The 115221-nt window shown below is 33.3% G+C and overlaps 10 protein-coding genes, 1 long non-coding RNA gene and 4 pseudogenes across 15 annotated transcripts; 8 read left to right on the forward strand and 7 right to left on the reverse strand.

Annotated features, from left to right (window-relative positions):
• Window positions 1-2982: 2982 nt before the first annotated feature.
• LOC146909808 (F-box/kelch-repeat protein At3g23880-like) lies at window positions 2983-4351 on the forward strand (annotated as a pseudogene).
• A 3248-nt stretch (window positions 4352-7599) lies between these two features.
• LOC146909809 (F-box/kelch-repeat protein At3g23880-like) lies at window positions 7600-10472 on the forward strand. Its single transcript, XM_085726175.1, has 2 exons — window positions 7600-8143; window positions 9965-10472. The coding sequence occupies exons 1-2, from the start codon at window positions 7686-7688 to the stop codon at window positions 10356-10358; spliced, it is 852 nt and encodes a 283-aa protein (XP_085582301.1). The 5' UTR covers window positions 7600-7685; the 3' UTR covers window positions 10359-10472.
• A 1308-nt stretch (window positions 10473-11780) lies between these two features.
• EER5 (proteasome family protein) lies at window positions 11781-17814 on the reverse strand. The gene is made up of 12 exons (XM_085726173.1): window positions 17425-17814; window positions 17240-17333; window positions 15892-15981; window positions 15101-15166; window positions 14832-14924; window positions 14669-14725; window positions 14300-14361; window positions 13755-13842; window positions 12841-12917; window positions 12679-12753; window positions 12475-12580; window positions 11781-12356 (listed from the first exon to the last, which is right to left on the reverse strand). The coding sequence occupies exons 1-12, from the start codon at window positions 17727-17729 to the stop codon at window positions 12225-12227; spliced, it is 1245 nt and encodes a 414-aa protein (XP_085582299.1). The 5' UTR covers window positions 17730-17814; the 3' UTR covers window positions 11781-12224.
• A 4717-nt stretch (window positions 17815-22531) lies between these two features.
• Window positions 22532-25515, forward strand: LOC146909811 (putative disease resistance protein RGA3; annotated as a pseudogene). The gene is made up of 2 exons (XR_015018864.1): window positions 22532-25255; window positions 25377-25515. The product of XR_015018864.1 is annotated as a putative disease resistance protein RGA3 (transcript).
• Window positions 25516-26034: 519 nt separating this feature from the next.
• On the forward strand, window positions 26035-28983 carry LOC146909812 (uncharacterized). The gene is made up of 2 exons (XR_015018867.1): window positions 26035-27211; window positions 28799-28983. It is a non-coding gene; the product is annotated as an uncharacterized LOC146909812 (long non-coding RNA).
• Window positions 28984-31667: 2684 nt separating this feature from the next.
• On the forward strand, window positions 31668-34947 carry LOC146909813 (putative disease resistance protein RGA1; annotated as a pseudogene). The gene is made up of 2 exons (XR_015018863.1): window positions 31668-34595; window positions 34677-34947. The product of XR_015018863.1 is annotated as a putative disease resistance protein RGA1 (transcript).
• A 4622-nt stretch (window positions 34948-39569) lies between these two features.
• Window positions 39570-42546, forward strand: LOC146909814 (uncharacterized; annotated as a pseudogene). The gene is made up of 8 exons (XR_015018865.1): window positions 39570-39949; window positions 40025-40166; window positions 40330-40402; window positions 40564-40696; window positions 40821-40924; window positions 41666-41722; window positions 41907-42040; window positions 42245-42546. The product of XR_015018865.1 is annotated as an uncharacterized LOC146909814 (transcript).
• Window positions 42547-51868: 9322 nt separating this feature from the next.
• On the forward strand, window positions 51869-55648 carry LOC146909815 (Leucine-rich repeat protein kinase family protein). Its single transcript, XM_085726168.1, has 3 exons — window positions 51869-52097; window positions 52282-54824; window positions 54918-55648. Exons 2-3 carry the CDS (start codon window positions 52484-52486, stop codon window positions 55235-55237), a joined length of 2661 nt encoding a protein of 886 aa, XP_085582294.1. The 5' UTR covers window positions 51869-52097; window positions 52282-52483; the 3' UTR covers window positions 55238-55648.
• Window positions 55649-56916: 1268 nt separating this feature from the next.
• On the reverse strand, window positions 56917-62142 carry LOC146909816 (sugar transport protein 7-like). 2 transcript variants are annotated; one of them, XM_085726171.1, is made up of 6 exons: window positions 61959-62142; window positions 61563-61870; window positions 60693-60812; window positions 59110-59429; window positions 58066-58692; window positions 56917-57786 (listed from the first exon to the last, which is right to left on the reverse strand). In XM_085726171.1, the coding sequence occupies exons 4-6, from the start codon at window positions 59413-59415 to the stop codon at window positions 57364-57366; spliced, it is 1356 nt and encodes a 451-aa protein (XP_085582297.1). In that variant the 5' UTR covers window positions 59416-59429; window positions 60693-60812; window positions 61563-61870; window positions 61959-62142; the 3' UTR covers window positions 56917-57363. The 2 variants fall into 2 exon arrangements, with proteins under 2 accessions (XP_085582297.1, XP_085582296.1); XM_085726170.1 differs by lacking the exons at window positions 61563-61870; window positions 61959-62142 and having other exon boundaries at window positions 60693-60899.
• A 1412-nt stretch (window positions 62143-63554) lies between these two features.
• LOC146909817 (uncharacterized) lies at window positions 63555-65352 on the reverse strand. Its single transcript, XM_085729378.1, has 2 exons — window positions 65005-65352; window positions 63555-64069 (listed from the first exon to the last, which is right to left on the reverse strand). The coding sequence occupies exons 1-2, from the start codon at window positions 65350-65352 to the stop codon at window positions 63773-63775; spliced, it is 645 nt and encodes a 214-aa protein (XP_085585504.1). The 3' UTR covers window positions 63555-63772.
• A 4182-nt stretch (window positions 65353-69534) lies between these two features.
• LOC146909818 (uncharacterized) lies at window positions 69535-71267 on the reverse strand. Its single transcript, XM_085730700.1, has 3 exons — window positions 71197-71267; window positions 70007-70114; window positions 69535-69918 (listed from the first exon to the last, which is right to left on the reverse strand). The coding sequence occupies exons 2-3, from the start codon at window positions 70098-70100 to the stop codon at window positions 69770-69772; spliced, it is 243 nt and encodes an 80-aa protein (XP_085586826.1). The 5' UTR covers window positions 70101-70114; window positions 71197-71267; the 3' UTR covers window positions 69535-69769.
• A 1347-nt stretch (window positions 71268-72614) lies between these two features.
• Window positions 72615-82316, reverse strand: LOC146909819 (protein SEMI-ROLLED LEAF 2). The gene is made up of 19 exons (XM_085730701.1): window positions 80074-82316; window positions 79403-79477; window positions 79161-79276; window positions 78864-78978; window positions 78598-78726; window positions 78379-78426; window positions 77720-77895; window positions 77430-77626; window positions 77031-77323; window positions 76789-76938; window positions 76311-76685; window positions 76010-76159; window positions 75348-75420; window positions 74479-74606; window positions 74043-74240; window positions 73850-73948; window positions 73608-73727; window positions 73270-73500; window positions 72615-73109 (listed from the first exon to the last, which is right to left on the reverse strand). Exons 1-19 carry the CDS (start codon window positions 80218-80220, stop codon window positions 72948-72950), a joined length of 2982 nt encoding a protein of 993 aa, XP_085586827.1. The 5' UTR covers window positions 80221-82316; the 3' UTR covers window positions 72615-72947.
• A 967-nt stretch (window positions 82317-83283) lies between these two features.
• On the reverse strand, window positions 83284-98807 carry LOC146909820 (U3 small nucleolar RNA-associated protein 14-like). The gene is made up of 9 exons (XM_085730702.1): window positions 98486-98807; window positions 98139-98292; window positions 97547-98028; window positions 85283-85453; window positions 84918-85202; window positions 84597-84716; window positions 84141-84515; window positions 83801-83932; window positions 83284-83499 (listed from the first exon to the last, which is right to left on the reverse strand). The coding sequence occupies exons 1-9, from the start codon at window positions 98714-98716 to the stop codon at window positions 83455-83457; spliced, it is 1995 nt and encodes a 664-aa protein (XP_085586828.1). The 5' UTR covers window positions 98717-98807; the 3' UTR covers window positions 83284-83454.
• LOC146909821 (uncharacterized) lies at window positions 86604-90660 on the forward strand. The gene is made up of 2 exons (XM_085730703.1): window positions 86604-87560; window positions 89686-90660. The coding sequence occupies exons 1-2, from the start codon at window positions 87433-87435 to the stop codon at window positions 90485-90487; spliced, it is 930 nt and encodes a 309-aa protein (XP_085586829.1). The 5' UTR covers window positions 86604-87432; the 3' UTR covers window positions 90488-90660.
• Window positions 98808-106224: 7417 nt separating the features above from the next.
• LOC146909822 (zinc finger AN1 and C2H2 domain-containing stress-associated protein 13-like) lies at window positions 106225-108654 on the reverse strand. Its single transcript, XM_085725844.1, has 2 exons — window positions 108297-108654; window positions 106225-107084 (listed from the first exon to the last, which is right to left on the reverse strand). The coding sequence occupies exons 1-2, from the start codon at window positions 108393-108395 to the stop codon at window positions 106377-106379; spliced, it is 807 nt and encodes a 268-aa protein (XP_085581970.1). The 5' UTR covers window positions 108396-108654; the 3' UTR covers window positions 106225-106376.
• Between the last annotated feature and the right edge of the window lie 6567 nt (window positions 108655-115221).

Below are 115221 nucleotides of genomic sequence, written 5' to 3' on the forward strand. Positions count from 1 at the left end.
GAGCAATAACGAATGTTTCTGAAATAATTAAGACTATGAAAAACTATGAATTTGTCACCTGTTACATTGATTGAAATTATTTTTTTTATAGAAGTCTGCAGCGTGTTTGTTGATATGAGCATGAAGAAGGATGAGAGAGACAGGATGTGGAATCTAGTATCGATGAACCATGATAATACGATAAAACCTATTTGATCATATGGTTGTAGCTAACTAGACCCCCATGGTCAAAATGACATATACTAGATCATGCTAGATGGAGCCTTCTTTGAAAACATTTGATGCAACTCACTGCTATATAAAATTGTTTTGTCTTACATTTGAAACATATTTTGACTCTCGTCTTGGAATATATATACTCGAGTTGAATTTTGCAAAATCTCATAATTGATCCAATCAAACTCTTTTGGTTTAGGTTGAAATGTTGAATACCCAACCTCAGCTGTGTGGAGAAATTTTGCATTTTCTAGTTGATGTTATTATCTCGTGTTATGGCTTTTTCCTCTATAATTTTCTCTGAATTTTCCTTAACGGGTTAATCGACAAAAGAAAACATGGAAAACATACTTTTAGAAAATATCAAAAGCATTGCAACCCACAACACGAAGCCAATATAAGGTTTGGTTCTGGTGTATCAGATGTGTACATAGGGCAAGACTTACCTTTGGAATGTGATCATCAATTAATCTTGAACAAAAAACTAAACTCATGTTGTTGTTGTAGTCTATCTTGTTGTTGATGTTAATATTGTTGTTGTTTGATGCAGCCTTCACTATACAATATGCATAAAGATGAAAATAAATAAGTTTTGAATGCTATGAAACTTTTGTATTGATTCTTCTTCTTGTTGTAATTGATAATACATGTGTTGTGTGAAGGAGAGAGTGAGTGTAAGTAAGAGAAATGACTGAATACTTCATATTGGGAGGTGAAGAGAAAATCGAAAACAATAACAAGACTAAGAAGAAGGAATGTAATTGACGCCTTTGCCAATTCAAGAGGTGTGTTTTCTTAAACAGTTGAATTAAAATAAAACCGACTAAGTCTCAAACCATCAAGTGTGGGGACCAAACTAAAATCCACTGAAAAATCAAAGAAAACCGAAAATTGGACAAACCAACCAAGTCTCGAACCAAAAAGCGGCGGACAAAGTCCAACAAAGTTATCCACCATTGTCCGAAACCTAGATTGATTCCATGTATGGCTAAAGAATCCATGCCAAATTTACTTCTCGGTAGATATGATATGAGTACAAATGTTCCCTAAAACGTTATCCTTTATGACGAGACCAAATTTACTTCTTAGAAGAGGTACAGTTCCGCAAGCTATTCCGAATCCTCTAAGGAACCGGCATATTAACATTATTGGATGCTCAAACAACCACCTTGGTATCACATTCAATCCATAATTTTCCCCAACCTATATCATGTGTTTTTCTATAGTAAACATAACCATATGAAACTCAGCAGAAAGAGCATTTTGATGTCCAATATTCAGAGAAAGCTCCCAAGAATTCATCTTCTATGATCCCTAAATTCCTCCAATGGCTGCAATGCCTGGTGAGCCGACGGAAGAGTCATCTGTATTCACTTTAACCCAACTAGTAGCGGGAGGCTGTCAAAGAACTTCGATGATCTTATATGAATTTCTGGTTTTTCCAGCAACACAACAAAATCTGCCATATGAGAGGACATATGTCCTTGAAATGTATGCTACTAAGTGTCACCACAACAATGATGCTATTTATCAATCTTGCAGCGTTTGAAACCTTGTTTTGGAACCTTATATTATTCCAACAATGTTCAATACGTTTTTTGTTTATGAAAAACTAAATCAGGTCCTGCATTTTTTTTTGTAAGAGACTAGGAAAATCTTTGATCTCGTATGTACAATTCATATGGTAAAAGACTAAGTTAATAATTATTTTTTTGGAAATTAAATTTATGGTGAGGAGATAGTGCTTCAGTCTAAAATATAGAAGACCTTTAGATTCAAATAGCATTTCCAATATAATTTACATTTACCTCATTCCAAGGTTACTAGTGGGGGCTTGAATCCGAAACCTCTGGATCCAAGCATTGTTGTTTTAAATATTTTAAAGGCACTGTTCTAATTTTAAAACAATCATCTTTTACCTAAATTGCAAACACCAATAGCAAAAAACAATCATCTTGGTAAACAACATAAAAATGAACCCAGGTATAATAATATCCAAATTCACACTGTCAAATCTCATGAGAAATCTTAGATGGAAAAAAAGAAAAATCTTATGAGCTGATATATGCTTTAAGGGAAGGTAGTAGAATAATATGGATATAGCAGAATAAATACCATTTAGCCAAAAGGAAGACTCTATTCATCATTTATTGGATAAAGTCAACATTTCATCCTATTGGTAGCTAAAGGCAAAATACATTAATTTAGCTTTTGGTTATCACGGTTGGTGGCTTAGCCGCTTCTTTTGTGCATTGGCTAACAACTCTCTTTTCTTTTTCTTTTTTCTCTTTATGGTTTGCTTGATTACTATTGGTAATACTTCGATGTTTCTCTCTAGTACATCTCGTGTTAGAAGGAATGCTTATTATAGTTAATATTTCATTTTGACTTATTAAAAAATAAGTTTTCATATGTAAAAAGGTATAATATATGATATTTTTATACAGAATATATGATTTTTTTTTTGAAAGAATACAGAATATATGATTATTTATTAAGTTTCTTTTAAGGAATGATTTATTTATGTATTATGATAAAAATAAAAATATAATTGAAGTTGTCATGGAATTTGTTTTTTGAAGTTGCACGCGTGTCATGCACTAAATAATCTTAAAATCAATTAGGGTTCAATTGCTATTGATTTCAAAGAATAAAGACAAAACCAAAACCCTAATATTAACAAGAGAGAAAGAAAAGCCTTTGGCTGCAGAAGAGTAAGAGGAAGACTTCAAAAACCAAAACCCTGTCAAATCAGAAACTCAAAACATGAGAGGCAAGTGTCCACGCAGAAAGAAAATATTATCTCACAAGACTGATTGCAGTATGAGATTCCCGATCAAAGGTGATGAGACGGTGTTCCTCCCCGATGAACTTGTCACTGAAGTTCTTTCATTTTCCGATGTGAAGTTCCTTATGCAAATGAGGTGTGTATGCAAGTCTTGGAAATCTATCATTTCTGATCCTAAATTTGTGAAACTCCACCTTAAGCGATCTGCAAGAAACCCTCACCTGACACTGTATTTTAATAAATCGATTATTTATCGAGGTTTCAGTGTTGTACCATTCCCCGTTAGTCGTTTAAGAGAGAACACGGTGATCTCCCTTCCCAATGATCCTCATTATGGATTAATGGATAACGACTGTAAATATGTTGTTGGTTCTTGCAATGGATTGCTCTGTTTGCTTGGTTATTCTCCCCTTCATGGAAAGATGTGGTTCCGTTTGTGGAATCCTGCTATCCGTAAAATGTCCCAAAAGCTGGGCTATTTCTGGGACGGTGTTCTGGGTTTATATTTCAGTTTTAAGTTTGCGTTTGGTTATGATAACTCATCGCAGACTTATAAGGTTGTGATGTTACTTTTGGATGAAGCTGAAAACAGAACTCGTGTGAGTTTTAAATTTGCGTGATAATGTCTGGAAACCTATTCAAAATTTTCCTGCAGTTTTTCTTCATTTTTGTGATACTGAACCTAATGTGAATGATGGTGGTGTTTATTTGAATGGAAGTCTTAATTGGTTGGCCCATCCAAGTGAATTTGGTTACATTAATTTTTATGCTTGGAAGAAAATGAATGTTAAGAAATTTGTGATTGTTTCACTTGATCTGGAAACAGAGACATACACAAAGTTGATGCCTCCTTGTGGTTTTGATGAAATGTCACCTATTGAGCCATCGGTATGTATATTGTTGGATTGTCTTTGCTTTTATAATGATTACAAGAAAACTGATTTTGTTCTATGGAAGATGGAAGAATTTGGAGTTGAAGAGTCTTGGATTCAACTTATTAAAATTAGCTATCAAAATCTTCGGAGTATACATCGTGGCTTTGTTGACTTAGAACTTTCTAAATACATTGCACCTTTCTGATCATGGTGATACACTAATATTGGCTAAAATGCTCCATGATCCAGATCTACCGATGTCGGTTGAAAAGGAAGAGCGGCAAGCAATTCTATATAACTTGAGAGATAATAGAGCGGTGCAAACTAGAATTACCGATAAAATAAAATGGTTCTCTGTGAAGGCTTATGTTCAAAGCTTGGTTTCTCCGACATTTTGAAAATCTCCAACCCCAACTTCAGGCACATCAACCCTAATTACTGGTTCATTGTGAGGGTGGTTAGAAGAAAGTAGCGTATTGGAGTTACAACTGCTTCAATTACAGTACTTATTTATACCATTCATTTATGCCCCTCTAGAATAGATGTCTTTTGTTTAGGTTTCTTTGAAAACATTTGAAGCAACTCACTGCTTAATAATTTATGGCCAATCAAATTCTTTTAGGTTAGTTTGAAATGTTAAATACCCAACCTCAGAGCTGTCTAGTGAACTTTTGCATTCTTCTAGTTGATGTTGTTATCTCATGGCTTTCTTCCCTCCATTTTTCCCTGAATTTTCATTGACCAATTAATCAACAGGAGAAAACATGGAAAGCATAGCATTTTCTTGAAGTGACCTTTCTTTTAGGTTGTACTTGATTTGCCTTCAAATTAAACATGCATGTGAATGGAACAGGAACAAGACTTGGCTTTAGAATGTGATTGCTTAGTGCATGCTCTTATAAATTGTTTCTTAAATCAAACGTCTGCAAATAATTTGAGTTGTTTCATTTTTATTTTTGAGTATCAAATAATTTATGAATTGAATATTCTTATTGGTGCTAAGCCAAAAAGGAAGTACTTATGAGCAGGAATATTTTTTTCCTAGTGGGGACATGATTTTTCACCTATGAAAGGCTTTGTTTATCTCATCATATAAAAGACAACAAGAAAAGAAAGCCATATTTAACTCTGTCCTTATATATGATGACCTATAACTAGTTTTTATTAATTTGACATAGATTGGTACTTAAATATCTGATTCCAGTGAAGCATTCAATAGGCATACATATTACACAATCATATAGACTTTTGAGAACTACAATCTACTTGAGTATCTAAAAGTTTATTGTCTTACTTATTTGATTGTAAACCTTTTAGAGCTTTGTAGGTACCAACTCTGTTATTTTACCTTCTAAGCAGTAACATAGTTTACTTTTCCCAAGTGCCAGTTTGCAGGAAGGGTATTCCAATTAAGTGTCTGATGGGAATGGGATTGGGATGCACTCTTTGTCACTTTTGTTTAACATCTTACAGTAAACATTAACCACTCCTTATTAATAGCATAGTGTTTATTTATAATCGCAAGTATGTTTTTCAATAATAATGATGTTATTATTTTATCACTTACACATTGCTAAAATTTTGTATAAATATTAATTATATATAATCTCGCCCCGCAAGTCAAAATTTCTGAATCCGTCAGTGCTTATGCCATAACAATCCCCCTATTATAAACACCTCCAACTTGTATAGGTGTCATCACCACATTTCATTTAAGCTAATCATAACATTAAAAAAATATTATTTCTCCCAAATGAAATTACCACTGAAGTTCTTTCCTTTGTTGATGTATGCAAGTCTTGGAAATCTCTAATTTCTGATCCTAAATTTATGAAACTTCACCTTAAGTGATCCTCTATAAACCCTCACTTGACACTATATTTGAATCAATTAAGTACTATGGGGATTACATTGTTGTACCATTCCTCGTTGGTCTTAATAGAGAACCGCATATCTCCCTTCCCGATGATCCTTATTATCGATTAAAGAATAACGATTGTGAATATGTTGTTGGTTCATGCAATGGATTGCTTTGTAATTTGCCTTGTAATTCTACCCTTAGTGAAAAGACGTGGTTCTGTTTGTGGAACCCTGCCATGCATAAAATGTCCCCGAAGTTGGTCTATTTTTGGGACCCTTTTTTGGGTTTATATTTAAATTTTAAGTTTGGGTTCAGTTATGATAATTCATTGGAGACTTATAAGGTTGTGATGTTACTTTTGGATTTAAACGAAACTTATCTTAAAACGGAGAGAGTACTATGCCAATGTTTATGTTAAAAGCTTGGTTCCTTTAAAATTTTGAAAATCTACAACCCTAATTAATGTTACGTAGTGGGAGGGCTATATTAAAATTGTTGTATTTTGGTGAAATATTTTTTCATTCAATTGTAGCCCTCACTTAATTATTTTGAAATCATTTTATTATTCCTTGTCAATAAAACCGGAAAGACGGACACAATGGTGTTCATCTTGATGGTAGTTCTATAAAGGGGATACACAATTTTGGATTTAAATTAACAATTAAAAAAATTAGTTAAATTCAATTAAAATAGGAACAATCCACAACAACAAGAGAAATAACCCAAAACAATATTATTGGACACCATAAAAAAAATATTATTTCGTTTAAAAAAAATATGTTTTGGTGTAATATTTTTCTTTCAATTTTATCCTTCACTTAATCGATTTTTACCTTTTTATCATCATTTGGAATAAAAGCAAAAAGACGGGCATGTTAGTAACGTGTCGGTCATGACGCTAGTTTAAAATAGAAAAGCTTTCACTTGTAAAAAGATGTAATATATGATTTATATATTTTTGACACTATATGATTTATGGATTTATTACGATAAAAATAAAAGATAATTGAAGTACCCCTCAAAAAAAGATAATTGAAGTTGTCATGGAAATATCCTTATTTATTAATTTTGTTACGTCTGCTGCAACTTAACCTAATTTTTTCCCGCTCATTTACTTTATTAAGTTTGCAATTATTTAACCTAACAAATTACATCTAAAAAAATGCATTGCACACCAATTTCATTCCTATCCGCTTGCCTTTTTTTTTAAGAAAATATTTTCTACCATATTAATGATCTTATGGTTTAAAGATTATTTATTGGTCTCTATTATAGTCGGGAAAACCCGTGCGATGCACGGGTCAAAAGTCTAATTTAAATAATCTTAAAATCTATTAGGGTTTAATTTCTACTGATTTCATAGTAAATAATAAAAAATAAAACCAAAACGCTAATATAACAAGAGAGAAAGAAAATATCAGTGGCTGTAGAAGAGTAAGAGGAAGCAGACCCGAAAAAACCAAAACCCTAACAAATCAGAAACTCAAAAATGAGAGGCAAGTGGCCACACAGAAAGGTGAAGAAGAGAATATTATCTCACAAAACTGATCGCAGTACGAGATTACCCATCAAAGGTGATGACACGGTATTCCTCCCCGATGAACTTATCACTGAAGTTCTTTCATTTTCTGATGTTAAATTCCTTATGCAAATGAGCTGTGTATGCAAATATTGGAAATCTATAATTTCCGATCCTATCTTTGTGAAACTCCACCTTAAGCGATCCGCAAGAAACCCTCACTTGACACTGTATTTTGAAAGATCCATTCTTTCTAGGGATTTTGGTGCTGTACCGTTCCCCGTTAGTCGTTTAATAATAGAGAACCCGTCGACCTCCCTTCCCAGTGATCCTCGTTATAGTTTAAAGGATAACGACTGTGGATATGTTGTTGGTTCTTGCTATGGGTTGCTTTGTTTGCTTGGTTTTCATTCATGTGGTGGAAAGATGTGGTTCCGTTTGTGGAACCCTGCCATGCATAAAATGTCCCCGAAGTTAGGCTATTTTCGGGGAGGTCTTATAAGTATAAAATTCCAGTTTAAGTTTGCATTTGGTTATGATAATTCATCAGAGACTTATAAGGTTGTGATGTTAACTTTGGATGACGTTAAAAATATAACTAGTGCGCGAGTTTTAAATTTGTGTGATGATGTTTGGAAACCTATTCAAAATTTTCCTGCGGTTCTTCTTCCTTTTTGTCATACACATCCTGGCGTGAATGATGGTGTTTATCTGAATGGTACTTTTAATTGGTTGGCACTTCGGAGTCAATTCCGTCCTCATCTTTATGATTGGAAGAACACTGATGTTAAGGACTTTGTGATTGTTTCATTTGATCTGGGAACAGAGACATACACACAGATGATGCCTCCGTGTGGTTTTGATGAAATGTCACCTGTTGAGCCATCAATATGTATATTGATGGAAGTTATAATTTGCAAAGCAATCCTTACTTTGGTTAGCCCGACTCTCTCTCTAGATTTTTTGCTCTGTCATCTCTCTAAGCTTTAACCGCGCATACTTCCCAAATTCCAAACCTCTTCTTTATCTGATGTAGAGATTGTGAGTGGTGGTGCGAAGAGGCTTAACCTCCGCACCACCGGTGTCACCCCTACCTTTCCGGCGGTTGCTCGGTCCTGTTCCTGTCAGATCCGGTCCCGCGTTGCTGGCGTTTGATGTGGTCTGTGTTTGATTGGCAGTGGTGTCTCCGTCTCACCGGAGGGTCAGGGGTGTTACAGGGAGGCGGCGCTGCCGCAAGGCTCTACAGTTGATGGGGAGCGCCGCCGGCTTCGTGTCCGGTTGTTTCGTTTTGGCATCTAGCATCGCAACCATTCCTTCTTGAATCTACCGAATCTTGTTGCGTCTCTCACGAATTCGGCTTCAGTGGTGTTGTTCAACCACTACTCTCTTGGATGGCCTCCGTTTTCGGTTTTCCGACGTGTTGGGTTCAGATCGGAGGTTTCTGATTTGGTGTGTCCGTTGGGTTTGGAGTTGTTTTGAGAGGCGGTGATGGTGGGGTTTTAATAACCGCGGTGATTCGTGGCTGTTTTTGCCGTGGCGTGGTGGTGAGGTGGTGGTGGTGGTGTGTGGTGGTGGTGCGTTGGTGGTGGTGCCTTTTTCCTTGTCACCGGCGTTCACTTTTATAGGATCAGCGTTGTATTTCCACTTCAAACCGACGTCGCTGCCCGTGTTTTGTTGTTGGTTTTCATCTTGCTTTGATCTGTGTTTGAGTGGCCGTCTGTTTCTTGTTGAGGCGGTTTGGCGGGTTAGTTTGGTGGTGGTGGTGATTAGTTTTTGTGGTGGTGGTGGTGGCGGCTTTGATGTGTGGTTGTGGGGTGTTTTGATTTGTGTGGGTGTTCGTGCGGGACTGTTTTGGTGTGGTTTTGATGGATGGTCGCGGAGCTGGTGTTGAATTGTTTTGCGGACTAGAGCTTTTTTAGGGGCTGTTTAGGAGTTGGGTGTTTTTGTGGTAGTGGTTGTGGGTGATTCCTTGTGGAGTCTGCCTTTGTTATTCGGGTCCTTATCAGTTGTCGCTTACTCAGATTTGTGTTTTTGGTTCTTTGAAGATGGGGTCCTTCGAGCTGAGCAGCTTCCTTTTTTATTATTGACGTTTTGCACAACCGCAGATCAGGCCGGATGTCTTACTTTTTGTGTGCTGGATGCCTGTGGGCCGGTTATTATGCTTCGAGATCGGGAGCTGGAGTCCTTCTGCAATGTTGTCTTGACTGGCTTGGTGTTTCTCTGGTGTACCGGAGGTGAGGTGGCCTTCTGAATTGTTCTTGAAGTCTGGTGGACCGATCATTTTTGATTCGAGATCGGGAGTCAGTTCTTTGGTTCAGTTTTGGTTTTGGGCTTTTTAGGTGTTCTTTCGGTGGACCGGAGGGTGTGCGGTGGTGGATGCTGTTTGATTTTAAAAAGGTGATGTGGCTTAGTTTGTTGATGGACTGGTTTTCTGTTACAAGGGTGTTCTTTTGGAGGTGAGTAGTGACAATTGGTGTTATGGATGCTGTTTTTCGGTGGTCAGTTGTATAGGAGTCTATTTTAGGTGGGGTTTCATTTTGGTAGGGGTTGTTCTTTTGGGTGTTGATCGCAAGGGTTTATTTGTTTGGTGTTTGATTCTCAGGTGTTCCGTCTATATACGGCGCCTTTTGTTTGTACTTCACCGATCTCTGTTCGTCTTGTGCAGAGATTGGGTTTTTTAATAAACTTGTGCTGATTCAAAAAAAAAAAAAAATATGTATATTGATGGACTGTCTTTGCTTTTCTAATGACTATAAGAGAACTGATTTAATAATATGGAAGATGGAAGAATTTGGAGTTGAAGAGTCTTGGACTCAACTCATTAAAGTAACTAGCTATGAAAATCTTCACAGTATACGCCGTGGCTCTGTTGACTTGGAACTTTCTAAATGGTTACCATTGCACCTTTCCGATGATGGTGATACATTGATATTGGCTGAAAAGCTCCAGGATCCATACAGAGGGGATAGGAAGAAAGAGTGGCAAGCAGTTCTATATAATTTAAGAGATAATAGAGCAGTGCGAACTAGAATTCTTGAAAGAATACAATGGTTCTCTGCCAAGGTTTATGTTGAAAGTTTGGTTCCTCTAACGTTTTGAAAATCTACAACCCTAATTATTGTTACATCATGGGATTGTCGGAGGAAAGGAGCTTATTAGAGCTATGATTGCTTAGTTAATTACCGTGGTCTTCCTGTTCTCTTTTCTTTTAGGTTTGTGGAAAACATTTGAAGCAACTTGCTACTTAATAACTGTTTTGTTTTACAACGCTGCTTCTATTTGTTTGGAAGCAGGTTTTTCATGATCATTTGAGTATATTAGGAATATTGTAGTAGTTGCTCAAGATCCAGTAATCTATGGTTGAATGTTTTTCTTCTTCTTCTTCTTCTTTGTTAGTCGTTATTTGTTTTAATTGTCTAAATGTGTCTCAATATCATAAAATGATTTGGTGTGAAACTTATTTTGATTATTTTCTAGGAATATACGTGAGTTGAATTTAGCTAAGCCTCATAATTAATCCAATCACATTCTTTTAAATACGTTGAATTGTTGAATACCCAACCTCAGAGTTGTGTATAGACCATTTGCATTCTTAGTTGACGTCTTTAACAAATTCAACCGGTGTATTTGATTAGACGGTGAAATTAAATGTCGTTTTGAAGTGGTTAAAAATTATAAATTCAATTTTAAAAAGTTTTTAAAGTTTCTGTTTTAAATGGTAAACAACGCATACTTTTAAAAAATTTAATAATTGTGAGCATAACATTAAGAAAAATGGTAGAATGAAAAAAAGTTTCAAAACAATTTATCGTGGGAGGAGAAGAGAAAATATCATCACGAGAGAAAATTGAAAACACCGAGAAGACTAAGAAGAAGGAATGTTGTTGACGGCATTGACAAATTCAAGCGATATGTTTGATTAGACGGTGAAATTAAATGTCAGTTTGAAATGGTTAATTTATTATGTTGCAGTCATTGTTGTAAAGGGAATTCCTACTTGAGAATTTCTTGCTAGTTTGGTCACACTCATGTTTATATTTTGAGAAATGATATTTGTACAACTAAATTGTAACAATTTGAGACAATATTATCAATTATACTCACATTATATTTTTATTTTCTCTCTTTTGTTTTGATTTTTATGCCAATACTTCATTTTCTTATAACTTTTTACTTTCTTTTTTGATTTTTATGCCAATATTTCATTTTCTTTGTAAATTTATAATTGTCCCATAAATTATCATCCAAATGTTCAAATATCACAACTCTTATATTTTTATTTCTCTCTGTATTGCCAATCAAAATTCTGACAACTACAAACAAGCACTGTAATTGGTCAAACTACATTCTCCTTCATTTCTTAGCACCGAAGGGTTCTGCACACTCTCATTGTAGTGTGGGTCCGCCCTGATGAAGAACCCTAATTTTTTTGAGTTATGGGGCGATTTTTTATAAACCGTCAAAATTTTTAAAGCAAACGTCCAGTCAGCAACAATAGGCCCCTTTTGCAATCATGAGAAATTTCATAATATTAAGCTGATTAAACATTATGATGGCTCAAAAATAATAACTTAAACAAATTACAGGTTCTCACTAGTGAACCACATGTTAGGTTCTCAGTAGTAACTATGTCAACAATAATAATATCGGACCTAAAAATACAGGTTAATGCAACTAGATCAGTGATTTCCACTTCCACTGCTAGCCCTTATAAAACATACAACCATACAAGTGGAAACTAAACCACAATCTAAATTGCAAGAATAAGTGTCATCTTAACTAGACAGTAGCTTGCTTTGAAACTGAAACAGTACTAAGATATTTTAACAACAAGAACACATTCGGGGGTTCTTGAACATCCAATACAACAAACCTATGGCCGAAGAACCCTTTCACAAAATTACCCTGCTATTGCCAGGCTTTCTTGCACCTCGAAATTTAGAATCATGGGTGATATTCCAGTCCTCATGAATTGACAGGTTTTCCATTTAACTTGGGGAAAGGGTCTTGCTTGCTCAATACAGCCACTTTGCTTTTGTGGGCAAAGTAACCTTTCACAAGATTCTTGTGTATCAGTATGGCCATTATACACTCTACCTGCAAATGCATCAAATATTAATTCAGCAAAAACAGAAACAGCTTCCTTTATTTGTTTTTTGAAAGATATAAACAAATTGAAAGTAGGAAAGAATGAGGAGGAAACTAAAGAAATTACCTCATCCACATCCATGTCAATTTCAAGCCATTTCAATGCTTTAACAATAACCTCCAACTTCACCTGGTGAGCTCTGCTTGGGTCTCTCTGCTTTTGAATGATGTAACTGTCATGTTACAATCAAGCAATAACAAATTAGTGATTTTAGTGAACAGCTAATACACATCGAAAAGGAGGGAGGGCAAGGTGATACTAGATACTTACATCTTCTTTACTAATCTCTGGTATACTTGAAGTTCTACCTTCTCTAGGACAAGATATACACCTGATCTCAAGAACCTACAAAAAATATGAATTCAATTATGCTCTCTAGAGCAACTTTTGGAACAACAATCCTCATAATGAAACAACGATGGGAAAATTTACCAGTCCTCGTGATATTGGAGTGCAGACCGAAGAAGTTGAGGATCGCCCCTTTTTAGAGCTTGTACAATATTACCGTACTGTCCAAAAGAAAAAATAATTACTTATAGAGACATTTCTGAGGCACACATGGTTGTAATTTGTAAATACTGTAAACATCAACAACCAAATGTAATCAGGTTGTTATGTGTATATTTGAGAAAACAATTAGCAGTATAAACAGAAACGGCTATTCCCTCCAACTCCAAGTGCTTGATTTTTGAAAAATTCCCTTTGAATAGCCAAACTTCTTAGCAAATTAAAAAAAAGGGAGGACCGGTGCACAAAAGCTCCCGCATACACAGGGTTCGGGAATGGGTCCAACCATTTGGTGTATTGTACGCAGCCTAATGACAACAACTTTACTGTTGCGCCAAGGCACCACAATAAAAAAGGTTTTGTTAAACTTTAAAAGGTAACTAGTTAATTGAGCATTTTTTCTTGTGAAGAAAACTAGTTAATTGAGCGTTAATTGGTAACATAAACATGATGGACATTATCAGTAATGAGAGGATCACATTTTGTAGAGAAAATATTATATCACAAAGAGTGGTCATTGTAAAATTTTAAACAAAAGGGGCGAAGGGTGTATCCCATCAGACACTTATGGGAAAACCGCCTACAAATTGGCACTTGGAAAAATAAAAGTCCCTTTTTATTTATACATTTATTTCTTCTGGCTTATCTGAATTAGCTCACTAGTAAGCCTAGTCATAAAAGTAAACTAAGTTACTGCTCAGACGGAAACATAACTGAGTTGGCACCTACAAGCTCTAAAAGGTTTACAATTAAAAAAAAAAATAAGACAATAAACTTTTATAGTACCCCCCCATAGAGAGAGTGGAAAATAACAAACCATCCATAAGCACCCAACATACCTCAAGTAGATTGTACTTCTCCAAGAGCCTGTGATTGGGCAATATGCCTATTGAAAGCTTCACTGGAATCAGATACTTAAGAATCATCCTATGGCAAACAAAAACTGGTTACAGATCGTCATACAGAAGGACAGAGTTAAATATGGCTTTCTTTTCTGTCTTTTACTGATGAGACAAACAATTAGTAGAACCCTTCATAGATGAACAATGAGATGAACAATTCATGTTCCCACTCCTCTTTACTAGGGTAGGAAGATTTGGATTTTGCAGTTTATGGGGTTGGTGCCCACTAGTCAAAAACATTCCTACTAATAAATACTTCCATTTTTGCTTAGCCACCAAAGAGAATATTCACTAAGCAATATCTGCAGAAGTTTGACTTAAGAAACAATTTCTAAGAGCATGCACTAAGCAATCACATTCTAAAGCTATGTTTTGCCCCATCCACAAATGCACGTTTAATTTGCAGGCAAATTTAATGCAACCTAAAAGAAAGCTCACTTCATGAAAATGCAATGCACACAGTTGATACACCAGAATTAAACCTTATATTGGCTTCATGCTGTTGGTTGCAATGCTTCAAGGCATAGGATAATTTATAGTCAGCCTGTCAAGTCACAAATGTAAACTCTATAAATGGTTTATAACGACTACAGCAGCATCAATAATAATCATAATAATAAAGCAAAATTTCAATTCATTTGAGATTGCAATTGTATATGAATACAGTTTTCGTTTGAAAGTAGCATCAACTGCAAATAATTTAAACCAGAAGGTAACATCATAGAAAACCCCTCTCGAAAAAGAAAAAATACATAGAAAACTACGAAGCCAGCAGGAAGCATACAGAAAGTGTCAGAACTCAGAACACAATCAGGTCATAAATTATTTTAAAATAAATTTAGATTACTTACAGAAGGAAAATTTTCATTGAAAACTTCGAGACGACCAGTATAGTACATGTAAGTGACCTGAAACATATCATAAAGATAAATAATATGGAAAATAAAACATGCACATGCAGACACAAATACATGCATGTGTACATATGTCATGTATGCATATTCAAATTCTAACCTTGTCTCTATTAGGAAATTCCTCAAAATCAAATATGGTTGTCGCAGTTTCAATACTTCTTATTATACTGCGGCAAAGGTTAACTGTACCAAGCTGCAAAACATTTGTTGATGGAATAAAAGTCAAAATTCTATCTTCAGCAAAAATTAAGATGTATATTTGATCAACCTGAGATGCTACAAGTTCAGATTAGTGCCAGCATATGTCAACAAATGAGATCATAACAAGAGTGCTATAAACCCCCGATAGGAAAGCAAACGGAACAATACCTTAAAGTAAATCTTGAATAACTGACAAGTTACATACAATGCTCCAACACGCTTAGCACCTTTTACCTGGAATACAATCAAGCTATAAAATAGTTAGAAGAGTACCTCTGAAAGTGAAATTTCACACATCCACTTAATGAATCATGGAAGTATATGTTTCACAAAACAACACAAAGCTATGGAGATTGTTTTTCATAGTATGATGTGATTACAATATCTGCCTTAACAAAAGTATGCACAAGACTATGCAGACGCAGAAGTCAATTTTTCTCCACAAGTAGTACATGCATGAATAGGCTAAAATTGGCCAAATCATTGACTGAAAATTTGGGTTAAAGTCCAGCTCAACTTTAAAAACAAGCTCAACAGGTGGATTTTTCAAGTTTCATAAATTGTTAGAACTACTTTTGCCATATCTCAGGTTCATCTGGGATCTCAACAAGTCAAATATTTCGAATATATTTATTTCGTACTTCGCCGTGCTATGTGACTCTGTGCGTGTCTGTGGGGGGAGAGGTGCATTAGAAACCAATGGCATCAGGCTTATTCACTTTGCAATGCTAAGCAATATGGTTAATGACCCTAAACCAATCAACAGTGGTACGAAACTAAATTGGTAAATTTTGAAAAAGAGACCTAATTGGGAATCAACTTTGTTTAAAGGCAAATATTAGTTGTTAGTATATTATGTTAGTAGCAAGGATTTGAATTTTAGAATTCCTTCTCAAACTCCTTCGAGCGAAACCACTTGGATTTCAAATTAAAATAGGTATATGAAAATGTTTACATACCGCAAGGATGCCAAAAACTTTCATGAGTAAAGAACCAGCACCTTTCAACTTCTCAGGAGATTTTCCATTTGCAGCCAATTGTCTGTCAGCCTAAAACCGAAAATGAAAAAAGAAAACGAAATTCACACTCAAATAAAAGAAGGTAATATAAAATTCAACCAAACTGAGAAGCAAAATATAAACATATATACAAATGTTAAATGTTCAGTTCTACGGTGCTTGTAATGAATATCGAGGCCTAACTCATCCTTACAAGACAGGCTTGTACGGTGAGGAGTGCCTCCTCTTTATAAACTCCTCTCAAGAATCCTATCTATCCGATGTGGGACTAAATCCCAACCGAGTGTTGGCCGCTAACAGTGCTAAATATTGATTTTGAATGAATTGATTTTAATTAAAAGTAAGTTGAGCCTATGATTAGTTTCACGTTTAGAGCAGTCTAATTGATTCTAGAGGTGTGAAATTGATTTTGTGATGTTTGGTTTCTCTCTAGTAGAATTGATTTTGCCTCTAGAATTTATTCTACTTGAAGTTGGGATTTGTAGCTTTGAGTCTAAAGGTGATTTTTACACTTTAATTTATTGTTCTACATAAATGTATTCAAACGTAAACCACTTAACATTCAACTTACTTTTAAGCAAAATCAATTCATTAAAAATCAATTTTTGTCGTCGAAAAACCAAACATGCACTATGTATAACACGATTTACATTTGGGTACATATCCGCAAAAGTAAGTTGAACCTTAAGTGTGTGTTTGGTATTACTTTTGAAAGAGGCAAAATTGATTCTCTAATTAGGGTACTTATCCACAAAATCGAGTTGAACATTAAGTGTATGTTTGGTTCCACTTTTGAAGAGGCAAATTTGATTTTGATATATTTAGTCGTTTGTTTTTGCCTCCAGTTCAGTTTACATTCAACTCACTTTAAGTCAGAATCAATTTTACCAAATTCAATTCATTCAAAGTGGATATTTATTGCCACAAAACCAAACACACACTATGTTTGGTTCTGCGGTGAAAAAAATAATAATATTTTGATTGAATTGATTCTGACTAGAAGTAAGTTGAAAGTAAAGTGATTTATGTTTGGATACATTCATTTAAGAGCTACAAATTTGTGCGTAAAAATCAATTATAGAATAAAAAACTACAAATCCTAGCTTCAAGTAGAATCCATTCTAGAGACAAAAGCAAAGCAACTAAACTTGTCAGAATCAATTTAAAACCCTCTAGAAGTGGAACGAAACATACAATACACGTTTGGAGTGAAAAGCTAGAAATCCTAGTTTCAAATTAGAATCAATTCATAACACAAAATAATCTGAACCAAACAGGCACAACATACCTTTTCAGCAAGAACCCTAATTTCGTAAGCAACGACGTATACAGCTTCAAGAGCCCACGCGGATTCCCAATTACGAAATTCCTGAACAAACGCACTGAAAATTTCCACAACATTAAAATCCATGACTTCAATTTCAATAAAATTCAATTCAAGTAAAATCAAATGAACGAAAGAATGAATCATACTTGGTGGTTTTTTCGAAAGCGTTATAGGCTTCAACGAAATTGGATTGTTTATAGTGTTGAAGTGATCGGAAAAGAGGAGAGATGATATCTGAGAAGTGAGAGTAGTTATCGTTTTGATTGATGAGTCGATTGAAGTCGTTGACGAGGATGAGAGCGTCGGCGAGAGAGAGAAGGAAGTGGGAGTTGGAAGAGAGAGAGAAGAGAGATTTGAGAGAGATGCCGTTTTGGTATGAAACGGCGTCGGAGAAACGGTTGAGGTATTCGGTGATTCTTCTATGAGCTTCACCCATGCTCAAATACGCCATTGTTGATCTTCGAAGAAAGATGACTCAAACTTCAAAAATGAAAGTGGTAATAGCGCGACACTGTTCCTCTTGCTCGTTTCGTTTTAGTTTTATTTAGCCACTTCTACATATTAAATAATCATATTTCTCGTTTTTTTTTCTTTTAAAATAATAATCATATTTCTCGTATTTTTTTTTTCTTTTAGAAATGAATTTTTCTTTTAGAATACTAGTATGAATGAATTAAAAATATGTATTAATGTTTTTGAGCTATTTTTTTCCTTCAAAACCCAATTTAGTTGCAACGTTTAATCTCTGAAAAAAAAACTAAATCGAAACAAGTTAGTTTAGTCACCTTTACATTTTGTTTGGATGATGAAGAGAATATATATGAAAAAATAGAAAGTAAAAAAAGAAAGATTATTTAGTATTTTGGTATGAGAGATATTGAAAGAAAATTATATTAAAAAAATATATATGTTTTTGTAAAATGACATAAATATATTATATATTACGGAGTACAACAAAAATAAAGTGACATGAATATCCTTAAAAAAATAAATTAAATTAAAATATAATCTGATCTCTAAAATACTTATAACAAAATCAATTATTTTTGAATCTGTAACGAATGGGGCTTAAATCCACAAAAGATGTGTGCTTAGAGGAAGCTTCTACACATTTTTAGGTAAGAAACTTATACATTTTGAATTTTATATAAGATTATAAGTTTATAATATTTTTCTATTGTAATAATATTATAGATAATTTTTTCACTAAAGAAGATATCTGAATGGTGAGCTGTTTGTAGCATAGCCTGCATGGTTAAAAACCAAACCTCATGAAAAAGGAACCAAACTACATCTATCTTCTATCTATCTATCTACTTCTACTTCTATCTATCTATCTATCTACTTCTATCTATCTATCTATCTATCTACTTCTACTTACAATATATAAAAACAAGATACTATCAAAATTACTTAACTACTCATACCTAATTTTCTTCCAAACTTTTTCATTTACAACTTTAGGGTTATTTTTGTCAAATCCACTATCAAAACCCACTTTACTAAAACTCACTTTATCACCTTTCTTTATTTAATAATAAACTTTTCTATCTCATCTTTCTTTATTTATAATAATAATATTTTCTCTCTCATCTTTATTTATTTAATAATAAACTTTTCTCTCACCTTTATTTTTTAATAATAAACTTTTCTCTCTCAATTTCACTCTCCTCTCTTATCTTTTTCTTACCAACTTTCTTCATTTTTCATTTTCTCTCATTTTCTCTACTAATTTTCAATTCGGTTTTACTAACAAGTTTTTTTTTTTAGAGGAAACTAACAAGTGTTGTTGTTATAGCATAATATGATTTTGTATTTTATGATAACACTATTATAAAATAGCGACTTTTAGGGTGCACAAATTGTTAAATTTGTGTACCCATACACAAACATACTTTTAAACTTAGATTTACTATTTAAAAATTGAATTGCTTGGATACAGTGATAGTCTACATTTACAAAAGTTGTTTATAATGTCAGTCTTAATGAAAATGAATTTTTGGAATTGTGGTGTATTTGTTTATTAATAAAACATATATTAAAAGTTAAGCTTTTCTTATAAAAAAGTATACATTGATTAAAAGTTAAGCTTTTCTTATAAAAAAGTATACATTGAAATGTTAATAAAGGAGAGTTATTTTTTCCGTCACTAATAAGACCACATTTTTCATTTGCAGCGTGAATTTACTTCTTTTATTTGTTATTGTTACAGACTCTACCAAATAATTTTAAATATACTTGCGTAATTTTTTTCTATATTTTTGTTCCTGTGCACACTTTTTTACATGTTCATTGCACTTTTTTTTTTGAAATAATGTTCTACACATTGTTAATTATATTCGAGATATTGTCAGATATTAAACATGAACACCTCTTTTATATGAGATTTAAAAATTGGTTTGCAACGTTATGAGAGTCTAACTTCTTCGGATAAAATGGAATCGATAAAATTTAAAATTACTTAATAATTTATATTTTAGGTTTGACAAGTGATTTTTTTTTTCAAATAAAGTAGGTTTATGGGTGCACATGATGTCAGGTATTGAGACAAATGTAAAAGAATTTCATAAAAATAAGAAGAAAAAAAATGACTCTCAAAAAGTAAAATATAAATTCAAAAAATGAATTTTTTGTAGAAATAAATATATAAATCTGTTAATACAAAAAACAAAAGAAGTGACACGAGACCCATTTTAGTAACTACAGCGAGTGCTCAGTTTTAATTAGTGTTTTTTTAATATCTCTAATTCAACACCGCGATTGCCTAAATTTTATTAATATATTTATAAAATATATGTGGGTGTATGCACTATATATTAATAAAAAATATACATGAGTATATGTTTGTTTTGTGGGAATATATTAATATATTTTTATTTCTGAAATTTAATGGGAACTATATATTGATAGTATATGTTTGTTTTGTGGGAATATATTAATATATTTTTATTTCTGAAATTTAATGGGAACTATATATTGATAAAATACAAATGAGTACATGAAATATATATTAACAATAATATATCTCACTATATGTTTTTTTACGGGAATATGTTAGTATATATTTATTTATGAAATGTATTTTCATTTATTAGCTTTTTTAATATCGTCAATACTAAAACAAGAACAATATTATAATATACTATGATTAGTCATACTTCAATTTTTTCCGTTGTTTTTTTTTTTATGAAAATGTATCACTAAAAAAATCATTGGAGTGTACAATTGTAACACGGGACCCATTTTAGTAACTACAACGAGTGATCGGTTTTAATTAGTATCTTTTTAATATCTCTATTTAAACACCGCGACTGCATAAGTTTTATTAATATATTCAAAAAATACATGTGAGTGTATGAACTATATATTAATAAAAATATATATGTGAGTATATGTTTGTTTTACAGGAATATATTAGTATATTCTTATTTCTGAAATCTAATGGGAACTATATATATATATATATGAGTGTATGGACTATATATTAATAAAAATATATCTCACTATATGTTTTTATACGGGAATATGTTAGTATATGTTTATTTGTAAAATGTATTTTCATTTTTTTTAATATCGTCAATACTAAAACAAACAAAAAAATTATAATATACTATTTTTTTGACAAGGAAATTATAATATAATATGACTAATCATACTTCAATTTTTTCCGTTGTTTTTTTTTTTAAAATGTATCAATAAAAAACCAGTTGGAGTGTACAATTGTAACACGGGACCCATTTTAGTAACTATAACGAGTGATTAGTTTTAATTAGTATTTTTTAATCTTTCAAAAAAAAAATTAGTATTTTTTAATATCTCTATTTAAACACAGCGACTGCCTAAGTTTTATTAATATATTAATAAAGTATATGTAGGTGTATGGAATATATATTAATAAAAAAATATATGAGTATATGTTTGTTTTACGGGAATATATTAGTATATTCTTATTTCTAAAATCTAATGAGAACTATATATATTGATAAAATATATATGAGTGTATGTACTATATATTAACAAAAATATATCTCACTGTATTTTTTTTACGGGAATATGTTAGCATATGTTTATTTATGAAATATATTTTACGATAACAATATTATATAATACATTAATTATGATTTTTCACGGGATGCTTATTAGTATTTTTCACACTAAAACATATTAGTAAATAAAAACTATGATTATTTTTGTTTATTAACTTTTTTAATATCGTCAATACTAAAATTTAATATATATTTGTTCATATTAAAATTTAATTATTTTATAATTTTTCATTACTATCGATCAATATATACATTATTATGCTTTAAATACTTTACATATTTTCACCATGGACAAAAAAAAAATACTATGCCAAGCGCAGCCGAGACGCGACACGCGGCGGAGCCGCGGCCATATAGCGCGGCGAAGCCGCGCTACCCGTGCTGTAGCACGGGTATCTCGACTAGTTTATTTTGGTTGATGAGTATAACACACAAGGCTAAAATTCATATCTTATCTTATAACTTAAAGTTTAAGTAGGCTTTACAAACTTACATGATGTTTGAAGGATTGTATCATGACTCTTTTACAAAAAGAAATATGAGTTTGATTAATAGAATTTCTCATTTGAAAGATCGTCTAATTTGATGTGTGTTAAGAGTCTTAGTCATTGGAATTGATTATGACTCTTCTGTTGGATTATTAAAAAAAAAAAAAAAAGCTTTTTTAAATTACACTTGAAAAATTACAGGTAATTTATCCAACAACCAATGAAAGTTAACTACATAAGTATATTTATAAGTGGAGTAAAAATTGGTATGTAGGACCACTTACAAATTTACTCGTAGCTAATTTCCATTGGTTGCTGAGGAAATTATAGATTTCATAAAATAATAGTAGAGTTCACAAAAACTGTGAAGGTAGATTAGCCTAAAAGAAATGATAATAGAGTTCATCAAATAGCAAAAGTCTTAAAATATGGCGGTCACTTGTCACAGAATCCAAGAGATTAGGTCAGGTTGCAGCTGTTGGACATATTTTTTTCCGTGTCAAACAATGGACAGGACGAGGGGTCGTTGCAAAATTCGATCAAACAGCAGCAAACGGTCCTTCCCTTAATTTATTAGTTATTTGTTCTGGTTTCTTTATTTATTTTTAGTGCAAACCTGTCTTTATTCTGGTACTTGGTGACATCTCACGTAAAAGAAGAAACAATAAGAAAAAGACGACCAATGACTTCAGAATGCAAGTTGGAAATATATATGGACTTCGAGATGAAGCGTGTAAAATATAACAAAAACCATTGCTTGTAACGAAACCAATATTCTTGGGATCTTGGGGTAATAATAATTTACTAATAATAATCGTGTGGTGTTTATACTTATGGATGCATTATTCCTCTTTGGCTTGGCGGAATCACTAGTAGAAAAGCTTGCTACTCGGGCATGTCAAGAAGCTTGTCAGGTGCTGGGTGTGTATGCGGATCTTCAACAGTTCACACAGACTCTCTCATACATCAAATCTGTGCTGTTCGGTGCTGATGAAAAGCTGAAGAATTACACACATGATAATTATGAGCTTCAGAGTTGGCTGCGGCTGATAAGATTTGTCCTCTCTGATGCCGAAAATGTGCTTGAAGAAGTTGACTTTCAAAACTTACAAAAGAAAATGATCAAAGATCATGGTAGCAGAATCATAACCAAGGTATATCACTTTTTCTCATGTTCTAATCCACTTGCTTTCCGTTTTAGAATTGCTCGGAAAATTAAAGAAATCAATAAGCGATTAGACAAGATTGCAGCTGATAGGAGTAAGTTTGGGTTTCAGATAATTGATATTCACAATGACACACATGTTGTGATGAATAGGAGAGAAATGACATACTCCCGTGTGATTAATTCAGAAGTAATAGGAAGAGAAAATGATAAAAAAAAGATCATAAAGCTTTTGGTTCAGCATGATAATGATAAAAATCTCTCCGTTATTCCCATAGTGGGGCTTGGTGGCCTTGGAAAGACCACACTTGCAAAGCTTGTGTTTAATGATGTGAAGATAGATGAGTGTTTCACAATCAAAATGTGGGTGTGTGTTTCAAATAGCTTTGACATTAAGGAAGTTATTATTAAGATATCAATGCTGCTCCAAAAGGAGACGCTCCTGCTTACCAACAAAGTTATAGAGATTTAGACATCGAGCAACTGCAGAATCATCTTATAAACAAACTTAATGGTCAAAAGTTTCTACTTGTCTTAGACAGCGTGTGGAATAAAGATCGTGTTAAATGGATTCAGCTGAGGGATTTAATACAAGTAGGTGCTCTAGGAAGTAAGATCTTAGTTACTACACGTAGTCACTCGATTGCTTCCATGATGGGAACTGTTTCCTCGCACATTTTAGAAGGTCTTTCTCTGGAAGATTCACTGTCTATATTTGTCAAATGGGCCTTCAAAGAAGGAGAAGAGAGAAGGTATCCACATTTGGTAAATATTGGAAGGGAAATTGTGAAAAAATGTGGCGGGATTCCCTTGGCAGTGAGAACAGTAGGTAGTTTACTTTTTTCAAAATATGAGACAGCTGGGAATTGGGAAAACGTGAGAGACAACGAAATTTGGAATTTACAAGGCACAAATGAGATTTTATCTGCACTTAAGTTAAGCTATGCTCAAATGTCATCCAATATGAAAATATGCTTCACTGTGTTGTCTGTTTACCCTAGGGGGCATGCATTTGATAGTTTTCATGTAACATCACTATGGAGAGCACTTGGTCTACTTCCAGCACCAAACAGAAACCAAAATGAAACATTGAAATATAGTGCCAACCAATATTTGTTTGAACTGCTGTCAATATCTTTTCTTCAAGATTTTGTCGACTACGGCATTGGTTTTGCATTCAAAATACATGATTTGGTGTATGATCTTGCTAGGTCTGTTGCAGTAGGATCCCAACGTGTGGGATACCATAATTTTTTTCAGGAACGAGAATGCCCAACATATGTCTTTCCCTGAGAACGAAGTGCTTGACAAATATTTCATCAAAGAACTTCAATCTGTGAAGAGCATACTATTTCCTACAGCTGGAGTTGGTTCAAGCAGTAATTCCTTCTTGAATGAATGCATATTAAGGTGTAAACACTTGCGATTTTTGGATTTAAGCGATTCTACACATGAGACCTTGCCTTGGTCCATTGGCCGCCTGAAACATTTAAGATATCTCAGTCTAGAGAATAATAAAAAGATTAAGAGACTTCCAGGTTCTATTTGCAACCTCCTGAGATTAGAAATGCTGATACTTAGTGGATGTACAAAACTTGAGAGATTGCCTAAAGGTTTAAAAAAATTGATCAGTCTCCAAGATTTGGAGATAACAACAAAGCAGTCTTTTTTACCTGAAAATGATATTGCGAACTTGAGTTCTCTTCAGACTCTCAGAATCGAGTTTTGCAACAATCTAGAGGCATTGTTTGGAGGGATAAAACTCCCTTCTCTCAAAGTTTTGTGTGTTGCTAATTGTAAGAATCTAAAGTCTTTACCACTTGACATTGAACATTTTCCTGCATTAGAGACTTTGTTAGTTGACAATTGTGACATATTGGAATTTTCGGAGGGTTGCGAGGACCAAAACTCCAACATGAGTTTGAAGGTTCTAACTATTGTTTCTCTACCTCAGTTGGTAACATTGCCTCATTGGCTTCAAGGGTCTGTGAATACATTACAATACTTGTCAATTTCAAGCTGCAATAATCTCGTGGCACTTCCACAGTGGTTGTCAAGTATGAACTATCATAAAACAATATGTATCACAGGTTGTCCTAATATATTGTCTCTCCCCAATGACATTCATCATCTCCCCACCCTCGAACGATTCGAAATCGATGGTTATCCTGAATTGCTTAGAAAATCTCAGTTGGAAGTTGGAGAGTCTTCGCGCGCGCACAATGCCATTGATGAACCAGATGAAATAGAAGAATTGGAATAATTGCATTAGGCAAGGGTAAGAAAAGCTTTATCATGACAGATAAACATTGAAGTTTTTCATTTCAGCTTTCATAATATTGTTATTGAAAACTTCTTAATCTGGTTTTATGGTTTTCTTTTTGCCGAATGTTTTTTAGTGTACAATTGGAGCAAGGAATGGTAACTTCCCTATTTAAGAGAAGAAAACAATTAAATAAAGTGTGCGGTACAAGACTCAATGAGCATCAGCAAAAGCACCTCTTATACTACTTTTTGTGATGGCTTTTTTTCTCAAGTTTGTGCATTTCTCTTTGTAATTGTATGATTAGAAACTTTTCAGCTAAGTATGTGATTTAGCTTCCACATTCAAACTATCAATTAATTAATATTCGCTCTTATTGATTTGGATTTTTCTTCTTTTTCTATGAGGACAGTGTACCAAAATAATGCATGCCATTAGCTCGTTATCCAGTTTTTATTGAATTTAGCGTGTATTGTTTGTAAAGTCAATAGTAATATGCAAAAGAAACGTATCATCAGCAGCCTCTGTAACATTTACAAATCAACTTATCCGTGATTAATAAGGTCATTGCTTGAGATTGCAAAATCTTGTATAGTGATCATAAATCAAGGGTAGAATTATGTAATATCCCGCTGAATTTATAATAAATTGTCGTATCAATTACATGTCAAAACATAAGTAATTGTTAAAGGGGTTAATTATTTATTAAGAAATGAGACATTAGTCTATAAATATCTCGCTCATTTTTGGAACTCAAGATTTTTTTTTAAGAAAGAATTTGGACCATTTCTCTCATTTTTTCTCCAAGTTTCTAAACACTTCCAAAGCATTCTTCTCTTCTCCTTCCCTATCAAAATTTTCGGTCATCATCTCCATAACCTTTCCACCCTAAATTCTTCAACTTCTTCAAAGAAATATCAAGCTTAAGCATCAAGTAAGCAAGTGGTGTTGTAATCAAGAAGTAAGTTTGAAATTCTTTCCCCCTCTATGTTTGGTCTTAACCGCCCTTTCCCTCCATGACTTTTCCAAATCTTCAATCTCACTTTAATCTCATGGGAATTCATTTGTAAGAATGGTTTTGAGGCACACATGAAGGGTTAATCACAAGGTAAATGGCATAATCATTTTTTTCATGGAAATTTATTCAATTCAAGTTGGTGTATGTTGTATGTGTTTTTGAAGATAGATATGTGTAGTAATGGTTTTAGGAACATGGTATGAAGAATGATAATAAGCTAGGAGCATTGGTGTGAGAATTTAGGACTTAAAGTGTGTAAGTTGTTTCTATAAATTATTACAAGTGATTATTGAGCATAGCATGATGGAATTTTGTAGAAATGGGTTAGGAGATATGTATTCATGTTTGCTTTGATTCTGGAAAATTGGAATAGAAATTGAATTGTTTAGAGGGCATAAGCTGTCAGTTAAGCTGTTTTGAGCAAAATGCCTTAAATGACTAAGTTGTGGTTTAAGCTGCTGTACAAGTGATTCATAGGGCTGATTATTCACGTTGGAACTGTTGTGTCAAAGGCTGGATCGAAATTTTATGATAAAAGTCATAAGTTGCGAGTTAAACCATTTGGATAATAGCTTAAATTGCAATTCAAGTTGTGTCAGGTATTACCTTGCGATGAACAGTTTAGGCGAGATATGTTGAATTGGTATATGAGCAATGGAAAAAGAATAAGGTGTTCTAATCATGGTAAAGGTGCTTAAATGGTAATTAAGCTGTTTTGGAAGTGCTTAAATAGCCAAACGGTGAACTTCGGGTGCAGGGACTGGAATGGAAATTTTTGTATATGCTGGTTGATGAAGTAAGAGTATGTCACAAATGAGTTGAGCTGTTTCAGAAAGAGTAACACCTATGAGCCAAGACATAAGCTATTTTGGAAAATGGATTATGGAGTTTTGGAGCTAGCAAAAGCTGAAAATTTTGGATAAGCTGCTTGCAATTTCGGGACTAATGTCAAGGTGAGTTCCTTTAGTTTAGAACCCACCTTTGGGGATCAATTATGATTATGTTAGATTATTGAGATAATATGAATAATTAGACCATTTTTATGATTATTGGCCGACTGTGCAAGCATGACTATCATGCCATATGATTGGTACATTTGAAACATAATAAACATGAGATAGTAGAATGATTATTTCTGAATTAGGTTTGGGGTATTTTGATGATGAGTATGAACATTTGAATTAGAGATTGAAATTGATGAATTAAGATGTTGGACAAATTAATAATGAATTTAAAGAACTCACACATGAGTCTTTATAGCTGAGGAAATAGTGCAGTCATATGCATATTATATGTTTGATGTTTTGATTGTTAGAGAATTAAAGTTATTAATTTATCGGTATGTTAATGGTTGATATTAGTATGTGCTAGAAAGTAAATTAAATTTGTTGTACCGAAACTAACTGTGATTGATGTGGTTTACTGAATTCTTGAAGTGGTCTGATGAATAAATGCTAGGTAAGTTAAACCTAGAAAGTTATTATGTCCTAATTGCATATGAAATGATTTGAAAGAAAATTTGAAATGCACCCTATGAGTAATATGCTCACATTGAATTATAGAAAATCACAGAAAAATGGAATGAGGAGAAAAATTGAAATGAGTAACATGCTCATAGAAAAAGAAAGAAAGAAAGAAAGAAAAAATGAGTATATTAAGAAAAAAACTCCGTTTGCTGCAACGAAGAGATAATGCAGCCTATGAACAAATTGTTCATAGTATTTTAAAATTTATATTCCGTTCGCCACAACGAAGAGATAATGTGGTATATTCCCGTTCGCCACAACGAAGAGATAATGTGGTATATTTCCCGTTCGCCACAACGAAGAGATAATGTGGTATATTTTCGTTCGCCACAACGAAGAGATAATGTGGTATATCCCGTTCGCCACAACGAAGAGATAATGTGGTTTATGTACAAATAATGGAAAGAGATAAATGATGAAATAATTTATATTGAGTTGTATAAATGAGAAAATAATTTATATACTTTATTGATAGTAAATTCACATCATGAGATGCGAGGATAAAGTATACGAGAAGTGTATCTGTAGGAAAAATTATGTTTGGAATGAATTAGCTACGAAGCAATATTTTATGGGAATTTTACAAATCGTTGGAAATGAGGAATTTTAGTTATGGACCTCCGGCTTAGTTAGCCGAAACTAGATGTTATCGGAAAAATTAGTTATGCAAATCGTTGGAAATGAGGAATCGTTGGAAATGAGGAATTAAGTATGTTAAGGTATAAGTTATACCAGAATACGATAGATCGGATATATGTTTATGATTATTATTATGTTTATGATTAAAATTATAAGTATGATTATATTTATTATATGATCAAAATAGTATTTCAAACAGCGATTTTAGTTATCCCTTGATCGCTCAGTTATGCATAATGAAATTGTATAAACCCAAAATGGGTTGAGGTTAGAAACAGATGGCGATCCTAGATTCCCCGAGGTTGCCTACAACCTAGGATAGATGGAACTCACTGAGACATCTTGTCTCATCCAAATTCCTTTTATTTATTTCAGATATACGAGTTATTATACGACAGGATGGTACTTGATGAAGGAGCGGAAATAGCTGGACCATATAAAGTACACGTCAGTGGTACTATTTCTGAGTTAACAGGTGAGAAGTTCTATGAATTGTTCAGAGAATTTTTATTTATTGTAATTTTAATGTACCCGATGCCGAGTTTAACACTCATGCTAGATATCCTAGGTAATTTTCTAGTAGGGGTGTTTCAAATTATAATAACTTTCCATGAGGTTTGTGTGGGTACAAATAAGTAATAACACCTCATTTTTTCAAGCATAAGTAACCTCCACTGCCGTTACAATCTGTCAAAATACAGTCAAAGAGAATCAGAAAAGAATTCTTTTATTTCTACTGGTATAGTAATTCCCCTTTTTACTATAATTATTTGATAATGAAGTGTTGCTTTCGATTTTTCATGATAACGAAAAGTTGTCAGTCTGAACTGCTGGAAATTGGATTACACCCATAATGTTTCTCAAACGAAAAGAATCTTAGAGTTGATTCTAGACGGTCTTTTAAAAATAATTAAGATAAAGTAGAAAAGTCGAGTTTAGAGAAGCGATCCGGAAGATTCCTTATAAAAATATATAGTATATATTAAGAGCTAATCAACCTAAATTCTTAGACGGTTACTTGATGCTTAAACTAGTATGCATTTTGAAACAAGTTAAAATCATGGGCAAATTTAAAGCATCTTTTAGGTACACAATATAGAAATGTTAGACCGGAGATAGTGTAGGTTATGGTGAAATAAAACTCCAACTCAGAACGTGATGGAGCGTTATCCCCAGTGTGTAGACACTAGATCATTCTCCTCACAACGAAAAATCTCTAACAAGCCTTTTGCATTTCAGAATTTCGAAGGCTTCCACTTAACTATCTTAAATACGGTTTCAAGCCAGTTTTTCTTCATTTACTAGATTTGTTCTTTCAACGTGAGAGAATCCAGACTAAATTTTGAGTTACTATGCTCCCAGAAGTGATGACTTTCATCAATCTTAATATCGACTCTACAAACAATATACACAAATGAAATTCAATTAAAAAGGCACTGGGAGGAGGATAAGGAACCCAAGACGTGAATCAGTTTGGGATTGTTCTATTGCCATCACAAAGATCAGTGGGAAAGTTACCAAAATATCTATCATTCATTTTTGTCTCTCTCAAATGTGGACATCCGTAGTAGTTCGACTAGATTAAGTTACGGCATGAACATTTGGTAGTTATCTAGCGGATGTAGCAAATGAAATTTTTTAGAATGAATCGTGTAGTTATTTACCAGATGTGTTAGGTGATATTTTTTTTTAAATGAACATCCGGTAGTTAGTTATCTACTAGAGCCTCTGGAGGTACACAATAATTTTTTTTTAAATGGACATCCGGTAGTTTTTTTTTTTATTTTAGGAAAGGACATCCGGTAGTTAAGTACTTGATGCTCCAATTTTTACATATTGTTCATGTTTTGAAGCTTATCTGAGACTATCGTAGAGCAGACAAGGTGAATAGAGTTGTTGTGGCATCATTTTGTGAAATTGTTCTAATTGGTTGCAAGCCTCTTTACAAGAATGGGTTAAGTTGAATATGGATGGCTACTGCAGAGATAATGGGATATTTGGTTGTGGTGGTGTTATCCGTAGAAGTAATGGTGAATGGTTGGATGGCTTTGCTAAATGTGTTGGTATGTGTAATGTTTATATGATAGAGCTTTAGGGAGTGTTTGAAGGTTTGAAGTATGCGATAAGGGTAAAATTCAGAGCAGTTAAATTGAATGTCGATTATATAGTGGTTTCTAATATCTTTTCTAATAATGAGAACAGAAGTCTGATTGGTAGATCATTGGTTGTGAAGATTTGTTGATTGCTTGAGTTGAAGTGCGAGGTAGTGGTGCATCACTCTTATCGTGAAGTCAATAAGTGTGTTGATGCCTAAGCAAATTTTGGATGATCCTTAAATGTCGATATTGTTTATTACGATATTTGTCTGACTCAATTCTCTTGTTTGGTTGATGCTGGTGTTGAGAGATTTACTATCCCACATTTAGTCCCTTTATAGTTCATCTTCTTTTCCGAGTTTGGGTCCTCTATGTAATAAAAAAAAAGGTTAATTTTTACCGGAGGTCCTTTAAGTTATTTGATTATAGCAAACTGGTTTTAATTTTTTTCCCGTATCATTTACATTCCTTAAGTTATTTAATTGTAACAAGTTAGTTCATTAAATGTTTTTCGTAACACTTAGTCCTTTAAGTTAGTTAATTGTAACTAAGGTCATTAAGTTAGTTAATTGTAACTTTTAGGTTCCGAATAACTTACATATTTAAGATTCGAAATCCATAAATTGTTACAGTTAAATAACTTAAAGACCTCATTGATACAAAAATACCTTAAAGAACCAACTTGTTACAATTAATTAACTTAAAGGACTTAACCGGTACGAAAAAAAACTTAAAAAGACTAATTTATTACAATGAAATAACTTAAAAGAACATGTAGTGTAATTTAGCCTAAAAACAATACCAGACTTAATATCAAATTAGTGTTTCACATTTCTATATTAGGACAAATTAATTCTTCAATTCAACTCAGCGATGGACTAATTAGTCTCCTATATTAAAATATGAGGGACTAATGTAACCAAAAAAAAAAAAATGAGGGACTAATTTAATATTATTTATTTTTAAGAGGCTGAATTGGCCTATAGAAACAATCCTTTGGGACATTGTCTTAATATTATTTATTTCTAAGAGACTGAATTGGCCTATAGAAACAATCCTTTGGGACATTGTCTTGAAATAAAAGAAGAGGGAATTTGTATCGTGTTACGACCATACTCAATAGTCAATACATATCATGATCCTTGGCAAAATATCTAATCTTTTCATTCGAAGGAAAAAAAAAATCTAATCTTTGAATATTATTTGTATCCTTTTTTTTTAAACAGAATATTATTTGTGTCATATTCATCTTTGACATTTTTGTTTTTCTTTGAGAAGATATTCATCTATGAAGTTATTTTACTATTATTATTTAAAAAAACAAAGACGACCGATGACTTTAGAATGAAGACTGCAGTTGGAGCATTCCACTTGTTGCCTACCCAACTATTTTGTTTTCCTGATAACCATGGTGGCTGCTTTGGTTGGATCATTCCTCTTCACCATGGCTGAGTCAATCATAGCACAACTTGCGTCTCGGGAATTCGTAGAAGCTGCTCATGTGCTAGGTATTCACAACGATCTTCAACACTTCACACAAACTCTCTCATACATCAAATCTGTGTTGTTGGATGCTGAGAAAAAGCTGAGTCATCATGACCATCAAAATCATGAGCTAAGTAATTGGTTGTGGCTGGTCAGAGATGTCTTGTTTGATGCCGAAAATGTGCTGGATGAAGTTCAGTGTAAAAACTTACGGAAGAAAGTGATCAAAGGGCACGGAGGCGGCAACAGTAGCAGTATGATAATAACCAAGGTAGATAACTTCTTCTCAAGTTATAATTCACTTGCTTTCCATTCTAGGATTGCTCGAGAAATTAAACAAATCAACATTAGATTAGATAAGATTGCTGCTGATAGGCACAAATTTGGTTTACAAATAATTGATGCTGACAACCGTGTTGTGCATGGAAGAGAAATTACACACTCCAGTGTGATTGATTCAGAAGTAATAGGAAGGGAGCATGATAAGGAAAAGATCATAAAACTTTTGATTCAGTATGATAATGACAAAGATCTCTCTGTTATCCCCATTGTAGGGCATGGGGGTGTGGGAAAAACCACACTTGCAAAGCTTGTGTTTAATGATGAAAGGATAAACATGCATTTTACATTAAAAATGTGGGTGAGTGTTTCAGAAAGCTTTGATATTAAGCAAGTTATTATTAAAATCATCAACTCTGCTAATGATTCTACTGATGTTCCTGCTTACCAACAAAATTTCAGAGATTTAGATATCCAGCAGCTACAAAATCTTCTTAAAAATAAACTTAAAGGTCAAATGTTTCTACTCGTCTTAGACGACGTGTGGAATGAAGATCGTGTTAAATGGGTTGAGTTTAGGGATTTAATACAAGTAGGTGCAGTGGGAAGTCAACTCTTAGTGACTACACGTAGTCATTCGATTGCTTCCATGATGGGGACCGTTCCATCTCATATATTAGTAGGCCTTTCTTTGGAGGATTCTTTGTCTGTTTTAGTCAAATGGGCATTTAAAGAAGGGGAAGAGAGAAAGTATCCACATTTGGTAAATATTGGGAGAGATATTGTGGGGCACTGTGGTGGGATTCCTTTGGCAGTGAGAACATTAGGGAGTTCATTGTTTTCAAAATATGAGACAGATGAGTGGGAACATGTAATAGACGATCAAATTTGGAACCTTCGCATTCGGAATTTAGAAGACACAAACAACATTTTACCTGCACTTAAGTTATGCTATTACCAAATGCCATGCTATCTCAAGGAATGCTTTGCTTTGTTCTCCCTTTACCCAAAGGGTCATGTATTTGATAGTTTTGATATAACATCCCTCTGGAAAGCACATGGTCTCCTTCCACCACCAGTCAGGAATCAAACATTTCGTCAGGAATCAAACATTGAAATATGGTGCTAACCAATTTGTATTTGAATTGTTGTCAATATCTTTTCTTCAAGACTTTAACGACTATGGCATTGATTTCACTTTTAAAATACATGATTTGGTCCATTCTTGTGCTAAGGCAATTGCACGGATAGAATACAAACTTGGAACAGGCTCCATTGAACCCTGGCATGGGATCTTTGTCCGGCATCTGTCTTTCCCTGAAAACCAAGGACTTGACAAATTTCCCATTAGAAGATTTGGAAAAGTGAGAAGCATACTGTTTCCGACTGCTGGAGTTGGAGCCAACAGCGAAGATTTTTTGGATGCATGTGCCTCAGGGTGCAAATGCCTGCGTTTTTTGGATTTAAGCGATTCTACGTATAAGACATTGCCTCGGTCCATCGGCAAGCTGAAACATTTAAAATATCTCAGTCTTGAAAACAATAGAAACATTAAGAGACTTCCTGATTGTATTTGCAACCTCCTTATGTTAGAAATGTTGATACTTAGTGGATGTACTGAACTTGAAACACTGCCTAAAGCTTTAAGCAAATTGATCAGTCTCCAACACTTGGAGATAACAACAAAGCAATTTGTTTTACCTGAGAATGAGATTGCACACTTGAGTTCTCTTCAGACTCTCAAAATCGAGTTTTGTAACAATATCGAGTCATTGTTTGGAGAGATAAAACTCCCTTCTCTCAAACTTGTGTGTTACTAATTGCAGGAATCTAAAGTCTTTGCCCCTTGATATTGAACACTGTCCTCCATTAGAGACTTTGCTAGTTGACAACTGCGACATATTGGAATTGTCAGAGGGGTACAATGACCAAAATTCCAACATGAGGTTGAAGGTTCTAACTGTTGTTTCTCTGCCACAGTTGGTGACATTGCCTCTTTGGCTTCAAGGGTCCGTGGATACATTACAATACTTGTCAATTTCAAGCTGCAATAATCTTGTGGCACTTCCTCAGTGGCTGTTAGCTATGAATTGTCTGAAAACAATATGTATTAGAGGTTGTCCGAATATAACGTCTCTCCCCGATGACATTCATCGATTAAACACCCTTGAAAGATTAGAAATTGAAGGTTATCCTGAATTACTTAGAAAATCTCAGCAGGAAGTCGGAGAGTCTTCCCACACACACAATAACATTGACGAGCCAGACGAAGTGGAGGAAGAACTGGAGTAATAGTTCAAAGAAGGTGTAAGGTAAGATTTATAATAACAGATAAATGTTGACAGTTCTTGAGGACATTTTTTATTTTATTTACTATTCTTAATGTTTTATAGGTACGACTGGACCAAGGAAGGAAACCAGGAGACAATTAAATTAAAGGCGTGCAGAACAAGACTCAAGGATTAGCATCATAAGCACTTCTTAGGCCCTTGTACCATATTTAATGGCTGTTTCTCAACCTTGAATCTTCTCTTTGTAGTGTTTTGATTATAAACTTTCCAGCTAAATATGTAATTTAGTTTCCACTTTTAAAACTGTTCAGTTGCTTTCTATTAGTTACAAAATACAAGCAATAAATTAACATTTGCTTGCTGCTCTTGGTAATTTGGTGGATTTTCTTTTTCTTTGAGGTAATGAGCATCCATGCAATTCTTATATATCGTTTTCAGATTTCCAGTGATCTTTGTGATGGTAACAGGACAGTGCCAAACCGATGCATGTCTTATGTTGCTGGTCCTCCTCTCAGTCCCCTTTTATTTGAATTTCATTAGTGCCTATTGTTTGTAGAGTTAATAGTAAGATTTATAAAAGTCATCACTTCTGGGAACTTAGTCACTCCAAATTGAGTTTGGATCTTCTCAAATTCTAGCCGGATAGAGAAAGAACAAATCTAGTAAATGAAGACGAGTTTGAAGTATATTGTTTTAGTTATGAAGAATAAATCTATCTTACCTATCTATCATTTTATATATTCTTGGGGTACAAGTTAGCATGACCCATAAAAAATTTATCTCATGGAACACGTGTCACCTCTTGGTGATTTGGTTTTCTGCTCAACACTTTTTTTTAGTAAACCACAACTATTGAATTGAATGAAAAAGGCTTCTTAGGCATTTTCTCATTTGGTGTCGCCTGGGGTTCGACGATAAGGCATTGATTCAGCAAGCGGATTGAGCAATTAGATTATCTCCGGTTTAACATTTCTATATTGTTTAACAATTTTAAAATTACATTTTGTCTAAACAAATAAAAAGCCAATTTTAAAATTACATGCTTTTGTGAAAATATTTCCTTTCTAAAAAATTACTTGGATGTTAATTTCATCATGAATTTTTTATAACCGATATTGGTAGTCACTAACTTTTCAATATTTTTCTGTTTATTCATAAATGTTAAGATGATCCATTTTTTTACTCATATTAAGATGATCCGTTGGAGTACGAAATGGTCCAAGTCATTAGGATTGGTCTAATGGTGAGGAGCTCAATGTAATATCCACTAGATCTAAGATTCAAACCTCATTATCTCTATTGTCACAAATTTTAACGGGTTTCCACTTACACCAAAGAAAATGAGATGAATGAGTAGGGTTAGTGTTGAGAAGTGTTGGAAATCAAGTGTGAGTGATTATGTCCCACATCAACTAGAAATGGAGCAAACGTTGGATATATAAGAGAGGAGATCCATAAACTCATTGCCTTAAGGTTTTAGGTAGTGTGGTGTCTCTCTCTTTATAAAATAAAATAATCTTGGATGGATATATTAATCTTGGATGGATATATTATAATATATAATAATAAAATTAAAATTATAATAAAATTAAAATTAAAATTAAAATAAAAGAGGAGGCCAAAGAGGAGGCTAAATTAAAATAAAAGAGGAGGCCAAAGAGGAGGCCATAATACCTGTCCCTTTGTCAGAACCTTCAACCTCATGTTGGAGTTTTGGTACTCATGTCCTACATGAGTACCAAAACTCCAACATGAGGTTGAAGGTTCTGACAAAGGGACAGGTATTATGGCCTCCTCTTTTATTTTAATTAGCCTCCTCTTTGGCCTCCTCTTTTATTTTAATTTTAATTTTAATTTTATTATTATTATCTGTCCCTTTGTCAGAACCTTCAACCTCATGTTGGAGTTTTGGTACTCATGTCCCTATGAAAATTCCAATAATATTAAGTGCCAAAAAATTAGATTCCTGCAATTGGGAACACACACAATACTTTGAGAGCAAATAGTTGTATCCAATCCAAACAATGCCTCTAGATTGTTGCAAAACTCGATTATGAGAGTCTGGAGAGAACTCAAGTATGCAATATCATTTTTAGGTAAAACACACTGCTTTGTTGTTATCTCCAAATGTTGGAGACTGATCAAATTTTTTAAACCTTTAGGCAGTGTCTCAAGTTCTATAAACACTAAGGATCAACATTTCTAACACCAGGAGGGCGCAAATAGAACCAGGAAGTTTATTAATCTTTTTATCATTCTCAAGACTGAGATATCTTAAATGTTTCAGCTTGCCGATGGACCTATAGGCAAAGGTCTCGTACGTAGAATCGCTTAAATCCAAAAATTTCAAGTGTTTATACCTTGCCGTGCATGCATTCAAGAACACTTTACTGTTTGATACAACTCCAGCTGTTGGAAATAGTATGCTCTTCACATATGTTCAAATATTTGGATGGGAAATAAGCCATTAGTTTTTAGGGAAAGACAGATAGATGCAAGATCACGCTCCAAATCATGTATTTTGAATGCAAAACCAATGCCATAGTTGACAAAATCTTGAAGAAAAGATATTGACAACAGTTGAAACAAATAATGGTTAGCACTATATTTCAATGTTTGATTTTTGTTTCTGTTTGGTGCCGGAAGGCGACCAAGTGCCCTCCACAGTCTCCATATGACATTGTTTAAGCATTCAAAAGTAGCTACTTGCCACCACTTGAAATATTGCCTTGCCCCCACATTAATAGAAATTTATAGAAACTAACACTACTATATTATATTTGGTAAAGCATCGCGGCCATAATGACCTTGCCATACGAAAACTAAAGTATTTTAAACTTTCAATATAAGCCGGTTTTTTTACTAATATAACTGGAGTGGTGCTTCAGATGAAAAATGAAGTGGTTCCTAGGTGCATCAAATGAAATAAAAAATAAGTAAATTCGTTTTCTACATACAATACAACAGCAAAAAATAATCAAGTCTGTAAAAAATACTATAATTTGTGCTCTAAGGGCACAAGAGAAGGATCTAAAAGTGGAATAAAAAAATAAATGTGGTATTGAAAAGATAAGTTTTTAAGATTATGAATGCACAATTTCCAAGATCAAATTTTTATATATCCTAAGACATTGCTGGAAAAGTTGAGTTTAGATGCACGTTCACTCTTTGAAACAAAGACTAGTTCCAGAAATGCTATGCGCAAGGAAATTGCTAATCTACTCATGAATGGGCAACTAAATCAAGCACATATTCTGGTATACTGTTCCATCTTTTTTTTCTTTCTATTTTAAGCATTTTAAACTAACCAACGACTTAGGATATAGAAATACAATGGATTTTTTGGAACGTTGTTCTTGATATGGTAATGGTTATTATTTATGCAGGCGGAATACCTTAATGATCAGGAACACTTGCGTCTGGTTCTAAACTTATTGAACACTTCTCCCATCACCTTGCTATTCATATTTTTTACATTGAACAGCAAAGGTATATTTTAAACATAAATATGGTTCCACTTGCTAGTAGTCTTTATGGTGTAAAAACTCATTGTCTTGAAAGTGAATTTCATTTAAATAAATGTATTTGCATCCCTACTGTAACGTTCAATTGATTTTTTATACTTGTTTTGGTAACAGTAATTTTTTTTTTTTTTTGAAGTGAATGGCTGGATGATAATCATAACTCCACAGTAGTTGTAACTGAAGTTCAAAAAGCAAACCATTACTCTAGAATTTTCGCGAGCGGATCCTCAATCTAATAAACCAACCATTAGATACATTTAATGGATGATATGAAAAGGCAATAAAATGTTGAAAAAACAATCTGCAAATATCTTCGAATTCAATTTGTGCACATAAATATTGCTTGCATTTAAGTTCATTGCAGAACATTTTGTTTGAGTTCATTGCAGAAACTTTTGTACTCTTTTTTTGAGATTATTACATTTGATTGGGATAGTTTTATCTTATTTTTAATTTCAGTTTTCATGAAAATCTGATATACATGCTATGATAGAGTAAAAGAGGAAGAATTTAGTTGTAACAGAAGACTGTTTCATTCACAGAGGGTCGTGTAATTAGGCGCTGATTGCTCATTTTGAGTATCATGTAATCTATGAAGCCCCGATACCTAACATGATACCGATACGATACGATACTGATACGGCGATACGGGAAAATTTTCAAAATTCCCGATACGATACGGCCTCGATACGTTATTAAAAAAATTAAATTTAAAATTAATAGTATAAGTGCACAATGTATAAACATAACTAAAAATGATAATAAATAAACATTCACATTAATGAAAATGATCAAAACAAGTGACAATTACATATTTTTTCCGCACAAATTAGATAGAAAATAGCTAAACATCATTAGTACCATCCAAAGAGAACATCATAAGTACTATAAAAAAAGAACATCTTTGTCTAATGTTGACTAATTAACAGTTAACACTAATTTATATCGAAAACAAACAGCAGAAGAAACATAACATTAGAGAGAAGAGAAACCGAGTACAATTCAATCAGTGGTAATGGTTAGAAGAGAGAATAGCTATTGTTATGTGGTGACGAGAAACCCTATTTTTTTAGGTTAGGAGAGACAATATGATTTTGATAGCGCTGTGAGACTTGTAGTTTTATTTCTTATTATTTTTTTTCTTTTTTTTTTTAAAGGAAATATGTAAGACAGAAGTATAGGTGTCGGAGTATAAGTAAGCTGTGTCGGAGTACAAATTAGTCGTATCCAACACGTATCGGTCATTTTTTTTTTCCTTCAAAAAATAAATATTAACTGCCCGATACTTCTCCGATACGCGTATCGGGACGTATCCGACACGTATCGGTCATTGTTTTTCAAAAAAATAAATATTAATTGCCCGATACTTTTTCGATACGCGTATCGGGACGTATCGGGGCGTATCGGTATCGGATACGTGTCGGATACGATACTTTAATATTTTTGGAGTATCGGGGCTTCAGAGCATGTAATTAATGCAAGCAATATCTATGTGCATTGAATTTGGAGATATTTGCAGATTGTTTTTTCAACATTTTATTGTCTTTCCATATCATCCATTGGATATATCTAATGGTTGGTTTATTAGATGGAGAGGCTGCTGCAGGGATGTCAGCTGGAGAGGATCTGGATCCAGAATTTTCTATCTATATGTTGTTCAGGAATATTCCCCCACAAGTGAAGGAAGAAATAGCTAGCTTATGTTATGCCGGATCGTGGTATAAGGAACTTCCAGCTTTGAACAAGGTTCTGTCGCTTTGAACAAGGAACTTCCAGTTATCTCTAAAATATGGGGAAGAGTATATAGTTAAAGTCAACAAGTTCAAGGCAGATTATGGTGTTCATGAGAAGGTTCTTTGAATATTTTTAACTTCCTTTATGTTTTGGTTTTGTGAATAAATACATCTTATACAATTTCAATTGCAGTTAGTAAAGTGGTTGTCAGTTCCGAAGCTACCACTCGAGAAACGAAACAAACTTATGAAGGAAATTGCCAATAGTGTCGGGTTGGATTATGATCAAGTTTCTGTTATAGGCACTGCCTCTGAAGACTCAATGTCAAGTGCAAGTATTAGTAATTTATGTTCAAGTGCCTTTGCAAATGTCTTTATAATAAATTTTAATCATCACCAAATGTTCTTTAGGATAATAGATACTTTTTTTTTCCGCAATGTTTTTAAATCTCGTCATTACCGTTCCTTTGACATGATCATTTCCTATGATGTAGATAGAAACCGACACGATGTTGAGGTTTTTTAACAAGATCCCATGTTCTAACAACAAGCAATTCAATTTATTCACTTGGTAATTTTTATACACATTTGACCTTTTAAATGTAATTTTTTTCTTTCTAATTTTCAATGTATATGTGCTTTCTCATCGTCTATTGTTTTTCTCCAAACGATACAATGGAATTTGTTACTTCATATTTGGAAAAAAAAATCTCTATAAATATTACATTTCAGCAAGACTCTGCTGGAAAAGGCAATTGAAGATGCCCAGTCACTACTTAATTTTACGGAGAATGATATCGATGATATATCAAAGCATATTTTTAAAGTACTCGTGATGCGGGACACACGTTTTGCTTATGATCTGGTATACTCATCCACTCTTGCATCTTTTTCTATTCAACAATTTTAAACCAATGGCTTAGGATATAGAATGGAAGTCTTTGGAGATTTCTTATTTCGGAACGTTGTTGACATGGTTGTTTATGCAGGCAGAGCATTTTATTAATAAAAAAAAATTGTGTGTGATTCTTTGGTATATTATTTACTTTTGCCAACAAGTTGCTCATCATCTTCCTTACATTGAATCACGAAGGTATATTTTAAACGTAAATAGGGTTGTATAGCTTATCATTTCATTGAATTTGTTTGATAACATGTGACAGTATATATCGTAATTGAATTTATATTAGGAAGGGGATAACCAAGTACATTTGTGTTATTAGAAACACTTGGTGCAGTTTACAAACCAAAGATTAAACACTTGGATTCAAACTAGGTAGGTTGTGTCATGTCCACACCATCAGCACATTTTTTCACTCATAACATCTATTCGCAGCCAATAGGCTTCCTGTGAGGAGGTAGGGGCACTCGAAAAGTTTGAATGTACTTCCTCTGCAGAACTAGGGCATGTTTGGCATTTTAGTACTCTGCACGAATAGTAGTTATGTGGCTGTCGCCTAGGGTTAAGAATTGCTCTCTTAGATCCATCCAGTTTGCACAGGGACAATATTGAGAGGTTTATGTAGAGACTTCTCGTGAATAGATAAGGAGACAATGACAAGGAATACGAGGAAAAGAGTTAAAAGAAGAAACTTTATCCTTCTAGTTAGGACCAGAGTAATGTTGTGTGGAAAAAATGGAGTAGTTTACTGGTGCTAGGTGTGCACGCGATGCTCCAAGAAATATTCAACCTAGCGGGGATCAGTGGTTTAGGTAGTTGTGGGTAGAAAAATTCATTTTGGGGAAAGTGAATTTTTATTTAAATATCTTTACCTTGATAAGTCACGATTATGTTCAATTATCTTTACACTTTTTTGGTCTCAATGTTTTTCAGGAAAGTTCTCTCAGAAGTGAAAGAATCTATAGCTAGTTTATGTTATATTGGATCAAGGTATAGTCAAGTTCCAGAATTGAAGCTGCTTGTATCGCAATTTTCTTTAAAATACGGAGATTATATATCTAAATTCAACATGTTAATGGAAGATGGCGTCAAAGAGGAGGTTCTTTGAATATTTAAGCTTCCTTTATGTTTTGTTTTTTTGTGAATAAAACATATTATATGGTTTCAATTGCAGATAATATCGTTGTTCGTTCAGAAGTCACTAATTGAGGAACGTAATAAACTCATAACAAAAATTGAAAAATCAGTTCAGGTTCAATTGGGATCAAGTTTCTTTTGAAGAACCAACATCGTTTTCCGACGATGATTGTAAGTTTTAATCGTTAGCTTTCCATTTTTAAAACTTGAGTTATCGTAAACAATCCTTACTATTTACTCCATTAAAGTATATTTATATTTCTGGGAATTTTTTGGTCAATTATATTCCTATGTATATGCATGTTTGGTTTATATCTTTTACTCTCTTTTTTTCATTTGTAGCTTACGCAATTCGACTCTATATTGCCTTTGCAGGACAACGAGATGCAGTTTGATGTTTGAACTTATATATGGAGTTTTGTTTCACATGTTGCTTCTTCTAGTTGATTATGTTTTTGCTCCTTAATACTTACTTTTAGAAGTTTTCCATTTTCAAAGAATTGGATTATTAAAATTAGGTGTTCATTAGAGGTAAACATTTTGGTGGCTTGAAAATTACCTCATGCTCCAATGTACTATTTTGCATCTGCTATTGGTGAGGCAGACCATGAGAGCAATTATATGTGGTGAACTGGATAGGTTACCAACCTTCTATTATATACTATATTGCTTTGCCATCTGATTTTGGAGTTCTTCAATTTGGAGATGCTTCCTTCGGTCCTATTTATTAGAAATAATTTACTTTTTTAGATTCATTAAATAATTGATGTATCTGACCTATAATATAGTCTTGATATATCAATTATTCAATGAATCTAAACAGTCTAGTGTTGTTTATATATAGAATCGGAGGGAGTAAAATTTACGCTTATTGGGAAGGTATTCTCTTTCAGATTTATCGGTAATCTAAAAAACAATTGTTTTCTCCACAATGTCCCTATTGAAAAAGACAGATACTAATTGTCAAAAAAAGAAAAAGACAGATACTACTCACACCACAAAAAACTCAAGTTACACCCCAGAATGACTAACATACCCTTTAATATTAACCTCTTATATACATGCGTTAACTAAATTTACACTAACACTTTATACATGTAAACTGAATTTACAATAACCTAATTGTACTTACGTAAATTGAGTTTACACTAACCTCTTATATACATACGTAAACTGAGTTTACATTAACTACGTAAACTGAGTTTACACTAACCTCTTATATACATACGTAAACTAAATTTACACTAATCTCTCATATACATACGTAAACTCATTTTACGCAAACCTTGTATGTACATACGTAAACTGAATTTACATTAACTACGTAAACTGAGTTTACACTAACCTCATATATACATACGTAAACTGAATTTACATTAACTACGTAAACTGAGTTTACACTAACCTCTTATATACATACGTAAATCAAATTACGGTTAACAGAGGCATATCTCATACCAAAACAAACAATAAACAAATATAAACTCTTAGAAAATTAAATTCATGAAATTCATTAACCTTTATGAATAGAGTACACATCAATGAAAAAGATGTTGATTCACTCTTTGATCTTGGTTGCACATCTATGATGATTTGTGGATGAAAGGGGGTGAGGGTTCAGAATGATAATGAAAGAAGGGTTTTTAGAAATTTACATGAAGAGGGCAATTTTGGTATTATTGTAAAATTTTAAATAATTTGGGTGTAACTAGAATTAGATGGGGTGAGACTAGAAAGAGTCATTGAAAAATAGAATCTAAATTTATTGAAGGGTATAATTTTTTTTTTTTAACATTTTGAAGGGTATCTCAAGAATGATATCGTTGAATAGAATACATTTAATTGAATTTTGTTTATATTTTGGACTACCAAACTTGTGATTTATGTTGTTTATATTGAAATCCCAAGTGAATATTTATATGTAGACGGTTAAAAAAATTTGAGGATTTCTTTTTAAGCCCTCTCAATATCTCTTTGTACTAAAAAAATGTCCCCCCGACGTTATTTTTCGAATGTTTTAAGATTAAGAAAAAATGTCCTCCGAAAGTTATCTATTGAATTATTTGGGGGCCTATGAGACATTGCTACTCCAAATCACGTTTTCGCTAAAAATGGGGTGTTCTTGGAGGTTTGTAGAGTGTTTGGTGAAAAAAAAATGTTGAACTTCTGTCAAGTTCTGGGCAAAATTATATATACGGAGGTTTTAGATTATATAATCTGAAACAGGCGTTCGGATTATATAATCCGAGCCAAGGGTGTTTCCAAAAGAAAAAAACATAGGGCGCGCGAGAAGAGCATAGGTTGGAAAAGAAATAGTCTATTAAGTTTACTTGTATACTTTCTCTTGTGATTGCCATATTATATGGACTAAGGATGTATCTAAGTTTGCATGTTACATATATGAATTGATAAAAAGTTCATGCGTAAAAGTGCATATTATATATTCGGATTTTGAAATCCATTGTGTTAAAAAATTTGAAAATGTGAATTTCATTAGAAGGGTTCAAACCATGTATAGAGAGAGAGAGCATTCAAATTCTAAAATCCATATGTGTAAAATTTATATTTTTGTCGTCGAGATTTTAAAATCTGAAAGGATGATTGCAAAAATAAATAAATTTGGAGTGGGTGAGAACTATGGGGTGTGGGAAAAGAATTTCACTCCACCCTCCTGACCCATTTGTAATATGCTGAATTTTGATCTTTTGGGCCTTAGCTTTTTTCAAATTTTTATAGCCCTATGTGTTTCTCGTACACTCTATTTTTTCTCAAAATACTCTTTGTTCGGAATATAGTATCCCCACATAAACTTCAAGAGTATCCCCACATAAACTACAAAGTAGTATGGGGGATACTATGAATGGTCAACAAAGATCATGACATCATAACCCACACCCAAAATTATATTTTTAGAAGTGCTAAAAAATGAATGAAAATGTTGAATGATGCAAGACTATTTATAGTCATAAAACGTACCTAGACTATAACTGCAGTCAAAGAAAACATGTTTAACCTTTAAATTTCAATTAACACATCAAAACCTTATATGTTATGCCACAGTTCACATTCTAAAGAGGAGGGGTAGAACTAAATTTGTTGGATGAAAGAGTCTCTCATGAGCAGCCTTACATCCAAACAATAAATTTGTTGGATGGAAGAGTCTCTCATGAGCAGCCTTACATCCAAATAGAGGGTGTCAATTTGCAAAGTGGAACAATATCCTTTGATAATTCATCTATCCTTAACTGCAAATAAGAAGTTTTTTTTTTAGTGATTTTATTAAAAAATTTATTAAAAATTAATTAATGCTCTACCACTAGGCCACATCCAATGAGTTGATATTGTGACCACGTTATTAATATACCTTCCTTTTTTACATACATTATATATTAAAAAAATATTGAGTCCCAAAAATTTAGAGGTCCGGATTCATAGAGTTGTTTGCACCTCCAAAGAACAATCTTGACTATGATTATTCTATGGAAAATGTTAACCAGTGCCCCCGGGGCACTGGTTAAGGGTCAAATATAGTAGGATTTGCATTGAGAGATGTGTAATCAGTGCATTAAAAGCTGAAAAAGTATGTTTTTTTTATTTAAAATTTTCTCTTTTGGCTTCCTTAACCAGTGCCCCCGGGGCACTGGTTAACAAGACCCTTATTCTATTATGATTATTCTGCGCATAATGTAAAAAAAAAAAAAAAGATTATTCTGCACACGTAGTTTATTTTTACAAGGATCTTGTTTTCATTGAACTTCTTTTACAATATTGACCCGCCAACCCTACTTGTGATTTTTTTGTTAAAGATAGTCTACTTATTTGTTGGTGAAAATGATATTTTTGTACAATTATTTTCAGATAATTGTTTTCTTTTATATTCTTATTGTATTCTTATTCTCTCTTACTCTTTTTATATATTAGTTTTTCCTAAAAAAAGAAAAAAGAAAAAATGTTCCAAATGTTATTATAAAATGTAAGAAAAAATATTATTATAAAATAATTTTTAAAATGGTTGTACAAATATCATTATATTCTTATGGAAAATGCTAACAAGTGCCCTAAGGGCATTGTTTAAGCATCTAAAAGTAACAACTTTTGCATTGGAAATCGTACGATTATAACTTTAACAAGTGTTTGACTTGTATTTTCAAGACATAATTTCCTTTTGTGAGTTCCTTAAACAATGCCCTTAGGGCACTTGTTAGCAAGACCCTATTCTTATTTGCTTGTGATTTTCAATTGTCGTAAATATTTTGTGGGAAATGTTGACCAGTGTCCCGGGGGCACTGGTTAAGGAATTATAAAAGAAAATATTGTATTGAAAAGTATGTATTCTACTTTTTAAAAGTTAAAAAAGTGTTTTTTAAATGCAAAACTTAACTTTTCTTTCTACTTTTAGTTCCTTAACTAGTGTCCGGGGACGGGACAGTGGTTAAAGTTAACAAGACTCATATTGTATTAATTATCAAAGGTGGCAAAAAGTCATACATTAGTAGAATGATAAAATAAAATTAACTAAAACTACTAATGACTGGTGGGGGCAACCTAAGAAAATTCCAAATAAGAGAGACAGAGAAAGTGGTTTGATGCATCAAAGAGGTGAGACAAGAAATGATACAAGGCTCATGATGCATGTCTACTAAAGAGAGTGCCCAATCTCAATCAGTAGAGATTCCACAGTGAAATCTTATATGCTTTTTTCATTGCTTTTATATGTTTGGGGTCATATGGGTGACAATCACTCAAATCACTTTCTCTCACACCCATCATCCATGCACATGCAATTGGTAGAAGGTGGAGTCTTGTCTTTGGAAAAGTGTAAAAGGATATGGATTTTGGGGTATGGTCGGATTTACATTACAATTTTAAGTTGTACTTTATATAGATCATAACATTTTCATGGCTTGATGTCAATGGCGGTGCCTGACATGTAGGGTATTCATATTGTTTGGGATTTGTATTAAGAGTCTAATTATTACAAGGGCGTTGCTATATGTCGCGAGAGGTTTGCTCCCGAAAATTTCACGATACAGCATTTTATCATATTTCAATCCATTTTCTTCTAAGCTTTTGGATTAGTTATATTTCTTTCTTTCTTTGCTATACTACAATTGAATAGATAGAGAGAAAAAGGACCACGTGTGCCTCAAAAAAGAAAAATCCACCGCCACCGTCACTTTTGCATGCAATACCAGCTGCCATGAATATACTAAGTTGAAGTGGTGGTGGTCTCATGGAATTAAGGTGAGAAATAACATTGGAGACCAAACTCATCATTTAAAGAGAGAAATGAAATTAATTAAAGAATAAAAACCGGTGCAATGTAATTTCGTGATGCAGTCGTGATACGCGGTTTCGGGATATTTAGCATTATTGTTATTACAAATGGCGCCCGTTTTATTGATAATCATGTCATTAATTTGCTTTCCATAATTTAATTATGTTTTATGCATATCTTCTTAAAAGAAATCCTTTTAAACAATCACTACCAACTCCACATACTAATGTCATGATTATTCATGAACTCCAATCAAATAAATGTATAACACTTAAACGTTTTTCTAGTAAAAAACCACACTACACAATCTAACACTTAAGTTTTCTTTGGTAGTATATGCATAATGGGTTATGTTACAAGCCACCATTTGGTGGTGTCTTTTATCAAGTCACACCTTAAGGTGTGATTTTCACTTTTTAGTTATAACTTTGATAAAAGACACATTCCTAAAAGTAAGTTGGTGTCTTTTCGCAAATGCTCATAGAGTAACTTGATAAAAGACACCTTCATAAAAGATGTCTTCTATCATAACCCATACATAATAATCTTATGTTAATAATTTGTTTCCATATAGCCAAATTGTTTTATAATCTGTATTATTTTTTTATTTTTGTTACATGAAAAAAGAAAACAAATAGAGAAAAAAATTAAGTCATTATAAAAAACACCCCTAAAGCATCATCTAATAAAGCAAATGATAAACACGACAATGCCGAATACATTAAACACAATAAGATGATCTGAATTATTAACTCCCAACTTAATAAGCTTATCAACACAAGAATTCATCTCCCAAAGGATATGATGAATAGAAAGAGATCAATATTTAGCAAGTCAAACTAATTGTACCACATGAAGAAAGTCAAAGTAACACATAAATTTTATATAACTTGTCTCTCGACATAACTTTACACCGGTCAATAAAGCTAGAATATCAACATGTAGGATATTTGATATCCCTACACGGCCAACCATGCCACATAAAAAGAGTCGGAGTAACACTTATATAACCTGTTTTCCTAAATAACTTTACACCGGTCAATAAAACTTGAACATCAACATGTAGAATATTTGATATCCCCACATTGCAATTGTTCAATTGGATTGATATCTACAGGATTCGCACAAGTAATTTTTGTTTTTACACATTTGTAAAAGTGTCATGATAGTAAATTGTTTACGAGTATTTACAAAGATAATGATGTCCTTGCATTTTCTTGACCAGAGTTAATGTATGGGGAAAACTTTGTCAATGAAGAATGTGAGTGAATTTTGCAACATAAGTCTTAAATTTTCTTAACGATGATAATGTATATATAAATATAGTGGTGGCCAGCCTAATGTTATGCAGACAAGATTTGGACCTACCTGCTCACAAGATGCCTCTCTTCTTTGCCCATTCCCTAGACCCCACTCACCATATGAAATAAATCGATTTTGCACCTTTTTTCTGATTTTGATATTTTGTTTTGCTTTTGAGAAATAAATAACCAAAATGATACGAGGTAGATTATCAAAATTCGCAATAATAAATAGATACATAAAACTATTAAACAGTGTAACTGAGGTTTATGCCTTTTTTTTTTTTTTATTTAGATGAATATATGCGATATTTATCCTACTATATCCTCAATGTGATATTTATCTCTTCGTCGCCACTCACTATCAATCATCATGCTTTGCAAATGAAAACATAGCATTTCACCCTTTCCACTATCTTTGCACACAAATGGTCCACAACCATGTTAATTGATATTGACTTTATACAAAACTTTTTACACCGCATATCTATGTCTATAATACAATAAACCAACAAAAGGTATCTAGCGGTAACTTGTGCAATAATTAATGGTGGCAATGATGGTATAGAGAAAACAATTAAAGGACAAAATATGCTTTTTGACACTGGTTATTTTATTTTACAAAAAAGCTAATTCATATTATTAATAGTCAAATTTGTAATTGTACCATAAATTATTATAAAATATGTGATGAAAAATCTTCTTTTATTTTTATTTTTACTTTTCATAGATTCACTTTACAAGAGATAATTCTATTCGAACATGTCAAATACTAAATATATGTATCTCTTACTTGAAACTCAAACCTTCTATGTTGTGAAAGTTTAACCTCGTCTTCCTGATCCAAATATAGTTGGTGAAAAAAGTTATTTAAAAATTACACACAAAGAAGGTAGTACAATATAACTTAGATGATTCGTTCGCATTGCTTTTGCATAGCCTTTTATTCACCCTATTCAAGAGATTTGGCATTCCCAAAGGCAATATTGCATTAGTCCAATATAGTAGCATTTTATAAAAGTATAAAAATGAAGTACTTATGCCCTTAGCATGAAGGGAAGGGTGAGAAGAGTTTGATAGCTCAATCATGTACTCTTTTTTTTTTCTCGGACAAAACTCAATCATGTACTTGATCTCTCAACAAATAAAAGTTAAGGTGAAGTGTAGGTATCAAATTCATTTAAGTACCTTGTAATTGAAATTCTTTTTTTGAACATTTTGGATGAAGAAAGTTTCACATATGAATTAAGTTATGATATCAAAATACATCAAAGTACCTTACAATTGACATTGTAACTTGGTGATGGAATCAACATATTTCCATTCAAGGTATATGGTGTACGCTGAGTCAAAGAAAAAAGGTGTATGGTGTACGCAAACTGATACATTTCAATAGAGAAGTTTACAAATTATCTTTCTCCCATTTAAAATCCTTTTTATTCATTTTTGTTAATATTTCACTTTTCTAATTGGAGAAACTAGATTCATGAATAATAGAAAAACTGGTCAGTTTAAAGAAGTATAAGTATGATTTTGCAGTTTAGTACAAAAATTTATATGAACATGTGGGTCAATGTGACGGTTTTTTATTGGGTGAGGAGAGTTTAAAAAAGACATCTCCCAGAAATCTAGAACTCTTGTCTTGTGCATAAATTTGTTTTTGTGTAGTAAATTGAAACTTATATAATGATAAAGGCAAGTCTCATAACCAATTAGCATATTACTATATAGTAGTAAATAAATTACTTTTTTTGTTAAACTCTATATCTTACCAAATGATCCATTAACCAGTATTGAGTAAGCCACTAAAATTAACATCGAGGGAAATAAAATCAGGTATCTTGAATTGAATACACCTTAAAGTTTCAGACCAAGATCACCAAATCAACGCAAATGAGTTATGTATTACTAGTATTATAAAAACTAAATCATATATTTATTGAGGGAATCCTAGGATTAGGTGAGTGAGCTTTTTGCAAGACAACTTTATTGCCTTCCCAAATCAATGATAATTTTCAGAAGTGAGCAATACAAATTGATTCCCCATCTATGAGGGCCTTTGTCATTCCCCACTTTCATGACCAACAAAACATTTACTAGGTACTGACATCCACTATCACTCCTCCTATCCATTTTGCTGATTTACTTTAAATACTGACACCATATAAATGTTGCATACTGAGATGAGACACCTTCACAAAAATGAAAAACAGAGAAATATTTCATCATGTTTTTGCATTTTCTTCATACAATATTAAAACACCAACTCTTTTTTATTATTCAACCACGCATGTTTATTTAAAATAAGTAAATTGTTGTTGTGATTCATTTAAATTTTTTCCATGACATACATCCATTCAAAATATAAAATTACAAATCTAAATCTTTGACATGAATGAACTTCAATTTTCATCCAATGAAACAATTGCAATTCTTTAATTTCGCCCCTCTAATTTTTTTGGAGAGTGACAATAACACCACATTATGCTGAGTTTGGGTTTGCTCCATTATTTGAGTATCAATTGGAGAGATCATGTCACCAAACCCAGTACCAAGTACCAATATCAGGTGCATGATTTGAGTATCCCGATGGTTGAACAAACCTTAAATCTTGAATAAGCTCTGATATTATATTAAACTTTGAGTTAAACTAATTCAATTTATACAAAACCAACTTATAACGTGATATATATAACTTAAAACATGTTTTCGTGACATATCTCATTTCACATGTGACTCAACAATAATTATAGATATTAAAATACATGACAAATTTTGGAGAGACTAAACTCAAATTCACTCATTATAGTGAGATGAAAAATATATTCAATCAAGCATTTTACATGGTTGTATTATATGATGCGGTAGTAAAAACTTTTTTTTTCATGAGAAAACATGGTCTAAGCCCCACCATCATTAGCAAAAAACTTAAAGTCCTTAGGAGTGACAAGAGTTTCTATCGGCCAACATGGCGAAAGAAACAATAAAAAAGTAATCTCAAAATTGATCAGGACATCAAAAGAAAAACGTGGTTGACAAAAATGTGCCGCTTAATTGGTTTCACGAAAAACATGTTTCAAAAGTCAAAATATTCACAAGTTCAAAAACCCATACCCAATGTCCGAACCAAACTTATGCGGATTCGATTGGGTTCAACTTTAAAATCGTCGGATCGGTGGGTCAACCCACACCCATGAACACCCCCACAAAGTAATAATGATCCAACTTTTGAAATTAAGCAGTTAATTTTTCTTTTTTAAATAGTGAAAATTGATGGCGCCCAATAGAACATTATTATGCTCCAAAACACAAATACAAATACAAATAAAAATACAAACACTTGTGTGTTGGAGTATACCCCACATGAGTCAGAAAGACAGGAGTTTTATGCAGCTTTCATTCACTGCCCATTTCTCTCTCGTGAAGGGATGAGACTGCCTCCCCACTATTTCCTTTCCTTCCCTTCCCAACATATCAATCTCTCTCTCTCTCTCTGTGACACAACACAAGAAAACACCTGATCCGTGAACCTACTCAAAATCATTGTACTCCTCTCTCATTTCATCACTGAAGAAGGAACACGTTTACATTAGCATAATCACTTTCTCCGTTGCTTCTTCTGGAGTTCTATCTCCTCTTCTCTTACAGAGTATGTAACTCACTCTTCTAACACACCCCTTTTGTTTTTTCTTTTATACTTTTTGTTTTTGCTTTTTCTGAAAATGTAAACTTTTGAGTATAAAAATGATATTTTTATTATTATTATTTTAGATAAAATCTCAAATGGGTATTCTTCAAAATGTTGATTTTGATATTGGGTTGTTGCCTTTCAGGGCTGAAAGATTCTAAAGATTTTCCCTTTGAAGCTAGTGATGATGGAAGCAGCAAAATTGTTTCAAATCCTCACATTTTTAAAATAGAGAAAAGGGGTGCAGTAAAGTTTGATTTTTTGAGTGAAAAGTACAAGAAACAAGTTTGTTGGTGTTTTGCTACATAGTTTAGTAGAGTTTTGGGAGAGGAACATTGTATAGTGATATGGAAATTCTGTGTTTGTTGCTTATTGTGTTAGGTTGGTATCTTTCAAATGTTGAGTTTGTAGGTGCTGAGTTACAGGACCAAGCTATAATACATGCCATAAATCAAGAGCTTAGAGTTCCTGAATGGAATGATGCAAACATTTCAGATTACTGCACTTGGCAAGGGGTAAGTTGTGGAAATCATTCAATGGTTGAGAAGCTTAATCTTGCTCACAAGAATCTTAGAGGTAATGTGACTTTAATGTCTGAACTCAAAAGTTTGAAGTTACTTGACCTTTCAAATAATAACTTTGGTGGATTGATTCCTCCTGATTTTGGGAGTTTGTCTGAGCTGGAAGTTCTAGATTTCTCTTCTAATAAGTTTGAAGGTTCAATTCCATCACAGTTTGGTGGTCTCAGAAGCTTAAAATCATTAAACCTTTCCAATAATTTGCTTGTTGGTGAGTTACCAATTGAACTTCATGGCCTAAAGAAATTGCAGGAGTTGCAACTTTCTAGTAATCAATTGAGTGGTTTTATACCTTCTTGGGTGGGGAATTTGACCAACTTGAGAGTTTTTTCGGCTTATGAGAATCGTTTAGATGGTAGGATTCCTGATAATCTAGGCTTGATTCCCGAGCTTCAAATACTTAACCTGCATTCTAACCAGCTTGAAGGTTCAATACCATCAAGCATTTTCACTTCGGGAAAACTAGAAGTTCTGGTTCTCACTCAGAATAATTTTAGTGGTGATCTTCCTGGGGAAATTGGCAACTGCCATGCCCTTTCAAGCATTAGAATTGGAAACAACCGTCTAGTAGGTAATATTCCTAAAACCATTGGAAATCTTAGTAGCCTAACATACTTCGAAGCTGATAATAATAATCTTTCTGGTGAACTAGTTTCGGAATTTGCTCAGTGTTCTAATCTCACCCTCTTGAATTTAGCTTCAAATGGATTTTCTGGGACGATTCCACAAGAGTTTGGACAACTTATGAACCTACAGGAATTAATTTTGTCTGGAAATAGCCTATTTGGTGATATTCCAAAACCAATTCTCAGTTGCAAAAGTCTCAACAAGCTTGATATTAGCAACAACAGATTGAATGGGACGATACCAAATGAAATCTGCAATATTTCTCGATTGCAGTACTTGCAATTGAATCTGAATTCCATAAGAGGAGAGATCCCTCATGAAATTGGAAATTGTGCCAGACTTCTTGAATTACAGTTGGGGAGTAACTATTTGACTGGAGCTATTCCTCCTGAGATCAGTCACATCAGGAACTTACAGATAGCTTTAAATTTGAGCTTCAATCATCTTCACGGACCATTACCACCAGAATTGGGAAAACTAGACAAACTTGTTTCTCTCGATGTTTCAAACAATCGGCTATCAGGTAATATCCCAACTGAACTTAAGGGAATGTTAAGCTTGATAGAGGTGAATTTCTCAAATAATCTATTTGGAGGCCCTGTACCAACATTTGTACCGTTCCAGAAGAGTCCTAGTTCAAGTTTTTTAGGCAATAAAGGGCTTTGTGGAGAGCCCTTGAACTTTTCATGTGGAGGCATTTATGATGATCACAGTAGTGACCATCACAAGGTTTCTTACAGAATCGTACTGGCTGTAATTGGTTCCGGTTTGACAGTTTTTATTTCGGTAATTGTAGTTGTCATGTTGTTTATGATCCGAGAGAGGCAAGAAAAAGCAGCCAAAGAGGCTGCCGGTATTGTTGATGATCCAACCAATGACAAACCAACTATAATTGCAGGGACTGTTTTTGTTGATAATCTACAACAAGCGGTAGACCTTGATGCTGTCGTTAACGCAACGCTGAAAGACTCGAATAAGCTCAGCAGTGGAACTTTCAGCTCAGTTTACAAGGCAACCATGCCTTCTGGTGTGGTCTTATCGGTCAGGAGACTAAAATCTGTGGACAAGACAATAATCCACCACCAGAACAAGATGATAAGAGAACTCGAAAGGCTTAGCAAAGTTTGTCATGAAAATCTTGTGCGACCTATTGGCTATGTCATTTATGAAGATGTTGCTCTTCTGTTGCATAATTATTTTCCCAATGGAACATTGTATCAGCTTCTTCATGAATCAACAAGGCAACCTGAATATAAGCCTGATTGGCCTGCTAGGCTATCCATTGCCATCGGTGTGGCAGAAGGCTTGGCTTTCCTTCATCATGTCGCAATTATCCATCTTGACATTTCTTCTGGCAATGTTCTTTTGGATGCAAACTTCAAGCCATTGGTTGGAGAGATTGAGATTTCGAAACTTCTCGATCCAACCAGAGGTACCGGAAGTATAAGCGCAGTTGCCGGCTCCTTTGGTTACATACCACCAGGTATACTATTTTTCAACATGCAGTTCTTCCATTTAATTTTTCATATTACTGTGTTTTGCATGCTTTATGATACTTTTTTTTCATGTAATACAGAATATGCATACACCATGCAAGTGACAGCACCAGGAAATGTTTACAGCTATGGTGTTGTTCTGTTGGAAATCCTTACAACTCGACTTCCTGTTGAAGAAGATTTTGGTGAAGGCGTAGATTTGGTTAAGTGGGTTCATAGTGCTCCTGTAAGAGGGGAAACTCCAGAGCAGATACTTGATGCAAAGCTTAGTACAGTTTCCTTTGGTTGGAGGAAAGAAATGCTTGCTGCTCTAAAGGTTGCCTTGCTTTGCACCGATAGCACACCAGCCAAACGACCAAAAATGAAGAATGTAGTAGAAATGCTTCGTGAGATCAAGTAAAATCGACAGAATCAAGCCATCAAGATTTCAAGTATGTGAACCTTTCATGGATAGTGAGGAACTGATGTATTACAAGTTACGACTTTAAATAGTTGACTTGTATCAAGAATTATATTACATGGTGAAGATGGTGTTTCAAAGTAAAATCAAGGTTATATAGGAATCAACAGATCTTCACCATTCTAGTTTGTCCAAATGATTAGTTATGAAATCTATTTGAGTTGGACACTGTATTATTAGATTGGGGGAACATATATGCAATGTAAAGAAAGACCTTGGTACAGGTTATCAGTTCTTATTGAGTATGATCTATTCCTCAGTTTTCATGTTGTATTTTAATATATTTGGGAGATGCATTAACTCAGATGTCAATTTGTGTTCCCATTGAAATTGAAAGCTCTAGTTTATTTTTGTTGTGATTGCAGACGATATAGTATATACATCTGATGTGTCTGTCCATGCATGATGTACCTTCTTCTGGATATATGCGTGTTACATTTTAGACATACATCTAAACTTTCGTTGCCTTAAAACAAGAAAGAATATTACCTCTATTTTTTTAAGGTTAAGTAGTACAAATTATAGTTTATGTTGTATATACTTGGTCTAAATAACAAACAATTAAAAACAAAATTATGTCTGACTTACTACTTTATAGAGGACAGTTTAAAATATGTAGCCATTCTAATTCTAAGGAAATGATACCATGATTTACATCAGGAACATGCAACAATTTGTGGAAATCAATTATGACAAACTCTGTTGCTGAAGATGGATATAAAATTTTGAGGTCATTTCTCTAAATCGACACATTAGCTAGAGATGCTTTAGGATTATGAAGGGGAGTTCATCAAAGAAACAAAGTCCAAGGGTATCTAACAAGCATCAATCATATTTTTTTTCCTGGTGTTGTTAAATGACAGAATGGTATTTCTTTGGTTTTCAAATATATAATAATATAATTTGGATTGCCTTCTTTGGTCTTAATTAATACAAAGTTTTGATACAAGACTAGTGAATTTAACTAAACTCAACCTACATATATCCTTGGCCACGAGATCAGGCCAGTGTCATTTTCCCTAAAGAGCCCCTCAAAAGTGTTTTAAAAACCGAACCAGTCTTTACCACGGTGCATTTATTTTGACAGTTTGATCGCGATTTTGTGTAGGTTTGAGCAGTTTAGATGGTTAAACCATGACCCAAAAATTTCACTGATTCGATGTCCAGGTTCAGTTTTTAAAACATTGCTCTCAAGTAACACCGACTCTATTTTTGCTTATTTATATTCACCTTAGTTTCTAACAAGAAATCTTATAGTTAAAGTAATTCAATTTGAGATCTGTGTTTACTGTTCACAAATCACAATTCTTATTGAGCACTATCAGTCACACGTACTAGTGAAACAATGTAAATCACATTAGATGCAGATACATCGCACCATTAAAAGAAAAATTAATGTTTATTCTACATCCCATTAAAGACCAACAACAATCCAAAATTTAAACAACTGCATATGTACATGTACTATGCATATAGTACAAAAGTTGTAATAGCGACCAAAATTAGGGCGGAACAAAAATAACTTACCTTTGAATTAATTTATCAAATACTTAGCATCATAATTAAAAATAATTTTATCCTTTTGATCTTTGAATTAACGTCTCTAACACTTAGCAACATAATCAAAAATAATAATAATAATAATAATCTTTTCCTTATCTAAATTATGGTCCTTGTTTCAACTTTTTCTAATACATAACCACCACAAAACCAAGAACAAACCCACAACAACGAATGACATTCAACAGAATGTCACTCTGGGGTGGCCTCATCCATTTCTGTAACTCAACATGTTTTCTGCAACACACTCACTATTCTCATTTTTAACACATGCAGACTACTTTACATTTTCGTCTTCAACGCTCTCTTCACAAATAAATTGAGAGGTGCCAATTTAAAGTCTAAAGCCGCTGGTGTTCACTGTCTCGGATGCATAATTTCAGAGCCTGAATGCTGCTTAAGCAAATTGATACTGTAGCATTTGCCTTTTTTTGGGTACAAACACAGTAGTATTTTTTATTTATGTAATTTATTACTGCAATCTAAATGTGATTGTAGGAATTGCATTACTGTGATGTGTTTACAGGCAATATAGATTTCCAGAACCAATGCTTCCTCCACATAAATGCCATCTCTTCAATGGGAATACCTTTGGTTTCAGGCAAGAACAGAACAACAAATATGGTCATGAGGGTAATCCAGCCGGCGAAAAAGAGAAAGATTCCAAACTTGAATGAGCAGAGAAGAGCAAGGAATGCCTGAGCAATTACGAAAGTGAAAAAAAGGTTTACAGATACTGTGATACTCTGCCCTGCTGAACGGATTTCTAATGGAAATATCTCACTTGGAACCGTCCAACCAAGTGGGCCCCACGACCATCCAAATGCTACAACAAATAGGCAAACCACAACTACAACCAATATTGAATAGCCTTTGGACAGTTCTTGGTTATCCCCAAACTTGACCCCAAGAATAATTGCAACTATAACCTGCTCATGTGAAAAATGAAACAAAATAAGTTACCCTGCAATTTTTGTTCAGATTCTAGCATTACTGCATTAGACTAATTCATGTATGAACATAGTTTTTTATTACAACTAAATAGAGGGTAAGTAAGAATAATGAAATAACTATAAGAAAACCTTATTGCCTTTTTCCTATTATTTTAATGTATGTATTCTAAGCTGTTGATTAGAATTATTTCCCAACTTAATGGCACGGATCTTTTAAACATGATCAGAATTTGTTTAAGACAGATTTTTTCATACCTGACATATGATCATTTGTATTCCACCACTGATAAGAAGAACTCTCCTTCCCAGCTTATCAACTGTTGCAATGGAGATGAATGTTGAGCAAGCAAGAACGCCACCAGTCAAAGCCGAGGAGTAGAGCGAAGCGTCTCCACCGAATCCCATGCTTTGAAACAGCACCGGAGCATAGAAGAGAATGGAATTAATGCCAGTCAAGATTTGTGAAGTTGGCATGACAATTGCCATCACCAACTCTGGCCTATACCTTCTTTCGAGTATGTTACGAAACGGGTGCTTTATTGAGTTTGCCAACTTGCTTGCATCAACCATATCTTCAAACTCTGCATCAACATCGCTAGTTCCTCTAATTTTCTCTAGGAGCTTCCTTCCCCTTTCTTCTAATCCTCGTTCTATTAAGCTGTTCGGAGTCTCGGGAAGAAATATTCCTCCTATCGTCATCAAAAGAGCCGGTACGGCAGCCAAGCCTAGGGACAGCCTCCATCCCCAGGGTTTAATCTTCTGTGTTCCAAAATTTATCATATTGGCTATGAAAATCCCAAAAGTTGTTGCCACTTGAAACATCATGTTCAATCCTCCTCGCAGGTGGGTTGGTGCCATCTCTGACAAATAAAGTGGAATTGCCTTCAAAAGAAGCACGAGGGAAATAGCTCAAATAATTTGTCAACTTTTGAGGTATAACTCGATTTGTCTTCTAACTCAAACATAAATTGTTTCCATCACATTACTATCTTTCCTTTCCCGTAAATTTTATGAACTAAAATTAACATTTACGCTGTTATTATTAACAATTAACACTTAACACCCTTCAAACTGTTTGATACTTGTTTGGATAATCAAGAGACGGGTTTTAAGAAGGAAACAAAATTAGTTTCCTCCTTTCATAGAAAAAATTACCATTGTTCTAAACCAGTAAAGGAAAAAAATGTTTCTATCTGCTAAGTATTGATCATGAATTCATCATAGGTAGGTGATACTTGACACAATAGGCCAACACTCTTAAGGATTTATCATAGATAGATTAGAGAAATATGTTATTACCTGATTTCCAAATCCAATGCCAATGCCGAGCATAACACGGCCGAAGATCAGCATTGTGAGGTTAACAGCTGAAGCATTCAGAGCTGATCCAATCAGAAAGCTACTACCACCAGTGATGATACTTGCCCGACGTCCATACTTCCTTGTAATGGGAGATGCAATCAGGGATGCAACTAAACCGGCAATGTATAGAGAAGAGGTAAATGCCGCAAGGCCCTGGTTGTCGTACTTGCAGTAATTGTTTTCATGTGCATGCTGTTTTTGTCTGTATACAGCAGGGAAGAATTCTTCAAGGAAGTCATCCATGGATGTCACCCCACCTGTTAATCATATAACATGCATCAGAAAAAAATATGAACACAAAAAAAAAAAAAAAAAAAGACTAACAAATAATGAAATTGATGCAAGGTTCATCAACATCTCAACCAACTACATTAAGACTAAAAGTTATTGAAATAAGGAAACAAATCAAGAAAGATATTCTAAGATAACCTAAATATATCTTTAATATTTCTATTACTAAATCTACGAGGAAACAGTTTTCTCCTTCCTCAGTTCATCACAATATGAGTTGCCAAGCTTGTTTACTACTAAGAATTTCGGATGAATGTTGCATAGGACGATGCAGCATTCCTATATTTACATGCCTTTTCCTGCTGATAGAGTAATGTGATACTACGTTTTCTTAAATATTTGTGATTCAGAATGCTAAGGTGATGGTTCAACATAGATAATGAAGTGGTTAATATATGATCTGAAGGAATCCCTGCCTATCATGACGGATGGTTGACTAAGGGGAATAAGCTCTTCCCTTTCCGCAAAACCCAAATTTGTGATGGAAATACAATCATATCCCATGTCGCCAACAATTGACAATAGAGTCCCTTGTTATTGACCAATTCTTGACCTCGAGTCCTGAATTGAGATTAAAAATATTGTGAATTAAGCTTTGGGGAGACGACAATTAGAAACATGACATTCAATAAGACATTCTATCATGATGGATGATTCACTTGGGAGATGTGATTGCATTTCCATCGGTAGCAAATTGATAATGAAATGGGGTTAACGACAATTAGAAACATGACATTCAATAAGACATTCTATCATGATGGATGATTCACTTGGGAGATGTGATTGCATTTCCATCGGTAGCAAATTGATAATGAAATGGGGTTAAAACTCTTGAGGGAAAGATTTGTTGTCTATCTTCATTCTATCTGGCCCAATCTCTGTTGTCGTGTGCTGATAATAGCCGGTTTACACCAAAAAATTGAAGAAAGAGGTAAAAAATTTGTTGTTTACCATTGCAGCAAGGATTTTAACATGTTTAGAAGACAAAGCCAGAATAGTTTAAAATTTTACTGTTTGAGAAAATAATTAAGAATGATAGTCCTAGAATCAGGAAAAGGAGCCTTATCAACAAATTGTGTTTAAAAATTCATTAACCAGAATCTCTTGTGGAATATTCAACTCATGCAAAATTTATAAGAAAAATATATAATGAAATGAAATAGCCTGAAAAACATTGAAAACAGAAAAACACAAAAACTTAAGATTCAAATAATGAATTAAGGAAGAACCTGAAATTCCAACATCATAGCCAAAAAGTGATCCCCCTGTAGCTGCAACAATGCAAGCAATGATAACATACCAAGTAACTTTCCCTTTATAAAGCTCTGCCCTTTCCTGGTCTACCACACCTGTTGTTAAAGACCCACCAGCCATTTTATGGATTCTCCTTTCTCAGAGAGATTCAAAGGAAAAAAAATGGTGTGTTTTTTGTTTCTATCTTCAAGAATGAAAATATCATTCCTATATATACTTCTCATAACAATATTAATTTATATTAAGTCAAACCATGAAAGATGTAAATATGATTTTGCAAAATGTTAAACTTGAAATTTTGATTACGCAACTTTGTATTTAATGTTTGTCTTTATCTTCCCTTGTGGCGTCAATAGGATTAAATTTATAGCTTATCTTAGTATTACTCAAGAATGGTTTTCTATGAAGTCAAACAATGAACCATATAAAAACAATGAAGCATGGACGGACACTCCTTGGAATTAGACTTGCCCCAGTGTCGGACAAAACATGACACGAAACCGAAACATAAATGAATTATGTTATTTTCTCAAATTATGAGTAGTGTTGTGTTGGCATGTCAATGTCTACGTCGGCATGTCAATGTTTGTTTCGTGTCTGGTGTCCTTATCGGCGTTTAAATGTATAAAAATGATTTTGCAAAATGTATATCTTGTGAAATTGTGATACACAGTTTAATTTATATTTTATCCTAGTTATATTATATCTCAAAAAATTTAACTAGGAACATGTACATTTGCTAAACCACAATTTTCTTGCCGTTTTCATAGAGTACAATGGTGATGTTTGGTGACAGTGTGAACGCAAAATCTTACCAGAATAAAGAAATAGACGAAAAATCATACCAGAATTCAATAAATGGATGCAGATTCTCTCTGTAGTCAAGAGAATGACGTAATCACATAGTCAGAAAGATCTCGACCGTTGGATGCATCTCAGGGTCCAGATCTTCTCTCTCTCTCTCTCCCAAAAGCTTTTTCTCTTGCATCATCATTCATAACTACCACCGAAATGACGCCGACTCCGACGCCAATTTCAAGGAAGTGCTCTCCGTCTACAACCATATCGAGCACGAAACAGTCGTCGTCGTTTGGCGCCGGAGAATGTCGCCGCCGCAACGGAAACGGAGGGTGAGAATGTCGTTTTGGTACAACTGAGAAAGGTAAATGAACTGGTTCAGTAAATAGTTGTAGTTAAAGGTTAAAATGAAGAGGGGCTGTAGAAAGAGATAAGATTTATACCCCTTAGATGCATTCAACGGCAAGATATTTTTGACTGGATTATTCTCTTAACTGTAGTGAATATTCATCCATAATAAATATGAAACTGACTTTGAGTTAGATGGTGATACACGCTTTCCTAATTTTGTATGTGGATTAATTGTTTGGCTAATATCATTCTGTGTTTGGTTGGCTTCCCATGAATGGAAGACTTCCTTAAGATAAAACAAAAATGTATGGAAGACTTACTTGTTTGTATGATGATCAATTTTTTTATGTATTATTGGTAAAGTAATTTTACATATATATCTAATCATATTGTAGTGAAAAGAATGTTATTATTTTTTTTATAGAATAAATTTAAGGTGAATAGATGATGTTTCGGTTTAAGGTGGAAAATATTTTCAGATTTAAAGAGTTTTTATAAATGTATTTACACTTAAATCTCTTTAAAGACTCGAGTAGAGTTCGAATACGTGATTTTCGGATTTAATGCCTGTCGTTTTACCACTAGACCAAACATTTGAAATATATTATAGTAACATCAATCTGTAAGACTGTAAGACGTTTCAACCCATATGCTTTCATTAGGCTCTTATTCATTTTACCCAAAACAATGTTAATAGTAAGTAAAAAGTAGTAAAAAATGTTAATAGTAAGTAAAAGATAGTCAATAAATAACAATTTTTTTAAAGAATCCAAAAATACAATCACTTTCAAAGCACAAGACGTGCTAAGAGAAGTAGTCATGATACATCAAAAGTTTCAAGCAATAAAACACAGTGTTCAAAGAGAACTCAAAACCAAATCACCACTCGAGTGATCAAAACGAAAGCACCTCTATTGTCACAAACCAAGGTAACATTAAAAAAATAATATTATGTTCCTACTCCTAAGATTGCGTTTTTAATATTGTAAAATATTGATTTTTTTTTTTGTGGAGAGGTTTGTATAATATTGTTGTTTTAGGGCTTTGTTTGTACAATACTGATGTGTTTTTGTAATAAGTATAATATCGATGTTTTTCTAATTTTAATGAGATTTCATTAATTTTTTAATTATAATTTAAGTTAAAATCTTGTTATAGTGGTGTTGCTTCTATTTGAATTGAATTTACTATTTATTTTTTAAATCGAATGTATCATCCATGCTTTATGTGCAATTGCAAAGATTATTCTACAAGGTAACTAAAATTCATTTAAAAGGTTGGCTTCGTTCAACAAATATTTTTTTCATACGCGTCGGCCGTGAATCCAATTCTAAACCAAATAGTTAAGGAGTCTAAATACCTATCAATTGTATCGCACTATGCTCGTTAAATTCTTTGTATTATAATCCAATCAAAATATTCTTTCAATTGATAGAAGTTTGGTTTGGAAACTAGTGAGTTTCATCATTAGAAAATTTAGATTTAATTGTAGCACACTCACTCAAACTATATCAAAGGGAAAAAACGAAATCATATAAAAGGCTGGATAAATTGTTCGGAGAAAACACAAGCTTGAATTTGAATGAAATAATTATTGACCAAATTTTAGATTAATAATTAGCTTTCATAAAAACCGGATAGTTAATAATTAAGAAGAAAAAACGAATACTTTTTCATGCTATAAATTAAGTCCACAAAAAATTTCCACCAAAAATAGTCATACAACTCTATCTCTTCAAACAGTCAATTTAGTTTGAGCAAATAGTCACCACTAAATTAAAAAAACTCATAATCCATAGGAGATAAAATTCAAGCAAAACCATTCTGAATGTATATATGTAGATAAGAATAACTCATCTATTCTAGTGATCCAAAAACTTGTTTTCTGGAAGGTGAACATCAAGCATTATTTTCTCCGCATTGGAGCCGGTGGACAATCGTCATAGTGCACTTTTGGTATTTGGAATCTTTTAGCCTTTGGTGTAGAGAAGCCATCACTTGAACAAATATTTTCTTCATCAACGTCCTCAACTCCTTGTTGTAGTACTTTAGGGCTCGGTGAAGTACTAGCACCCTCAGGAGACCTTTTCATTGATTTCTTCTGCTTTGTTTCCTCGATGTTGTTTTGACATTTCTTTGGAGTTATTCTAGTTGAAGTTGAAGCCATGCTTGAGCGAGCAAAATTCTTTAAAGGGTTTCCAAACTATAAAAAAAATAAAATGAAAACAGGTAAGAATTTTGAGAGGTTGAAAAGTTGGAGTGTACACACACACGTTAAGGCAAATTAGTTGCTATCACTACGAAAAAACTATCAACGAAACCTAACCCAGCTTTTTCTTGGAACCCCTTTTTGATCAAGGTTATATATATATAAGGTATGTATAACCCTACTTATTAATTTATTTATGGGTCGAGGAATGCTAGCAACACTCACTTATGAACACTCTCTCTAACACTCACTCTTTTAGACGCACAATGATTTAAATCAATAAGAAAGTGAGTATTAGATAGAGTGTTTAAAAGAGAATGTTGCTCTTTTCAAAAAAAAAAAAAAGTGTTCCTAGCATTACTCTTAACTTGAGCCTTTAGGGCACATGCATGTTAAGGTTTCTATAAATTAAAGAGCAAATATTTATCGAAAAACATTAAATTTCAATCTTGTGAGAAATAAATTTGCATAATTTCCAATGCAAAATTTCTATCTTTGTTACCTTAATTAACATGTGCCCTTAGGAAACATGTTAGAATTTCCCTTTATTTATTTGGTGGTGCTTATTTAATTATAAATAAAAACTTGTATAAAATATATACACGGAGTTGTATAAGATATTTATGTATAATATAAAAATTGGTAAGTCTATAGCGCATAAATTTTGCCTCATGCACAAATTTGTTTCCACAATTAGATCAATTAATCTCACCATTAAATTAAATAAAATATGATGAGATTTATTTATCTAATGATGGAAGAAAAAACATATGCATTGTGTACCCGGTACCTCTATCACTTCAAAGGATCAGCTATATGATGAGTAAGTTGTAATGAAATATCTAAACAAATAGTCATACCTCTTAAACACCCTAAATTAAAATTCATAATTTATTGGAATTAAACGTAAAGCATTATAAAGTTAAAACCTGTTTGATTGTAGACAAGAACAACTCATCTATTTCTGGTGAGGCAAAAACATCATTGGATGGACAATCAAGCATTACTGATTTTCTTTGCATGGGAGCCGGTGGACAATCTTGATAGTCTACTTTTGGTATCCTAAACATTTTACCCTTTGGGGTAGTGAAGCCATCACTTGAACAAATATTTTCTTCATCAACCTCTTCAACATTAATACTCATAATGCCTTGTTCTACTTTGCTGCCCGATGAAGTAGTAGTAGTATTCTCAGAAGACGTTTTCATTGATTTTTTCTCCTTTGTTTGATCCTGATGAGATTCCTTTGGAGTTGTTCCTGTTGAAGTTGAAGCCATAATCTAAATTCTTAAAAGTGTCTTCACGCTATCAAAAGAAATCGAAAACAAATAAGTAGTACTTTGAGTTGTTGAATAGTTGGAGAAATATATATATATAGTACTAGCTAATAGGGCAAACTATGCGTGAGCACTACGAAACTAAATTTATTCCAAATCTCTTATAAGATCGTAGACTCTCAATGAAACCTAACTATGAATGAATTGAAGCTCAATTTTTGTTCAGAGGTTATATATAAGGTGCAGTCCTGTGTTTTTATTTACTGTATAAATATAAATAAAAAAGTTGGATAAGATATACACGGAGGGATAGCCTTTTTGTTTAGAATAAAAAAATTCTTATATTTTCTTTTGAAAAAATAAATCATTACAAATATTTTCTTATCAAATATCTCAAATATAAATAAATAAAATATATTATGGATTTCATTTCAAACACTAAAACTACTTTTTATCTATATCACACATTTTTCAAAAAAAAAAATATACATATTGTAGATATGTATATTATAATTTATTTGTTATAATTTATTTTTTAAAAAAATAATCACTTTTAAGATTATTGTAGATATTCGTTTGTAAAAGTTTTTTTTTAAAAAAATCTTAATAAAAAAATAAAATTAAAAATTGTTTCAAATTAGAAGTTGTTAAAAGTGCATTTGTTACAAATTAAAATAAAATTTATTTTGACATTGAATAATTTAAAGACTTTATAAAAATAATAATGAATCTATTTTGTGTTTGTTTATCTTAATAAAAATCATTTTTAAAAAAAATAGTTTGTTTGAATACAACTATATAAAAGATATTTTTTGTTACAAAATTAGTTCAATCTTTTGACATATTTTCTCTCTCCTGTAAAAAAATCTATTATATTTTAAAAAAAATATTTTATATTATAAATAAATACGTAATAGATTCTGATTTGTTTTTTTTATGAAATCTATACAAAAAAAAATCTCAATCATTCAAAGCTAAAATCACTTTTATTTTTATCCATAACAAACCGGACCCACAAGAGGCAGTTTGTTAAAAAATCTCAAATCATTCGAAGCTAAAATCACTTTTATTTTCGAAGCTAAAATCACTTTTATTTTTATCCATAACAAACGGGTCCATAAGAGGCGGTTTGTTATTGTTTTTAAGAAAAGAATAACTTAAAAAAAAATCACCGTTACTAATGCATTCGTTTGTTACAACTTTTTTAAAAAGTATAATCTAAAAACAATTTTAAATGAGAAACTATTCTCAATTTTTTTTAAAAAATTAGAGAGAAAATAAATGTCATAAAGTTGAGGTAATTTTTTAACAAAAAATACCCTTTTATATATTTGTATCCAAAAAAACTAAGATTTAATTAGATAAGAATTGATTTATGATTTTAATTAAGATTATATCAAATTTGAAAATTGAATAATATTTAATTATTTATTTAGATAAAGAATAATAAAATTCTAAATAAAACTATTTAAACTAGTAATAAAATTAGAAGAATTTTTTTATGATAGAATGAACTTACAAAAATATTAGGGAACTAATCCGGCGATACTACACACATTAGATCAAACCGAAGCATAAGGTGCGTTTGATCAGCAAAACAGTAAGTATCGGACAAAACAGAACAACACAACACAAGACAAATGTGTATGGTTATGAGTAATTTTTAGTCTTACATGATTTTTGGTGGACAAAATGCTATTTTGATATTTTTGACAACTTGTACGTGAGACAAAAAGTTGTGTTGTGGTTTTGTGATGGACAAAATTTTAGATTTTGTCCTGTCCCTTGCCACCAGTTTGTCCCGTTTCTGAAACAGTTTTTTAAATAAAACACTATACATCTGAAGTTGTCATGTCATATCCTTCATTTTTTAGCAAATCAAGCACACTCTAGCTAGGAGTTAAAAGAATAAGGAGATTGAATAATCGTTCAAGAAAAAGAAGCATGGTGACCAAGTTGACAAGAAAATCAGTACAAGAGTTAATACCCTTATAAATATGCTTCAACAAGACATTCCAATCTGAAAGACAAATAAGGCGAAGAGTCACAGATGAGTTGAAGTACGTCGAATAACTATATAACAACCAATCACATTCCACGAAAAAGAGAAGTAATACCCTGATCACGAGCAAACTAAAGACCCAAGTAAAATACTCTAAAGCTCAGCAGACATACCAATAAAGATTCAAATATTACAATGTAATCCTTTGCTGAAGTTGCAAATGAATCTCGGATTAAATTTAAACCACCGCAAGACGAAGAACAAGTAGTGGTATTAAGAGAGCCATCAGGATTTAATTTATAGTGAGAAGCATATGTATGGAGGATGCCAAGCAATACGAAGCATAGTTCTAATGTTGAGAGAGTATTGTGAAAAACTACGAAATATGTCTTCGCCAAGAAGATGAACCATATTATTGAAGTCAATTAAGGTGCTATCAATATAAAATTTTCCCTAATAAATAAGATTAATTATGTCATTCCATAAGTTCCAAACTATATTAGCAAAGAAAATAATACAGTTGAGATAGAAGCACCAATGTTATTGGAGGAGAGATTCCTATGTCACCAACCATAGAGATCCAAACTAATGAATTTACTCAAATGCTCTTTAACAAGACAAGAGGATCACACACTTCTCAAATTTGATCACAATCTTTTAAGAAAAAGCTGATAAAAGTACAACTAATCTATAAAAAAAAAAAAAAAAAAAAAACTGTTCTTAGACACTTTAAAAAATGTTTTAAGGCACTTATTAGCATATGCCATAAAGAAAAAAGATATATCCAATATTTTAGTGGAAAAAAAAATACTTAAAATATTCTCCCTGTCTTTTACGACTATCTTCCACCAACCTTTTCTCAACTTCAATTTTCACCCCCTTTCTTCCTATACCCTTATGGTTGTTTTTGTTGTGCATTGAAATGGTCGAAAGAATGTAACGTCGTTATATTATATATAAAATTTAGGGTTAATTATGTTTTTGGTCCCTACAAAAGTGCGACCTTGTAAGTTTAGTCCTTACTTAATTTTAATAGCATTTTTAGTCCATACAAAAAACTTTCTGCACTCAATATTAGTCCTTACTCAATCTAAATTTGTTTAATTTATGCTTAAACTCTTAAGTTTTTCAACAATTTTTTACAGGCGTGTTAAGAACGTTATTAAAAGGTCCTCCGAAAAAAATATCGCAAAAATTTGATTTCTACGTCCATATTTTTGTTACTTATATCTTAAACTTTTGTTGTTTTAAAAAATTCATATTTAATTTATTTCATGTTAAAAAATTATAGATTTTAGTAAATGAATCTTTCATAGTGTTCTAAACTTGTATAAAAAGAATCGTTAAAAAATTTAAGAGTTTAAGGATAATTAAACAAAATTTATTTTATCCGGGACTAAAATTATAAGTAAATTTTTTTTTGTAGGGATTAAAAAAGCTATTAAAATTAAGTAAGGACTAAACTTAGAAGGTCGCAATTTTATAGGGACCAAAAACATATTTAACCCTAAAATTTATACTTTTGGCGTGGAATTGGCCAGGTTCTCAAAGGATTTAGACTTATTTTTGGAAGCTTTATCATGGACACCTCCATGGCTCCATACAAATGTCGAGAGCAAAATTCGTCATATGCTAATGATTCTATTTATATTCAATATGGGGCTTATGAGAAAACAATTATGACATTGAGAAGAGATATACTGAACTTTTTTGATGAACGATTATCATGTTTGAAAATCATAAAACAAAGAGCTTAATGGACGATAACGTTTGAAAATCTTAAAACAGTATAAGAGCTTAAAACCATAAAATTATTATGTGTTTTGTAAGAAATTATCATGTAGCATTTCCAACACAAAATAAATCAAGTATGCTATGTCGTTTTAACTGGTTCAGTAACAATAACATCATGTTTACCAGTTGTACCAAAAAAATAATGTTCACCTGTAAAAACATTAACCTCAAATAAATCCTACTCAGACTCAATTTACAGCAAAGGGAATGTCACCCCATGGTGAATGCCCTTTCTAAATGATGTTTGTCTTGAAAAAAACCGGTATGGTAGCAAAGAAAATCAATGTAAAGGAAGAATCAAACCCTAAACAACTCTGCTAATCTTAGCACATAGAACTTCAAAATAACATTGGTAGCTGAAACAATGACTGTAAAGGAAGAAACACTTCAACATCCAAGATTCGTGCTGCTCGTAGCATATAGAATTTTAAAACAATATATGCATCAATCAATCCAAGATTGCTTCAACATTTTATTCTAACAAAAAAAACATTCACATGGTAAAAACCCCCAAACAGTAATTGAACTGCAAGAGTCTCATCTCAAGTTTAACTATCATTTATGTTGACATATTCCATGACCAAGGTGAACCAATTAATTCAAAACCAATAAACAACCAAATTAAGACTCAGGGCGAGACTTCACAATGAAATTCTGGTGACTAATAGGATTCATGACGACTGGAGGACCAGCAGTGCGAGGCCATGCATTAAACTTCTTGTCAGTCTCTTCTTGCCATGCCGGGTTTGAAGCTGTGGCACACACAGTACCTGAAGAAAGAATATGAAATTACACTCAGCTGAAACAACAACAACAACAACAAAATGCAAATCGATCCTATAAAGAGGCATAACTTACCTCCAAATATCTTTTTGTCTGAAACATAATAATCACAGACCCATGCAATTCCAAATGATCCAATTAAGGAAGCTACGATGTACTTGCCCGACATGATGAAAACTTAAACTGTATACAAACAAAAAATAATTAACTAAGTCCATTTTAATAGATAAAGTAATTGACAAAAGAAGAGAAATATCCATCTCCATACAGAAAACAAAAGGCAAAACTGACAAAAAATTGTGACATCAACAGTCAGGCCTCATTTGCGAGAAAATCCCACATGAGCTAAAAGCATAAACCATTAACGCGTTACACAAACAGTGTGGCAGGACAACAAGAACCCTCTAACCCTATTAACTCCTGAACAAAACAACCGAAATCTCTTTGATATTAAATTTCCATACTAGCAGCTGAATGCTAAATATCCTAACAACTAAAAACACAACAATATTAGATTCCAACCTATGAAGCACATATACTCCTCGGATTAGACGTGTCACAATGTCGGAAACTCATTGTGTCCAACACCAACACATATAATCGGAAACAGTAGTTGAATGGTTATGTACTACCATCCAATTAAACCGAGTGGTTTCTACACATCTTAACTTCAACTAAATCATTTTAAGCGTAACATGACAATATGAACAAACCATGGGATTTGAATGAATGAAAGTGTAAAAGGGGTTTGCAGTTTGCGCTCTCATTGTATATATCCATTTAACACACTATATCCAAAATGTTAGCAGCAGGGGCTAACATCAAAGTAATAAACTACTAATATTTAACAACCCCTACATATATTGCATGTAGCAAACATTTATAGATCTTTCCAGAAACTGAAACATTAACTAATGCACCCACATAATTGTGAAATGTGAACAAAATTTCACAAAATCAGCAAACGGAATCAAAATTGCACAAAAATCCAACGCACAAATTGAGTAACCTAAATTCCAATATCAATTAAACAAATAGATGACAAAAATAATTTGAAGAAAAATAAAATCGATTAAAAAAATAAGCTGCGAAGAAAATTATAACGAACATAAAGAAATGGAGCCTATTCGTTCTTAACAGAATCGAATCAATAGAGAAGAATAAAAAGCATTTAAAACAGAAAGATAACCGAATTAACAGAGTAGATATTTGAGAGAAAAATTCAGAGTGCGTAGAGAGAAGATTGCTAGGGTTAGGGTTCGTACCTGAAGCTTGAGATCTGTTTGTTTTGTGCGAAATGAAGATGATTGACGAGAAACGCGACTTTTTCTGCTCCGAGAGAGCCAGGGACGTTTTTGGTATAAATTAAAAATTTATAGATATGGGCCAACCCACTCGGCCCAATATCTAATCCAGGCTGTTGCTATTTGCACCTATTTTGTATACTTTTGGTAGAAGTTTATGAAGAGGGGGAAGTTAAGATATAAATTAGTGTTATTAACTTAATTTACTAAGAGAAATTTGTCATATTCAAACTGAATAAGTGTATAAAATAGTACTTAAAATAATGTATCTAAGTTTTCTCTATTTTTCCTATTACACCCTAAATGTATGAGTAGTCCATAAATTAACTTTTGGAACATGGGTTAATGTGTTTTGAATGTTAATATACTTAAAAAAAATGGATGTTTTAGAAGGGGGGAAGAAAATCAAATTTATAAAAAAAAAATGGTGTACTAAAAAACAATAGCAGTTTAAACATAACTTTGAATTTGGGGATACCATATAAAATTGGAAATATTTATTTTTGAATTTTATTTCAAAAGTAATGACAATATAATCACTAAATTGTTTAAGAAGTGTCCCAGAACATTCTTTAAGGATCCTAAATTTATAGATTATTCTTTCAAAAAGTCAAATATTCCCGTTGTTTAAATAGACTATGTTATGGTGTGACCCAATATTAGTTCGTCATGTTTAATTTGCATGTAGTATGCTTTTAAAATTTAATTTTAGCTTTCCGAGCACTACTCCAACTTGAATTTTTAGTGAGATATTATTAAATGGTGAAAAGTGGATGAAAAACCGAAAATCAACTTAAATAATTTTACTTTAAATTGATGTCGATAGAAATATGATCATAATTCATAAGTAAGGAAGGTTCAGGTTTTGACGTGTTGTTGTTTTTCTTCGATGAAGATGATGAGCAAGGGGAAGAAGATGATTTTGATTTGGTGTGTAGAGTGTAGTAGTGTACCATTGCATTCTTTGGAACCTCATGATGTAATGGTAAAAATTAGTCTTTGCACCATGCACCACTTGAATGACTTGTGCATATTAGAACTTGCCTCTTATGAATTAGAATAGGAAATATTAGTGGTGACGAGGTTTTATCTTTAATGCAAATTTAATTCTGGCTGTAACAATAGGCTCTCTAGGTGTAATGGATTCTAGGACGGAGTTTCTAGAGGATAATATGACCAGTGACGTGGGCACGGTGGTGGTTGCTGGTGAGAGATGTGGTGTAGCAAGGAAATTGAAAATTACAATAATATTTGCAGTGGCGTCAAGGACTAAACTAACTAATAGAAGCTACATAATCCATTTTTTTCAGGGACAATTTTTTTCGCTACCAAATTGTTACGATGTCTTACCTTGCAATGAAAGGAAAGTATATAAAAGATTGGAGCAAATTTGAAATCCCTTATATTCTATTATGCTATCGCCAAAAAACCTACTGTTTCTGTATTATCTACAACGAAATAGAATGTGAATAATGTCTTATGATTTACAAGGACTGCATAGCATGAAGCCTTTCCAGGCCAACATATAAAAGGTTAGGGGACAAAAATAATGAAGAATTGAATATCGAAAATTCAGAAACACAGCTCATTATATATGATCAAAACAACAACACTATAATATTTCCAGACATGTCTAGGCCTTAGCAACAGCGAGTTTACGTTGCTTAGAAACCTTACTGCTTTCTTCATTATGATTTCTTACACCTACAGGATCAACAACCGGCAGCTTTCAGAAAGTTATCAAAGGGACTTGCTGTTGGCAATTGGAATAAGTGAGGTTGATCTTGATATTCTGCTCCACACAAATTTGGAACCGGGCCAGAAGTTGGTTGGTACAATTCCACAAAATTATCATTAAAGAGAGGAGTTTCCACCTGCATGTTTATATAAGCTTAATTAGATATTCCATTTAAAAAATTTATATGTAAATACTAAATACTAATGTAATAAAGTTGTTGGCCATAATAAAGGCATTAGCCTTAAAGTTGTAGACATATATGTTTAGTAAATGTGGATACAAAAGCAAGGAAGAACCTTCTGATTGTCCACATGGGAAGATGAATCCATATTTTTCGATTCATTATCGTGATTCGGTAAAGGGGGGTTTGTTGAACATTCTTGCTTCTGAACGCTACTCATCAATCTGGACATCTCGCGCTTTCCCATCATAAGTACCTCACAGTTATCAGCCATATGCTCGTAAGGCGTATCAAATGCAGTTGATACAGAAATCCTCCCAGCAGCAGGATGGGATGGGTCGAAAACCTGCACTCAAAAGTGTGGTGCCAAATTTTGTATCATTGATATGAGAAGAGCTTATAATACAATCCAATGAAAACAAAATGTATGAGGGCAAGAAATGCGTCACATACTAATTCTAAAAGTTGATTAGCACTCAAAAGGCTAGGGACCTCCGTGGACAATCTTGGACTTTGTTTTAATTGACTTTCAAATAATTCATAAATAAAGTCATCATCAATTGTTGAAGCATCCTGAAAATGTAAAAGTAACGACGTCCGTCACAACTTGCAATTATAAACAAAGAAAAGAATAACATATAGACATTTGTTAGTTTTGGAACAAAATTCATGCTTCAGAAATCCACATGACACACCTTTCTGGGAACATTCAAGGTCAACTGAGATCCAAGTTCAGATGTAGCATCCGGTGAGAATTCTTCTAGCAGTTTCTCCTTTATTGACAATAATTCAGCCTGCACAAAAGACCAAAGGTTCACAATGTTGAGAAATATGAATATATTTTACCCCTTTACTGTCCAAAGCATATACAAGAAGCAAGAGCTTTACTTTTGAAAAAATGTCCAAGCTTCTTAAGATTTCAGAAGCAAAGGATTCCTGTGTTTGGTGTGCCGAAGTCAATAATTCTGAAAGTGTTTGTAAGGCCCTCTCATCATCTTCTTTGGATCCATAGTTGATGGTCAGATTGTCAGGTGCAAAGCTGACCGCCTGCAACTTGTCTTCAACCAAATGAAGGAAGGGGTCAACCTGATTCCAGAATGTAAAAACTAAGGGTTTAAAAGATGATTTATTTCCAAGAATCCCCTAAAAGAGAATCCAAGATCACATCTTTAAAGTTGACGACAAATGCTAACCAGTGCCTTATTTAACATTTTGCTTTCCAATAAACAATTTCTAATTTTTATTCCTTAACCAGTTCCCTATCTATTAATTTGATGGCTTGATCTGAGAGACATCACATACATTGTTGAAACACATGTCTTACCTTTATCTCCGTAAGCACTTCCCTGGTACTATGGACAAGAGGGACAATGTTGTACGCTTTTGAAGAAAACATAATCATCGAAATTGCCAAAATAAAGAGTGATCTCCGACGAGATGGTGGCAATGGCCCTGCAAAAACAGTAGGAATTAATAGCTGAAAGGATTGACATTCCAACATCACAGTAAGTTTTGCACTATCCTGTTATCTTTTTAGCATCCACTCTCAATAGAAATGTATCCGGTTTATAGTAAAATGGATATAAAGAATATTTTTCAAATGGTGGTATATTCTGCCAGACTTGCTTGGTAAGCAACTTGTGTAATTCATGAAAAGTACTAGTTTCTTATCAATCACAACGCAACATTTCACATTCAACTGGTTGCTCAACGTTGAGCTGCTCAACATTGCAATTCACATCCTTTTGACTTCAAATTTCTTATAGGAACAAAAAAGTCCCTCTTTATTGAGAAATTTACCAAGAAATCCTCAAATAGTTGAGGGATAAACTCAAGATAACCTAAGGAGCTGTCGCATCTCTTCTATCTCCTTAGGTAATCAAAAACCCTTTCTTCTTCATTGCAAATCAAAGTAGCCCCTCATATACTAGGAACCAATCATTAGTCCTCCGCAGCCCATGGTCAGCAGAAAAAGGAGCTGCAGAGGCAAACACGGTGAGGCTGCCATTATCTACATTATTGTGGCTCAAAATCGGCATTTAATAGACTTTTTTACCAAACATATTTTAGTCTAAACCTAGCTTTTAAACTTAAAAACTTATTTCATTCCAATAAAAAGTTTAAATTATGTGTCAACATTGTTACCTATTAGACCAAGATTTAGTGCTAAGTTTATCATAACTGAAAGCTCACCTTCTTTAAGGGAAATATTCCATAAAGAAAATGCAAGCTGAAAACTCCGAATTATTAACTCCTTAAAAGATTTCTGCAAAGACAATAAATTTGGAAAGTTATATAAAATAAAATTACAGATGTAGACAGCCTCTCTGTCAGCAGTGTGATCAATGAACAATGCAAACTGACATACAAGATCTTAGCGTGAATAATCAAAAACTATAAGTAACATCATTGAAATTCATATTGCATCACACATTCATGAGATCAATATGAAATCTATGGTACCATTATATTTTATAGGGAAATACATATATTTCTAGCAACAAAGTTGATTCCCTGTAGTCATTTTAGAGACAATAGATGAATAGAGTAGTATTAATAGTATACAAGTAATAATGTTGCATCAAAGTTGTTGATGACAAGGGAGTTAAAGTTGCAGAAACACATTTCAACACTGTCAATAAACAACCCTCAAAACATGCTGTAATGCTAGAGCAGCACCAAAGAATGCAACCAATATCACAGTTACAATTAACCGAGTTTCCTTTGATTTGTAAAAATATTGCAAGTATCACATATGAAAAAGGAAACATAGCACCATACAAAGAGAAGGGACCCTTTAAAAGTTATTCAGATCACATAAGAATATATAGCATAATCATGAATCCAGTTACCACCTTAGTTCTAGAAACAAGCAACACCAAGCTGTATGTATAAGCAATTGCTTCATAATTTGTAGGCATATTTTCAGGAGAGGTAGACTGTGACCAAATTGATGATACTAATCGGCTTATCTGATGCCTACTCAGCTTGAGGGCAACAACCTCCTGTTCTCAATTTAAAAGAAGACCATAAATAATGTTAACCATGATAACATTCAATTCAAGCTACCGAAAAAACAGAACTCTGTGGTTAGAATGGAAGTGTTTAAGCATGATAACATCATATCTGTAGTGTATACTCAAATAAAAGACTCACCAAGTTCTGATTGTCACTGTTATCCATTTTATTTGGTAGAGGAGGGTTATTCACGCTATAAACCCGACTATGGCTTGACTTCAATCTGTTTATGATTCCAACATTGTTATTAGCTGGCGTTACATTTTCTTTGTTATACTGACTTAATCTTACACTTGAAGAGCGTTTCTGCGATCTTAGTTTCTGAAATAAAGAAGCTGAAGAGGAGAAAAAAGAGACTGTTTTTGAAAGTGTTCGTGGAACACCCAATGCTTTGGGATCAGAAGCAGTTGGCACAAGAATGACAGAAAAAATGCGGTGAGCTACCACTCGTGTCTCATGATCTGGATGGACCATAGCCAAGAGTAGTTGGTGAAACAATGCTTCAGGGAATGCCTATGGAGGAAAGTAAGGTTACTTTTAGTATCAAATTTATCCATGAAACTCAAATCCACAAAGCATAGAGGAAAATATTAAAGCACGTATATTGATTCCTTGCCTTTTTCTGATCGTACAAGTTCGGTAAGGTGGCTACAATTTGAGAAGTTCGATAGACAGCATAGACTGTGGTTCTTGATGTCATTGTAATAGTTGAGATGTTCTCTAACATCACAGCCATAACATCAAATATTGGGTCTGCTTCTCCAACCTGTTTATGATAACGTAAGACCAACAAAACAATAAATACTTCAAATATTGTGAATGTTTAGGCATAAACTTGATTAAAGCTTGTGGATGTACCTTATTTGCTAACATAACAAGGCATTTATCCACAACGTCCCGGAAATTCTTATTCCAATTGATTACATCAGTGTCCAAATTGGAGTTATCTAGGCTGCAGTGTATGGTCTTCCGCAAATGTCTCATCATGTCGCTTACTGCACCAATAATAGATACAGACGGTTGGACCTTTGCATATTGGGCAAGTGAAGTCGCCACCTCAACAATGTCCAGCTGCATGTTGGGTTCTTTAAGGATAGTTTTATGATCTATATGCTTAATTAACATTGAGAGCAATACATGTGTGTTTTTCTCTGCAACAACCAGATGGAGGATAAATAATAGAGGAAACTAGGAGTGATTAACAAATGATTATATGACATAGAAGAAGTTTATGGTCGAGCGAGAAAAATAGTATACCAGAATCATCCATCAAAAATAATATGTCCTTCAACACAGAACAAGCAAGACCATGTTTTATAGACCATAAATTTCCGCTATCGAAGTATCGGAATAAAGATTCCATTACACGACGTATAGTAGTCCCTTCCTTGGCTAAATTGGCCATATTATGTAGGCAAACCCCGGACCAAAAAGAGGGATTCTTGTCATCTTCCCTGCATTCATTTATGAAACATAAACATTGAAAGTTAATGAAATAAATAGAACACAATCCATTTCAAAGATCTTCTGCTGATAAAAACAATTACATTGCAAAATTTACTTCGCCTTTGTCGTTAACAACTTTACTCCACGATGGGTTTCTCTTTTTGACATCTAGCATAATTTGATCCTCATTTCTGGTGTTGGTACCTTGTTCCTCATGATCTAGACTTTCTGAATTTTCCTTAGGAACTTCATAGTTTTCCAAGACAGCTGAAACAATCTATATAATGCAGAGAAATTTTAACTATAGATTGAACAATATATTTGATAGTTTTTATCAAAACTAATACAAATTATTATACGAGGATGCAGTCAAAACTCAGAAGTAAGAGTCAGCCACACTAATATGATTCTTACGAAAATGCCCCGACATTAATTTTCCGAGTCTTACCCTCATATTCTCCACAACTATTTCATTGATAATTTCATATATTTACTGATAAAAATGAAGATCACCTAAATTCAGAAGGGGAGTTATAATATTTCATTCATCACCCTCATATGTTATCCATTGCCATTTCATTCTACGCGAAACTTATATTGTAATAAAAAGTATTTTGGAGAAAAATAAGCAGACCACACAATAGACTATACAATATGCTGTAAGATTAACTACATATATATTGTATCTAAAGAAAAAACACAAAATTCATTATAAACCAATATGAGAAAAAATCATGAAAGGAGTAAATAATGTACTTACATTATCAAATTCAACTGATATGTGAGAGTGTTCACCCATAAACCGAACCTACAGAGCAAAGTAATTGATTTAATTATAGAGGATATGTATACAGATTATACTACCCTCGAACAAAGGAGTTAAGAACAATGGTGGAATCATAAAATAAATATGCAACATGCTGTTGTTCAAGATCTTATCTAAATATTAAGAACAATGGTGGGATCATAAAATAAATACCATTGATGAAAGAGCTTTCAAACCAGCTGAACAGCGAATTCTGGCACCTTCATCTTCCCCCGTTTCTTGAGTTAATTGACAAAGCTTTGGGACAACGCCTTCTAAGTTGAACAGGTAGCTTCCATCAACCTGAAGAAATTAAAATAAACGCGAGTCTCAAGTGTTCTGGTTAAAATTTAGAAGGATAACAAGAAATTTAAGTTGTTATTCTATATTATTAGTCCCCTTAAATTAAAACTTGTATCAGTAGAAGAAATGAAACAAACCTGATTATTTACAAAATCAAAAAGAATGTTACATCCAATAACTCTCATTTCATCCTGCCGTGTTTGATCCAGCAGGGCTTGGATAATACTTAGTAAGCTACTAGCAAACAGTGGCCTATCAATAAACAGAAAAAAGAAATGCACCACATATTTTTAATCTCTTAATTCCACATTGTTAAGCGAAGAGCAAAAAAAGAACTTCATGTTAAATTAACAGATATTAACTTCAAAGATATTTTAATAGCCATTTATTAAGCCATCTAATACAAGCATAAAACAAAATAGATATGAACTCACATTTGTTCTTTACAAGAAGACAAAAATTTCTTATAGATACACATGACAATTCTTGTTGAGTGAATATTCTCATTTCGTAGCTCCTTGTAACACCTTTGCTCAAGAGCAGTAACAATCTGATCACCAATTACATAACTTTAGTGAGTGTCCAAACAACCTTTAAGCATTTAGAAACTTGAGTGTTTCATATATAACAATGTCAATGACTAAGAAGCTTCTGCTTTTGTTAAAATAGTTCGTACCTTTGGGACGCGTAAAGGATTTTTGGCAACATAATCACAAAGCTTTCCTATTTTCCTATCATTTGGTCCCTCCTCCTGTGTCAACTCATACACAAAATAAAAAGAAAATCAATACATCCAGCATATCATGAGACATAGCATATCATGAGACATACGTACAAGTACTAAATGAGCAAAAAAAAGTCAATTAAAGTAATATATACATATCTCTTGTTTGATTTTGTGATACATAAACCTCGAAGGTCGCTATCATGTAACAATGGATTTTTCAAATAGTACAAAACAACACTATACTATCATTGTTTAGCTACATGGAAGCATTTAAAGCATATAAATTACTTAAATGGATATTTGTGTGCCTTAAACCACTGTCTTACCACAACTGACATCAAACCAACATAAATTACAATCCATTACAGGTAATTACTTCCTAAAGACCAACTCACTTTTGAGAGTCAGTAATCCCAAGCTCAACTGTTGATGAGAAAATCAATAGATGATGTATAAATTGAATATCAATATTGATTTTCTCGTCAACTAGTTGAGAGTACTTACTTTACATCTAAAGTGAATTGCTCAGAGGGGCAAAATCTACCATACATATGCAATGCGGCGTGCCTAGATCGACAAGAAACCATCTGAAAAAGGAAATAAACCAGAAAAAAGCGGACCTGATTACGAGGGAAAATGTCAGCAATGAGCTTCTTGTACCTCTTGACAGGCTGTCTAGATCTTGCCCTCAAGGAAGGGCAGCAGAAACAAAGGGAACCACAAGCAGGCAGTACTTGGCGGGAAACAACACCGGATACCGTAGTCATTTACAAATTCCAACATTAACCAATTGATTAGTTTTGAGGAAATTCAAAAAATCTGAACCAAGTTTGGTTTGAAATTTTCTCTCTCTCTCTTTCCCTTCTTACACCAATCAGAAAAATCCGACGTTGAACGTGAAGAAGGGAAAGAAAGGCCAAAACATCAAATGGGCAGGCTTCAAATTGAATCACCACCCTCCAGATAGCAAAATCTGAATGCAATCAAATTTGGCCTAATATGGGAAAATGCAGCACTAGAATTTGATCCTCTAAGGGATAATAAGCAAAATGTAATTTACAATGAGGTTAATATTGATATATTAATAATGTTAAGATTTATGGAAAAAAAATGTACCAATGTCTTATGATGCATGAAGAGGGTGGGAATTAAGTTATCCCTTAAAACAAGGAAAAATGTTTGTGACAAAAAGAAGAATAAAAAGTTGATACAATGTGATGAATGATGATATATGAATATGAATTCATGTGGTTTGGCTGTCAGAGAAAGAATTGTTTGTATTGAAAAAAAAAGGGAAACAATGGAGGAAAGGCAAATGTGCAGAACATTGTAATGGTTTCTGGGCCCACATTCACCCTCTTCCTTTTCCTTCTCCTCTTCTTCCTCTATAGTTTATGTTAATAATTGGTTGATTAAATTAATTAATTATTTTTATTTTTTTGACAAAATTAATTAATTAGTTATGTGTTTCTCAAAACACCAAAAAGATTAATTATTGTGAGGCACGTCAACATGCATCATTGCATCATGTACCCCCTCACCTTAAAATAGAGTCCTTGTTTTTTAATTATTTATTTGAAGAAAAATACATTTTTTTTATTCCTGCACACATATATTTTTATATGATTTTTTTTTTGTACAAATTTTTATATTGAAAGAAATGTCCATTACAATTTATTCCATGACAGTTATTATTAGTTTGATTCACATGGTTAGTTGTTGTTATTATACTACTTTTTTCTCAAACTATATGTCATTTTGACAATTTCACACAATGAAAAATTTGATTAATGTTGTATGAAAAAGAAAAATTATGAGTTATTTTACGATAGTATTTTTAGTTAATGATATGAAAAGGATAAATTAAATATTAAAAAAAATAGAACAATAAATAGCAAAAGGTATAATAAAAAAGAAGCAATCATGAGTCTCGTTGATATTACAAAACAATTTGAGAAAGGAAATTTTTTTCATTGAGTTTGCAAACATATGAAGCTTTAAACCAATCATTCAATGTTAATATTTTTTTTTTTCTTAGTTTGATCCTCAATGTCATGCAAGATAGTTGATAAGAAAAAAACATAAAAGGAAAACAAACTTGTAAATTGACAATTAACTACCGATTGAAAATTGAAAATGCCTAGAGTTTATTTAACTAATTGTGGTAAACTAGTTAACTGATTAACCTAATAAAAGGTTGCTAATACTAGATAATTGACCCATGCTCCGCACAGGTTTATTGTAAAGGGATTGACATTCGAATAAGGATATAGCCAACATGATAGGAATGAAATTGGTGCGATGCATTTTTTTAGTATTAAATAAGTGTACAAAAAAAAGGCAAAGAGGATAGGAATGAAATTGGTGCGATGCATATTTTTAGATGGAATTTGTTAGGTTAAATTACTGCTAACCTAATACAGCAAATGAGCGGAAAAATATTAGGTTAAATTGTGGCAGACCTAACAAAATTAATAAATAAGGATATAGCCAAGAGGATATGAATGAAATTGGTGCGATGCATTTTTTTAAATGGAATTTGTTACGTTAAATTACTGCTAACCTAATACAGCAAATGGGCGGGAAAATATTAGGTTAAATTGCTGCAGACCTAACAAAATTAATAAATAAATAAATAAGGATATAGCCAAGAGGATAGGAATGAAATTGGTGCGATGCATTTTTTTAAATGGAATTTGTTACGTTAAATTATTGCTAACCTAATACAGCAAATGAGCGGGAAAATATTAGGTTAAATTGCTGCAGACCTAACAAAATTAATAAATAAAGATAAAGGAATGTTACAATGTTAAGGCTTAAACTCACGAGAAGAGTTCAATTTTAATCCATTAAATGGAAGAACCTCATGACTTAAATATTATGTTGAGTGTTTTTTTTTTTTTTACAATTATATTGAGTATTTTTATCTACTCAATGTGTAGTGATAAATCCATAATTTTTTTGTTATTGGGGAAAAAATGTCAATAACATACTCTTAAAAGAAATATCTTTAATTTTTACAAAATAAACAATTTTTTTAACAAAACTATTCAAAATAATCTAATGTATCACGCTTTATATATGCTTAGTGTTAAAAAGTTAGGGTAACCCGGTGCACTGAAGCTCCCGCATATGTAGGGTCCGGGAAGGGGTCCCACCATTTGGTGTATTGTACGCAGTGTTAAAAAGTTAGAAGAATGAAAAATTAAAATTAGAAATAATTTTTCAATTTATTTTGTTTTATATCTTGTAAATTTCTACATTTATTTTTTATTAAAAAAATTGATTTATGTAGGCACCAAAAATTATTTTATGGGCACAAAAAAAAAATTTAAAGTAAAAATACTCGAATCATTGCTATATCCTTTAGGAGTTGACGTTCATGATAATTTTACTACATCGATGTTTATCTAATGATAGAGTTTTTCGCTTGGGTGACTTCAATTACCTAACAGGAGTAATTTTTAGTTGGTCACATGACCAAACCATTGCCCTTGGTCAAAACATTGCCCTTGGTCATGACCAATAACTGACACTTCATCACATTTAAAGAGAGGAGAGAGAGGAAATGGAAAATGTGAAAGAAGAAGAAAAACATAAGAGAGAGTGATCAAATGCCATTTCTTGGTCCTGTGACCATCCAAGACTTTCTCACCTAACAGTATCAATACACACAATACATTAGTTAGTGCATATGTATGTAGCTCTCTTTATATGGTTCAACTCGCATTAAAAACATCAATTACGACGATAGTCAACTCTTATTCACTTTGCCAAAAAAAACAATTCATAAAAACAAAATAAAACAAAATCTGATATGAGAAAAGAAATGTCCAAGATAGCATATTCATTGCCACTGCCTTATCCTCTTAAACATATCAATTGGGCTAAAATATATTAAAAGAGGCATATTTATTAAGCCTAAAATAAATCAATTAACAATTTCACCTGTGAATACTAGTAATACACAAGGTTCTTCTCATGAGGATTCATTCACTTCCTCAAACTCTTATTGGTTTTATAATAAAACCTGGTCTCTTCACCACCTGCACATACAATAATATTCTTACATTACAAGAAAGCTACAAAAAAAATACACAAACATACCAAAATCTGGAAAAAAGGAATTTCTTATACTATACTGTTTTTTTCCCAAGTAATTTAGTTTGGTACTAGAACCCTCTAAAATCCATTAATAATATCCAATTAAGGGATTTTCTCACTCAAAAAGGAAGCTAGTCCTTATATTATTCTTAATTACTTTGAATAAAGGCACTAACATGATACTTAACAAAGGAAAAATGAAGAATGCCAAGGTAACAAGAGGAATTGTTTAGTGAAACTTACTTCAGACTGATTAAGAAGTCCAGTTGCAGTTGTAGGGTTACATTCAGGTCCAATGGGCATACGCATGTTCTGTTCAAAGGCCTCTTTAGAAGTATGAGGGTAAGGCAACACTTTTGTATAGAGTTTCTCAGTCTGCAACATCCAAAAGAATATAATTAAAACATACTCAATTATTTAACTGAGAAAAAGAATAGAATACTCTAAAATTTAAAATGTCAATCAAGAATAAATAACTCCTCAAATTTCTTATTGGAAAACAAATTATTGCATGCATGAATGTTGATGTCTATGATTTGGAAACATATGAAAGGTCCTAAACTTTGTATTTTACGTCACTAACCTTTTTACTTGATTTCTCGGATATGATCACATTTTTTAGTTGAGCGTCATTTCTCTTTTTAAGAGTTTCATCCCATTTTATCAGGGCATCTTTATGTTGTTTGAGCTGCCCAAATGGTAAACCTTTCTTTTGTTGTGTATCTGTCCATTGACCCCATCCAGGAAGTAATATAGGCTTTTCTGGCTCAGGATTTTCTTCATCGAGGATCTTCTGCTTATCCTTTTGAAATTCAGCTTCCACATCATCCCCCGCAAAAGCTTGTCGAATGAGCTCCTCTTGAGATGGAAGTTCATAAGATGGTTTAGATGTAGAAGTCGGAATTCCACCCACCATCTTTCCTTCACTGTCTGTGTCGGTGTCGTTACCCTCTGTGTGCTAGAAGAGAAAAGGACAACATAATAAGGCCAAACCAATAGTTCAATTTATATTCTTGACAAACAAAAATGAGTGGCATACCTTTATATTTTGCCTAACATGGGCTTTAGCCTTTCCAAATACTCTTCTGCCACTGGTAGATGCAGCTTTTCGATCTTCTGAGCTACTAAAATCCTCTCTACTTTTCTTCAATCCACGCCTCTACACCCATAACAAATTTCAAAAAACTAAATTGGATACCAGAGGAAATATTTTAAAATATAATATGCAAAAGATATGTGTCTCCCTTATACTTGGAGATCCTCCCTTTTGAATACCAATAGAACAAATCATCTAAAAAGACGATAATTCAAGCAAAAAAGTCAAGTGTTTAAACTTTGGGTATTAGGAACATTAACATACCATAAAACCTAAAGATGACAATCTTGACTCGGTGATTTCATCCTTCTCCTCTAACACTTTCATTAGCTTTCCCAAAATCTTGCTATCCAGATCAGAACCAGCAGAGTTCTCATCATCATCTTCATCATTGGACTTCATAGAGTGCCTTTTTCTAGTCAAATCGTAATGTTTTCGACAATTTTCATCCATCGCAGCACGAGTTTCTTCATGTTTGTGATTTAAACCGTGTTGTTTAACATGCTTTGCCCAAGGATTATGGGGTGTGTGTCTCAGAGTCATGCGTTCCTAAAACAATCAGAAGTGAGAGCAAGACTCATAATAAAAAATTTCCTCGTTTAAAAAAATAAATAAGACAATAGATATACCTCTGCCCTCTTTAAACATTGTTTCATAGCAACTTCAGAGTCCATTTCAATCCGAGAAGACTCTGCCTTCAACCTATCTTTCTTCAGGCGACGATGAAATGTCCCTGACTTTATCTTTTTAATACGTTTTGCCTTCTTTTCATTACAAAAAAGACGGCTCCTCAGTTTTGCCTTCTTTTCATGCATCATAAATGACATGAAACAATGTAAATCATCCATACACAAATAAAGATAAGTCAAATGCATCACAGACAACATCAGTAAAAAAAAATAATAATGCTTTGCAAACAGAAATATAACAATGTGGTTAGTGCTTATTTTATTCTTAAACTCCAAAAGACACATTGAAAAGCACTTAAAATTTGAATACAGGCTAAACATCTGAAAACACATTTGAACTTAAATTTTTCATATTATGCTAGTCAAGAGGGTTATGGCTTGTCTTGTACGTCATCGCATAATGTATCAAGAAGATATACATTACTTTTGGCAGTAGTAATTGAATGTGATATTAAAGGCAATATTTTATTCCTCCATGCTGTTAAAATCATCCATATAATTTGATAAAAGGATAAAAGACCAAGAATACTGAGAAAGAGAGGGAGAAGCAAAAGAAATATTAAAAAACATGAATTTTCAGTCGTCGTCTATGAAGAAATCACTAAAAGCCAAAAAAAAAGTTTTAGATTCAAATCTTCTTACTAATAATACATGGTCATCAGCTTAACAAACAAATTCAAATCTGACTTCTAAAATTTAAAAGCACCCAAGTATGTTAAATCCTAATCAATTAACTTCACAAATCACTAGTGTCATACCCCAATTTTTGACCCAAGATACCACTGACACGTGTCGATGGGCCCTACATTCGTACGTCGTTTAACCCTAATCAGTCTCCGACTTTTTAGTGAAAATTCGGCAGAGAGGTATTTTAAAATACCTCATTTATTTAATTCCGAGTCGGGCCCTCTTCTCTCTTTTAATTTTATTTATCTTTATCCTTATTTCCATCTTTTATCTTTTATTATCTTTTTTATTAACTTTAATTTATTTAAGTTTTTTATTATTAACTTTAATTCATTTTAGGTTTTAATTAATTTTAATCTTTATTTTAATATTATTCTTTTTCCTTTATTGTTTTTTCTTTTTAGTCTTTATCTCCTTTTTTTTTAGTTTCATTTTCCGTCCAAGTCCAAGAAGCTTGTCCAGGTTCAAATCCAATCCAGCCTGCCACGCCTCATCTCATTTCCGTCCCCATCTGCAACAATTCCAGGAACAGAAACTCGTTACCCCTTCCCCAATTCAAGCACAATTCCAGCACAACCCTAAAGCCAATCTGTTCACTATATATGCAACCTGCAAAACACAAGTTTAGGGGGCCAAAATTCATCACAAAAACACACACAATTTTAACCAACAACACAATTTTCACACACAAAAACCTGTAGCTAACCGTAATTTTCATAACCCTAGTTTTGAAGTTTCAATTTTATTTTGTTATTTCCTTTGAACCTAGCAGCCGTAATTTACTTTAGAGTCTTGAACAATATTTATCTGCTATTCCATTTCATCTCTGTGTAATTGTTGTGCGGTTCACACATCCACTTTGCGATTGCGGAATTTCAATTCCCATCCTTTCGGTTTTTTTTTTTAACTCCAATTCATATTATTTTCTTTTGATTGATGCTACTATATTATACTATTATTATATGATTCCATTTCCATTGTTAATAGTCCCTCTATTTCAAGTTGATGTCACGTAATTGTTCAAATCCATTGTCCTTTTATGATCTAGTTCCATATTGTTCTTTAATTTCCATCGTTATTATTAGTTATTTGATTCCAATCATATTGCATCTATATTTCTAATCATGTTTCCATTCCAATACAATTACTTGTTGCTGCGCCGCTCGGTTTCAATTCCAATTCCCTTTTCATTTATATTATTGCATCTGCCATCTCTTTTTTTTTTTTTTTTTTTTTTTTGTGTTTTTTCGAGTGATTAATTCATGTGTTTGCTGGGTGGCTTTGTTTGTTTGGATTTAACTCCATTTTGCTGCTAACGTTACTACTTCCAAACCCATATTTCAAATTGATGTCGTGCCTTCTTGTTATAGCTATTTCACTTCGGCCCTGTTGATGCATAAAATATGTTTGTTTATTCAATTTCAATTGCTTGCTGGTGTGGTGGGTGTTTGCCGTGGCTGTTCTATTCCATTCCAATTGCAAGGTCGTGGCTGCTCTCCAAAGTTAAAAGATTCCATCATAAAGAGAACCGGTGACCCCTTTTGCATTTTTTTTTTTTTTTATTTCTTCATGCATTTTAATATCTCTCGCAATTTTTTATTTCTTTTACAGTTTATTATTCTTATGTTTATTAGATTAGGTTGCATATTTAAAATTCATTTATTTATTGCATACATGTTTATCTTGTATATTTCTTATCATATGGAATTTAGGATGTATATATAGGCTTGATGTAAATGACTCATGCATATTTATTTTTGCACATAATTTAGAATGTAAATTAGGCCTCAATGTAATCTATTTATTTACTCGCAGACCATAGAATGTATTAATAGGTTTTTTGTAATAGCTTAGGTGCATGTGTGCGTGAGTGGGTGTATGTTTACTTTTATGCTTGGTAGTTTAGGTAAGGGCCCTTGTGGTGGTCCAACGCCACCATGAGGTCCCTACGTTTTTATTTCTTTATGCTCCGTTAGTTTAATTTTATTCTTATCATTCAAAAACAACAAAAAAAAACATCCAAATAACCACAAAAACACAAAAATATTTTCTTAAGTAAACCTTGATCATAAATCAAGTGACGTCTCTTTTTATTTCTTTCTTAATCAAATTTCAATCCATTTAATTTTACTTTGAGTCATTTCCTTTCAATATTAAAAAACACAAACAAATATCATTTGCCGCTTCGGCTTCCTTTCATTTCAAAACCTTTTTTCAAAACTAATAAAAAATACACAACCAATCAAACGTCAGTTTTTTAACCCCGAACTACGAGGTTTTGATCCCTCACGGGTACGTAGGCAGAGGACACTCGTCCTTCCAAATCAATAAAATGTAGATAATTAGGTCTTTCTATTTAATCATTTAAATTCCATTTTTTTCAAAAAAAGTAAGCAAGTTATAGCACACTAATTAAATAAAACCAAGAGGTTCCCGTAGAGTACTACGGACATAAAGGGTGCTAATACCTTCCCTTTATGTAACTAACCCCCGAACCCTAAATCTTTTCAAAATATGGGGTGTTTGAACTTTTTCCCCTTTTTCTTAAATTAAATGTTCGGTCGTGAAATAATCAAGTGAGTCAAAAAGCTAATCAAATAGCCTTGATCTCCGAAAAATGACGCGACAGAAATGGCGACTTCACTGGGGACCCCCTTAAGAGGGTTGAGCCTAACTTGGCTTTATTTAAAATTTGTGCTATAACTTGCTTAAAATCAAAAAAAATAAAAGATGGAAATATCTGTATACATGTTCTCCCTTCTTCTTCCTTCTTTCTTCTAACGTGAGTGGTAAGATAAGTCCTACACCCGGACTTGAGAGAAATTTAAGATAGGACGGTGGTATAATCATAGTGCCTTGCCAAGAGTGAATTTTGGTTTGTGACACATGTGATAACCCCACTCAACTGAGGGATCTTGGAAGTATACTATGTTGGCATGAGTATTCGTGTTGGCATGTTATTTTCAGGTGACTGTCGAAAGTTGAGGACCTTTAGTTACCTTTAACCCCTCTTGGCCTTTTAGGACGTGGTGCGGTGGCTAATCATGAGTAATCTTGGTTTAGTTGACACGCGATACCACACTCAGACGAGACTTTCTTACGAATATTATTGGAACGGAAGTATTTCCGTAACCTGATAGTGTTCGGAAGTGGTTGATAACTCTGGGAACTTGATAGAACCCGTGATACAGGTACATTTGAAAACCATAGTCCTTACCAATGGCGTTGTTACCCTTGACTCCAACATGTGGACTTAACCTCACCATATATTCACCGTTTGTGTTAGCATAACCATGCATACATGCATTCATTCATAAAAACTTTTTCCCATCAAAACATCGAAAGACTTAGATAAGTTCTTGTAAACATCGGAGGAGTAGACCTTATAAAGAGGGACACCAAGGAATACAGTTTCAAAAGTCTTAAACTAGACCTTAGCTTTGTTGGGGACTTTGTCTTTGGCTTTGCTTTTGTTCTTAAAGGAACCGTTTTTAACATTTCAAATTATCAAATGAAACAATATTCCTTATGATGTTTACAATTACTTTGACAAATCCTTCAAAAAATGTGTCTATTTTTGCATAAGCTTCATGCATCATTTTGCATTTCATAGTCTCAATTCCGAGTCTCACCAAATTTTTCTTTTCCATACAAAGGTCAACCCATTTCAAAATTGGTCCGATGTCTTCATTCAAATTCAACTCGCAAATGCAAGCATTCGTGCAAACACAAAAAATGGATCAGCTTGAACAAGAGGTCCACGAGCTTCGTGAAGAGGTAACAACGCTTCGGGCCGAGGTAGAGAAGTTAACTAACTTAGTATCTTCACTGATGGTTACACAGGTTCAGCCACTATGTCCCCAACAACCTCGACAACAGGCTCTGCAACAGTCTACTCCTCAAAACCAGGCTAAGGGGGCACCGAAGTTTGATCCAATCCCTGTGAAATACGCGGAGCTGTTTCCTACACTGCTTAAGGAGGACCTAATCCAAACTAGACCACCTCCTCCGGTGCCGAAAAGATTGCCAATGGGGTATAGAGCTGACCTTTCTTGTGCATTTCACCAAGGGGCACCAGGTCACGATATCGAGCGATGTTTTGCTTTCAAGACTGTAGTTCAGAGGTTAATCCAAGATAACACCTTGTCCCCCGAAGGTCAGCTACTTGTCCAGCCACAACCTCAACAACAGGCTCCAAGAGCACTGCAGTTTGATCTGATTCCTATGAAGTACGCGGAGTTGCTTTCGTATTTGCTTAAAAAGAGCTTCGTACAAACTAAGGCACCTCTTCCAGTACCGAAGAAATTGCCGGCTTGGTGGAGACCTGATCTCTTTTGTGTCTTCCATCAAGGGGCACAAGGTCATGATGTTGAGCACTGTTTCTCTTTGAAGATTGAAGTCCAGAAACTGATCGATGACAACGTCTTGCCTTTCAAGAATTTGAATCCGAGCGTGTAGCCACAATTGGGTCGCTGTCAATGTTCTTTCTACTACTCATCTGCTCATTTAATGTGTTTGTTGTTTGTCTTTCCAAAAAAAATCCTTTCGTCCTGCCCGAGACGAAAGTGAACTTGTGTAGGGCTTTTCGCTTCATGTATTTTTCATCATTAAAAAAGTCGCTTTGATCCCGACTTTGTTTTTATTTTGTGCTTTTTTTGGAAAAATGGTAATACAAAAAACCAAAAAATAAATTTCATTCTCAAATATCTGCATAATCATAACTTACACTTGTCAAAATCAATAATCAAATCATGCATTAATAAACCCGTTGAACACATTAACCATGTATTCTCTTCCAACTTTGAGTTCCCTGTGTCCGAAGCTGAAGAAGGGAATGAAGAGATTCCCGACGAGATCTCTCACATACTGGGGCATCTTAGCCATCGAAGCTGCCAACAAAATATCAAGGAGATTATCCAGAAGATGACATTCAATTACAAAGACTGGCTCGGGGTGCTACCATTCGCTTTGCTCAAATATCGTACTTCAGTACACATTTCAACAGGGGCAGCCCCCCTCCTTCCCCAATATGCAACATGGAGGTCGTGCTTTCCGTGAAGGTCGAAGTCCCGTCAATAGGAGTTCTGCTAAAGTCCAAGCTTGATCGAATTTAAACACATGACGACCTTGTGCAAACATATCAGAAGAGGTTTGAAACAAACTTCTAACAAAAAGGTTCGTCCCCATGAATTTCAAGAAGGAGACTTCATGCCTAAAAAGGTAATACTTTCCAACCAGACTCCAGGGGCAAGTGGACGCCTAATTATGAAGGTTCATGTGCAAAAACTTTTACAACTATGGATGATGACAAACACACACGTCATATGAATGTCGGTGCAGTCAAGAAATACTCTGTCAAAAATAGAAAGCTCGATAAGTCGCAAACCTGAAAAGGCGGCTTAGGCAAAAATGAGCGTCTCGGTGGACTGAAAACCCGAAAGGGCGGTCCAGGCAAAAATTAGAGACATGAACAAAAATGATTATCCTGATAGATTGAAACCCGAAAAGGGCGATCTATGCAAAAGTTAAGGATCATGACAAAGTAACTGCATCCAGTCAAGCACCATCCACTTGGGGGCATCCAGCTGTCAAAAGACCTCTGATTCGCAGCATCTGCAGATCAAAGACTCGGAACTGGGGCATTCAAAGTTGTCAGGGAGTATAACGGTTATTGTGTTCAATGTACCTTTCCCATATATTTACTATTTTCCAATTTTTTTTTCAAAGATCCGTGGAGCCATGCCATTGGTAGGCCACCACTCAATTCATCAAATTCGAGCCTGTGCCCATTTATTTGGAACTCTCATTTATTCTATTTGCAAATTTCTTCTATTTTTGATGGCAATACTTGAAGCAAAAAAAATTTTCAAAATACAAAAACCTTTTTTTTACATCTTTTGAAAAGTGTGAACAACAAACGCACTCTCTTTGAACTTGTGAGTAGTCGAAGCGTACATCAGCATCCGCCTCGAGAACGGTTACATTCCGGAAGAGAAACATGTCTAAACACAATGGAGGGGACCTCTGCTTCAAGCAAGATGCTTTCACAGTCAAAAAAAAATATACAAAAATAAATGCTCGCTAAGTTGAAAACCTGAAAAGGCGGCTTAGGCAATAGAGAGCGTCCCGGTGGACTGAAAACCTGAAAGGGCAGCCCAGGCAAAAATTAGGGGCACAAAAAAAAGGAATATATTCCCGGTGGACTGAAAACCCGAAAGGGCGGTCCAGGCAAAAGTTAGGGATTTTCAAAACAAAAAAAAATATACAAAAAAAAACATGACTGTTGAAGCATGCCAGAGGAAAGGCACTCCGCGCTGATTTACAAATGGTGACTTCTTCCGGACTTTTGGTTAAACAATGGGCTTTCTCCCCAAGATTCATCGGTTGCTATTCACCAGTTGCTACCTTGTGCCAGGTTTCACACCGTCAGCGGCTCGATTGGTTCACAATAATATCATCTCCAAGGAAGTTTGTCGAGTGTTTGTACTGCGATGTCAATCCGCCTCCCGTCTTACCTGTCGTGTCATGTCTCATCGAGTTCACCGGTCATATACAGTTCGTACAGTCATACAAATTACGTTTAGACATTTATACATTCATACATTAATACTTCCACATAACCATGCACAACATATACACAATATCAATTCATACATGGTTGCATCAGTCACCTAGTGTTTGGTCATATCTTTTCGTTTCAGTCTTCAATTGTTTCAAGCTGCCAGTCCTAAACAACGGACCACTTGAGTTTACTTTTTGTCTTGTTTCAAGCTGCCAGTTCCAAACAACGGACCGCTTGAGTTTACCTTTCATCATGTTTCAAACGATCAGTTCCAACTAATGAACAGTTCGAGGTCACATTTTATTTTCACAAAAGTGACGTCCCCTGCTTTGTCAGAAAACGAGATGTCACTCAATCTTTATCTTCTCAAGTATCTCATTCCCCGCATGGTCGGATTACGGAATATCAAACGTGTCTTTCCCCGGTTTGTCGGATTACGGAAGATCAAAACCATTCCCCGGTTTAACGGATTACGGAATATCAAATCATCATTCCCCGTTTTGTCGGATTACGGAATATCAAGTGTTTCATTCCCCGGTTTAACGGATTACGGAATATCAAATCACCATTCCCCGGTTTAACGGATTACGGAATATCAAATCATCATTCCCCGTTTTGTCGAATTACGGAATATCAAGTGTTTCATTCCCCGTTTTGACGGATTACGGAATATCAAATCATCATTCCCCGCTTTGTCGGATTACGGAATATCAAGTAAATCATTCCCCGGTTTAACGGATTACGGAATATCAAATCATCATTCCCCGTTTTGTCGGATTACGGAATGTCAAGTGTTTCATTCCCCGGTTTAACGGATTACGGAATATCAGAATTTCATTCCCCGCTTAGTCGGATTACGGAATATCAAGAGTGTCATTCCCTGTTTCATCGGATGACGGAATGTCAATAGTGTCATCTCCCGGTATGTCGGATGACGAGATGCCACTCAATTTATGTTTTCTCAAGTGTCGTTCCCCGTTTTGTCGGATGACGGAATGTCAAAAGTGTCATCCCCAGCGTTAGCTGTTCTAGTGATGTCATTAATCAATTTCAAATTCAAAAGTGTCATCCCCAGCGTGGCTGTTCCAGTGATGTCACTAATCAAATCAATTTCAATGGTGTCGTCCCCAGTTTATCTGTTCTAGAGATGTCACCCCAAAGTTTTTGTCTTCACACGACTGTCAATACGGTAGTAGACAATCATTTTCCCCAGTGAAACTACATTCCCCTCGGCGGAGTCGGACCCCTTTTCTTCAACAAATTTGGGTATCCCGTTGTTGTTTCTCGTTCCAGTCAAGTCATCTTTGTCGTGCTGCATTCATAATTGCATCACATGCATTCATAATATCTTAGGTCAAAAATTGGTGCACTTTATATTTAAGTCTCTCCGACCTGTCGAATCGAAGATTTCATCTTCAAATCTCCGGACGAAGAAACTTAAATAGGGGCATCTGTCATACCCCAATTTTTGACCCAAGATACCACTGACACGTGTCGATGGGCCCTACATTCGTACGTCGTTTAACCCTAATCAGTCTCCGACTTTTTAGTGAAAATTCGGCAGAGAGGTATTTTAAAATACCTCATTTATTTAATTCCGAGTCGGGCCCTCTTCTCTCTTTTAATTTTATTTATCTTTATCCTTATTTCCATCTTTTATCTTTTATTATCTTTTTTATTAACTTTAATTTATTTAAGTTTTTTATTATTAACTTTAATTCATTTTAGGTTTTAATTAATTTTAATCTTTATTTTAATATTATTCTTTTTCCTTTATTGTTTTTTCTTTTTAGTCTTTATCTCCTTTTTTTTTAGTTTCATTTTCCGTCCAAGTCCAAGAAGCTTGTCCAGGTTCAAATCCAATCCAGCCTGCCACGCCTCATCTCATTTCCGTCCCCATCTGCAACAATTCCAGGAACAGAAACTCGTTACCCCTTCCCCAATTCAAGCACAATTCCAGCACAACCCTAAAGCCAATCTGTTCACTATATATGCAACCTGCAAAACACAAGTTTAGGGGGCCAAAATTCATCACAAAAACACACACAATTTTAACCAACAACACAATTTTCACACACAAAAACCTGTAGCTAACCGTAATTTTCATAACCCTAGTTTTGAAGTTTCAATTTTATTTTGTTATTTCCTTTGAACCTAGCAGCCGTAATTTACTTTAGAGTCTTGAACAATATTTATCTGTTATTCCATTTCATCTCTGTGTAATTGTTGTGCGGTTCACACATCCACTTTGCGATTGCGGAATTTCAATTCCCATCCTTTCGGTTTTTTTTTTTAACTCCAATTCATATTATTTTCTTTTGATTGATGCTACTATATTATACTATTATTATATGATTCCATTTCCATTGTTAATAGTCCCTCTATTTCAAGTTGATGTCACGTAATTGTTCAAATCCATTGTCCTTTTATGATCTAGTTCCATATTGTTCTTTAATTTCCATCGTTATTATTAGTTATTTGATTCCAATCATATTGCATCTATATTTCTAATCATGTTTCCATTCCAATACAATTACTTGTTGCTGCGCCGCTCGGTTTCAATTCCAATTCCCTTTTCATTTATATTATTGCATCTGCCATCTCTTTTTTTTTTTTTTTTTTTTTTTTGTGTTTTTTCGAGTGATTAATTCATGTGTTTGCTGGGTGGCTTTGTTTGTTTGGATTTAACTCCATTTTGCTGCTAACGTTACTACTTCCAAACCCATATTTCAAATTGATGTCGTGCCTTCTTGTTATAGCTATTTCACTTCGGCCCTGTTGATGCATAAAATATGTTTGTTTATTCAATTTCAATTGCTTGCTGGTGTGGTGGGTGTTTGCCGTGGCTGTTCTATTCCATTCCAATTGCAAGGTCGTGGCTGCTCTCCAAAGTTAAAAGATTCCATCATAAAGAGAACCGGTGACCCCTTTTGCATTTTTTTTTTTTTATTTCTTCATGCATTTTAATATCTCTCGCAATTTTTTATTTCTTTTACAGTTTATTATTCTTATGTTTATTAGATTAGGTTGCATATTTAAAATTCATTTATTTATTGCATACATGTTTATCTTGTATATTTCTTATCATATGGAATTTAGGATGTATATATAGGCTTGATGTAAATGACTCATGCATATTTATTTTTGCACATAATTTAGAATGTAAATTAGGCCTCAATGTAATCTATTTATTTACTCGCAGACCATAGAATGTATTAATAGGTTTTTTGTAATAGCTTAGGTGCATGTGTGCGTGAGTGGGTGTATGTTTACTTTTATGCTTGGTAGTTTAGGTAAGGGCCCTTGTGGTGGTCCAACGCCACCATGAGGTCCCTACGTTTTTATTTCTTTATGCTCCGTTAGTTTAATTTTATTCTTATCATTCAAAAACAACAAAAAAAAACATCCAAATAACCACAAAAACACAAAAATATTTTCTTAAGTAAACCTTGATCATAAATCAAGTGACGTCTCTTTTTATTTCTTTCTTAATCAAATTTCAATCCATTTAATTTTACTTTGAGTCATTTCCTTTCAATATTAAAAAACACAAACAAATATCATTTGCCGCTTCGGCTTCCTTTCATTTCAAAACCTTTTTTCAAAACTAATAAAAAATACACAACCAATCAAACGTCAGTTTTTTAACCCCGAACTACGAGGTTTTGATCCCTCACGGGTACGTAGGCAGAGGACACTCGTCCTTCCAAATCAATAAAATGTAGATAAACTAGGTCTCCTTTCTTTTATCTTTTCAAACTCCATTTTTTTCAAAACAAGCAAGTTATAGCACATTAATTAAATGAAACTAAGAGGTTCCCGTAGAGTACTACGGACATAAAGGGTGCTAATACCTTCCCTTTATGTAACTAACCCCCGAACCCTAAATCTTTTCAAAATGGGGTAGTTTGAACTTTTTTACCCTTTTCTAAAAATTAAATGTTCAGTCGTGAAAATAAAAGAGTGAGTCAAAAGCTAATCAAATAGCCTTGACCTCCGAAAAATGACGCGACAACTAGGAAATCACGGGAACATAAAAAAAGACAATTTATCCGAGAGTTAGCACCGAGATGTATGCTTTTTGCAGATGATGTAGTCTTGCTTGGTGAGTCGAGGGAGGAGTTAAACGGGAGGCTAGAGACTTGGAGGCAAGCCTTAGAAGCGTACGGTTTCCGCCTGAGTAGAAACAAGACGGAATATATGGAATGTAACTTCAGTAAAAGGAGAAGTGGGTCTACCTTAGAGGTGAAAGTTGGAGATCATATCATACCCCAAGTTACACGGTTTAGATATCTTGGGTCCATAGTACAAAATGACGGAGAAATAGAAGCTGATGTACATCATCGTATTCAAGCTGGGTGGTTGAAATGGAGAAGAGCCTCAGGTGTTTTGTGCGATAAGAAAGTACCACTTAAGCTGAAAGGAAAGTTCTATCGGACAGCAGTCAGACCGGCAATGTTGTATGGTACGGAGTGTTGGGCGGTTAAGAGCCAACACGAGAGTAAAGTAAGCGTAGCGGAGATGAGGATGTTGCGTTGGATGAGTGGTAAGACTAGACATGATAGGATTAGGAATGACATCATTAGAGAGAGAGTGGGGGTAGCACCTATAGTAGAAAAGTTGGTAGAAAATAGGCTTAGATGGTTTGGACATGTAGAGAGAAGACCCGTAGACGCCGTGGTAAGAAGAGTAGATCAAATGGAGGAGAGTCAGGTTAAAAGAGGTAGAGGAAGACCTAAGAAAACTATTAGAGAAACCATTAGAAAAGATTTAGAGGTCAATGAGTTGGATCCAAATATGGTCTTTGATAGAACATTATGGCGGCATTTGATCCATGTAGCCGACCCCACTTAGTGGGATAAGGCGTTGTTGTTGTTGTTGTTGTTGTTGGATTCCAAATTCGATGTTTCAGTACTATTAATAGTGTCAAATTCATTTGTAAACAACATCATTACCTTGTTCATCTCGATAAGTCCATCAATTTTATGAGCTTCCACAAAATTGTTATTATGAACTAGTGCAGCTACATCTTTCTCAAATTTAGTTCTGGGTGTAATTTCAGAAGCTATAGCTCCAATAGTTGAAAATCCTATATCTACTTTTTCATCGAAGTACATAGTCGTTGCCTCTCTATTTCTCTGAATAAGAGGCTGATACTTTGTGACATGTTTTTTTGATATATCATATGCTACCTTCCTCTCAACCTTGGTTTGATCTGCCTCTGGAAGTGGTGCATGCATAGGTCTAGCATTCTTCTCAATTGATTGAATCCTCATCTTTAGTTTATCGTGATTAACGAGATTTGGATTAAGAAGATCCTCTATGGTAATGTGTCCATCACCAGCCACAACCTCGCAACTAGGATCAGATTCAGACTCTGGATATAGCTCTGGTATAAAAGCATCATTCATCATCAACTTTTTATTCTCTGCATTATCTGCATTATGACGAAATAATTGAAAGTGTGTAACAAATTAGACAAACTATGGAACAACAGAAGTGAGATTCCCTATGTGAACCATAAACGTCGAACATCAATGTTCTTACCTTGAAAAGTCTCAGTAGGCATAGCAGTAATTCCTTGTATCATCCTCACATATCTTCCCTCCTCTTCCTCTCCAGAATCATCAATATAAGAATTTCCATCCCTCTTTGTTCCAATGTAACCACCATCGTTAACCTCGATCTCTTTAAACTCGTCCTAAAAATAGAAACAGAAGGGATGAGTTGCATGTTTTCAGCTTATTTTTATAAGTTGTACGTGAACGTGATAGCTTGTGAAAACAGAGTATAACTTTATGCATAAACACTTATATGATCGGATCGGTTAATGATGATTACTTAACGAAACTATTTCTATTATCCAAACAGAGAGCGTTAAAAGGAAAAGCTACCTCAAAATGAGTAGGAATGCGATCATTGACGGAAACAGGGTCGTAGCGCTTGTTCTTCATGGACTCTTCTTCTGCATGTTGTTCCTCGTATTCATAAACATCGTCGAAATGGACATTGGTAGGGTTTAAATGTTGAATCTGTTTGTTCAAAGATGAAGGCAAAGGAGGAGTGGTTTTCAACTTTTTACTTCGGAGGTTGTCGTTCCTCTGTTTTCGCCTCTTTTCTGTCATGCTTGTTTTTCAGAGCTACCGCACTCAACTCAACAATGCAGTATGTTTCACGGTGGCAGTGGCAGAAGCTGTTAGGTTAGGTTTGGATCAAAGGTTTTGGCCCATTATGCAATCAATGCAGATTGAAATCGTTTTTTTAGTGATTTTTTATTTATTTATTTTTGGCTAAACTACATTTTTCATAGGTTGCGATTTTGGCCTCGGTTGAAAAAATGACAAAAGTGACATCATGTTTAAGGAAATATGTTCTTTTGACCCCTAACATAAGGGAAATATGATATTTTCACCCCTTATCTTCTCAAAAGGTTGTGATTATGACCCCTTTTTTGGGACACATAGCGTCTTCTCAGCAATTTGGGACGAAATGGACCAAAATTGCAATTTTTTCAATAGAGGGCCAAAATCACAACATTTTAAAACTTACCGGACGAAAAGTGCAATTTTTGAATTTTTTTTAGTGATTTTTATAATGTTTTTTTAAGGAATGATTTTTATAATATTGTTTCATTTTATGTTTTATGTTTCTCAATTTTTTATATGTTTTATGTTATGAATATATTAAATAGGGGATGTCCATCCATTAATTAACCTTCCACATATTTGTAGATCATATGTGAACTTTTGAATGATTTTTTTTAGGGAATTAGTGAGTGATTTGTATTCACTTACCTATTTGTATCTTATAAATACGACCTATATGAAATGTGTAACACCCCGTTTTTCCAATATAAAAATTTCATAATAAATCAGAGTATTTAAATCGTAAACGGAATGTCACACTTCTTGAAAATCATAAAATGGATAAATAAGCAATTATCCTTCAAAAATCAACATCATAATATCTAAAACTTCGCAGCGGAAATTAGTTCAACATCAGATAAGTCTTTGGCACGCATGCCTCATCATAAAAGTCTCATAAGTCTTGGTTCGACATTTATTCATAAAAAGTTCATAAGCAATACGTAAGGAATAGAAAGTAAGTCAAAGTCCCATCCCGTTACGTATCAGAGCACCTAAGACACATATGTGAGGAGTCCACTCACGACCGCCTCTAGTCTTTATTACCTGCAAGTTACCCATACGAAGGGCAATATTTTCAAGCAGAAGGGGTGAGATTTCACAAACAACATATTAAGCATATAATTCTTCAAAATATATTTAACAACATAAAACATCATAAGCATCAATATTAATAAACATTTAGCATCATATCATTATCCTCATCAATCACAGTCAAACATCATCATCAATACATCATCATCAAATCATAATCAAACATCATAAATTGACTCAACACTTGACTCGACAATGCGACTCAACTCGATTATGCAACTCTTAACTTCTTAAATCATCTCAAATCATCTTAAACTTCTTGACAAATGCAAATGCATGTGGTACCATTCAGGGCATCAAGCCCCTAACATATATGAGCGTAAATAGGCTCTTCAGGGCATCAAGCCCCCAACAAAAGTGAGCAAAAGCTCCAGGGCATCAAGCCCCCAACGTAATTTGAGCAAAAGCTCCAGGGCATCAAGCCCCCATCTTTAATGAGTATGCAAATGGACTCAACTCCCTACAACTTAGACAACATCATGACCATCTCTTATAATTCCATTAATATGGACAACTTCTTAGCTCTTTACAACTTAGACCGACTCTTGCAACTTTTATGACATTAAGATCGATCAACTGGAAATAGCAACGTAGGCAACACATAAACAGTTCTTAAATATCACATCAACATTAAAGAATGGATCGCATCAATATAACATCATAAATAATCCAAATAGTACATATATAACAATGTCACATTAATATTAATCTCAGTCATCTTAATTAAGCTTCCTGGATAGTTTACAACTTCTTAACAACTTACATTTCCAACTCAAGGGTCATCTCAAGACTTTACGTGCGAAAAATCGCAAGAAACAATTTTGGGCAGAATGGGTTAACTGCTCGTCGTGGCGAGCAGGCTTGCTCGCGAGGCGAGTTAACTTGCTCGCAGCGGCGAGTAAAACATAGCTCCTGGACCTCCTTTCCTCTCTCTGCTCGCGGTGGCGAACGATTCAGCTCGCGAGGCGAGCGACGATTCTACAGTAATCGGGCAAATTTCAGAAATTCTCAATTTTTCATCTAATCTCTTGATTCTATCCTCTAAACAGCCTCTAATAACCATCTGATGAATCATCTAAGGTCTATACATCATTTTTACATCAATTAAACGGTTTACTATCATCTAATCATCAAAATTGGCCATAAACCCTAATCCTCAATTCTCACAAAACTCGACCTACCTCATGCTAAATCTATTTTTCAGAATCATAGACGTAATAATATTGAGAGTTAGTCTCACCCTTACCTTATAACAGATGAAATCGCAGCTCTCCAGGTCTCCTTCTGTTCTCTTGACTTTTCTCTCTTTTTCACCGAAAACTGATCGTACGTTATGTTTTTCTCTCAACCTAAATCCTCTATTTATAACACCTCTTCTATTCTTTCTATTTCTTCTTTCTCCCACTAAACTTTCTAATTTTATAAAACAGCCCCTCATCTAAATATTTATTTATTTCTAAATCTTATATTATAAAATACGTCACAATACTTCATAAAATCTCTAAAAAAATCACATAACTTTTCATAATTCATTTAATCTTATAAATCACTTAAATCTCATAAAAATCATATAAATCACGTAAATCTCATAAATCATTTAAATCACATATAAATCATATAAATATATGCTAAAATTCATTAAAATAATTAAATAATCATGACGGGCGTTACAAAATGTAAATATTACACTTATAAAAGAATAATACACAAAGCTCTCACATTTTATCAGCACGAACATATTTGTTGAATGTTTAGATCATCGCTCTTCTGAGATCATATGTGAAAAAGAAATTTGAAAAAAATATATGATTTTGTTCTATCTCTCTTAATATACCACTCTTTCAACTGAACAATGCACATGGCATTATATTCATAAAGGATTGTTGGATTCATTCTTTCGGAAGACAAATCACAAATTTCTTCTATATGCTAAATCATACATCTCAATCAAACACATTAATGTTGATGATCAGACAAATAACCTGCATATCTAAAATAACAAATAATAGATGATAACATGTAATTCCGAAGGTACATTTTTATCCCTCAATTAACTAGAATATGGTACTTTGGGACTAATTAGTTCTTTATTATTTACTCAAATTTTCAAACGATCTTTGTCTACGTCTAGTTACTTTACTACCATTTGAGTGTGCAACAAATGGGATTTGTCCATATATAACCATTTTAGCACCTTGCTATACATGCCTCATCATTAACAAACTGTTATTCTTCAAATACTCAACTTGTAATCTCAAATAAATCTTTACCCTTCCTACATATTTCATCTCAATATCTTTATCAAATCAATTTTCAAAAACTCTTCGGCAATTCCCATATTTATTTTCAAATGGACAAATGATATCATTTTTATATCACTCGTAAATATTATACAACATGTTTCTATATTTCAATTTGATTATGTAATCTCTTTGAGAATCTGAATATAAGGTTATATTTGTGAACCAATCACTGATAACGAACATGTGGACCAATTACATATTTTATTACTTTAATAAAAAAAAATCAACTAAATAGTCACATGTATGTTTAATGTCTACTCACAACCAAAAATTTGTGAGATTATTTTTTTTTCAACTAATTTAACTATGATCTCATTTTCCTCATTTGTTAAATATTAAATGTATATAAGAATTGATATTGAACATATGATAGATAGTGGGATTGGACCTATCAAATTTTTTTTAAAAGACAATTTCATTAATGAAAGTCTGACAATAAATCAAATGCCAAGACTGCAGAAATACAAGGCGGAGTTTCTTCGACCCATATGCAATCTAAATTCTTAAGAGCATATTTAGCTAAATAATGAGTAGCTTGGTTGGCTTCACGCCTAACATGCAAAAAATTTAAACTACGAAAACTACCCTTAAAACTAATACAATCTCAAATAATAGAGCCAACATAGTTGGGAGATTGTTGGTGAGCATTCAATGCTAAAACCACATTAGAAGCATCCGATTCTGCTATAAGATTCAGAAAAGACATGTCTTTTGCAAATTCCAAACCCTTCCGCATAGCTAAAGCTTCTGCAACCTCTGAATCTGATAATGAAAAGACTTGCCAGGAACTAGCACCAACAACAACACCTTCATTATCTCTCACCACAACACCAATACCCCACTTATCACCCTCTATCGGACCTGCTGCATCAACATTAAGCTTATAGAAACCATTAAAAGGAGGTATCCAATGAACATCATATATTGGCAAAATTGGACCTCCACTTAGTGTCTCCACCAACACTGTACTAGCACTCTTGAAATTTACAATAGATCTTTGTGCCTTTTGAACAGTGGCAGTCACATCAACATCTGTCCCCTCAAAACATTTCTTATTTCTAGCACACCATATCTCATAACACAAGGCCAAAACATGAACTATTCCTCATCGACATCAATAATATTTTTCTCCAACCACTTATGAAAAGGAACGTACCTGGAATCATGCGAATTAAATACCACACCCAAAGAGGAAGCAAACCATATCTGCTTTGACCACTGACATTCCATAAAGAGGTGTGAAATTATCTCATTATGTTCCCCACAAAGAACACACAATGGATCGCTACTTATTCCTTTTTTAAACAGATCATTTTTTACTGGTAGTTTTTCATGTAGAATCCTCCGAGAAAAGTGGATGTGTCTTGGAATACTTTTTATTTTCCATAATTTTTTCCACACTTGGTGATTATTGTCCTGCATTGAGCTATGTGAGTCATTTGCTTCACGCCTTGCCTTTAAGAAATGGTATGAACTCTTCACAGAAAAATTAGCTGACCGTGAAGCACCCCACACAAATTCATCTTGCAATTGAGAGAGAGAAATTGGCAACTGAAGAATTTGTTGAGCCTCAAAAGGGAGAAAAATTTCATTAATTAAAGGAGCATTCCAACATCGAATATCATGGTGAATGAGATTTGAGGCAAACATAATATCACAATTAGGGGGTTTAGGGGACCAAATCTTGTATCCATTTTGATAAGGAAGCCAATTATCCTCCCATACATTAATTAGACGACTGTCTCCTACTCTCCAAATACCAGCTTTCTCAATAACATCCACTCGTGCTTGCAAAATACTTCTCCATGTATAACTTGGGCAGTAACCAGTTGAAGCTTTCAAGAAATTGCTTCTAGGAAAATACCTAGCTTTCAAACATTGTGAGATCAATAAGTCGTCGTTGTGCATAATACGCCAACCTTGTTTAGACAACATTGCAAGGTTAAACTCATGAAATGTTCGAAAGCCTATTCCACCTTTCTTTTTTTCCTTACATAATGTCTCCCATTTAATCCAATGAATTTTACGTTCACCTTGTTTACTACCCCACCAGAACTTACTAATCATACTTTCAATATGCTCACATAAACCCATCGGAAGTAGAAAACGGCTCATCACATACGTAGGAATTGCTTGAACCACTGATTTAATCAAAACTTCTCTCCCAGCAGTTGATAGAAATTTTTCTTTTCAACCTTTCAGCTTCTTCCACACCCTATCTTGGACAAAATTGAAAACTTGTTTCTTAGACCTACCAACAAAAGCAGGCAACCCCAGATACTTTGAATGACACTCAACAACCTTAATTTGCATCCAACCTTGGAACAAAATTTTACAATCATCAGGTACATTTCGGCTAAAAGAGATTTCAGATTTGATTGGACCTATCAGATTTGTCGATCTTGGGTGGGATATCAAATTTTAAAAAATATATATGGTGTTGATGATGATAGTTTATTCAGCATTGCTACTTTTCTCTATTTGGAAATAAGACATGCTCCATTTTAAGCCTTTAACATATATAATGATATTGATGGCTCCTCTCTTTTACCCAAGTAACAATTAATCCAATTTATCATGGTACACATTAGACTGTGGTTTGAAAAGAACTTACATTGACAAATTATGATAAAAACTTAGGGTAAATAAATTATTCTCATCTTATTCAATAACAAAAACCAACAAACTACAAAACCTATTATAAATATGCTATATCATTGTTGTACACAACAATGCAGAATTTTGACAAAATGACACGGATTACTTCAATACTGAGGAACTTGATGGTGAAAAATTGAGACAGCAAACCTACAAAGGGTTATAACTTTTTCTTTAGACCATCTCTAGGGCAGGATCAATTTCTTCAACATTAATTCATCACCACATAACATAATCCATTATCTCCAAATTAATATCTGCAGCCACCACAACAGGGGTTTGAAACCATAAAGCAGCATATAACTATTTTTTTAGTTTTGGTCTTAGGTGCGTCATTATTTCCTTGTTTCAATTTCAATTGTATGCTACATCAAGATGGAAAACTGAATCATGCTTGACATTATATTATGAGACTTGGTGCTACTTTTTGAAATCAGTAACTGAATTAGCAATTTAGAATCACTTACACCAAAGTATTGAACTATATAGATATGAAAAAAAAAAACAATTGTGAACTCAAATGAAGTGAACTGATCAATGTTTTCTATATTATTATGAGATTTACTTGTAATAGCTGCTCCAAATCTTTATGGTCCACAACACACACATCAACAGATATCTGAATTTCATCCAAAGCAAAAATGAACAAGGAATTACATAATCAGAATTGAGGTTATCCTAATACACAATCAGAATTGAGGGTGGAAATTCCAAATTGTAATTGCCATGCTCACCAGAAGATCGTGGAGGATGGCCTCCACATTCATAGTTTCTACTATCGGGAAATGGCCTCCTCATTGAAACAGAACCGGATAGTTTCTTCTACGACTCTTTGATATCCAAATCACGATATTCTGTGAGCATAATATTACATCCTGTGTTCTGTTTCTAGGTCGCAACTAACAATGTTATTTTCATTTGTTTATTTTAACAAACACAACCAACGTTAGTTTTAGTTTCTTCTTGTCGAACACATTTTATCACTCATGATCAAATAAAGTAGGGGTTAATATCATGTCAACCCCTTTTGCATGGTTGAAAATCCTTTCACACAGAGATCTAGGTTGGGTGTTAATGTGCTCACTCTGTTGATGTACCCAAACCCATCTTCTGTTTTTTTTTTCTCTCTCTCAAAATGGTGGTAAACCATTTGAATCCTCTCTCAGAATGAGTCACTGTAGAACATTCTGCTGGTATTCACAGAGCAACTTTCCATTGAATTTTTCTGTCATCAGTTATTTTTTCTTTTTTCCATTTTCCCTATCTTTTCCACATAAACAATTGAAATTTGAACCATAAATCAAAGGGATATACATTGTTATTCTAAAAGAAAAAATGAAATAATTCGGCCAACAGCATTACAACAAAGAAGAATCAATCCGTATATCAGTGTATGTATGAATTGTAGGCTCACAAATAACGAAAAATAGGAGATTCTTGCAGACCCATGATCAAATAAATCTAATATTGTCATCAAAATCTTATTCACACAATATTTTGCTATCAAATAGGGCAAAAAAATGTTTACAAACTTGATAATCCATCAAGAAAGTGCTATTCATTCTTTTTTAACTCCACAACAATTCTCAAGAACAACCACCATGATCCCTCTCAACATGCTCTACAAGGGAAACTGGGTCCAGAAAACCTTTACTGCACTTGGGGCATGCAGAAATCGACACCTTCTTTGCCCCATATTGGTTGCCGCCACTCCTTTGATGAACTTTTTTCGCATGATCCACCAAACTCGTGGCCGAGGAAAACTTAGCATCACATAGTGGACACTTCTCCAGTTGATTATTACTAGTACCACTGCCACTGCTCTGTCCTATCCCACTCAATTTAGAAGCCAAGTCAAGAAGGCTTGAAGTCCACTTAGATGACGTGGTTGAAGTTAAATTGGGTTTTGACTCTTCTTTACCATTACTCATATTCCAAAGACTCATAAATGAAAAACTTGTTTCCAACTTTTTGGGTCCAGGACATTTGTGATCAGGTCCAAACCTGTGCTTCAAACAATGGTCAACCTCACAGTCCCTGCACTTGATTGTGTTTGAGAATACTAAGGTCTCTCTGCATCCTGGGGCAGGACACTTTTTCTTCTTTGTGGCTTTTTCATAATTTGATGGATCACAGTCTGTATTCACATGACGCTCCCAAACTATGTTTGGATCTTGGTCTGGAATTAGGCGAACCCCTTTAGCACAAAGTGGACATATAACAACGGTGACATCTTGTTTGTTGGGTTTTGTACAATTATGCTCAATATAACTTCGGTGCCCCAAACAATATACCTGCAAAAGATGGAGCTGATATAATCAGCCTACACAAAGAGTTGCTTCATTGAAAACAAGGAAACTAGTAATCCACGATCCAATATATGTACATCATCCTCAAAAGTCTATCACAGCAACAAATTTTCAAACCCGAAGAACTGGAGAAGTCAAAATTCTTATCAAAACTAAGTGTTTCACTAATATGCAAGCAATCATTTACATAAACTGTTCGGCTCATGTTCATAGGGTCTTCCTAGCTTGTTTCAATAAATTCACCGAAATAATTTATGAAAATAACTTAAAAAATGATTAACTATATTCAAATTTTGACTCTAGAAAGAGTTTATACACAAGTGTTTGTATATAAACACTTACTACGTAAGCACTTAATTAAGTTACTTATCCGAATACTCTATATAGATGATAAACTATACAATAACCTTACTGGCTTTTGCATTAAGCACTCAGCTTAATAGAAACTTCAATGAGGTTTGTGATTGCAGAATATGAATATGCCTCAGTTCATTATTTCCAGTAAATGATTTACTTTAAATTAAAAAGTTGAAATGATGTCCATTTCTCAAATGAAATAACCAGCTTAATCACTTAAGTTCATACATGTCCCAACTTTTAGAAATTTGTGTTTCACAAAACTATAGTAATGGATTTCTCCATTTCTTTTTGAAAAAAATTTATAAGAAAATTCTTACTCTAAAATAAACTGATATACCAATAGTAGTATATATACAATCCAACTTTCAAAGTCAGTTCTATTAAACTACATCAGAATATAAATCAAACACTTTATTTTTTTAATGACAGTTGTTAGCATGTTAATTGTTATGTTTTTTTTCTCGTTTTCAGGACTTGAACCTGGACTTCCAACTCATTAACCTTTAGCTCAGACTAGTTGAGCTACCCACTACCCAACCCCTATAAATCAAACACTAGCAACAAAACATTATTTTTGTTTCTGCAGATGAAATGAGAAACACCACACAAACCAACTTCGAGATGTATCCAAACTAACAATATCGATATTGTCAATTGAACTAAATGTTATTAAAAACAAAAACAACATTAAAGCAATGTTTTTAATCAAAAGGAATTAACAACATAACTAGAAGAAAATAATAAAATGAAACTGGACTCACAAATTGCTAATCAATAATCCAATAAATTAATTTCGAAACAAAAACAAGAGAGAGAGAGAGAGATGAAAAACAAAACCTGATTGCAACGATCACAAGTGAAGGGCAAGAAATCGATGAGTCTGCAATCAGAAACAGAACAATGCTTGCCTAGATCTGGGAATTCAGGAGTCCCCATGATCCAAGCTGAAACCGTAAAGAAGAAACGAAATCCTTCCAGAAGGAAAAAAATGAGGAATGGATTTCGAAAAGAAAAAAAAAAATAGTGGAGAATTGTGAATTACGCGGATATAGGGAGAAAAGAGATGATGTCCCAACCAACCAGAAATCCAGGAATGGGAGGGAATCGTCTCCTCCCTAATTCCACGCTCTAACAATTTAATTAGAGAATCATAATTTTGGTTCATTAAATAATTTATTTTGGTTTGCCATTTGCCAAAGACAACGATGAGTTGTAGAATTCAATTTATAGTTGAGATAATTAAGATTTTTTTTTTTTTTTAAATGATAGTTAATTTGTTAGATTATTTAGTCATTCGTTTGAATTTAAACTCCACTAATCCAACTCCTTTTCTTTTTAGCTTAATTGGAGTTATCAATCTCCCAGATAAAATAATTATTGATTTTATTTTATTTATTGGTTAATCGACTTTTAGATTATTAAGGTTCTTCTCTTAAGAATCGAAGGATTAATACCTGACGTCAAAAAAAAAAAAGTTAGAAGTAGAAATAATGTTTATAACAAAAAATAGATATATAATCTATGAATTTTGGAAACATAATACGGATGCAGAAATGATACGATGCAGATTCACATATAAACAATTTTTTAAAATTTAGAATACAATACGACTAATATACATTATAAAAAAATTATAATCAATATATATATATATATATGGGGGGCTGTTAACTTGCACCCACCTAAAAACACTAAGGTGCAAGTTAACAAGCTGCACCTACTTGTACTTTACTAAAACACCATTTTGTCTCTATTAAACTTTATTTTAATTAAAAGGACATTTTTGTAAATAGCATAAATAATATTTGTTTATAATATAAAAACATGGGTGTTTTGGTAAATAACTAGTAGGTGCAGCTTGTTAACTTGCACCTTAGTGTTTTTAGGTGGGTGCAAGTTAACAGCCCCATATATATATATATATATATATATATATATATATATATATATATATATATATATATATATATATATATAGGATGTATACTATGAGAATGATTATCTTATATGAGAATGATGAGAATGATCATCAACCGTTAGATTAAAAATAAATGGTTGACATTAAAAAGTTACATATGTACCTCACTTTATTATATCAATTCTCATAAACTCATTTCCCTTTTCATTTTCTTCTCCTCAAAATATCTACAATCATTTAATAATATAATTTTTGGCTTTTCAAAAAAAAAAAAACATTAACCTTCTCATATAACCCTTTTTTTCTTTCTATTATATCCGATGATAAGATCTTTATGTTGGTTTCTAATAATTCAAAATAAATAGCTTTCATTTTGTATTAAAATTATGGAATGTTTATTCTCAAACCATACAATCCCAAATAATTCAATTGTTAAAATTGATGTGGGGTTATTTTAATTTATCAATTGAAGTTGAAGGTTGATTTAGTATCAATTGAAATCGAAGCTCAAGGTTGATGAACATGGTGAGTGAACAAATGAAATTTTTAGTTGGAGAAGATGAACATGATTAATGAGAATAGAATAAGGGAGGCATGTGTGTTATTTAATTAGATTGGAATATTAATTTAATTTTGTTTAGCTATGATTGTGGGAAGAAGAATATGAAAAGGGAAATGATTTTATGAGTATTGATATAATAAAGTGAGGTATATATGTGACTTTTTAATATCAACCATTTATTTTTGATCTAATGGTTGATGATCATTCTCATCATTCTCATATAAGATAGTCATTCTCATAATATACATCATATATATATATATATATATATATATATATATATATATATATATATATATATATACATATATAAGGTTTTTCTACACTATGTGCAAATTTGCACATGTTAAAAAGATTAAAATAACAACAACTTTGTCTTGAGACTTGTGCATTTTATATTAAAGACTTTACTCTTCCTCCTTTCAGTTTTGCTCATTCAACCATAAGTAACCCCAACGGAAGTTAACTCACGCTCGGTACCCAATATGAGTTAACTTGCGTTGGTACCCAGCGTGAGTTAACATGCGTCGGTTTTAGGCAAGCTAATAGAACAACATTTCTTGATAGAGATGTCGTTTATTTTTAGTCACTAAACGTTCATTTTTCACTGTATCCATCATCGGCTATCACTACATTCATTCACCACATTTATTCATTCACAATACCTTATGTTCATTTTTTTTAATTCCCAATCATTGGCTACATTTTTTAAAACATATTCATTTGCTCAATAGTAAGCATGTCTCATAAAGATCAACTCATTCATTTCTAAAATAAATCCCAACTAAAAATACACAAGCACGCAAATCAATTCTAAAATAATAGAATACGAAAAATTTACGTAATTTTAATTTCATCTTCGTTCAAATCGGGCATTAAACAAAGTGTTGTGTTGCATTACATTGTCCCTAAGGATATTGTATCAACATGATGTTGGGTTAAAATTAAATTCATGGTTGTTTGCTTAAAATGTTGGCACTAAAGTGTCTTATACTTAGTGTAAAAATTTGCAAATCTCTTTGAAAACTCAAAAGAATGAAGAGAACACGTTTTCTATTCAACCAAATCAACTATATAGGTTCTCACATTGAATTCCCTCATATAATATGAGTATTGACAAAAAGGAATGCATTCCAGTATATTCTTTTGAACTTGATCTTATTGTCCTGACAAATTTTAATTGACAGAGGAACATGATCAGACCCAAAACAACATCTTAAAAATGCATTCTCATTTGTCTATGGTTAAAAATTTAGTACACATACATCAACTTTTCAACCACCATTTTTGTTTATATTACACTCTGGAGAAAGTAATACGTAAACTGTTGGTATGAACCTTTCCTTTCTTAAGACCTTTGATGCAATTTGACGTTGGAATTTCTAAGAATAACAGTTGGCATTGAAAACAATGTACCCCAGATGATCCCCTAATATGGTGGCCAATGGTGGTAATCATTGAACGGTGTTGTAATAACTCATTCAATATTTTTTGGATTAATGATTATTATCATGTTGGTGAGCCCAACAATGTATCCATTGTCATTTTAACTAGGCTATATGCCCCTCTTCAAGCCCTTCAATTTTATATCTATTTGAGTTTCTTTTATCATACTAGTTTTTTTTTTCACCCATGTTCTAAATAAAGATGGGTTAATTATGTTTTTGGTCCCTACAAAATGGCGACCTTGTAAGTTTAGTCCTTACTTAATTTTAATAGCATTTTTAATCCCTACAAAAAATTTCTGCACTCAATATTAGTCCTTACTCAATCCAAATTTATTTAATTTATGCTTAAACTCTTAAGTTTTTCAACAATTTTTTACAGGCGTGTTAAGAACGTTATTAAAAGGTCCTCCGAAAAAAATATCGCAAAAATTTGATTTCTACGTCCATATTTTTGTTACTTATATCTTAAACTTTTGTCGTTTTAAAAATTTATATTTAATTTATTTCATGTTAAAAAATTATAGATTTTAGTAAATGAACCGTTCATAGTGTTCTAAACTTGTATAAAAAGAATCGTTAAAAAATTTAAGAGTTTAAGGATAATTAAACAAAATTGATTTTCGCAGGGATTAAAATTATAAGTAAATTTTTTTTGTAGGGATTAAAAATGCTATTAAAATTAAGTAAGGACTAAACTTACAAGGTTGCAATTTTGTAGGGACCAAAAACATAATTAACCCAATAAAGATTGAAGGAGATTAAGTCTCTAAATTAAAGGAGGATAAAGTTAGAAGTAAGATATAACATAAATTTTAAATATGATGCATATTAAATATTATTTTAAAGAGACATATATTGTATATAGAGTATGTATTTATATATTCTCTTTGTTTCATAGTTTGAAATGTCAATTTTAGTATAATAATAGCTACTATAGATAAAAAATGGTTCAACTTTATGTTTGATTTGTATAATATTATTCTATGATATTTGTGATATGTTAATTTTTTTTATTCGAATCTTGCATACATGGGTAGAAAAATTTGGACTTAGTGTGGATGAATGCACTAAATACGAATCTAATTATGTATATTTGTAATTCAATTTTTTTAAATTATTTTATTTTTAATCGATTGCAGAGAAGTGAATTACTGATGTTGATATCATCAAACATTTCATATGTTGTGTTTATCCCTTTTTTGCCATGAAATAAATTAACCGATCGACATGCGTTATCTTGGTACGAATCGTTAGTTGATAACAATGTTCTCGCATTGTGCCTTCCTTCATTAAATTAATTTGAACTTTGATTAAATTAATTTTTTTGTTTTACTTGATTTACAGTTTTTGGTAACCGATGCATTAATATGTGCATCACAGAGGCTTAAAACTAGTATAACACGTTTGGAAATATGTTGATGATAAATTAGGACAAGAGACTATGACATACTTTTAAGGTGATCTCTAGGAGTTTGCGTTTTTTCTTTGGCTTTCACTTTCATTTTGTTCGGACAATATATTGTGCATACTTTTTATTTGCTTTTTATTAAAATACATTTAAGTTTTGTCTTTTGTATAATTAGATTAGCTTTGTTAGGGCATTGTTGATTGCATTAGTGGAAGCATATACAAGTTCGAAAGGAACACAAACTTGGTTTTTTGATGGTATGCTTGAAGCACGTAAGCACATATCAAGTTCAAAGTTGGTTTGCTGATGGTATAAATACTATTGGCTTTTAACTTCATTATGTTCAGTTAGGTAGGTTGTTGTTGTTTATATTGTTGGGTAAATACTACTACAATAATATGGGCGAGAATGAATGTTGCTTGTGTCCGTGTCTGCACTCATTGGATGTTTAATTACTTTTCATGTTTTGTAGTTTTCTTTTGTTTCCAAAGTTTGTTTCTATTTTGTAGTGTAACATCTTTTAATTTATTTTATGCCATTACTATTGCTAGAAATTAAGCATGTAACTGTAACAGTATATCATTGTAACCACGAACAATATATAGTATTATATTATGTATGATCCCTGACAATCTGCAGTTCATTTTTTTTTTTAAAGCTAAGCTATATAAGTATTTTTTTTGAGTAGCTAAGCTATATAAGTATTGTCCTTTTCCATGTTAAGTCTATACTAGATTTTGGACCCGCGCGATGCACGGGAAGTTGATTATCTCATTGATAAATAAATGTGGTAGTTGATCATGAAATGGATAATAGTTGTTGTTGAGCATGAGTTAATGCTTCGAAAAGATGATGACAACAACAACAACCAAATATTATCCCATTAAGTGGACTTGACTACACGGATTAATTGAAGTAAGTCATATTGTTCTATCATACACCATATTTAAATTCAACTCCTTAATCTATAAACTTTTCCTAATAGTTTCTCTTATAGTTCTTCTAGGTCTTCCTAGCTATACCTCTTGTAATATGACTATCCTCTATTTGATCTACTCTTCTTACTATAGAATCTACAGGTTTTCTCTATACATGTCCAAACCACCTAAACCTATTTTCCACAATATTTATACTATAGGTGCTACCCCAACTATCCATACAATGTTGCCATTTCTAATCTTATCACATCTAATATCACCACATATCCAACGCAACATCCCCATCTCCACACACTTACTTTATTCTCGTGTTGGTTCTTAACCGCCAATATTTTGTTCCATAAAACATCTTTGTTCTGACAACTGTCTGGTATTTTTTCATTTCAACTTAAACGGCACGTTTGTATAACAAAAAACACATGAGGCTCTTCTACATTTCAACCATCCAACTTGAATACAATGAATTACATATGATTTTATTTCTCCATTATTTTGTACTATGAACCCAAGATTTTTTTTGTTGAAAGAATGAACCCAAGATATCTAAACTGTGTAACTTCTATGATATGATCTCCAACTTTCACCTCTAAGTTTGAACTACTTCGTCTTTTGTTGAAGTTACATTACATATACTATGTCTTGCTTCTACTCAAACAAAAGTCTTACGCTTCTAAGACTTGACTCCAGGTCCCCTACATACCATTCAATTCCTGCCTCGACTCTCCAATTAAGACTACATCATCTACAAAACACATACATCTTAGTGTTATCTATTGGATGTGTTTTATAAGTACATCCAAAACTAATGTAAAAAGATAAGGGATTAAGGTTGACCGTTGGTCCAATCCTTGTAGTGAAAAATACATTGATAGGGATTAGGGTCGACCCTTGGTCCAATCCTTGTTATGAAAAAAAAATCACTGATAATAGTTCCAATAAACAAATCCTAAACCCCCCGAAGTTATTTAGACTTCAAGAACATTTTTGGGTCCAAAAAGATGTCTAAAAGACTTCAGAAATTTTATAAATAAGATAAGATATGTGAATTATAAAGAAACAACAAAAAATTAGAAAAGAAATGCGGATCAACTTTTCCGGCTCCAAAAAGTTGTCTAAGAGACTTAAGACCTTTTATAAATAAGATAAGATACTCGATCATTTTCTAAAAATATAAAGAAACAACAAAAAATTAGGAAGGAAATGTGCAACAACTTTTTTGGCTACAAAAATTTGTCTAAGAGACTTGAGACCTTTTATAAATAAGATAAGATATACAATCATTTTCTAAAAATATAAATAAACAGCAAAAAAATAGGAAGGAAGAGTGCAATAACATTTTTGACTCCAAAAAGTTGTCTAAGAGACTTAAGACCTTTTATAACTAAGATAAGATAAGATACACGATCATTTTCTAAAACTATAATAAACTGCAAAAAATTAGGAAGGAAAAGTGCAACAACATTTTTGGCTCCAAAAAGTTGTCTAAGA

The sequence above is a fragment of the Medicago sativa genome, chromosome 7 (genome assembly GCF_051527215.1).
Source record: "Medicago sativa cultivar Bolivia chromosome 7, Bolivia_mono, whole genome shotgun sequence".
NCBI classification, from domain to species: Eukaryota; Viridiplantae; Streptophyta; class Magnoliopsida; order Fabales; family Fabaceae; genus Medicago; species Medicago sativa.

What these genes read in the sequence shown, in the direction of transcription:
- EER5 (XM_085726173.1), bottom strand. Translation starts at nt 17,729, where the DNA reads ATGGCGTATTTGAGCATGGGTGAAGCTCATAGAAGAATCACCGAATAC. An exon ending in AGAAGTACAATCTACTTGAG is followed by an intron (nt 12,918 to 13,754) that starts GTATGTTGGGTG and finishes TCTTTTGGACAG; the next exon opens with TACGGTAATATTGTACAAGC. An exon ending in CTCCAATATCACGAGGACTG is followed by an intron (nt 12,754 to 12,840) that starts GTAAATTTTCCC and finishes TATTTTTTGTAG; the next exon opens with GTTCTTGAGATCAGGTGTAT.
- LOC146909822 (XM_085725844.1), bottom strand. Translation starts at nt 108,395, where the DNA reads ATGGGGACTCCTGAATTCCCAGATCTAGGCAAGCATTGTTCTGTTTCT. An exon ending in CTTGTGATCGTTGCAATCAG is followed by an intron (nt 107,085 to 108,296) that starts GTTTTGTTTTTC and finishes CATCTTTTGCAG; the next exon opens with GTATATTGTTTGGGGCACCG.
- LOC146909815 (XM_085726168.1), top strand. Translation starts at nt 52,484, where the DNA reads ATGGAAATTCTGTGTTTGTTGCTTATTGTGTTAGGTTGGTATCTTTCA. An exon ending in CTTTGGTTACATACCACCAG is followed by an intron (nt 54,825 to 54,917) that starts GTATACTATTTT and finishes CATGTAATACAG; the next exon opens with AATATGCATACACCATGCAA.
- LOC146909809 (XM_085726175.1), top strand. Translation starts at nt 7,686, where the DNA reads ATGTGGTTCCGTTTGTGGAACCCTGCCATGCATAAAATGTCCCCGAAG. An exon ending in GAAATGTCACCTGTTGAGCC is followed by an intron (nt 8,144 to 9,964) that starts ATCAATATGTAT and finishes GATTCAAAAAAA; the next exon opens with AAAAAAAATATGTATATTGA.
- LOC146909818 (XM_085730700.1), bottom strand. Translation starts at nt 70,100, where the DNA reads ATGTCGGGCAAGTACATCGTAGCTTCCTTAATTGGATCATTTGGAATT. An exon ending in AGACAAAAAGATATTTGGAG is followed by an intron (nt 69,919 to 70,006) that starts GTAAGTTATGCC and finishes TTCTTTCTTCAG; the next exon opens with GTACTGTGTGTGCCACAGCT.
- LOC146909817 (XM_085729378.1), bottom strand. Translation starts at nt 65,352, where the DNA reads ATGGCTTCAACTTCAACAGGAACAACTCCAAAGGAATCTCATCAGGAT. An exon ending in TCTTGTCTACAATCAAACAG is followed by an intron (nt 64,070 to 65,004) that starts GTTTTAACTTTA and finishes TTTTTTTTATAG; the next exon opens with TTTGGAAACCCTTTAAAGAA.
- LOC146909816 (XM_085726170.1), bottom strand. Translation starts at nt 60,837, where the DNA reads ATGGCTGGTGGGTCTTTAACAACAGGTGTGGTAGACCAGGAAAGGGCA. An exon ending in CTATGATGTTGGAATTTCAG is followed by an intron (nt 59,430 to 60,692) that starts GTTCTTCCTTAA and finishes TATGATTAACAG; the next exon opens with GTGGGGTGACATCCATGGAT. An exon ending in TACAAATGATCATATGTCAG is followed by an intron (nt 57,787 to 58,065) that starts GTATGAAAAAAT and finishes TCACATGAGCAG; the next exon opens with GTTATAGTTGCAATTATTCT.
- LOC146909819 (XM_085730701.1), bottom strand. Translation starts at nt 80,220, where the DNA reads ATGACTACGGTATCCGGTGTTGTTTCCCGCCAAGTACTGCCTGCTTGT. An exon ending in TATCAGTTGAATTTGATAAT is followed by an intron (nt 77,896 to 78,378) that starts GTAAGTACATTA and finishes TGCATTATATAG; the next exon opens with ATTGTTTCAGCTGTCTTGGA. An exon ending in AAGTGCTTACGGAGATAAAG is followed by an intron (nt 74,241 to 74,478) that starts GTAAGACATGTG and finishes TTCTGGAATCAG; the next exon opens with GTTGACCCCTTCCTTCATTT.
- LOC146909821 (XM_085730703.1), top strand. Translation starts at nt 87,433, where the DNA reads ATGTTTGTTTATTCAATTTCAATTGCTTGCTGGTGTGGTGGGTGTTTG. An exon ending in TTCCATCATAAAGAGAACCG is followed by an intron (nt 87,561 to 89,685) that starts GTGACCCCTTTT and finishes TTCCATACAAAG; the next exon opens with GTCAACCCATTTCAAAATTG.
- LOC146909820 (XM_085730702.1), bottom strand. Translation starts at nt 98,716, where the DNA reads ATGACAGAAAAGAGGCGAAAACAGAGGAACGACAACCTCCGAAGTAAA. An exon ending in GACTTATCGAGATGAACAAG is followed by an intron (nt 85,454 to 97,546) that starts GTAATGATGTTG and finishes CATGAAAAGAAG; the next exon opens with GCAAAACTGAGGAGCCGTCT. An exon ending in GACTTCTTAATCAGTCTGAA is followed by an intron (nt 83,500 to 83,800) that starts GTAAGTTTCACT and finishes TTGTATGTGCAG; the next exon opens with GTGGTGAAGAGACCAGGTTT.